Here is a 144179-nt window from a genome sequence, read left to right as displayed (position 1 = left end):
CTGGCTCCTGAGAAGACTGAGGGTCCTTGTAGCAGGCTCACTTTTTTTGGTATAGAAATCCACACTAAGGTTATGATGGCTTGTTTGCCGGCTGTAAAGGTGCAGGAAATCAATTCCTTTTTGTTGGAGGTTCTTGGCAAAGACAAAATTGAGCTCAAGCCGGTTCAGCGCTTATTGGGCTACCTAAACTTTGCTTGTTGGGTGGCCAGGGCAGGCAGGACTTTCTGCAGACGTTTAGGGATGGCAATGTTAGGAGCATACCTTCCCCACCACAGGATTAGAATTACTAAAGCCATCAGGGAAGATCTTTTCATTTGGCTAAAATGTTTGGAAGATTTTAATGGAGTCTCTCTCTTTTTTGTGGAGGACAATACCATTTGGCAGATCCAGCTCTTTTCAGATGCATCTGGGGCCCATGGTTTCTGTCTGTTCTGGGAGGGTCGCTGGTGTGCAGAGAGATAGCCTCCTCATTGGCTTCAGCAAGGTTGCAGTATTACCTTACTGGAATTATTCCCTCTTATTGTTGCTTTGCTAGTTAGGGGTAAGGAATTTCGGGATAGGTGTGTGCTTTTTCACGTCGATAATGTCTGTGGTAGATCTTATTAATTATCAAAAAGCAAAAGATCTACGGGTACTACGCCTTTTGCGTGTTTTCATGCTACAAAGCCTCAAATTGAATATTGTTTTCAGAGCAAGGCACATTCCGGGCATTAACAATTCTATAGCAGACGTGTTGTCTCACTTTAATAGGCAGAATTTCTGCAGTTTGGCGCCAGGGGTGGACAACTCCAAAACTCCGATTTCGCAGAACACCTGGGTGCTTGGGGACTGAGGATCATCGAAGTGGTGAAAAAAGCTATAGCTCCTGCCACCAGACGAAGTTATCAACAGGATTGGAGTGAATTTTTAAGTTGTGCAAAATCTCACAACTTTGATGGCAACTCAGATGGTAACAAAAGTTTCATTTTACAGTTTGTGTTGCACTTGATTAACAGGGGCTTGTCGCACACGACCATTTCTGGGAAATTGACTGGGATTTCCTTTTATGGACAATTATGGTGGCTTCCGGACTTTGTGGGGAATGTGTTGTTAAGACGTATGTTGAATGGTTTTAGTAGAGAACGCTCTTATTCTTTGCCATTACGTGAGCCAGTTACGTTTGCTCTTTTACAACAGTTGTTGTTACAACTACCAGTTTGCTGTTACGACTTTTGGGAGGTTTCAAGTTTTAGGCTTTGCATTATCTGGTTATTCTTTGGTGCTTTCAGGGTCTCCAAATTATTGGGATTGAGAGATCAGATGGGCATTCAGAGCAGTGAGGTTCAATTACATGGAGATAAATTGAGATTTGGTTGAAGAGGTCCAAAACTGATCAACTGGGCAAATGCACATGGGTCCAATTAAACAGCAGTGGCGTGCCGGACTGCTGCCCGTTGGGGGAGTGGGAGTCATTTGTAAATTTTGCTGATTTTCAGCCTGGGGTAATATTCTCTCGTTGGAATGGGACTAAGATCTCCAGTGCTCATTTATTGGCTGTTTTACGGAAAACTTTGGTTAAACTGGGAAAACACCCATTACTGTTTGGGACACATTCTTTGTATAGGGGTGGCAACAGAAGCGGCCAGGTTAAGTTGGGGTTGGGAGGACATCAAGAGGATTGGGAGGTGGAAATCTGCTTGTTGCACTCGCTATGTCAGGAAATAATAATAATTTTATTGCACTGTTGCTGTTGGCTAATTTAGCTTTTTCCGTCTAGGTTGCATAAAAGGTACATTGTCAACAAAAATGCGTACATGGATAGTAGGTCACTCCTTCATTAAATGGGCAGCTACCTTTGCAGAGCAGCAGATATACGGCAGAACACTTGGACTTCCTAGCAAAGGTCACAAAGTTTTCTGGAAAGGGAAAGATGGTATGAGGTGGGAGTGTTTGTTTCCCATGTTAACAGAGCTGTTGGCTGCAAGAGGATTTCCTGACATGTTAATCATCCATCTAGGTGTAAATGACTTGGTGCCCTTGTTGGGTTTATCCCTTATTAAGCGAATGAAGTTGGACTTGGCACCACTAAAGAACAATTGGGCGGGTACGTCTTGGTATGGACAGAATTTATTTACAGGCAACACTGGAGGAGGGCTCACAATCATGTTGCAATTGAAAGGGCTCCAGGAAGCTCAATCGGGCGATGAAAGTTTTTTGTCAGGCTATGTGTATTAAAGTTTTGTCCCACGATAATATCACAGGTACCGAAGATCATCTGTTTTGGGAGGATGGGGTCCATTTATCTCAGATGGGTCAAGCGTATTATCTATTGGAGATGAGAGATTTGTTGGCAAATTTTTGGAATGAAAACCTTTGGTGCATTAAAAGTGTATTATAATTTTCTGCTACAACAGACCTTGGGGGTGGGGCCAGGAAAACTCTTCGGTTTTCCTGGGTGGCGTCTTTTGGGGAGGTTTGGATAGTCTGGAGCGGGCTTATCGATCCCTCTGGGGTGGGGGAGAGGGGAGGAAAAGGTCAATAAAACAAAGGAGGGGGAAGGGAATGATGGGTTTGTACATTACATGGGGAGTGTATTTCTACAAGTCTTGTTTGAAATAGTTGGTTTTATTATGATAAAATGTTTTTGGGGGATTTTTAATGAAGCATTATGCAAATGGGGGTTCTTGATATGACAATGTTTGCTCTTAAGGAAAATATTCTGTTTGCCTGTCTTAATAAAGTGACCTTTTCTGCTAAGACAATAACTGAGTGGATTGTTGTTCTTGCGCAATGGGGACCCAGGGGAAACATGGCGCGAGATGGTGTCCCCCTGGGGTTTTTCGCGTGGTGGAACAATCCACACGGCGCGATTGGTGTAGGTAGGGTGAGGGGCGGGACGGGCAGGTAAGTATTAAATAGGCGGGGTTTTTGGCGGGAGGTTACTGTTGAGAGGAATTTAGCGGTGAGCTTTGTTGACCCACCCCATTTATATGTATGTATATTTTAAAAAAAAAGGTTTTATACGTCACATTAGGACAGGTATTAGTTTTTTCCCTTCTTTAAGTCGTTTTTTATTAGGCGTGTTTGGGGGGGATTTGGATAGTCTGGAGCGGGCTTATCCATTCCTCTGGGGTGGGGGAGGGGGAGGAAAAGGTCAATAAAACAAAGGAGGGGGAAGGAATGATGGGTTTGTACATTACATGGGGGGTGTATTTCTACAAGTCTTGTTTGAAATAGTTGGTTTTATTATGATAGAATGTTTTTGGGGGATTTTGAATGAAGCATAATGCAAATGGGGGTTCTTGATATGACAATGTTTGTCATTAAGGAAAATATTCTGTTTACCTGTCTTAATAAAGTGACCTTTTCTGCTAAGACAATAACGGCGAGTGGATTGTTGTTCTTGCGCGATACACCTCAGCCTGCCAACTCAGCTGTAGTCGACCCAACTGCTTTAACTTGAATCTAAACCTTCTCAAGAAGCAGTCTTCAGAACAGTAATATGTCACTTGGAATATGATAAGTGCAACATTCCACATGAATGCTTACAGTGACTTAAAATACAATATTCAGCATATTACACATCTTCCTCCTAATAACAAAACAAACACACACAAAAAACATGAAAGAGTAAGAATTAAACTTTGTTTTAATGCAGATTACACTTATAGCAACATATAGTCTTGTAAGTACTTCGGCTTGACATGCTGCCTCATGCTACTTGCCCTTCCATTATACTTTACAGATGTAGTTTTATCACTATCAGTCTCTTTGCAATAGTCAGAAATATCATGGGGGAGCTAAGCAACTCTATTTACATTCCATACTCTGTGATCTTCAGTTCTGACAGTATTTAAAAAAACTTTAATGACTCTCATAGGTAATTAGTACTTGGATCCTAGAGTGGTTGTTCCTTTACGAGGATTTTCTATTTTAACCAAGTCACCTACCCTAATGATTGTCCCTTTTACTGATTTCCTTACATCGAAATACGTTTTGTTTTCAGACTTTCTTTTGCATCTCCTTTTTAAATTTCTCCTGATCATTTTCAACGTGTTTCAACTCAGGTAATTTGTTCAGAATCCATGAGGGACTCAACATTGTATTAGGCTTCCTTTTGCGAAGCAGTTCAAAAGGAGTTCTGCCTGTCACAGAATGTGGAGAAAGTCTGTAAGCTTTAACCTTGTTCAAAACTTCAGTTTGCCAACATTTGTGGTATGACACTGTATGTTGAATGGTTTCCTTGAGTACCCTGTTGAACCTTTCAACAACACCATTCGTTTCAGGGTGATATAAGGCAGATTTTTTGTGCTTAATCCCTTTATCAGACAAGTACTTGTATATTTCCTTTGACGTGAATTGGACCCCATTATCTCACAACATGGTGTTAGGGAAACCTCTCTCAAAGATATCTTCAAGAAATTTTACAACATCTCTTGTCTCCACAGAGTTGGTAATTTTGACTTCTGGCCATCTAGAGTAGATATCAGTAAGAACTATGATGTATTTGTCTGTGCTGTTATGCTTGGTTGGACCTAGAATGTCTATATCAACTTCTTCCCAACCCAGTTTTGGAAGCTCTCTCAAGATCATGGGTTGAGCTCATGATTTGAGAATTTTGCCACATTTACTGCATTCAATACATTCTCTCACAGACCTTTCTATACGGATGTCCATCCCTGGCCACCAGTATGTTTGTCTTAATATTTCTTTGGTTTTAGAAATACCTGGATGGCTCTCATGGGCAAATTCGATCAATTGGTTTCTTAAGCTGGATGGAGGTATCAACCTGGTTCCTCTAAACAAGATGTCGTTGTGGCAAGATAATTCATCTTTTACTTGATAGAATCCAGATAAAGTATCATTTACTTTATCACATGTTTTCCAACTATTTTTGATACAATTCAAGACAGACTGTAGAGTTTCATCTTTTTACAATTCACTAATCCAAACATCTTCTTTTATTATGCTCTCCGTGACGTTGCAGATATCATATTCATCAAGTTCACTAAACAGTCCTCTAATATTTCATCCTCAGTGTTATCTTTTGAGATCAAACTGGAGCAACAGTCGGCTATATCGTTTTTAGCACCTGGGACATATTTTACATGAAAGTTGAATTCTTGAAGGGCAATAACCCACTTTCATATTCAAAAATTTCTATCAGTGGCTTATGACCTGTCATGATTGTAAAACTGTTTCCCATAAAAACCTGCGAAGTTTTCTCACAGCCCAGAATACTCCCAAAGCTTCTTTTTCAATAACAGAATAATTAGATTGTGCCCCACGTGAACATCTTGACAAAAATAAAATGGTTGCTTCCAATCCATCAAGTTCTTGCATCATAACTGCACCTAGACCTGTTGCACTTGCATCTGTCATGATGACTACATCTTGGTTGGGATCAAAGCTCTTTAAAGAAGAGGCTTTAGAAAGCCGTCTCTTAATCAGTTCAAACTCATCATCACATTGAGTATTCCACGTGAAACTAACACCTTTTTTTTTAATAAAAGCCGCATATTATGTGTTTTGCTCGCAAAGTTGGGAATGAACTTATTATAATACTCAGACATTCCTACAAATTTTACAACCTCATCTTTATTGTTGGAAATGGCCATGTTGATAGTATCCACTAGTTTTTTCTTTGGTTTTATGCCAGAGCCAGAAATGGTTTGACCTAGATAATCGATACTAGGCATACTGAATTTGCATTTCTTCACTTTGAGTGTTAAACCATTTTCTTTGATTTTATTTAATACAATTCTGACTCTATTATTGTGTTCTAGTTCAGTTCTTCCAAAAATGAGTATATCGTCTTGATAGATTTTTATCCCTTCACAATCTCTAAAGGCATGTTCCATCATCCTCTGAAAGACTGCTGCAGCTGATATTAGTCCAAAAGGCATCCTCAGGAATTTATAGGTGCCAAAGGGTATTATAAATGATGTGAGGTGCTGGGAGGTATCATGCAACTTTATTTGATGGTATGCTGAACCTAAGTCTATTGAAGAAAATAATTTAGCCCCTCCCAATAGTGATAACATTTCTGCAAGGGATAATGATCTACGACTACCACTTATTGAGTTCTCTTAAATCAATGCAGAGTCTGGACTCACCATTGGCTTTGAGAGCCATAGCAACAGGAGCTAACCACTCCGTGGCCTCCACTTCAGTAATGATACCATTCTTTAAAAGTTTGTCAAGTTCAACCTTCATTTTCTCTTTGACCTTAATGGGAACACTTCTAACTTTACCAACAATTGGTGTGGAATTTTCTTTCAATAGAATTTTATGGGAATAACCTTTCAAACAACCTAATTGTTCCTTAAATACCTCTGGGAATTCACTCTCGAATGAAGATACAGATGTTAGTAGTAATTTACTTTGTTCACCATCAAGAGTTGGAATATGACTCAATTGAGTACAGGTTGGTTCATTTTTAAGTTTTATGGATGGAGTTTCATTGGGATCAAGGATTACTCTGAGATCTTTCTGAAGAGCCCAGCTTACCAACGAATCATCCTCTTTCAGATACGTAAATCTTCCCTGTGGTTGAGTTGGATTTGAAAGAAATATTACCATTAAAGAATCCAGATAGTTTAATAGGTTGACCACCGTAACCTCTTGCTTTGATGTCTGGTTTACGTAAAACAACTTTGTTGAACAAGAACTCATGATAGACCATTTTTGGAATTAGTGTTACCTTAGCACCTGTGTCAAACAACATTTGCACTGGAACATTTTCAATTAAAACAACATCAAAAGGACCATCTTTTTTCCCATCACTAATTCTCATAATAATCTCTTCTACTTCACACTCATCATCAAAAGCGATTTCTTGAACTTTCTTTTTAAAGGTCCCAGTGCGACAACATTTAGAGATATGACCTCTTTTTCTGCACTTTGTACATGTGGCTCTCCAACCAATGCAATCTTTAAAAAATTTGCTGTATGACCATACTCACCACATCTATAACAAGTACCTTGGAATTCTTTTTGAAGCAGATTCTTTTTTGGGCCAACGCGGACTGGATGTCTCAGTCCGCGTTGAAGCTCAACGGTGACAAGACTGAGCTGATGGTGCTGGGCAAGGCCTGTCCCTCTCTCATTACCAGTTGCTGGCCGCGGTCCCTGGGTGATCCACCATCCCCCAAGAAGGAAATCAAGAGCTTGGGGGTTTGGTTGGAGGAAGATCTATCCTTCAGGACCCATGCTAGGAAAACCGCGGGGGTATGCTTTGGCTTGCTGCGTTCTGCTCGCAAAGTGCTACCTCTGCTCCCTAACTCTTCCAGGAAGCTTTTGATTCGCGGCCTAATCTTGTCGCGGCTTGACTTCGGGAACGCACTATTTTTGGGCGCCCCAGAAGCAACTTTCAAAACCCTTCAGCAGGTGCAGAATGCAGCAGCGAGGGTGTTAATGGAAGTGCCACGTAGACAATCAGCTGCCCCCGCCCTGAAAGCGCTCCACTGGCTCCCTGTTAAGGAGCGGGTGAAATTCAAGGCGCTATGTACGGCCCATAAAATCTTGTACGGCAGGGGCCCTTCTATTCTGTCTTCTATGGCACGCCCCTACAAGTCCACACGCCCACTGCGCTCGGATCAAAGACATCTGATGCAGACTACAAGAGTAAAAAGAGCTCGCTCCGGGGGCCGACGCTTCTCGGTGCAAGTAGCGTCACACTGGAATTCCTTGCCCCTTAAGATCCGCGCTGAGCCCAATATCCTGCACTTCAGGAAACTACTTAAAACACACTTATTCCCAGTGTAGGACTGAGTAAGAGCCTTTCGCGTCTGTGTTCACAGCGCCGGGATGCCCCTGGGTAACTGCGCGCGTTACAAATTTTATATAATAATAATAATAATAACTATTACTACTATTGTGTTTATCTTTATACTTACTAGTACCTTTTGTTTTGTTGTGAGTAATTAATCTCTCCTTTGTTCTGTTGGGAAGATAAAACATTACTATGCTTATTCCTAAACTTGCTTACAACATGAACATTGCTTTTTTTCTGTGTTTCCTCATCTTTCTTATTTAGTTCTTCTACACATGCTTTAGTGTGTTCACACGATTTAGCTATAGAAATTACCTCGGTAAGAGAAGGATTGTCTTTGGTCCAACATTGTTCCTTTACTTTGTCTAAAGAACAACCTAACATAAATTGATCCCTTAACCTATCTTCATAATTAGACCCAAAATTACAAGTAGAAGCTAGTTTTCTTAATTTAGTGATATATTCTTCTGCGCTCTCACCTGATCTTTGCATGCTCCTGCCAAAGGAATGTCTTTCTAAAACAGTTGAAACTTTGGGTAGAAAATGAAGATCTCGTTTTCTAAGACAAATCTCATAATCATTGTCAGCATCTTGAGGGGTTAAATTAGGAAGATGTTGAAATATTTCCTGTCGTTCTGAGCATAGACTATGCAAAAGAAGAGACCTTTTTCTTTCTGCACTGAGGGAGACACCACATACTCTTGAATAGTGTGAAAACACAATTTTTCATTTTTTCCACGGAATGGGTGGCCCTCCAGGAGTAGACAAGAAAAATGGAGGAGGAGGTACATTTTGCGTGTTTAAGATAAAAGTTTAGTACAGACTATATAAGAATACCTGCAATGAAAGAGTAAATATTAGATGAAATAGAGGAAAAAGAAAGAAAACAAAAAAAATAAATTACTAATATTTAAAGTGATGTGAGGATAGGCAAAGTATATAGTGAGCCTATCACTGATCAGAATAGAATATTTCCCACGACGTTGTGTCTATTGTTCATCAAAGTAGAAGTTGAGGTATTTTGTGAAGACTTCTTATTGGACTATTGTTGAAAGGAATGTTCTTTGGTGGTTTGTTTAAGAACAAAGGATAAATAAGAACAACTTTGAGAGTCACTTCCAGGAATCAAAAGAACTTTCCTCTGTAACAAAGAACAATGAACATTCTAAGTTTTTAATCATTCAAAAAGGGATTCAACAGGAAGTAAGGTTATCGCCCTAGCGTTTTTTTTTTTTACAGTGATGCCACCAGGAAGTAAGGTTAGCGCTGTAGCGTTTTTCACAGTGATGCCAACATGAAGTAAAGTTAGCGCTCTAGCATTTGATCCCTTCCTTTTTTTTTTTATTTATCTGGATGACGTATCTTGCAGAGAAGGCAGAACAGTCGCGCGTGTAGGAGTAGCGCGCACAGAACATTAGGTATGTTGAGCAACAACAATATTGAAAGGACGGTTGACTCAACATGTCGTTTCTAAGGCAAACCAAATTTTCGTTGACAGAGGCAGGCAAACACACCAGTTCTTTCTCCTACTCAGCGCGATTCGGGAAGAAAGATCGCCACCATAAACAATCAAATACAAGTCTCGTTTAAAAAAAATGCTGTGTTCACCATGTTCCGCATTAACAGCAATCTCGGGACACACCAACACAAATCCGTGGCAAACAGGGTAAACTTCTGTTCTTCCTGCGCTTTTCAATTTTTGGATAAATAAAAGAGGATAAGTGTGTACAGAATGCACCTAGCAGATGCGCGTTTAACAGACACACGGTGGTTCTCTCAATTTTAAAATGACGAGAACGTTGGGTCTGAAGAAAGTTGACTACTTCAAAGGCTCATGATAAAGTCAAATAAATGTAGGTTAATACGATACCAAATGTAGACAGTCCAGCAAAAGATTCAGATGAGAAGACAGTTATGTAATCTTCAAAATGAGCTGGAAACTTGAGAATATTCTCAAAACGGTGAGCTTTGAAAATTGCTGGTAGCGTTGAGGTTAGATCTATGGGTTCTTTTAACTCGTCGCCATTGTAAAGATCACGGTAATCCAATTGAGTATAAATCCAAAGAGCATTTATTTAAGTAGATCCTTTACACCTTAGCCTGCCAACTCAGCTGTAGTCCATGCAACTGCTTTAACTTGAATCTAAACATTCTCAAGAAGCAGTCTTCAGAACAGTAATATGTCACTTGGAATATGATAAGTGCAACATTCCACATAAATACTTACAGTGACTTAAATTAAAATATTCAGCGTATTACAATATTCCTAGTCATTTATGAAGTCAAGTCTTCATTTTATTACAGACACAGTGGCGCGTATTATGCTGTCTTAACTTGCTTTAAGTTTAATAGCAGCATTCAAGATGTGTATATGTTTAAACAACAAATCCCAAAAGGCTTAGGATCACGCTAGCCAAAGGGAACAAAACACATCATGAACATAACCACTAGTCATATATTGTCAGCACCTCTAATGTCCAACATGACTGGAAAGAGGCCTCTTTTCTTGTGCCAGAAGTTAGATGTACCAGAAATTAAAGGAAAAATAGAGAGAATAATGGAGAAGGCCATAGCAAAAGTAAACAGTTCTTGGGAAAAGTTCCTGAAATGAAAGGTTTGGGGAAGATCCAAGGGAACCGATAAACATCCATGTGGCAGTGTTGAAGAGGAAAGAACAGGAGAATGTCCAGTCTGAACCATGATGTCATTAAGAGGATGCAGGTGGTAAAGCAGGAGCCGTTGTCTGGGAAAGAAAGAAAACAAGGTTACCAGGTGTTGAGGTGGAATAATACTCTCCTCAGTGTCTTTAATAAAATTAAGACTTTCCTTCATAAATTACTAGGAAAATCTACATTTTATGTCAAGACTGGAGGCTCCTATCATGCTTGTTTAAAGCATGTTAACAACAACAGACGCTGCAGTCAGAACAGGTTTACAATAAAATGTTCTATATATTTTACCATTGGACTCGTCAGCAGATCTCAGAATGTCCTTTAATCTGGAACCTATCCAGAAAGCTTTAGAAGCCATGGCACCACGCGGGAAATGCACCCCAAAAACAGAAATATCAATGCCTGCCAAGGACATGACCATCTGACCCAACGAGCCAGGGTGGCGAATGAGACAGCATCGTGGGGCTTATGAAAGGAGATCAGAAGTGGGGACTGAGAGGAGGATTTGAGATCCAAAGTCCGTTCTTCATATACCTTGAGACATTGTCCGACACACAGTTTGCGTTGATTTGGGAAATAAGGATAAAATACTGAATTTAAATTAGTTTTTGTATGTTTATTGATTGTAAACATGACTCCCATGGGAGAGTACTGACAAGATGACACATCTAAAGTTTAACATCAGATAAACGTTTAATGAAAATTAAACACAATAACAGTCGCGGCCAGTGTGGCTCATGGGGGGGCAGGAGGTGCGGGGGGGCCGCGTGGAGTGCGGGGTAGCACAGGGTGGGGGCGCGAAGAGGGAGCGTTTAAATTAAAAAAAATTAAAAAGTACCTTTCTCGGGTCCCGCGTCTTCACTGCTCGGTCTGCTCCTACTTTCCTGCCACTGCAGGAACAGGAAGCAGGCAGCCTCCCTCCCCTCTCCAATGCCAATCACAATGCTGCAATGGCAGTGTTGTGATTGGTTGGGACGCCGACCACACAGGTGTCTATAAGAGGGCCATTTTCTCCATGTAGGCTGCATGCAGCCTACATGGAGAAAAGGGAGAGTGCGCATGACTAGTTTGGTCAGCCCCAAAGGGCCGACCAAGCAGTCAGGGCCCACAACAGCGGGCAAGCCACTCCTCCCCTGCCCTCAAGCAGAAACCCCTAACCAAACCCTTCTGCTTTCACATAGTGCGAGAAGCAGAAACATTAAATGTTTTTTATAATACCATTTTATGTTTTTGCTTCTCGCACTGCGAGAAATCAGTGGGTCGACGCACCTCCGCCCACATGGACGAGCCGCCTCTGCACAATAACATGGTTAGTTTAGCAGAAAGCATTTTCAAGGAAAGAGCATCATTAGCCTGCCATGAGAGAAACAGGTGCAAAACCGCATTGACATCCCACAATTTGTTATATTTGGGACAAGGAGGTTTTGAAAATGTTACTGCCTTTAAAAGTCGACAGAGGGGCAAATATTTTCCGACTGGTTTGCAATCAATGTAGGGATAATTCAAGGAAATTTCCAAACTGTACAGGTTTATAGTTCTGTACCTCCGCTGGCTTCAGTTGCCAAAAAATGAATGATATAGACTATATCGGTTGAAAAGGGATCAAGATGTTTTCCCAAACACCAGTGTTGGAAGGCGGACCCCGAGGAGTCGGCGAGACCACCAAGGGGGGCCCTCACACCGTATGAAGTAGCCGAGCGCTGCCGAGAAGTCTCCTGCGAGATCCTTCTCCTATCACGTACTAGCACAGTAACACCACCACACAGGACTCAAGGAGGTTGTCTCAAGACAAGCGATTCTTTATCAGCAATAAAAAGGTTTACGAGGTCAATATTTACACGAAGGGATCGAGGGATCCACCAAAAGTCCTAGTGTCTCTTTGGAAGGGTAGGGGTAGCGGGACAGTCCTTGGCAGGAGTGCGGTACGAGGGTACCTGGGGCCCAGTTCTTATCCTCAAGCTGGAGGACCTCCGGATCTCGGAGGGGTCGAGCCGCAACGGCGTCAGCAGGGCTCTGGAGGACAGTTCGTGGAGAGCCGCGATCCAATCAGCAGGGCTCTCAAGATGGTTTCTGCTCAGCTCGAGCCGCGACGTCGTCAGCAGGGCTCCGAGGGAGGTTTCAGCGAGGTTGGGCCGCGACAGCGTCAGCAGGGCTCCGATGTTCCAGGTGGCTTCAAAGTGTCCACAAGAAGGAGCCGCGACGCAGTCAGCAGGGCCCGTGATGGTTCCGACAAGAGTTCTTCTCCGTAGGGTCAGCCACGATTCAATCAGCAGGGCTCTCGACTCCGGGATACAACTGCCGATCTGTGGCGGGGTCGCCCCAGATATAGGTCTGGAGCCCTTTGATGGCCGGACCCAGGCGCCCGGTGGGGGCGGAGAGGCCGGGTGGAGGTGGCCAGACGCCCAGCAGGAGAGGCGCCAGGCCCAAGGGAGTTGCAGGGCGATCACACCTCGAGAGGGGAGGACAGTTGGGGGTCCCATCGATACTGTCCTCCGCCGGGGGCGATGAATGGTTCCTGCAGCACCCCCTGGCCAGTTCGTGGTGCCTCGATGTCGGGGCTTCGCTGGGGTCGAGGCCGGGTTGAGCGGGGTCGCGCTGGCTGGTGCACAGAGTCACGTGGGTGCCAACAAGATGGCGGAGCCACGAGGGGTATGCGACCTCGTGCCGCTCAGGAGGAAGGGCCTCGGTGCAGTTCAGAAGGGTGGCCCGTGAAGGCCGGGGCGGGGAACGGGCACAATCCACGGGGGTAAGGACCATGCCACGAGGCCGGGTCCAACAGGCGTCCCCCCCCCAGCCGAAGGCATGGAGAGTCACCCATCTCCTTGGGGATTCTCCTCGTCAAGGCGGAAGAAGCGGGACAGGCCGTCGGCGTTGGCGTGGTCATTGCCGGGCCGGTGTTCAACGTCAAAGTCCATCCCTTGTAGCGAGATGGACCACCGCAGCAGCTTGGGGTTCTCGCCCCGCATTTGCATTAACCACCGCAGGGGCCGGTGGTCGGTCTGGACCCGGAAGTGGGTACCGAAGAGGTAGGGCCGGAGTTTCTTAAGGGCCCACACCACAGCGAAGGCCTCGCGCTCGATGGTGCTCCATCGTTGCTCCCGGGGCAGTAGCCGTCGGCTGATGAAGGCCACTGGTCGGTCGAGCCCCTTTTCATCGGCCTGGGACAGGACGGCCCCGATCCCATACTCGGAGGCGTCCGTCTGCACCACGAACTCCCTATTGTAGTCAGGGGCCTGTAGCACCGGGGCAGTACACATTGCGGTCTTTAGGGTGTTGAAGGCTGCTTGGCAGCGGGGTGTCCAGTGCACCTTCTTGGGCTGCTTTTTGGACGTTAGCTCTGTGAGGGGGCCAACAATGCTCCCATAATCCCGGATAAACCGCCGGTAGTATCCGGTGAGACCCAGGAAGGCCCGGACAGCGGTCTGGGTAGTGGGGGGTTCCCAGGCCTGGATGGCATCTATTTTCGGTTGGAGAGGGGCCACTTGCCCGCTCCCCACTTGATGGCCCAGGTAGGTCACGGATCCGTGGCCGATCTGGCATTTGCTGGCCTTGATTGTGAGCCCGGCCCGCTGGAAGGCGGCCAGGACGGCTTTAATGTGAAGGAGGTGCTCTGCCCAGTGGTTGCTGTACACGGCAATGTCATCTAGGTAGGCCGCGCTGAAGGCCTCAAGCCCGGCCAAAACCTTGTTCACCAGTCTTTGAAAAGTGGCCGGGGCGTTCTTCATTCCGAAGGGCATCACCCGAAAGTGGTAATGCCCATCCGGGGTCGAAAAGGCGGATCTTTCTTGGGTGCCGGGGGTGAGCTGGATCTGCCAGTACCCGGAGGTGAGGTCCAGCGTGCTCAAGTAGCGAGCGGCCCCTAAGCGGTCAATGAGTTCGTCGGCCCGGGGTATAGGGTGGGCGTCCGTCTTGGTCACTGCATTCAGGGCTCGGTAGTCCACGCAGAATCGCAACTCCGGGGGGTGGCCGGGAGCTGCGGCCTTTGGCACCAGGACGACAGGACTGGCCCACGGGCTGTCGGAGGGTTCGATGACCCCCAGGGCCAGCATCTTCGTTACTTCGGCCTGGATGCATGCCCGCACTCGGTCGGGTACCCGGTAGGCTCTGTGTCGCACGGGGGGGGTCTCCCCGGTGTCGACGTCGTGGACGCACCAGTGGGTCACCCCCGGGGTGAGGGAGAAGAGGGCTGCGTAGTTCTGCAGCAGTTGCTGGCAGTCGTTGCGCTGTTCCGGAGTCAGGGAAGAGGCGAGTTGGACACCCTCGATTGTTCCATCATGGACGTTGGACTGCAAGAGGTCGGGCAGGGGCTCGGAGTCGTCCTCGCCCCCCTCGTCGGTTGCCAGTAGCAGGCTCAGTTCGGTCCGGGCAAAGTGGGGTTTTAGCCTGTTAGCATGTAGGACCCGGAGGGGGTTCCGGGGGGACTCCAGGTCGACCAGGTAGGTGACGGGACTTTTCTTCTCCACTACCTTGAAGGGCCCAGTCCACTTGTCCTGGAGGGCGCCGGGTTCAACCGGGGCCATGACCCATACCTTCTGACCTGGCTCGAATTCTATGGTGGAGGAGTTCCGATCGTACCACCGCTTCATGTCCTCCTGGCTGGCCTCGAGGTTGGCTTCGGCCAGGGCTCGGAACTTGCGGGTCTGGTTTCGGAGGGTCAGGAGGTATCGGTAGACGTCAGGAGGGGTGCCTTGGGGCTTCGTCTCCCAGCTCTCTTTGACCAGGCTGAGCGGTCTGCGGACCGGGTGTCCGTACAATAGTTCAAACGGGCTGAACCCCAGGGACTTCTGCGGGACCTCCCGATAGGCAAACAGGAGGCACGGCAGCAGGACATCCCATCTCCGCCTGAGGGGCTCTTCTAGGCCCTGGATCATTCCCTTTAATGTTCTGTTGAACCGCTCAACCAGTCCGTTCCCCTGAGGGTGATAGGGGGTCGTGAACTTGTATGTGACCCCGCACTGCTGCCACAGGGACCGCATGTATCTGGAAATAAAGTTCGTGCCTCTGTCGCTCACCACTTCGCGGGGAAATCCCACTCGGGAGAAGATCCCCATTAGGGCCCGGCCTACCACGGGGGCCGTTACAGTTCTTAGCGGGACCGCCTCCGGGTACCTGGTGGCGTGGTCCACGAGGACCAGGATGAAGCGGTGGCCCAGGGCGGTCTGGGGGTCCAGGGGCCCCACGATATCGATTCCGACCCGTTCGAACGGGGTGCTGACGGCTGGAAAGGGTTGGAGGGGGGCCTTGACCCGACCCCCCGTCTTCCCGCTGGCTTGGCAGGTCCGGCAGGACCGGCAGTGGTTGTCCACGTCCCTCCGCATCCGAGGCCAGTAGAAGTGGGTCACCAAACGGCTGTACGTTTTGTCTTGCCCCAAGTGTCCGGCGAGGGGCACATCATGTGCCAGGTTGAGCAGGAACTCCCGGAAGCGGAGGGGGACCACCAACACTCGGCTGGCCCCGAGTTCTGCCACTTTCTGCTCACTGTATAGCTGGCCCTCGGCCCAGTAGACCCAGTGGGTGCCGGTCTGGTCCCCGTTGGTTTGGGCGGACGCTTGTTGGCGGACCCCTTCGAGAGTGGGGCAGGACTGCTGCTCTTGTTGGAACTGCTCCCGGGTGGGGCCCCCTTCGTGTCGCCATTGTGTCAGCTCTGGTAGGGCGCACGGGGAAGCCATCTCTTCGGGGGAGGATTCACTAGGTCCAGGGTCGGTGTCCGCCTCCCCCTCGCTGCTGGCGGGAGGTGGTGCGAGCCCCTCGGGCTGGGCGGCCCCGGAGGCCGAGGATGAGCAGGGGGCCAGCTGTCGGGGCGGGGGCCCGCCGGCCCCGTTTCTTCGGTTCAGGGGGCAGACCGGATCGCTGGCATAGTGTCCGGTTTGTTGGCAGCCGTAGCACGTTACTGGTGGCCGTGGTCCGGATCTGACCGGGGGGCGCCCCCCTTCGGGCTAGGCTCGGGGAGAGTTGTTGCTGCTGTGGCCCTCGAGGGGGACTCCTGGGGGCCCCGGCGCGAGGGTCTCGGTTCCTGTTCGGCCCTCCCCCTCCACCGCGTTTCGGGGGGGTCCGGTGGGGTTCCTCTGGTACTCCCCCATTGAGTTCCGGGGGATCCGGGAGTTGACCCATCGATCGGCCTCGACGGCGAGTTTTCGCGGGTCGGTCATTTTGCTGTCGAGGAGGTGCTGTCTCAGTTCCACGAAGCAATTGTTGGAGAGATGTTCCCACACGATGAGGTCGACCAGCTGCCCGTAGTGGTTACTTTGCTACCTCTGATCCACCCTTCTAGGGCCCGACTGAAAAAGTCCACATATTCCACCCAGGTGGTGCCCGGGATTTTCTTGCAGTCTCTGAACCGCTGGCGGTACATTTCTGCGGTTAGCCCGTAGTGGGTGAGCAGAGCCTCCTTCATGTGATCGTAGGAGGTCATCACCTCCTCCGGTAGCTGGAGCAGTGTGTCTCGACCCTCACTCAGGAACCGCCCCCACAGGCCCGCGCCCCAGTCTTTTCGGGGCACCCGATGAGAGGTCATGGCCACCTCGTAGGCCTTGAACCATTGTTGGATGTCGTCATTCTTGTAGTACTCCTTGACGACCTCTTTCGGGATATGTACCTTGGTCTCGGCAGGCGGTAGACTGTCTCTAGTACTGGGGGCGTTGGTCCCTCCGTTCTTGGCCTTGATTTCGAGCTCCTTGAGACTGCGCTCTTGCTCAAGGGTCAGTTTCTTTTCCTCCAACTCCTGGTGTCGCCTCTTCTCCTCTATCTCCTCTTGAAGCCGTAGCTGTTCTAGGGCCAGTTTCTTTTCCGCCAGCTGGAGTTCGCCGTCCAGCCGCAGTCGTGCGAGCTCTAGCTCGTGGTTCCGGACCTTCTCCCGCTCTCGTATTTCTTCTTCGGAGAGGCCGGTTTCTAGGCTCTTTCTTCCTCCGGTTGCCGGAGTCCGTGCGGTTGATGAGGTCTCAGTCAGGGGTAAGGGACCTTCTTCCTGGGAGGGGCCTGCCCCGGCCTCCAGCCATGTCCTCAGAGCTTTCTGCATGTCCTCTTTGGTACTTAGGCCGGTGGTTGCAATGCCTTTGTCTTTGCAGAACTGTTTTAACTCTTTGTGCGTATATTCTTCCAGCCGTTCGGGCTGGAACTCCATCGTCGCGTTGTTTTCCTGGCTGCTCATGATTACTGTACGTTTGGATGGGTAGCTAGTGGGTACTGGCTGGTACGTACTGCGTTCGGCTCGGATCCCGTCGCTGGCCACCAAATGTTGGAAGGCGGACCCCGAGGAGTCGGCGAGACCACCAAGGGGGGCCCTCACACCGTATGAAGTAGCCGAGCGCTGCCGAGAAGTCTCCTGCGAGATCCTTCTCCTATCACGTACTAGCACAGTAACACCACCACACAGGACTCAAGGAGGTTGTCTCAAGACAAGCGATTCTTTATCAGCAATAAAAAGGTTTACGAGGTCAATATTTACACGAAGGGATCGAGGGATCCACCAAAAGTCTTAGTGTCTCTTTGGAAGGGTAGGGGTAGCGGGACAGTCCTTGGCAGGAGTGCGGTACGAGGGTACCTGGGGCCCAGTTCTTATCCTCAAGCTGGAGGACCTCCGGATCTCGGAGGGGTCGAGCCGCGACGGCGTCAGCAGGGCTCTGGAGGACAGTTCGTGGAGAGCCGCGATCCAATCAGCAGGGCTCTCAAGATGGTTTCTGCTCAGCTCGAGCCGCGACGTCGTCAGCAGGGCTCCGAGGGAGGTTTCAGCGAGGTTGGGCCGCGACAGCGTCAGCAGGGCTCCGATGTTCCAGGTGGCTTCAAAGTGTTCACAAGAAGGAGCCGCGACGCAGTCAGCAGGGCCCGTGATGGTTCCGACAAGAGTTCTTCTCCGTAGGGTCAGCCGCGATTCAATCAGCAGGGCTCTCGACTCCGGGATACAACTGCCGATCTGTGGCGGGTTCGCCCCAGATATAGGTCTGGAGCCCTTTGATGTCCGGACCCAGGCGCCCGGTGGGGGCGGAGAGGCCGGGTGGAGGTGGCCAGACGCCCAGCAGGAGAGGCGCCAGGCTCAAGGGAGTTGCAGGGCGATCACACCTCGAGAGGGGAGGACAGTTGGGGGTCCCATCGATACTGTCCTCCGCTGGGGGCGATGAATGGTTCCTGCGGCACCCCCTGGCCAGTTCGTGGTGCCTCGATGTCGGGGCTTCGCTGGGGTCGAGGCCGGGTTGAGCGGGGTCGCGCTGGCTGGTGCACAGAGTCACGTGGGTGCCAACAAGATGGCGGAGCCACGAGGGGTATGCGACCTCGTGCCGCTCAGGAGGAAGGGCCTCGGTGCAGTTCAGAAGGGTGGCCCGTGAAGGCCGGGGCGGGGAACGGGCACAATCCACGGGGGTAAGGACCATGCCACGAGTCCGGGTCCAACAACCAGGTTGACCATATAGCCCATGCAGACTTGTAAGCCTTAAATGCTCCTGGAGCCCAGGCGCTGCTAATGAATTCTGAAGCCTGTGACGAAATAAAATGGCTGGCCCGCTATTCTCCTAGCAGAGAGAATGAGAGATTTGTCGAGAACCAAATTGTGAGGCTGGCCGAGAGGATCCTGAAGAAGATCGGGGAAGGATGGGAAGAGGACTGGGAAGTCGATCCTGAGTTCCAGAAGGGGAGGAAACCACACTTGAGATTGTAAGACTGGGACTGCCAATACCAGAGAGGTTTGCTGGGATCTAACCTGTAACAACACCCTGTTTATCACAAGTAAAGGAGGAAAAGCGTAGTTGAGACACAGAGACCAGACCAGTAAGAATGTGTCTGTAACCTAAGCTAGGGGACCCGGAAGCCAGCTGAAGAACTGAGGTAGGTCAGTATTGAGGCAAGAAGTGAAAAGATCGATATGAAAAGGAACCAATTTTTCAGGAACAGAGTGGTAAACAGAAGGATGAAGCTTCCAATTGCTGAAGTCTCGGAGATTACAAGAGTTCCAATCTGTGATAGAATTGAGATTGCCTGGAAGATATTCTGCATGTTCAGAGATCTTGTTGAGAAGACAAAATTCCCAAAAACTTTTCGCTAGTTCTGCCAGAGGTTTGAATTTTCTACTACCCAAACGATTTATGTATTGGACCGTAGAGACATTGTCCATGCGAAGAAGAATGGTACATTGTATTACTTCTTTTGCAAAGCTTTGGATTGCAAAGGAGCCTGCAAGCATCTCTAAACAATTTATATGCAATTTGGACTCTTCGACCGACCATGTACATCCTGTCAGGATTGGACCACAACGGGTGCCTCATTCTGTCTGGCTTGCATCTAATTCTAACACAAAATCGGGGGCTGATGCAAAGATAGTTCGCTGTTCCAGGCGTTTAAATGGTCTATCCACCATTGAAGTTCTAAGTGGGCCGATAAAAACTAGATCGAAAAAGGACAGGCCGGAGGAGGAGCCAAGATGGCGACCGGGACGGCAGCGTAGATCCCCGGCTCCGTGAGCCTCCGCATCCCGCACGGATATCCTGCATGAGATCCTCATTCTGCGCTATGAGATCGTGTTTGTAAACGAAAGTGGCAACCGATCGTGTGACTCCGAGGTTTCTGGCGGCCGTACCGCCGGAGAAATCAGCGGTTGAACTTTGCGGCCCGTGCGGCCCCGGAGCCGGGACCTCGAGTGGACGCCTTGGCCGGGTGGCAGTTTAACAACAGCGGCCTGTGGTGACTGGGTGGAGTCGGTCCGCCGGAATGGTGCTGCCCTCGGCCTGCATTTTGCCATAGTCGCTCCCCCTGCTGAGCGTTGCGGACCGAGGACATGCCCGGGGGTGCAATTCTTGGATTCTGTGGTGTTTGCCCCTGCCTTTGACTGTGAGCTGCCCGGACGCCGTCCCTGGCTCGCCCTGATCCTTGCGGGCTGCTCCCGGCTTTTTGCGGGAGCTGGTCCGTGGCGGAGACGACTGTTGCCCGTGACCGCGCACCGGCTGAATTTGTGCCTGCCCCAGGATCCCTGTCTTCAGCGACGTGGACCTCGAGGCGCTTCTCCCGGGGTCCTGGCCCCAATACGAGTCGGGCCCTCCCAGCGGCCATTTTGTTGCTATGCAGCCTACCATCCTGTCCGCTGGGTCGCAGCAGGATTGGGGGTGTGTGACTTTTGGGAGTGTGGCGGAGCGATCGGAGAGAGCGGCGCTGGGGTACGGCGACCTCCTGGAGGCCCTTGGTGCCCTTCATTTCTCCTTGGCTCGTGGCGCCGGGGTCCTGGGGGGGAAGCTAGACAGTGTGGCATCAGCGTTGGGTCGGTGGCGGCATGCTGGTCCCCGGATACACAGTGGCTTCCCGCACTGCACGCAGGAGGAAGATGTTGCGGCCCCCCCTGCGATTAGTGCACAGCCGGACACTCCGGACAGTATGCTACCGTATGGTCGGCTAACTGTGGGCTTGATCTGTTCCGGAGGTATTGGACCTGAGTGGAAGATGGTGGCCTTGTCCCGTGCACGGTCTCCGGCGACCCAGGGACAATTCCAGCAACGTGTGTCTCCTTGGGCTGATTCGGCCTGTCTGGACCTTGTGTGCAGTGCAGATCCTGGGGCAGCACTGGAAAAGACGCCCCCCCCCGATGCGGTCTGTGCTGGTATTCAGAGACTTCCACCCCACCTGTGTGCGTCGCTTCCCGGTTGTTTTTGGACACTCCTGTACCTTGGAACATCGGACATGGTGCTGGGTCGAGGGGCGGGCATGGACAGAATCGCAAAGAGTGGTCAAGGCTGAGGCTGATCCTTCGGGGGTGGTCACCTAGTAGACGGGCGGACTCATGGTTGCGTGCTTTCCTGGTTATTCTCATAGTTGGTGCATAATGCTCCCCATTCCCCCCCCTTTTTTTGATATATCGACTTGGTGCTGCTTATTGTTTGCTGTGGGGAGACTTCACCGTGCGGGAGGGAGAAGCCGGGGGTATGTTTTGATGGCCCTCCTCCAGTTTATTATACTCTTTCTGCCCCCCCGTCTGGTGGGGTTCTTTCTTACTCCTTTTTCCCTGTTTCTTCTATATTTCGGGTCTAGTTCCAGGGCGACAGGCACACTGCTGGGGGGTGGGGCCATACTCATTCGCAGAGGTGCAGGGTGGGGGGTTGGGGGAGGGGACTCTTTAGTCTTTATCTCTTTTTCCATGGCCTCCTTCTTCTTCTCTGTTTCTTCTTGTTTTCCTTTTTCTGGGATCAGCGCGGTACACTTCCCTTATTGTGAATCGTTGCCTCTTCATGTGTGCCACAGTTTCCGGGGTGTTTGCTGGGCGTTAGGTACTGGGGTTTGCAAGCGCAACTGTTTTTGATATTCTTCCCCATCCGGGATTTCCCGTGCCTGCGCCATCGATTCAATATATTGCTGCTTATTGCTTACGTCTCTTATCCTTGCCCCTTATCGCTGTTGGGAACTTGTTTGGCACCTGATCCTACTGTTTTGATTTATTATAAAATGAAAAACCCTTTTTCTCCTGGTGTCCTACCTGCGCGGCTCATTGGCCGGACTATACTGGACTGCAGATTTTGCTCTCCGAGGTGCCGCCTGTGTTTACATTTGCTTTTATTGTTCTGATTGCTTAGCGGCCGGCCCCGGGGGGTTGTAGGCCCATACGTGTAAATGATTGAAACGTCAATAAAGGTTTTTCAAAAAAAAAAAAAAAAAAAAAAAAAGAAAAAGGACAGGCCTTTAGGGAGATGGTGATTTTTCAGGGGTTGAAGGGCACGGTAATGAAGAGGGCCAGGGAAAACTGCCTGGATGGAAGAGGATAGAAGGCCTACTATCCTTGCCAGATATCTGAGAGATATGTGGGAGCTGCGATGAATGGGAAGAGTCTCTGCTTTTATAGCTTTTACCTTTGCTTGAGGAAGATATAAAGTAGCGCTTGAGGAGTTTATCAGACAGCCTAGAAATTCTATTTGTGGAGTAGGAATGAGAATAGAGGTTTCTTTGTTCAGAAGAAAGCCCAGTTCTGAAAGAAGAAAACAGGTGATAGGAAGATGAAGGTGAAGGGACTGAACATTTTGACTCATGAGTAGAATGTTACCTAAATAAATTATTAATCTTATGCCTAAAGATCCGAGGTGAGCTACTATACTTTTCATTACCTTTGTAAAGCACCAAGGTGCTGAAGAAAGACCGAAGGGAAGAGATGAGAATTGTTAGGTTACAGTGGCGGCTGGTGACATTTGAGAGTGGTGAGTGTAAAGGTTGCGGCTGATTGCTCTGTGGCGAGCAGGCATAGCGCACGAGCCCTACTGTCATAAGAAGGGTTTGGGGAAATCTTTGAAAAAAGAACAGCCAATGGTGCACTTTTAAGCAAAAAGTGGCGGTTCGTTAATCTGAATATGAAAATATTAACACCTGGATAGGTGTTAATGAGAACCCTCAATAGCGTATTTTTTGAGTGGTATGGGCGGTTCTAGGCGGTTTATCTTGATTCTCCGCCTTATAAATACGCATCAGCATTATCATTGGGTCTCTTTTGTCATGCTGCCTCCACCTGGAGGGAACCACTGTTTCTTGGTAGTGATCAGTAATAATTGTGAAAAAAGTGATAATAGTGAGGTTAAAAATGTCGTACCCACACTACCTTGAAGAAATGACGATTTATTCTGGTGGGCGTGTGGGGAGACTATTTAAAAAAGAGAGGTGGTGCTGCAGGTTAGATTATGTAACCTAAGCACTGTGGGTGTCCATATCAAAAGGTCGACATGTTTCTGCCCAGTTTCCGCCTCAGTACAGACACGAAAGGCCTGAATGATAATATACCCTGGCTCAACTTCAAATAAGGCATGACACTTTTTGCTCATTGTTACATAGCACCTGACACGCTGAAAAGCACTATCCAGATCCTCCCAACAAGCTCCCAGTCCTGAACTATATACAAGCAACGACCCCTTTGATTTTCAAACGTTCTTTAACCACTTTAAAACACACCAGGTTAATACTAATTGTTCAGAGTGGCTATACGCCTATTTATAATTTTTAATAAAATCTCCCCCCCTTTTTTTCATGTAGAATACACAAGTCTTTTTTCAGTTTCTCTCCGTACACGGAGCTAAAAAACCGGCAACACACGGGTTCTCGTTCTCAACGAGCCCTGCCCGCCAGCGTCAGCACAAGTCGTGCATTGCCCGAAACTGAGGTACGGAAGACACATCCCGTCGGTGGTCAACAAAACCGCTTTGAAGCTCTACAAACTAACGGTATCTGTAATACCCTATCCCCCCACCTCCCTCCTACTCCCTCGTCCCTCTCCCCTCCCTGTCTTCCCCGTTTTTTACTCACACAGGCAAGATAGTGACGCTGCCACGGCAAAGCCGCAACTCGGAAGCGTCTCAAGGTAATCTGCCTCTATCTATCTAACGTTGGGGTCTGCTTGTATTGTGATTGTTCAAAATATACAGATAACGGAATGACAGTAACGATTGTCCTGTTTATTTGTCGAATCCACCGAGACTATCTCACAACCTTCACGATATATTGATATTCGTTCCCATTACTCGACAAACCAAGGGAAACATATCATAAAAACGTGATCGGCCAATCGTACCGCCCACAAAGATATATCTTTCCTTGGCTACTACGATCCCACAGTATATCGGAGATTTGCCATTATATAAGTTGCTTGACAGTATCAATAAGAATTGCCATTTTTTTGCTTGTCCCTCTTTTTAACTCACTTATTTATTTCTAGCCCACTGCAACCCCAAAATTGGTGGTTTCTCTTCATTGATTGTCTCTTAGTTTTCATCTTCATTTCTTCACAGGTAACAGTATTTTCGGAGACGTAGCTATCTATCACATTGTTTGAAGACAGCATTTTTTCAATTACTTGAACTGTACAACAACAGCTCACACTAATAGGTCCTGAAGAATGCCCCACGACCCCCTCCTGGGGCACTGACTGGGCAGAAACATGTCGACCTTTTGATATGGACACCCACAGTGCTTAGGTTACATAATCTAACCTGCAGCACCACCTCTCTTTTTTAAATAGTCTCCCCACACGCCCACCAGAATAAATCGTCATTTCTTCAAGGTAGTGTGGGTACGACATTTTTAACCTCACTATTATCACTTTTTTCACAATTATTACTGATCACTACCAATAAACAGTGGTTCCCTCCAGGTGGAGGCAGCATGACAAAAGAGACCCAATGATAATGCTGATGCGTATTTATAAGGCGGAGAATCAAGATAAACCGCCTAGAACCGCCCATACCACTCAAAAAATACGCTATTGAGGGTTCTCATTAACACCTATCCAGGTGTTAATATTTTCATATTCAGATTAACGAACCGCCACTTTTTGGTTACAAGTGATCCATTCCCCTTTGATTTACGACATATGCCTTGGAAGATGAATGGATGACTATCTCTTCTAACTCCCCCCTCTCCTGATTGGATAGCACTTTTAAGCAAGCAAGAAGGTTAATAAAGCAATTGTGGAAGTGTAGCTTTGACATCAATAAAGAGATATTTCATATGATAATAACGTAGCTAGCTGCTTATCAATATAACCACGGAACTTCATAACAGACTTCGAGATAACAATGCTGAGTACCTCAGCGATGTCTGTAAAAATGATTTTAGGTGAAAAAAGGTTCCTTTGGATTCGTTTTGGCAAATCAATGTTAGGTATTGTCAGAGGTGCTGAGTACTATTGGTCACTTCGATTTTTAAAAAAAAGCATTTTCAATGCAATAGGTCTCGCGTTATTAAAGTTTGAGCTGTTGGCATTGCTAATAATAATGCAACACCAATAGCAGCTCAAAGATTCAGGAATGTGAGACCTATTGCATTGCAATTGTTTTTTTTTTTTTATATAGCACGAACTGTTGCGTTGAGTACAGTGTAATTATGTGTTGTGTTATTATGTGGCACAGAGTGGTATTGTGTGGAGTGTATTTATCTTGCATTAAGTAGAGAGTAATTATGTGACGTGCAATTATGTAGTACTGAGTAGTATGTGGAGTGTATTTATGTTGTATTGAATACAGTGTAATTATGTGATGTTTAATCACACAACCACACCCAACCACACACACACAACCACAGACACAACCACAACAACACACACAACCCCACTCACACAACCACACACACAACCACACACACAGAACCACACACACAACCACAAACACAACACACACACACACACCCACAACCGCACACACAACCACAACCACACACAACCACAACCACAACCACACACATAACCACCACAACCACACACACAACCACACACACAACCACACATATAACCACAACCACACACTCAACCACACACACACTCAACCACACACACACACAACCACACACACAACCACACACACAACCACAAACACAACACACACACAACCACACACACACAACCACGCACACACAACCACACACACACCACACACACAACCGCACACAACCACAACCACACACCCAACCACACAACCACACACACACAACCACACACACACAACCACACACACAACCACACATATCACACACACACTCAACCACACAAACACACACAACCACACACACACAACCACACACCCACACACACACACAATCACACACAACCACACACACACACACAACCACACACACACAAACACAACACACACACAACCACACACAACCACCCAACCACACTCACACACAACCACACACAACCACACACACAACCACACACGCAACCACACACACAACCATACACACAACCACACACACACAGCCACCCACACAACCACCACGCACACACATATACAACCACACACAACCACACACACAACCACACACATCTCATTATCCATTCCTACCTTTTAGGAAGAAGATGTTGCACTCAAATTATGTACTTGACGATCGTTTAATTAATTCTCCCTTCCCTTATTTTATTCCCTTAAGATTAAATGTAAAGAAAATTGTTGTTTGTTCATTGTAAAGTGCATTAACCCCATTTCACAGGTAGAGTGACACTATATAAAATGTAAAATTAAAACAATTGCGCTGGCCGACTACTACTAGTTTTTGGCTCCCCAAACGCCAAAAGCAGCCTGGTCTTCATGTGATTTACACAAAGGTAATTCGGTACAGACTTCCTTGAACAGCCAAAGCCATAGGTTTTAGGTCAGCTCAACTTCAGAAGCGAGGAATCAACTTAGACTGATAGGTCACCTGCATAAATCACAAAGAGGATCAGTGCAATGACACAACCTCGACTCACTCCCCTGCTGCCTTCCTAGGCTTTTGACTATAGTGCCCGCTCAAGTATCTAGGCCAAAAAGATTCTCCTACAATGCACTGGGAATGCCAGTCAACCAAGAAGGCCTTGCCATCTTGGCCAATAAGCATCCTCTCTCTCCATCGTATGCTACATTGTCCAGTGATTCTATTCCCTGCCTAAAGCCTGTCTAGGCCGAAGGAAAGATGCCTAGGGTGTGAACCCATTCAAGGAGATGCTGGGTAAATCTCTCAGTAAAGATAGCAACTGAGCATGCGGGCTAGCATCACTGTTAATATATGGTTCTCATGTAAAAACACAAGGAATTGCTCTGGTCCTAAGAATTTAGGGGGAAACTATTTAACATCAAATAGTCAGCGTCGCTGCATCACTGAAGCCCTTGTGTGTCAGATTCTTTCAGATAACGGACAGCAAGAGAGAAAAGAAAATTTCACTAAAAAAGATTGGTGGGAAAGGGGTCTTAAATTTAAAGGACAGTGAGGCGATTCCAGACAGAGATCCTGCTGCACTTTCTGTGATAACTCTGAAACTGCGTCACACTTGGAAAAATCTCATTGATCCTTTAAGGGAAATAAAAGTCCCACATCTGAGAAAATCACAGCCTGTATATAAATGGAACAAAAACTAGAAGCATACCGATCTAAAGCATCCTGATCAACTATTAAGCAACAGAGTGAGAGCCTCCCGTGTTCTCAGGTTTCCATCTTGGGATCTACAAAAAATAGCGGGCCAAGAGCACCTTCAAAAGTTCTGGTGCACCTCAGTTTAGGTATTATAAACTCACCAACTACACATACTTCTATCTCCGTCTGTCTCTAAGAGGTGGTGGGGGACCCGACACTACATACTATGTGTACAAGAGGCGTCAAAGATCCCGATATTCGCAGCTAGTGACACTGAATTCACACCATTCAAGCACTCCAAAGCCCCCATCCTCATTTTCAAATGCGCTCGACACTCGCTTTGCTGTCCAGCAGATTCCATCCCGGTTCCTTGTTCACCAATTCTGATGCAACATCAACAAAACGTGTCCGGAAGTAGACCTTGCAGTTTCCAGGTCACGGACGGTATCCAAGCAACCATGGGACGCACATTAAAACAGAGTTAGGCTCGCTGCTTGTCAGTGCTCTGCTCTCGTGCCCACTGCTCCGAGAGCGGTACTATGGCAGTTTTCAGAACAGCTTCTCGTTGTGGATGCTCAGAAGAGCGAGTAGGCACTCTGCAATATAACGCTACGGCTGAAGACGGTACATGCCAATATTTTGTAAAAACGAAAACACATAAGCCGCGCGCAAGAAAATATAAGCGGCACTGAAGAGAACAAAAACACCCTCGTGAGTGGTGCGCGCGCGCGCCACTGCGAGGCATATGTTTGCAATTATCGCGCCCGCGTCTGGGCACGATAATTGAAAACATATGGGCTTTGGTGCGCGTAACAGACACCAATAGGCCGTGAGTGGAGCAATGTGCCCGCCTTTGGCCTATTGCGTGCTCTGTTGAAACAAAACTCGAACTCAAAGCCCAATTACAGACCCCAAAACAGAAAACAAACGCACGAGCGTGTGCGATTCCAGGGTCCATTTCTGAACCCCAGACAAAAGGACTCTCGCCTGCGCGAGCACTGTTGCGCAGTGTAACGCAGGTCGCGAGACCTAAAAATGAGAGGATTTACTGATTTTTTAATGTGATCTATAGACCTCCATGCTTCACCCAGTACCTGCCCACCCACTGCCCTCTCCTGGAACTGTGCTCAGGGCAATTGGAATGCACAGAGTGTTAATATGCCTGCTGCAAAGAACGTGTACCGGGCAGAACACAAAACTGCATAGAATGTAGATAATTCAATGGGTCAGTTATTGCTTTTGTCAGAGAATTGCTTTTGTTACTTGCAGTTTAAAAGTTACATGCCTAACACAGCAGAGAGAGCTATTAACTGTCATCAAAGAGCTGCATAAAAACTGTAAGGTATAGGTTAGAGCGTTATGATTTTGCTCTTTAGTCATCATCCCAATGTTGCTAAAAAGGGTTCCTATGGGTAGAAATTCTTATTAGTCAAGTCAAAACACAACCACAGTGCTGTGTTTTAAATTATGAGTTTGTGCTGTTCCAGACCAAACAGCCACTTCGCATGCAATAAGCCACTGGCCAAGCCATAAAGGCTTGAATTTTACTGCCACAGAGCTAGCAAAAGCAAGCCTTGGAGACCACGTCTTGCATTGCATCACAGCCGAGCCGATTTTCCTTAGCACAACATGCATTTCACACACAGAAAGTGTCCAGGAACTCTCCACCTTACTCTAAGAAATGTCAATACAGCAGGAGCAGCCGAGCAAGGCCCGCATCTGTCTGCATCGCGCTTGCCGGAGGTACCCCACCGAGCCTGTGGTGCGTGCGTGTAACACCGCCTCTCTGCACAAACCCCGAGTGTTACATGCACACGGGCTGCTGTGCCGTGTAACACTGCCTATGCACATGCCCTGATGGTACCTGCCAAGCCTATTGTGTAACACCGGCTCTGCACAAGCCCTGAGCGTTACATGCACACTGGACAAAAGGTACAGAGTCTGCAGTGTAAGTGACACTGGTTCTGCAAAAACCTTTGCTCACCATTTGGTGTTACCCAGACTCTCCCTCCTGGGTCGGGAAAGGACTGCGACGGGAAACCCACACATGCTGCATGTGTAGGTGCCTGCATTTGAAGAGGCGGCACTGTTCTTACTGGCTCTTGCAACAGACTGAATACTTGCTAACACACCTCGATTCATATAAATCCACATTTGTTCGGTGGCTGGGTCGACGGAAATGGGTAAAGAGTAAATAGGACGTACTGGTTCCGAGGGAAGATGAAACGTGAAAGTAACCGTTTAAGCATGAAAATGGCGCGAGACTGTGGAATCTATCGATCAAACCGGGTCTCATAATGGAGGGCGTTAATCGTCTGACGCAGTAAGTGTCATTTGTTGGATGTTAACTCTGGGTAACATCTACCTCACATCGAAAATAGCGACAATGCGAAATTATCAATGCCTTTTGTATTCACAATAACATTATTTTTGCGCAAATAACAAAGGAGGCTTTTAAATTGTTAACAATTTACACCGAGATTGACGTTTAAATTAAAATGCAACCTCCTGTAAACTCTCTATGTGTAAGCGAGGAATGGTGATGCAAACATTTTTGTTTTTTATAACATTCTAGGGGTTTACTCAGAACATTACTGAAAATGTGTCTCAGTAACGTAATTTAGAGTGTTACTAAATAGTCCCAGCAGTGTCGGCCGGCATTACTGGGGGGTTGTTCAAGTAAAAATTTAAAAAACTGTACCTGTCCCGTACCGCCTCAGCTCCTGGCCACCCAGGTCCGCGTTTTCTTGCTGAATAGGAAGCAGCCACAGGCAGCCTCCCTCCCCTCCCCTCCCCTCCCCTCCCCACTTCTCCTCTTCCCTTAGCCAAACACAATGCTGCAATGGCAGCGTTGTCATTGGTGCGGACAGCGCCCAACCGGACGCCTGTAGGGAGGCCATTTTCTCTATGTAGGATGCAGCCTACATAGAGAAAAGGCAGAGTGAGCATGACTGGTTTGGTCGGGCCCAGAGGGTCGACCAAACAGTCAGGGCCCACAATATTGGGCTAGCCACACAGCCACGTCCTGCCCACCCGCCCGTCCCCAACCAGGCATACCCTTCTGCTTTCTGGCAGTGCAAGAAACAGAAACATAAAATGGTATTTAAAATACCATTTTTTGTTTCTGCTTTCTCGCACTGCCAGAAAGAAGTGGGGCAACACTCCTCCGCCCTAATGGAGGAGCTGCCCCTGCTAGGTTAGACCCTGCCATTGGAATTGTACGAATTTCCTGTGAGAAGGATGGTTAAGAATTGTAAGATAAGCATCCTGTAAGCCTAGACATACCATCCGGCCGTTTTGGCGTAGAGAGTCTTAGGTTGATCATTGGATGCAACTTTTTGTTTTTCTTTTGTACTAAAAATAGGGAACTGAGAAAACGCGTAGAGTCTGGCAGCGAAATTTCAATAGTTCATTTTTGTAACCGAGATTGGATCTCTTGAGAAAGGATACTTTGGAGGAAGAGAGAAAGCAGTTTAGAAAGGTGGCACGTAAAAATCTATAAGATAACCTTGAATGGTGTTTAAAACCCAGGGGTCTGCTGTTAAAGTTTACTATTTTGCAAAAAAGAACTGAAGACAGCCCCCCCACAGGAGGATGACCAACCTGAAAACTCACCTTGTGGACTGTTTCTGAAATTCTTTTGTCCATGACCTCGGACGCCTTTACCCCTTTGAAGGTAGAACTAGCTTGTAGTCCTGGTAGGAGTAGTTGTGTTGTAGGAGCCTCTGGATCCATGGTTGTGGTAGGAACGGCTGGTTAAGTGGCTCATGCCTCTACTGGAGAATACCTTTTTAGTGATTGTTGTGCCTTGTCAATGGAAGAAAACGTAGTGACATATCGGATGAGATCCATACTAATGGAACCTTCAATAGAAGACTATCAGCTTTAATGCCTGGATCAAGAGTAGCTAAATTAGCCAATTTGGGATCAAAATTAAGGAGGAGACCTTTCCTTCTTTCGTGAGTGATTGCCGAGTTTACATTTCCAAGTAAGCAGAAAGCTCTTTGAAGCCACATGGAGAGATCTGGATGACCAATATCTATATTTTCAAGTCGTGCAGCTTCTGCCAAGTTGAAGATGTGAGTCAAAGGATCCACAGTGTCCAGTAATTTATCCTGGCAGGTAGACCATGCCTTGTCAATCCCTTTGCGAGGGTCCTTTCCAAATTTAGAACAGATGTGAGGAGAGATGGATCAATGGACGGAATAGAGGTAATGTTGGAGGGAAGGGATGAGCAACGACATTCAGATTTTAATTTACTCCTAGTTTGTTTATCCAATGGGAGGCAAAGACGTGAAGAAATGTTGTCTCCCACATGGGCAGCAGGAAATCATTCCATTGAATTTGGATGACGAATTAAAGAAGGGTCAAACATAGGAGAACTCTCAACATCCAGAACAGTTTTGGATGCAAAAGAGTCTATTTTGAATGTGGGAGGAGAGGAAAAAGCATCGTCACCACCAGGGGTATCAGTAAAATCATCAATATCCCCCGTATCGTCATCAGTGTCCAAAATATTCGAAATAAAAAAACTTTGGGAAGCATTTTGTAAATGTTTTGTCTTGGACTTGCACTTTGTGTGTAATTTGGAATTCCCCTCCTTGGAAGGAGGTCTGGGAGGAATAGAGTCCTCTGTCTGGTGTGAGGGAACTTCACTGTTTGGTAATGCAACATTGTCATTAGAGGAAAAAATATGTTTTTGTTAGGTTGGTAAAGAAGAAAACAATTTACGTTTTCTGCTTTCCCCTGCAGAATGGGCCAATAAAGTTTTAGACATCATATTAATCATTGAATTCTCCATGTTCTTAGACATTTTATCTATGGAAGCCGCAATGGCTTGTTTCACTGAGGAATTAAAGTTATTCACATCATTCTTGAAAACTTCCCCATCATCATTATTGTCATAAGATAAAAGGGAGCTATCTATTTCCATGTTAGCCAAAGTTCAGAGCTCCAAAAAAACAGTAATTAAATGGTTAACCCCACAGAAAATAACACAGGGCGGGCACTGGCCAGAAGGCACACCCTACTGCCAGAGAAGGCAGAGTAATATTAGCCAGACACATTGACACTGAGAATGAATTTATACTCTTAGGAGACTTCAATGTACACAGCGATCTGAAGGAAAATGGAGATGCACAGTCCTTACTGACTGATCTTTCCTTGCTTGGACTAACCCTAATGAATACTGGTCCTACACACCTAGCAGGACATACTTTGGACCTTATTTTTACGAATAAATTTAACACCATGACACGCGTTCCTCCAACACAAGTAAACTGGACAGATCATTTTGTTTTGGAATTCCACACCTCCCATCCAGGTAAAGCCCCCCCTCAGGTGCAAGCCTTTCCTACCAGACGCAGGCAATGGCATAAGGTCACCCCTGAAGCGTTCCAGGAGCAATTTGTTGAACCTTTCATTAGCTCTTCAGAGGATGTTGATACGGTTTTAGCCAATTATAATCATGCAATTCTTAAAGCGGTCGAATGCATTGCCCCCATGAAAACGTTTAAACCACGCTTAGCTCGTAAACAGGAAGCATGGTTTCCGGAGCATTTAAAATCACTTAAACAATTGGCTAGAAAGCTAGAAAGGGTGTGGAGAATGACCCATGGTGAAACTGACAGGAACCATTACCGGGCAGCTCTCACCACTTACCATAAAGAAATTCGATGCGCCCGAAAAACACATATAGAGTCTCTTCTCTCTGCCGCAGGAAATACCCCCAGGATTCTTTACCAAACCCTCCAGTCGTTTGTGAAACCAGCTGCTTGCGAAACTCCTGAACTAGCGTCACAACAATTATGCAACGAAGTTGCTCAGTTTTTCACTAACAAGATAAATAGGATACATGATGACATCACTAGAATCAATTTATCCACTACAGGAGATACACCCTTATTCCTGGAAGAAGGAAAAGAACCAGGATCGATGACCTTGGACACCTTTCCCCCCATCTCCCTGGTAGAGATTGAATGCTACCTAGGCCAGATTAAGAGCGGTAGTCCCTCAGACATCATCCCAGCCAGAATCGTACCGGTAGTAGGAAAGACTCTTAGCCCACAGATTCAATGTCTTGTGAATCTCCCACTGATGGAGGGTCAAGTTCCTGGGGAATGGAAGAAAGCATTAGTGAGGCCCATCAGGAAAAACCCTTCCACTCCCTGGACTGATATGTCTAACCTTAGGCCTATTTCTCTACTTCCTTTTTTGGGGAAACTTATAGAGAAACATGTTAATAAACATGTATCAAACTATATTGAACAGACTGGTAGGCTAGATTGTTCTCAGTTTGGTTTTAGACCAAAACACAGCACCGAATCTGCCCTGCTATCGGTGACTGATGACCTTCACATGTACCAAGACAGAGGGTACTCTGTTATCCTGGTACTATTAGATCTGTCGGCAGCATTCGACACGATATCCCATAAAATCTTAATCGAACGCTTGACCATGATCGGCATTGAGAGCACAGCATTAGCCTGGTTAAAGAGCTTTATATCTAACCGTACCCAAGCTGTCAGCATGGGCTCATTTCGGTCGATTGAGACTAACATCACGAAGGGGGTGCCACAGGGCTCTTGTTTGAGCCCGACTCTTTTTAACATCTATGTGGCACCCCTGGCCAGAATTCTGAGAGAGTTTTGGTTCATCCCCGTCTCCTACGCGGATGATACCCAGCTCTTATTTCCTTTCAAAAGTCTCACCGACGAAGTGAGGACGGCCTTTTCCGAAGGCATGAAAGCTGTGGCAAAGTGGATGACATCGAACTATCTCCAATGTAATGTAAGTAAGACCGAAGTCGTGCTTTTCGGGGAGGCAAGAGCTTTGTGGACGCCGGACTGGTGGCCATGCGAGCTTGGCCAAGTGCCAGAACCTAAACAGGTTGTAAAAAACCTAGGGGTATGCCTCGATCGAGAGCTCTCTTTTAAACAACATGGTAACTGGGTGGTTGGCCAATGTTTCCATGTTATTGGACTCTTACGAAAAGTTTTTCCAATATTACCGGACTCCACCAGAAAAACTCTGGTACAGGCACTAGTATTGAGTCGCCTGGATTATTGCAATGGACTCCTGTTGTCAGCCCATGAGGGTGTCCTAGCAAAACTCCAGGTGATACAAAATACTGCAGCGAGGCTAGTGTTGAATGCCCCTCCAAGAACGCCATCGAAACCCCTCCTGGATAAATTACATTGGCTCTCAGTCCGTAAGAGGATCAATTTTAAGACTTGCTGCCTGATCCACAAGAGCCTACATGGATGTGGGCCCTCCTATTGGAAGGATAAATTTATCCCATATAATCCCACACGATCTCTCAGGTCAAGCAGCCAACTTTTATTGAGAGTACCAACCACAAAGAAGGCCAGACAAGGTGGCAAAGCTTTGTCGGTTGTCGGACCAATCTCTTGGAATAAACTTCCTCTCGAGCTTAGGCAATGTCCAGAACATCTTAATTTTAGAAAAAAACTTAAAACATTTTTATTTTAGATTTAATTCATGTACCCTATGTCCATACTTAACTGAACTATAAGCTAAACTGCTGCTTCTGGTCTCCTTCTTTCTCTCTCTCTCTTCGCTTTCTGTGCGCAGAGATACTCTGTATAAAGTCGATTCTAGCGCGTTACAAACTATAAATAATAATAAATAATAATAATAATAGGCTGCGCCCCCACAGACGCTCTGTGAGAAAGAGGCAGGAAAAGAAGTACGAGCAGCAGTCCAACTGAAGGGACGCATCTGGAGAGTACCGCTTGACAGGACAACAGAAGCGTGAGCGGTGAGCTGAAAACGCTTAATAAAATGCCATTGCGAAGGTGGAGAGAAATGTTGCAGCGTGCACGTTGAGGCACAGTTAGAGCAGTGCGAGCATGCGGGCCTGAGGGATGAGATATACAGAAAAACGGTAATAATATGAAACAAGCACCACAATAATTGCAACCCATGTTAAAATAAATCACAAATGTTTAAAGTGTATTTATCTTGACTGCGAGCAGCAAGAAAAGAGGGCTCTTTGCACTCAAGTTGGACATTATTTGTGCTGATGATATATGATTGGTGGTTATGTTCATGAGGTGTTTTGCTCCCATTGGCTAGCGTGTTGCTAAGCCTCTTGGAATTTGTAGTTTTTATATATATCGTGAATGCTGCTATTAAACTTAAAGCAAGTTAAGACTGCATAATAGGAGCCACCGATCTTGACATAAAATTCACTTAACTTTATTGTTATGCGCTCTGACACCTCTGAGTAAAGTATGTTCTATATAAAAACGCAAAAATATATATGGTGTTTGCACGCGCTTTGTCACAGGAGTCCTCCTAGAGCCAGCAGCGGCTAGGTTTGGCTTGGCTGCCTGTTCCATTTGCAGCTTTGTTTAAAGTTTACCCTTGTGATCAACAACGCTTTCAGTCTCCAGTTCCAGTTGGTTTCTTTCCTGGCAGACGTAATGCAAACTGGACCATCAAGTCAATGTTCTTAAATATAATATTGTGATTTTGGAAATGGATGAAAATTTCCAACCAACATCCTCTGCACTCTTCTCTTGATCATTCTATTCAGCCAGTCTATCTGCTGTGTATTGACAGTATAGACAGTTGGTTGTGCAAAATCCAGAACCAGATTTCAGCAACAGTGTTTTGAAAAACATGACAACTGTTATTGGGGGATTTGCTTGGGACAAAAAATTAGGAACGTAGGGCTGGGAACAGTTTTAGCACCCTGTCAACTGCAGGAAGTAGGGAAAGCCAGCATGTGTTACTAGTATTTAGGAGTCGGTGATAATCTAGATCAAAAAACTCACAAAATTCTTTCAGTTGTTCAGGGCGAACAGTGTAGATGTGAAAATATTTGTACAATTTTAACACAAAAGATTCTATGTCCATAGGCAGCTCATCAGCAGTGGTTTGCACTGCATTATAGATAGGGCTCCCGGTTTCATGGTATTTATTTTTTGTAACATTTCAGTCTGCATTTATCCAAATTTATTTTTTGGCCATCTTATTGGTATTTATCCATATTTATTTTGCGTATATATGGAGCCGTAAAGAGGTATAATTCCAAATTAATTTAACTGATAAACATGCATTCATACATTGCTGCCTGTCGCATTTTAGCACTTTAAGCAGCCAAATATAGCAAAACAGGTAAATATCAGTATTATAATACAAATATATGTTAACATACAACTGCACTTAGGGAAATTTCAACCTGTGTTTAACTTCCCATGCTGTCTGTCTGCCCAGCTGGTGTCCTGGAGTATTTTTCCACTTTTAGAAATAAATACAGACAGAAAAGACATTGTTCTCTGTCTGTATTTATCTGTAAAAATCAGTAAAAACAGAAAACTGGAAGACCTAATTATAGACAATGTTTGTTGCACACCCTATTCCAATTACTTTATTACTTGGAATAGATCCCTTAAGCTTGTAGAACACATTGTTCTTTCCTGCTCTAACCTTTCCCCCAAAGTTTGTGTTAGTATTATCTGCATAAAACCCTTCTACGTTTTCAAGCAGATTACACTTCTCAAGGGCTCGGTACAGTTGTTCAAACAGTATTGCAGATGTTTCACCAGGAACAGAGGTAAACACTAAAAGTATCACTTTAACATCCTCAAAGTATTTGTTATTCAAGTCAAAATGTAGGTCACTCATTGCAAAAGGAATCAGTATTCCGTAAGCAAGGCTTCTGTCTTGGTGCAAGCACAGCAAAACTTTTCATTATACAGTTTTCGAATCAATGCTTATGTACAGTCCATTGACAGAAAACTGTGGTTACGCTTAGCAAGATAATGTGCTAATGTACTTTCAGCAGCAGCCCTACTGAGTTCATCATATCCAGGGGCTGCCTTCCCCAAAAAGTGGTAATGTTCCTATTGCAGCTTGAATTCGCCTCACAATTTGTGTTTTTTGTCTGTGTGTGCTCCTTTATATCAGACTTTCCGTCATGGTCAATGGAGAATGTAGATTTGCAGATCTTGCAGAACACGTTGGCATCACTGTTCCCGATCTTGCTCAAAAATGGAAAGACCTTTGCATCTCCTCACTGCCAAAAGCTTTTGCTTAGGCATCCCTCTGGAAGGTAGCTGGCTATCCTTTCTATTCTTGAATTTGGAGAAAGAACAAGTCATGTAACTATGACGCATACTGATTAAAAGATGTATCCATTTTTCATGTAAAGAAATGTAAGTTACGCACACTAGCAGCAGAATTGTACATTACTACTTGAGTGTACAGCAGCACTACAAAAACATCATGGCTACCCAAAGCTCCCATTAATTTATAAAACAAAACGCATTCTTCTTTTTAAAATATCCGTAATGAAGCTCCAGGGACCCTATGCCTATGCCTTTGCCTGAGTCTAATGATCAACCCAACCCTGATCCGCCTGGGCCGACCCCTCCAACCCCTCCAACCCCTTCAACTCCTCCAACATTAGAAGCTGTCTTTCAAGCTATCTCACTACATCGGGAGGAGACACGCCAAGACGGGCGCAAGGCTCAGGTCGCCATGCATAAGATGCATGGGGTTGTACGAAAACTAACCAAGACATGCAGTGCCTTTGGGGAGCGGTTGACTGACCTTGAGTCAAGGGTCGTTTCCACAGAAGCTGACCTGGCTTCGAATCAAAACTTAGTTGACTCTCACAAGGCACAGCTGATGGACGTCAAGTGGAAGCTGGAGGAGTTTGAGAACCGCCAGCGGAGGAATAATCTTCGGGTCCTGGGGGTTCCGGAAGGGGCAGAGGGGACAGATACTCGATCATATATGGTAGACCTGTACCCCCGTGCCATCCTGGTGTATTTTGGAAACTTTCTGCTACGCCAAGCTGTTTACGAGAAAGCACGGCCTGAAGCTAAAAGATCTAGGCACGAGATCTCTTATTTTGTCCGCCCGAACTTCTGCCACTCCACCGTCGAAAGACAGTGGAGGCTGCGTCAGCTTATCAAGCCTTTTCAAGACAAAAAACTGAACTCAAGATGGGGAAGATAACTATATGCTCGTGGAACGTAGCTGGTTTAGGCTTAGATATGCAGAACTCATGCAGCTAAACTCCGCGGATGTAGTTTGTCTACAGGAGACACACATTCCTTGGGGAAAAAGACAACTACTGAGGGTTGCAGGGTACAATATTTTGACTTGCACAACATATACTTCTAATATCCGTGGGGTGGCCATTTTGGCCAAAGCTTCTGTAGGTTTAGCTAAGCGAAAGGCAGCGGATGCCTGGGAAGATGGGTCATAGTCGAACTTGCAATAGGAGTCACACTATGTTCGGTCTACGGATCGAATCAGGATGACCCTCAGATATTCGAAGTCTTAGAAACAGAACTGGCTACGTGGCCAAACCCCTTAATTTTTGTGGTGATCTAAATATCTCGCTAGAAGTAGGAAATGAGAATCAGAGACAAAGGGGCTACTCTGTGGGTAAACCTAAAGTATATAGGGCTCTAAATTCCCTCAAGAATAGTCACGGTTTGGTTGATATTTGGAACCTTAAAAATTCGACTAACCCAGGCTATACATATTTCTCCTGCCCTCATAAAAAGTTTGTCAGAATTGACTATTTCTACGGCACAAGGGATCTATTAGAACGAGCTGGAATTAGGAAACTACCCAAAATAATCTTGGATCATAACCCTTTGATCCTAGAAATTGATATACCCAGTTTTAGGAGACTACGAAGTAAGGGGACGTTCAACAGGAAATTATTAGTTAACAATGAATATATCGAATTTATTAAAAACTGGGCACAGGAATATTTTGATATTAACCATTACAGTGCCAGCAGGGGGGTGGTCTGGGATTCTTTTAAGGCTAGCCTCAGAGGGGAAACTATAAGCTTTGTTGCCAGGACTAAGAAGCAGAGAGAGACCAGGAATCAACAACTATCACAGGAGCTACCTAAGGCTGAAGAAGAGAATGTCACAACTATAACACAGGGACAGGTGGGAGGCCAAATTCAACATCGGATAATTGCCCTAAAAACAGAACTAAACAGTTGGATGACGCAGAGATCTGCAGAGGCATATCAATCCCATAGAACAGTATCTATGAAAATGGGGAGCAAGTAGGCAAAAGGCTGGCTCTTTATACTAGGCAAAGGATATCCCTTAACGTAATATCTGCCCTACAAATAGATGGACAAGCGCATACTGATCCTGAAGAGATAGTCAAAGGGTTTCAACATTATTACCAAAACTTATATCAGGATGACATCAATAAAGATCGACTATAAGTTGCCCAGAGCCTAGCGGGTTTATTCGATGATATCGAATTTAAAGGGGGCCTGGAAAGGGTATCAAGCGACGAGTTAGAAGAAGAAATTACTTTGAAAGAAGTTCATTTAGCACTGTCAGAAATGGCACCTGGGAAGGCCGCAGGCCCTGATAAAATACCGCTTGAAGTTTACAAGATTTTAGGCACTGTTATAACACCCTTTCTGCTGGACCTATTTAAGGGAGTGCAGTATAATTGAACCCCCCATGAGTCTTGGAAAGAGACAGATATTGTAATATTCCCCAAAAATGGCAAGCTGGTAGAGAATCCATCTTCATACCGGCCGATCTCACTGATCAACTCAGATAGTAAACTATATTCTAAACTACTAGCTACTCGGCTGGGAAGGGTCATAGAACGTCCTCTGGTCAGCCCTAGGCAGCATGGTTTCATTCCGGGCAAAGGAACAACTGATCATACCCGTAGGGTTATCTCTTTATTTGACACTATAAATGAGACAGGCGGCCGGATGTCTATGATCCTTCTCGATGCCGAGAAGGCTTTTGATAGAGTGTCTTGGGAATTTTTATGGGGGATATTAGAGCTTAATGGCTTTGGGCCGCAATTCATTAAAGCTAGTAAGGCAATATATTCTCAACCACGGGCAAGATTGCAACTCATGGGGAAGGAATCCAACAAAATGAATATATCAAGAGGGACCAGGCAAGGATGCCCCTGCGATTTTATTCGCTCTCTATATTAATCCGTTAGTGGTCAAACTGCTATTGAATCAGAATATTAAGCCAATTAGCACGGGCGACTATGAGACTAAAGTCCTGGCTTATGCCGATGATGTTGCAGTTTTAACTCCGAACCCAGCTGAGGCAATTATTGAAATAAATAAAATTGCTATGGGCTTCTTTCTGGATATGCGCTGAATAAAGGGAAAACTATTATATTGTGCACAGATAATATAGATTTTACCGATACAAGGAAAGCAGATACAGCGGTTTATCTTCTAAGGTCGATGAAATTGTTAAATGTAACTTTGAGCCTATCATTAAAACTATAGGGAACGATCTAAGAAGGATTAACGGGCTGCATCTATCTATCATAGGGAAGGGACATTTTTTTTAAATTACCATGCTACCAAACATTCTTTACTTGTTCCGTGCAATACCGCTGGCCGTGGAAGATAAGACACTGAGGGCGTTGGTGTCAATTTTTTCCAGCTTTATGTGGCAATATGGGAAGGTAAGAAGAGCAATGAAATGTCTTGCTTTACCACAAGATAGGGGTGGCTTTGCAATCCCTAATATCACCCTTTATTACTGGGCGGCCCTTCTCCAACAAATGGCCTCCCTGTTTGTCTTGGATAACAATATGGGCATAGACCAAGGCCAAAGAATACCCACTATTTATGAACTGTCCTTAGGAAAGGCAGCTATTATAAAAAGGTATGGTTCAAAGTGATTTATAGCGCATGGAAGGTCGGAAAACAGGTCTCCAAACTTATGGCTGTCCCAAAAGTGACTAGATATACTCCCTTTTGGCGCTCATCGCTGTTTCCACCCCAGATCAATGATGTCATAGGGAAGAAATGGGAAAGGTATGGGGTGGGAACAATAGCGGATTTCTGTGGGGGAGAGCAAGATTTTCAATTTTCCAGGCTGCAGCGGGTTTTTAGTATACCGGATAATCAATATTTTAAATTTGTACAGATAAGGAGCATCCTCTCCGTTTTTAACCCTAAGATTAAGCTTGATAAAATACCGATTGTAGATACTATATCCTCTGGTCTAGTAGAATCAAGAATATTTATACCCTGCTTCTTGATAAGATCCCAGATGACCTGGAAAAAACTGAGACATACTGGGCAAGAAACCTGGGGAATGCCGATGTGGATATCTATTTGAGCCTCTCTCTAACGGCCAAAATACTTCTATCTTCGAATCTCAAAGCCCAATTGTATAAAACTATTTTTAACCTTTATTTTACACCAGCAAAATTACATCTATGGGGCAAGAGAATAGATGATAAGTGTCCCAGATGTGAGCTCGGCCCTGCCACTCTGATTCATATGTTGTATGATTGTCATAAACTAGATCTGTTAAAAACAGGGCTACAAAGGTACTGGGAGGAAGTATTTGGCCGAAGATTAGAACTGTCCCCAACCCTGCTGATCCTTGGATACGATAGCACCTTAGGCCTCAGTGCTGAAAAGGAATATAGTCTGTTCCTGGGGTCAGCAGTATATAGGATCTTGCTGGCAGCAAGATGGAAAGATACTGAACCACCAACATTTCATATGTGGTTAGCCAGGCTCCTGGGAATCTACAATCAAGAGAGGGCTATCTACGCCTGTAGGGGCAGGCAGGCTAGAATCCGGGGGAGGAAAGTCTGGGCATATGTGGCCGACTGGAGTAGAGATGCAAGGATGGTTTAGAATCAAGTTAATCATGACGGTATATAGTGATAACAAGGGTAGGATGTAATGAATAGTTTGACTTTTTCTTTCTTCAATTGTCTAATGAATTGCATGGGTCTTATTCGCTCTCTTTAGTATGTATTAACTGCTGTTACTTTTGTATGATCACACTACCGTACTGTACTTACGAATAGCTATTTCAATGATAATAACTGAAGTTTAATATATTTGTATTTTCTGGAAATGTTAATAAAAATAAAAAAAATAAAAAAATGAAGCTCCAGGGACCAAATAGTGCCCATGAGTTCAAAACATTTCAGAAGGGAGCACTAATAAGCATTGGGAAAAAATACTTGCAGCAATGTCTTTAACTTTGAGGATAGAAATCAGATGGAAAATGTCTTAGACTTCATTTTTACCATTCTACCAGTTGTGTGTTCATCCTTGCAAATTGGAGATTCTATTATCAAATACCACAGTGCAGTAAAGTGTTGCCAACTTAGGAGCTCAATATATGATTTGAATAAACATTTTGGAATGTTACTATTGTTAAATGTGTTAATTAGTTGCAGTATTGGCGATTAATTTAATAGTTTAAGGAGAAGCAGTCTCATCAGACAATTGAATTCCACCCAATATACTGCTGTTACAAGACAAAAATATGAGATCCAAGCTGTGGGAAGCAGGCTCTTTATATGATATTTCAAAATGAGATATGTCACATAAGGAGTCCATGGGTTCCCTTAGGAGTGGGCAGGGGGCTTGCTATGGCAATCCCAAGGAGCTCTTCTAAGGAGTAGTATGGTTGAGCGATTTTAGGATTATTACAGAGGAGTGCAAGACATCTGAAAATACACACACTGGTCAATAAATGAGACACACGACTAACGGAGGAGATTCACACCAATTGATAAAATTAGCAAGTATCTTTATATATGTTTAGGTATCGACACTTAGTGCAAGGGGAATTCAGGTACAGTACAGTGACTTACGGGACCAATCTCAAGGAGTTAAGGTGAGTGGTGGGCAAGATCAGAGGGAGCAATTTTTAGAAGCTGCAATGTTATCCCATGGGAGGAAAAGTCAATGGGGAATTCCGGTACAGTACAGTGACTCACGGGACCAATCTTCAGGAGTTAAGGGGAGTGGTGGGCAAGGTCCAAGGCAACAGCAGCAGAACACTACCAGCAGCACTACGGCAGCTGGATGCAGAGGTGCCAAACAGCATCAGGTACCCAATGTTACCCTATAGGGATCGGTCTTCGTGTAAAGAGGGTGCGGGTTCGGACTGGGAGCCAGTCAGGCTGAACCAACAGGGAGGCTGAGGCCTGAAGATGCTTGGGGACATAGGGACACCTTTGGTTCTCTTCTCCACGACTAAGGGGTGACAAGTACAGGGCTGTCCTTAGTGGTCTGTTTTTTCTTACAGGGACCACGATGACAGTTGGCCCACCTCAACTCGGGCTTGGAGCAACAGGTGCAGTGGTGTCTTTAGGTGGCAGGTTTCTGCTGTCACTAAGTCCTCACAGGCATCTGGTTGCCAGCAGGGTGCAGGGAAGCAGCTACACTACTTCTCAGGAGGTCTTGGCTCCTGGGTAAGGTGTTGGCTGGTCTCCCTGGCTTTAGGGACTTCGCAGCTGCAGGAAAAGTCGAATTTTGGCACCACTGTCCAAGTCAGCAGGCAGGCTGGCAGGGTTGGGGCCAGGTCAGTTGCTGGGTCTTCAGTTCTTGCAGGATGTGACTTTTCTAGTCCTTCTTTGTCTTTCAGGTCAGCAGGATCTGTTCCTCTGGTGCCAAGGGCTCCTCTAAATACTGAATTTAGAGGCATTAGGGGAGCTTAGGGTGGTAGCTAATGGGCTACTGACCATTGGGGTCACTATGCCCTCTGTCTGGCCACTTCCTGTGGAAAGTGGGCATAATCCTGTCCCAGAGTTCCTAAGTGTTCCATCAGAAAGATTGTCACTTCTGAAAAGTTGTGTCCACCTCAGTTTAGGACAAATAGGTTCAGCTTCCTCTCCTGTGAGGGGAGCCAGATCTGCATTTCAACTAAGGCAGCTCTTTGAAGCTTGCCGGCCTAGGAAGGCGAATCAGCAGGTTATCCTGTGGGAGGGAGTGTGACAACCTCTTCCCGCACAGGCTTTTGTTCTGGGTCTCCTTAGAGCAGAAGGTACTCACCCTAGGAGGTCAGAACCGTGTCTCAGTGGCAGGCTGGCAGAAACCTGTCAGCAAGCACACCAGAGGCTGTTAGGTTCTGCCCTCTGCGTGCAGGTATTGGTAAATCCAACACTGGAATCAGTGTGGGTTTATCAATATGAGATGTTGGATACCAAACATCCCTATCTTCAGTGAAGCCATCATATAGCTGGGAAACTCATTTTCACCAGTGCCCAGCACGTTTTAAAATGGTTTCATTATTATTATTACTTGTACTGGCGGTGATAGAACTATCCAGCACAGGGGCATAACTGCTCATACAGGTATGCCCTCTCATGTAATATTCAGCACCCTGCCTTACAGATGTTAGGCCTGCTGTAGGGGTAACTTACAAATGTGACATGCTGCGGTAGGGTACATGGACATGCAGTCTTGCATGTGCTTGGTGAGGGTTCCCTTAGGGTGGCACAAGTTGTGCTGCAGGCCTTAGGGACTCTTTACTAGGAACTTACAGAGGGTGCTTTAGGTCTTGTCAATTAGGTGAAACACATGTACAGTTTTGGGAAAGAGCTCTGGCACGGGCAACCTAGTTAGCAGGAACCCAGTGCACTTCCAGTCAAAATCACATTGTTTACCAGACTAAAAGTGGGGGTGACCATGTCAAAAAGGGGTACTTTCCTACATAACCCCTCCCCCAAACGAAAGAGAATTAAACTAACCTTTCCCAAGAGAATCTAAGTAAAGGTAGAAGAACCAGGAAAGGCCGTCTTCATTGGCATGGTCAGTCCCAGGTCTGTGTTCCACTGTAAAGTCCAACCTTGTAGAGATATGGACCAACTCAACAGTTTGGGGTTTTCACCTTTCCTTTGCTTTAGCCAGTTTGAACAAGAAAGTGAGATCCAAACAAGTATGGCCTCAGCTTATTCAAGGACCACACCACAGCAAAGGCTTCCCTCTCAATGGCAGTCCAACGCTGCTCTCTAGGGAGTAACCTCCAGGTAATGAAGCAACAGAGTGGTCATCATCATTGGTTTGGGATAGGACCATTCCTATCCCATATCCAGAAGCATCTGTCTGCACTATGAACTGCTTTGTATAATCTGGATCTTTCAGGATCCATGCCAAGCACATTGCTTTTTTTAGAGTGTCAAAAGCCTTTTGACAGCTCACTGTCCAGTTCACCTTCTTTAGCATCTTGTTGGAGGTCAGTTCAGTGAGGCGAGTCACAATGGACCCATATCACCTCACAAACCTCCTGTAGTACCCGGTCAAGCAAAGAAATGCCCTGACTTGAGTCTGGGTGGTTGGAGCTACCCAGTCCATGATTGTCTTGATTGGGGTTGTAAGGGTTGCACTTGGCTTCCACCTATAAGGTGCCCCAAGCATACATCTAAGCCCTGCTCTATCTGGAATGTGCTTGCCTTGATAGTGAGGCCTGCACTTCTCAGAGCCTCAAGGTGCCAAGGTGGATCAGGTGATCCTGCCAGGTGGAACCAGAACTGTAGACAGCAATATCATCAAATTAAGCTGCACTAAACGATTCCACCACAGCAAAGACTTTATTGAGGTGGCAGGGGCATTATTCAGTATAAAGGGCATAACAGTGAACTGCTAATGCCCATATGGGGTCCAGAATGCTGATTTTTCTTGTGCTCCAGGGGTCAGACCAATCTGCCAGTACCCTTATGTCAAATCAAAAGTACTGAGATATTTGACTGCCTATCAATTAATTTGTCAGCCCTATGAATTGGGTGTACATCAGTCTTGCTTACTGCATTGAAGCCCCTATAGTCCACACAAAACCTCAGCTTCTTTTTACCACCCTGGGTGTGAGATTTGGAGACTAAGACAACAGGGCTGGCTCAGGGGCTCTCAGATGGTTCAATGATACACAATTCTAGTGTCTTGCTTACTTCAGCTTTGATGCTCTCTTTGACATGATCAACTGCCTGTAGATTTTATTTTTGACAGGTAGGCTGTTCCCAGTGTCTGACCATGGGCCAAGGAGAAGAGCTCAGCATACTGTTGCAGACTTGCCTGCAGTCAGCCTTCTGTTGGGCAGAGAGGGTGTCTAAAAAAACAACTCCTTCCACTGACCCATTTTAAGGGCTGTTAGAGAGGAGGTCAGCGAGAGGTTCCCTCTCTTCCTCCTGATCATCATCTGTGACCATCAGCATGGTCATCTCAACCCTTACATGATAGGGTTCAGGCAGATTACATAAATGTAAATGTTAATTTGATACTTGTATAGCGCACTACTCACCCGCAAGGGTCTCAAGGCGCTTGTACGAATACCGCTGTGGAACTCATCCTGGCTTTCCCTGTGAGGCGTCCACTCCTGGGCACCCCCAAGGTGGAGGCCAGGCATCCTTAGCGTTGTGGGGGCCGTTGTGGAGATTAAGCAAGCTATTGCCCAGAGTTGCAGAGTGGGACTCCATGATTGGAATAGGCACCGAGGCGAGAATTATCAGGTCCGTGGAATTTTTGAGCCCAAGACCCGCCGAGGCGGGAAATTGAACCCTGGTCCCGGGCTAGACCTCTGCATCAGGGTCTGCCGCTCTAATCATTGAGCCACATGGATCCCCTTTTGGGATTTCTGTAACTGCCAAGGTCCACCAAATAGGTGACCTCTCCTTTTCTTTCTAGGATAGGGTAGGCCTGTAGGAAGCTGGCTCTGTATATACTATAACAAAGTGAGGTATAGTGTACACAGAGTCCAGTGGAACCCCAAAGGTAGGCAGAGGTAAAATTAGATAGAACCTTCCTCTCTATTTGTGGTAGTGTGGTCAAGCAGTAAGGCAGTATCAGAGGACAGTGTTAAGCATTTTTTGTACACACTCGGTCAGCAAATGAATTCACACACTCAAAGACTGAACTTCAGACCAATTGTTTTTGTATGAAAATATTCTTTTAGTTATTTTATTTCTGGAACCAAGCATGCCTGGCACAGGTAAGCAGTAAATACTTTACAGTAGTAAATGCTGATTGTAAAACAGTTCAGTTGCAATGGTAAATGTACTATGGTTTGACTTACAGGATTGTTTCAGAGAAATGCAATCACTTGTAAATACAGTACATAGACTTGAATGGGATTTTTAGTAAAATAACAGGTAAGTTACTTTTGGATTACTTTTCTCACTCAGTGCTGTATGTTAAATCGTACAATTTTAAATACTTTTTCCACACTTCAGGAAAAAGTGTCAATGGTATCCTATGGAGGAAAATATGGTTATTAGTTTTTAGGTAAGTAATCGGTCTTTCGAGTTGAGGTTCTGGGGTTAGACTCAGGGGTCCCCCAGGGTCTGTGGTGCACTCCTGTTACACCCTCAGCGGCACTCGGGCGGCCGTGTGCAGAGTGTTGAGGCCCAATGTTATCCAACGGGGAAAGGAGGCCTCCGGTTGGTGGCTGCTGGCAAGCAGGCCACTGGGTTGTGGGAGCAAAGCTCCTGGACTTTAGCTCAGGGCAAATGGGGAAATAAATTAGCACCTAGGGTGCACCCTCAGCAGCACTAAGGTGGCCAGGTACAGGGTGCTGTTTCGAGGTCGGATGCCCTGTTGTTTCCAAAAGAATTGCAGGCAGGGAGACAAAGTACTTCTGGGTGCGACCACCACTTCGAGAGGTAAGTTGGGAAGTTAGGGGTTGGTTAGGCACCGTCGGTTTGGGCATTCAAGGCCGTGGGGCGTCAGGTGCAGGGGTGCCTTTTGGGGACGAATTTTCTTACCAGTTACGGGTCGCGGTTAGGGGGCCCTTCTGGATTTAGGCTGCAGGTGTTGGCTGGAGGATTGAGGTAGGTCAGGGGTCGCCGGATCTCGGTTCAGGATCGCCGGGGTGACGTCCTCGTGGTGTTTGCCCACTCGAGCTCGGACCGTGGACGGCGGGTGCAGAGTGGGGCAGATTCGTGGTCTCCTGCTGCTGCCAGAGGTTACAGTTGAACAAATCCGGTGTTCACGGGAGAAGCCGTCTTTGGAAGTGAAGGCAGGCAGGTCCTCCGTGGTTTTTGAGGTTGCTGGCTGCAGGACACACAAGTATTTTGCAGGTTCGAGGGAGTGACAGGGCGGTAGGGCTTTGGCCAAGTTAGTGGGCGTCTTCCTCTTGTTAGCTGCTGCACGGCTGTTTGGTCCTTCTTCTTCTTTTCTTCTTATTTCCTGTCTGGATCTGAGGAAGCATGGTTCAGGGGTACCCCTAAATACTAGATTTAGGGGCGTTACAGGTAGGTAAAAGGCAGGGACCAATGGGTCCCTTCCCTGTGGTGGGTACACCCCCTATTATGCCATCCTCCAATGGGAGGGGGCATGTGCCTGTCCCTGGTTGGCTGAGTCCCCCCCATCTTCAAGATGGCGTGGACTGAGAGTTGTGCTTCACCTCGCCCCCACCTGAGGAGTGGAGTTGGCAGAGGTGGGCACACCTCACTACCTCACTTTTTTTTCCTGCCGGTTCTCCCGCCCAAAGTGGCAGTCAGTTGCTGAAAGCAGCAATTGGCCTGGGGAAGCTAACAAAGGCGGCAAGTCTTTGAAGCTTCCCCTTCGTGAACCCTGCCCATCCTGGGGGAGGAGGCTTGGCACCTCGTCCCAAGATGTGCATTGTTTCAGGCCCCAGAGAACAGCAGGCTCTCGACCCAGGGGTCCAGAAACATGTCTGGTGGTGGCAGCTGAAAGCAGCCACTCAGACTGGACACTAGTGGTGGGTTAGTTTTCAGGGGGCATCTCTAAGATGCCCTCTGTGTGCATTTTTCATTAAATCCCACACTGACATCAGTGTGGGTTTTAATGTGCTGAGAGTAAAAGTGAATCAGTAGTCTAGCAAAAAGTGTGGGGGGGGGGGGTTACTGCAACAGAAACCCACTTTCCTACAAGGCCCCAGTCCATTTGTCTGGGGGGAGGGCCCGAGGAGCCACAGGTTCCAAAACCCACACCTTCTGCCTTGGTTGGAACTTTGCAGTGCAACCTTTTGGCCATTCCAGAGATTCTGGAGCTGTTTATTGGTCTTAAGGTTTTTGGATGCTTTTTCCATGTACTCAGCCATCCTGGACCGAAGGGCAAGCATATAATCCACAATATCCTGTTTGGGTATTCTGGGATGTCTCTCAAAGCCTTCTTTTACTAGACCCAATGGTCCCCTGACAGGATGACCAAACAGAAGTTCAAAAAAGGAAACCCCTACTCCCTTCTGGGGCACTTCACTGTAGACAAAAAGCAGGTATGGCAGTAAGACATCCCATCTCCTTCCGAGTTTTTCAGGGAGTCCACCAATCAACTTTGATGGTCAAGTTGAATTTCTCAACAAGACCATTTGTTTGTGGGTGATATGGGGTAGTGAGATTATAGTTCACTCCACATTCTGCCCACATGTGTTTTAGGTAGCCTAACATAAAGTTTGTACCTCATGTCTGGTAACATCTTCTATGCAAAAACCCACTCTGGTAAAGATACCAATGAGGGCCCTAGCTATTGCAGTAGCACTGGTCGTTCTTAAGGGGATTGCTTCAGGGTACCTGGTAGTATGATCCACTAAAACCAGTAAGAATCTATCTGTTCCCTTATGCAGTGTGAGGGTCAAGGGGACAGACACCTGTCAATCCCTTCCCTTTCTAGGAGAACCCCAACCACTGGGAGTAGAATTAATGGGGCCTTTGGGTGGCCACCTGTCTTGCCACTCACTTGATGGGTGGCACAGGAGCTACAAAACTCCTTCACCTTCTGGGACATACCTGGCCAGTAGAAGTGGGTGACTAACCTACTCCAAGTTTTGGCCTGGCAAAGATAGCCAGCCAGGGGGTTGTCATGAGCCAATGTGAGGAGAAACTCTCTATACTGCTGAGGCAATACCACTCGACTAGTAGCAGCAGGTTTGGGGTCTCTGGCCTCAGTGTAAAGTTCCTCCTCCCAACAAGGTCTGGAAGAGCCATTGACATCTCCCTTTTCCTGATCAGCAGCTTGCTGTCAAGCTTTCAAGAGTAGGACAGGTAATCTGTCCCTGGCACAGATCTTCTCTAGAGGCCCCCCAGGCTCAAGAGCTCTGCAGTGTAAGGCCAAGATCCCAGGGCTCAGTTCCTTCTGGGGCTGCAGATCTTCCTGAGGAGAGGGGACCTGAGCTTGTGTCTGGTCAGAAGCTGGTTTCCCAGTCTTCTTGCCTTCCCTCTTGGAAGGTTGTGCCATTATTCCAGGCTCCAACTCTTTATTTTGCTCTTGTTTATACATACACCCTTTCAGGTATACCCGGCATAGCTGCATGGGTCTTACTTTCGACCTCATCCCATGCTGCGGACTCCAGATCATTGTCTAGAAGACCTTCTACACAGGATTAGCAGAGGGAACCACTACCATTCTTTGGCCAGTAACCCCTCCTTATTATAAGGACACCACTGCCATGGGATGTACCTAAGCCTGATTATCAGTACTAAGGACTGTGAATGTCTCACCAGTGAGGTATTGCCCTGGTGATACCAGGTTTTCAGTCACCATTGTGATACTTGCACCAGTATCCCTCAGTACTACAATGTTCACCCCATTAATATGTGGCTGTTGTCTGTATTATTCCATGTTAATGGGACAGACAGCCAGGGCAGCTACATCAGACACTAGAGTTGCCCCATGGAGCTCTCTGACACAGTCAGGGTTCACCTGGGATCCTATCTGGAGACTTACCAATGCATTAACTGCTGCTGTACTAGAGGCACTATGTTTGGTGGGACAGCTAGGTTCTCCAGTTAGGTGCCCATTGGTCTTGTAATCAAAGCACCAAACCTTTTTGGGATCCCTGGTACCCACCCTTAAACTGGGTATTGTTTCAGGCTCTACCCTCTTGAACAGGTTTTTGGGGGGTCTTTATAAGACTCTTTTGGTTTTGTCTTTTGCTTAATCACCACCTTTCCCTGAGGAAGGCTTAGCACCCCCTTTCTTTTGGTCACCCCCTTCAGTGATAGCTTTATTCACCCCTGTTTTGACCCAGTGGTCTGCCTTCTTGCCCATCGCTTGAGGAGAAAGTGGACCTAGATCTATCAGGTACTGATGTAACTTCTCAGAACACATTTACTTAACAGATGCTCTTTCATAATTAAATTATAAAGCCCATCGTAATCATGCACATTGCTAACTTCCAACCAACCAAATTTTGTCTCCGCTGAAAAATCTACAAAATATACCCAGCTCTGGGTTTTCTGAGTCTCCCCAAACCTGATCCTGTATTCCTCAGTGGTGAGACCAAAGCTCTCAACCAGGGTGTCCTTCATGAGGTCATAGCTCTCAGCATCCCCCTAATTTAGTGTCAGGAGCCTATCCCACATTTTCCTGCGAACAGCTTCCATAGAAGAGAGCTCCACTACTTCTTGTTGAGCTGCCTTACTTTACGAGCCCCCTCAAAGGATGTTAACCATATGGTAAGATCATCACCCTCCAAGTATTTTGGGACAATCCGTTTGCAGATTTTAGGGTTGAAAGCGTCATCCCTATTTATGATTTTGCTACCACTCAGCTCTTTCCTTTTGTATAGCCATGAGTTCAGACTCTAATGATATCCTTTAGGCTTCTGAAAGGCTGCGTTTAGCCCGATTTCCATTTTAAATTTGTATTCTTTTCGTTGTCTGTTTTATTGAGGAAATTGTGGGGGGTGTATTTTAACTGTGTGAATTTGGCCCTCTGACTATCTCTGTGTGAGATTTGAATTTCGTCACCCAGCAGTTTACGGCCACTCACCGGGGTTCTTGTTACTAGGGCGCAGCACGAGCCTTGTGTCACGGGCTGCTCCTCTGGGGGATTATTAGTACCACAGCGGCCATCTTGAAGGCGACACACGTTTTTCGCGGTCAGCGCTCTAGATGTTGCACGCTGAATTCCGGACCCAGCCACGCCCTTTAAGTAGTGGGCCTGACAGGAAGCACAGCGGACGAGCGCAGCGGGCGCACCGAAGGCGCGCCTAAGGCAAGCCCGTCTGCGCCCGTCAGCGCGCAGTCAGGGCCCAGGGCACGTCACTCTGTCCCACTTGTCTTAGAGTCCTTTTCCCCCATTACCTTCTCGGCAGAGCGGCTGAAATCCCTGCAACCCCCTCTGTGTCCAACTCATAAAGTCTGTCCCAATGTTCCCTCCAGAGACTTCTCCTGGGGTGATTGTGCGTTTCACTTCACGCCTGAGCTTAGACCGATTGGTTTGGCTGACGGCTCTTCAAGTTCTGGAACCATTAGCGCCTGCCTTATTAATGTAAGATCTGTGAAGAAGCACTGCGTTGATGTGCTCGATCTGGTTACGGACAATAAACTGGACATCTTGTTCGTGACAGAGACCTGGCTAGATGACTTCTCTAATCCTATAGTGGCCATGGCTACACCCGCGGGATTCAAAGTTCACCGGGTTGATCGTTGTTCTGGCAGAGGTGGAGGCCTGGCCATCTGGTATAGGGACAACTGGACCTTTAGGAGCAAAATCTCTACTCTTTGGGGCGAATGTGAAGCCTTGAATTTTAGTCTCCAACTATCGGCCCAATTCACTCTGGGTGGCTCTCTGATCTATCGGCCCCCTGGTTCAGCTGGGAATTTCTTAGCGTCCTGTTGTGAGGCCTTAGCAGAGCGGGCCCTGAGGTTCTCGAAGTTTGTACTCCTTGGGGATGTTAATATCCACCTTGATTGTAGCGAGGAGGCGGACTCCGTGGCATTTTTAGACTCCCTTCATCTTGTGAATCTCTCCCAAAGGGTCATGTTCCCAACTCATCAGGGTGGCCACACTCTGGACATAATTTGAACTAATTTCCCCACATTAGTTATGAAGCCGGGTCCAGTGGCGTGGTCAGATCACTTTCCCATCTTTTTCTCTTGGGCTTTGCAAAAATCATTGAGGCAGTCCAACTGCAAACGCCCGCCCATCTCCAGGAAGGTAGATCTTATTCAGCTCAGCCTTGCGCTTGATGCCTCACGGCCTACTTTCGGGACAGGCTTGGAGGAGAATGTCACCCAATTTGCTGATTGGATTGCAGGTTCAGTTGCTTCGGTGTCGGCAGCAGGTCTGCCTAGGCTGAGAAGAGATGCCCCTTCTAAGCCATGGTTCACTCCCACGCTGCGGAATCTGAAGCACGTCTGCAAAGTTGCGGAGAGGACCTGGCGCTCCTGTGGATATCAGCACCGTGATAAAGAGATTCTTAGATCTAAACAAAAACTTTACTATGGAGCGATAGGGGAGGCCGAGGGTCTGTATTACGCAGCCCGTATTGAACGCGCTAATAACAACTCTAAAGAGATCTTTGCCATAGTGCAGAGTTTCCTAGCCCCTATCGCCCAGGTGGCGGTAGCCCCTGCCTCGGAAGCCTGGTGTAATACCTTGGAATCTTTTTTTAGGGATAAAATAATCAGCATCCAGGAGACATTTCGGTCCTCGGTGAGGTCTGGTAGCCCTGAGCAGGCGCCTCTTCTGCCTAGGGCACCTCCGATCTCCAGCCTCTCTGATTTTAGTCCCATTGATCTGACAGGTTCTCTTAGAATTCTTAAAGCCCTCAAGTCTGGCTCGCCTAACGACCCGTGCGTGGCTAGACTACTCTCCGATGTGGCTGACACCACCAACTTAGAGGTGAATCTCCTCGTTAACCAATCATTACGGGAAGCGTATGTGCCTATGGCATGGAAACACGCTTTTATTCTGCCGCTACTTAAAAAGCCATCCCTTGATCCTTTGCTCCCAGAAAACTATCGTCCCATCTCGCTTTTGCCTAGTTTGGCCAAAGTATGTGAGAAGGCGGACACGTTCCAACTGACTAACTTCGTGGAGGGAGCAGGTGTGCTTCACCCGGCGCAATCTGGATTCCGTGCCTCTTACAGTACCGAATCCGCACTGTTAGAGGTTTCGGAGTCGATCCGGGAGTGCCTGGATGCCGGCGGGAGAGCAGCATTGATATTGCTAGATCTCTCGGCGGCGTTCGACACGGTGCCATGCTCCTTGTCCGCCTCCTGGATATTGGAGTATCTGGGAGGGCGCTGCTTTGGATCAGCTCCTTTTTGGAGGGAAGGATGCAGCAGGTCTGGCTCCCTCCGTGTAACTCGGTCCCCTTGAGGGTTACCACGGGGGTACCACAGGGGTTGTCACTTAGCCCTCTGCTATTTAACATCTATGTGACTCCGCTGATTTTTCTGGCGGAGTCACTGGGGGCTAAAGTGATGGCCTATGCTGATGACACCCAGCTGCTGTTCACTTGGAGTAAGCAAGACGACTCGGTGGCTAGACCTCATCAGTGTCTGTCCTCGGTCTTTCAGTGGTTGGCTAATGCACAGCTGAAATGTAACGAGGCAAAATCGGAGGTCCTGCTGTTTGGCTCATTTTCTCCTGAGTTCAGAGCAAGACTCTGGCCCTCGGGCTTTCCATGTCCCCCCCAGATTAATGGGGCCGTAAAAAATCTCGGCGTCTGGTTTGACGAGAACTTGAACTTTGCATCGCATGTAAAAAAAATGGCCGGCACATGCTTTGGGCTGATGAAGAGTTTGAAGAAGTTTCTCCCCTTGCTGCCATATAAGGCCAGAGAGACGGTGGTGCGCGCACTGGTTCTCTCCCGCCTGGATTACGCGAATGCCCTCCTGCCGGCAAGCCCGGGCTACCTTGTAAAGAAATTGCAAGTGGTCCAAAATTTGGCCGCCAGACTTCTAGGGGGGCTGTCCTCCAGGCATAGTGTACGGGCGCAGCTTCGGTCACTTCATTGGCTTCCCGTTGAAACACGACTGAAATTTAAAATGCTGTCAATTGTGCAACAGGCCCTCTATGGATTAGGCCCCTCTTATTTGCAGGACAGATTCACCTACTACATTCCTAGGAGACAGCTGAGGTCGTCCTCACTGCTGCTGATGCAGGTGCCCAAATTTAAGCGTCAACGGTTGGGGGGCAACTCCTTTGCCCGTAGAGCCTGCCTTGCCTGGAATTCGCTTCCCCTGACTTTGAGGGCCATCTCTGATCCTCTTTTGTTCAGGAAGTCTTTGAAGACTCTGCTGTTTTAATGGACATCTGTGTTTTTGGGCCGCCTTTCTGTTGCTAGCGCCGGGACACTTCCGAGTAGCTGTGCGCTGAATAAATTAAAATAACATAACATAACATAACATAGGCTTGTTTCTGAAGATCAGCATCTTCAGTGTCTCTCTCTTCTGGGACACTACTAGGAGTGCTTCCAGTGGAGTTGCTTTCTGAAGAGGAAATGGTGGAGTCAGTGTCAACATCAACTACTTTTAGGTTCTCATCTTGCCCAATGTGGGATCCTTTACTTACCGGAGGCCTGTCATTTTCTGCCCACAACTGCTGCAAATGGGCTTTTGTCTAGGACCCATGGCGAGTTTCCATAATTTGCAGAGCTTCTTAAGTTGGGGCAACCTAAGGTGCTGATAGGGTACCAGGTTGAGCTCCAGGGAATGACCTGCCTCAGACACAGTTTTAAAGTATCTGGGATCTTTTGAAGGACTTACAAAAACTGCTAAGTATTTTCTAAAGGCCTAACTGACCTTATGCATTTTAAATTCTAAACAGTTTTACTGTGGAACTTAACACAAAGCCCTAACAGCTAATTGAAAACTATTTAGAAAAAAATCAAAATTGATAAAAAAGTAATTTTAGCTGATGACAATTTTGGATTCCTTTGTGGAATCACCAAGTGGTACAGCAGATGTCAAGTTTGTATCCCACCACTGCACCACCAATGAAAGAAACTGGTTCTTTATATGACATATTAAAATGAGATAAATTGTGAAAATACTTCAGGGATTCCCATATGAGTAGACAGGTGGCTTTTCCAAGGGGCTGTTTTAAGGGGTACTGTGGTCGAGCATCCTCAGGCTTATCACAGAGAAGTGCAAGACATCTAAAAATACACACACTGGTCAATAAATGAGACACAACTCAAGAAGGAGATTCACACCAATTTATAAAAATAGCAGGCATCTTTATATATGTTTAGGCATCAAAGCAAATTGCTATGGTAAGTAAGTTTTTAAATAGGAATTATTTTCAGTTCAAAAAGTCTAAGTGCAAATTGTAAGAAGCTGCAATGTTATCCTATGGGAGGAAAAGTCAAAGCAGCATTCAGGTACAGTACAATGACTTACGGGACCAATCTCCAGGAGTTAAGGTGAGTGGTGGGAGAGGTCAGAGGCAGCACCAGCAGAACACCACCAGTGACACTACGGCTGCAGGCTCAGGCTGGGAGGCCAGTCAGGCTGAACCAACAGAAGGTTTTAGGCCTCTCAATGCTAGGGGACATAGGGACACCTTTAGGCCTCTTCTCCAGGGCCCAGGGGCGACAGATGCAGAGGTGTCCTTAGGTGTTGGGTTTTTCTTACTGGGAGCAGTCACAGTAGAAGAGGCCCGTGTTTAGAGGCTGCAGACGTCGTTGGAGTTCATTGGGGGCGAAATCACAGTGGACTTGGTCCCTGAGTGACCACTATGACACCAGTGGCCCACTTCAACTTGGGATTGGAGGGACAGGTGCAGTAGTGTCTTCAGTTGTCGGGTTTCTGCGGACATGAAGTCCTCACAGGAGTCTTTGGTTGCCTGCAGGGATGCAGGTCCGCTACTTTTCTGGAGGTCTTGGTTCCTGAGTAAAGTGCTGGCAGGTCTCCCGGGATTTTGGGGACTCAGCAGCTGCAGGACATGTCGACTTTTGGTGCAATTGTTGAAGTCAGCAGGCAGGTCGGCAGGGTGGGCACCAGTTCAGTTGCTGGGTCTTCAGTTCTGGCAGGATGCAACTCTTCACATCCTTCTTAAATTTCAGGTCAGCAGTATCTGTTCTTCTGGTGCCAGGCGCTCCCCTAAATACTGAATTTGGGGGTGTTAAGGGAATATAGGGTAGTAACCAATGAGGTCACTTCCCCCCCTGTATGACCACTTCTTGTGGGAAGTGCGCATAACCCTGTCCCAGAGTTCCTAAGTGTGCCAACACAAAGATGTCCACTTCTGAAAAGTTGTGTCCACCTCAGTTTAGGCCATCTTAGAGGTGTAATAGCCTGGGGGTGGCACGCCTAACTGACTAGTTAATTTTCACATCTGTCCAGGTGCCAAAGGGGCTATGGACAAATGGGGGTCGGCTTTCTTTCCTGGGAGGGGAGCCAAGGCAGCAGAGCTTTGAAGCTTGCCTGCCTAGGAAGGCTAATCAGCAGGTCATCCTGTGGGAGGGGGTGCAACCCCCTCTTACCAGACAGGCTTTTGTTCTGGCTCTCCTGAGAGCAGAAGACTATCATACCAGAGTTTGGTAGGTTTTCAGGAAGCACCTAAAAAGTGCCCTCTGGGTGCAGGTATTTGTAGATCCAAAACTGGAATCAGTTTGGATTTATCAATATGAGATGATATCAAACATCCACATCTTCAGTGAAGCCGTCATGTAGTGGGGGAAATTCGTTTTCACAAGTGTCCACCACATGTTTTAAAATGGCTTCCCTGGTCAAGTGTACTGGCAGTAATATGACTGTCCAGCACAGGGGCAAATCTGCTCATGCAGGTATGCCCTTGCATGAAATATTCAGCACCTTGCCTTAGGGCTGTTAGGTCTGCTGTAGAGGTGACTCACAAATATTACCTGCAGTGGTAGGGGACATGACACATAGGGATGTGTGACATGTCATGTTTTTTGTCTTCACAAAGACACACAGCCAGCAATGGCAGTCTTGAATGTCCTTGGTGAGGGTTCCCCTAGGCTGGCACAAGTTGTGCTGCAGCCCTAGGGACCATCTTTAGTACCTCAGGCCCTAGGTACCAGGGGTACCATTTACTACGAACTTACAGAGGTGCTAAAGGTCTTGTCAGTTGGGGGAAACAATTTTAAAGTTTTGAAAGAGAGATCTAGCACTGGGGATCTGGGCTCTCTGTGTCACTGGAATCAAACTATCCTGGCTGAAGAGGAATGAAACCCTGAAACTGGTACTAGGATGCTTGTTTCCGGTCCAGGGAGGACCTGGGTTGGCAGTTCAGGCTGGACTGTTCCCATGAGGCACAGGGTCAAGACTGATTTGCATATGGCCAGGTCTAAACTGGGGTGGCATGGTGAGCAAAAGAATGATGGATTTAACCCAGATCTCTTGACTGGGGGTGAATCTTTTGATTTGTTCTGCATTCCGTCCATCAATTGTTTGTCTTTTACTTTCTCGCCCTAAGTGCGCCAGGTATGCCCAGACGTGGGTCCTGGGCTCACTGTGCCAGTGGAATCAAGCTATCCTGGCGGAAGAGGGGTGAAACCCCGAAACCGGTTCTAGGATGCTTGTTTCCGGTCCAGGGAGGACCTGGCTTGGCAGTCCGGGCTGGACTGTTCCCATGAGGCACAGGGTCAAGACTGATTTGCATATGGCCAGGTCTTAACTGGGGTGGCACGGTGAGCAAACGAATGATGGATTTAACCCAGATCTTGACTGGGGGTTAATGTTTTGATTTGTTCTGCATTCCGCCCATCATTTGTGTCTCTTTTACTGGGGACCAGGTTAGCAGGAACCCAGTGCATTTCCAGTCGAAATCATATCATTTACTAGGCAAAAAGTGGGGGTGACCATGTCAAAAAGGGGTACTTTCCTGCACACGCACAAAAGGAAAGGGCATGTTGAAGCTTTCTTTTATTCATTTTAGGCTGAGGAACGCCATGCTGCTCGAGCTTTAGGTTGTTTAGAGTAACCAAATTAATTCAGTATTGTTTGGCATCATGAAGGCTTGAAATAGCTGAGCTTAGGTGTAAGGTTTTCTTGAACAGGAGGTCCCAAAATATATCTTTCCCAGTGCTTCAAAAATGTATAAGATGACAAAGGGACATGTAACCAGACACACCACACAATGGCACTCAGAACACATCGGCATGTATAGTTTTGTAACTGCGTTTGCATAGTGCTTCATACACCGATGTAAGAAGTTGAAGATGGTACACAAATTGGACCAACAATATGGGCATGGCACACAAATTTGACTTCTAAAAACATGGTCATGTCACACTTAAAGCCCTCTGAGAACATGGTCATGGCACATTATAGCATAATGATTTTTACTGGTGCTGTGAAGGCTCATCCTAAAGTAGCAATGAGGAGTAAAGTTTCTGCTGCTTAGCTCAATGTTCACATATTTGTATTTTATGTAGATAGCTTAGTGGGAAAATTTTATAGTTTGTCATTCAAAAGTTACAATCCTAATGTATCTTATTGAACTATGAATGAGCATCAAAGAGCTGCATGCAAACTGCAAGGCACAGGTTTAGAACCTTATTGTGTTTGTCTCTCAACCTTTCCTTATGCTGAGGTTGCCAATAAGAGCTCATTGGGGTAATGGTAAAATCTTATTAGTATAGACAACCCCAAAAACACTGTGTTATGTTTTAAGCTGTTGTCTTAGTGTTAGACCTGGTACCATTGGCGTGAGTCTCCCTTCCATTTTTCACTGATTGCCTCCTCCGTTTTTGATATGTTTTACTGGTTTAGATGCTTTGGGCACTGTGCCACTGCTATTAAGTGCCACAGTGCAAGTGTTCTCTATTGTAAATTAATGTATTTATTAGTGACTCCATGATTGGACTATTTGATTTACTTGTCAGACCATAGTATAGTGCACCATGTGTGCCCAGGGCCTGTAAATGAAATGCTGCTGGTGGGCTTGCAGCACTGATTGTGCCACCCACAAACACAGCTTGTAAAGTGTGTCTCTGGCCTGCCATTGCATGTCGACTTGGTTAGTGCACCCACTTGCCAGTCCCTAAACCTTCCCTTTTCTACATATCAGACACCCCTAAGGTAGGCCCTAGGGCAGGGTGCATTGTATGTAAAAGGTAGGTCATGCCCTGATGTGTGTGGCATGACCCGATAGTGAATTACATCCTATTTTGTTTTTCACTATTGCAAGGCTACCTGTCCCCATAGGCCAGAATGGGCAGTTTGATTATAACATCTTACAATCCTAACTGACCCAGGGAACATGGTAGAAATTTAAGTTTAGCATGCCTGAACTCAGAATGATAAAATAAATCTTTTAGTACAGTTGGTTTTAACATTCTGTGTTTGAAAATACCACTTTTAGAAAGTAGGTATTTTCTTGCCTAACCATCCAGCCTGCCTCTGCTAGCTTGTGTATTGCATGTCTGGTTTTGTGAGTGACAGGGGCTGGGGGGCTCCAGGAGACAGGGTGAGTCAGCAGTAGGCTGAATAGGCCCATCTGTATGAGGAGTGGTGAGAGGAGTAGCACCTGGGCCTGAATAGGGCTGTGCCTGCCTTCCACAATGCTGGCTCCACCTCCTGTGGTGCGTCTGATGACCCTAGCCCACACTGACAAAGGAAGAAGGTGTGCACTGGCAGAATGCACCCAAAACACTGGTTTGGACTAGGAACAGGACCCTCTGCCTTCAGAGAACAAAGAGAATAGTAGTATACATATGGATGCCCAGACCCCAAGACTTTAGATCACTTCTGGGAAAACAAGACCAACCTTTGCCAAGGAGGAGAACCAAGGAAGCTGAAGGAGTTTGGACTGCCCCTCTGCCAGTGTGCTGTTTTGCTGGGTTGGCCTGCAGTGGTTTCTTTATTGCCAAAGAAAGGAGAAGGAACTTTTAAGGAACTTCCATCATCTTGCAGAATATTTCTCCAAGGGCTTGAACTTGTGCTTGCCTCCTGCTGAAGTCTCAGGGCTTCAAGACTTCACCACCAGCTCCCCTCTGAATTTCCTTGCTGGGAATTCTGTCTGCAGAAGCCTGCGTGTCGCTGGGAGCTGGAAGCGCGACTCAACGAGAAGAAGCGTATCGCAGTCGCAGCTGTGCCGTCGCATTGCCGGAGAAGCCTGTCACCGCCACAGAGGCCGCCGCCGCATCACCAGAGAAGCGTGTCTTCGCCGCAGTTGCTTGTCGTCGCATCACCGGAGAAGCGTGTCGCCACGGCAAGGGTCACCGTTGCATCACCGGAGAAGCATGTCGCAGGGCCTGTCATGGCTCAGATGTTGTCGAGTCGCAGTCGGGCGTGCACTCATCATCTTCACGTCGTCGCATCAAGGGCGCCATCTTATCGCATCCCACCGGATTGTCGCATCGCATTGAGGTGCCATCTTGCCGCATCGTACTCGGAACGAAGTACGAGAATCAACGCATCACCTCCTCTCCGGTAAGGAACAAGATGCATCCCCTACTTTGCACAAGCATTGAGGAGCGACGCATCACCTCCACCGAAGCAAGGGGGAGAATCACCCTCCCTGGGAACCTTTTGTTTTTTTTGCGTTACGCATCCAGGTACTTTTGTGAGAAACGTGTCGCATTTATCATCAACTTGACTAAGTTACTTCTACCATCTTTAAGTCTATTTTGAGTACAGTATTGTGGATGTTTGGCGATTGTGGTCTTGTGTTAACTCTGTATAAAGAATACTTATTTTTATACAACCTGTGTGGTGTCCATTTGTAGTGTTTTCACTTTGTTACTGTATGTGTTCACAAATGCTTTACACACTGCCTCTGAGATAAGCCTGTCTGCTCGTGCCAAGCTACCAAGGGGGTGAGAAGGTGTTATCCAGGAGTGTAATCCCCTTTCCCTGACTAGAAGCAAGGGTCGCTATTTGGTCAAAGGTACCTACCTCTGTCAACTAGAGACCCCCAGTTCTAACATTGGTGGTCAGCAGTGTTGATTCTGGACTTGCATTTGTGACTCATCTACAGTAATTCGTGTACACTATTAGTGAGTGCAGACCAAATGCAACCACATACTTTTTGGGTAGAATTTCTTTCCTTGGACTGTTATTTTCTCTGAGAACTGCCAATTCTTACTGCCATGAGCAGACCAGCATCTGTTGCATCTATAGATCTAGATTTTGAGGAAGAGAGGTTGGAAACCTACACTGTGAAACAGCTGACGCACTTCTGCAAAAAATTTAAAGTTGCTGCCTGTAACAAGGGGAAGCAGACTGAGGGTAATCCCGGCATGACCCCAGAAGTGACCGACACCCTCTCCCCTCTTCTTTTTCACCAGCAAGCGGAGTGGACCCAATCGTGATTACAGTTCCCCTTCACGGGTGAGGAAAAAGGGCCCCGTTGCTTTAAATGGGAAGGACTGTCACTAAGCCACGCCCCTAGCGATGACGACGAGGAGGTTTGGCCAGAAAAACCCGGAAGAACGCTACCGCAGGTATGTGTGGACACCGGAGGAGGAGAACGAGACGACGAAGCAGAGACAGGCGGGGAAGAGGAGAGAAACGAGGAAGCAGTGAAAGCCGGAGGAGCGAAGGAGGAAGGGAAGCAGACGAAGTCACGAGGAGGAGCAGACTACGAACAACGAGAGCCAGGAGGCCACCGATACCGTGAGCCGCCCAGCCACGTTCCCGGAAGAGCGTGGCTCTCGCAGGTACGCGAACGTTTTACGGACTGGGTGCGAAAGAAAGGGAGGTCGTCTATAGACACTTAGTGGATCCTCTTACTACTTGTGTGCTTTTTGGTATCCCGGTAATCCCCCCCCCCCCCCCCCCCCCCCGAGCACCAGCTCTCACTATATTGCTGTGCTGTGCACCGATTGGTCCCTCACTTCCTTCCCTCACGATATCAGTCTGAAAACAGAACACTCATACGTGCAATCCTTTTTTTTTGTGTTTCCTTGTCACCCTGCACTACCCCGCCTCCCGTGGACCGATTCACCCCGAACTGGACCGAACATGGGGCAGAAGGAGAGCGACAGGAAAGAGGGGCTCTCAAGAGACTGCTACAGAGACACCGTTACCTTATTACAGAGCAACCCCCACCCGCAAACGTGTACATAGACCAATAAAATCAGTGGTTACTCCACTTCGTTCTCCAGTGTTCCCTTCAAGCCCACACTACCCAAGGCATTGCTGTGAGAAAGTGGCTGTGTATATACTGTTCCCAAATATGTACAGGGTGTACAGAGTCCACAGTCCCCAGAGGCTTGGCAGAGGCTAAAGTTAGATATAACCTTACTCTCTAAAGTGGTAGCTTGGTCGAGCAGTAAGGCAGTATCAGAGGACAGTGTAAAGCATTTGTTGTACACACTCAGTCAGCAAATGGTCTCACACACTCAATAACTGAACTCTAGGCCAATGGTTTATATATAAAAAAAATATATGCTTGTTTTATTTTAGGACCAACAATAGGTATTAAAATATACTTTCTAAGAATGAAAGGCTTTATATAAATACTTTTGCAATATGCAGTTGACTTTTGTAAACAGTTACAAGTGGTTGCAATAGGCAACAATTTTAAACGCAATAATGCATTGAGCTCAATGGAAGTTTCAAGTTATTTGCAACAGATTACTTTTAGATTACTTTTGGAATTCCTGGAATGGATCCTAGATTCAGTCCTGGGTCAGTACTTAGAATCAAGTGATAAAAGTCGACTTAATTACTGTGATGATTTTAAACAATATTTAGCTATTTTAAAAGTTGACACTTAGAAAATATTTCGTAGAAAACAGTCAATGATTCCCTATGGAAGAAAATTCAAGTTACAGGTATAGTACGTTCTTGTTAGCCTTTTGGTATTCATCCTTTTTGGCAATTTTGAGAAAGTGCCATCTTTCTTGCATGGTATGCCCCCACTTTTTGCTGAATTGCTGAATGTACTTTGACTGAGTGTACCCTGGACTCCTGCCAATCAGGTACCCAGGGCCTATGTTCCTTCCCTAAAAACCCAAAACCCAAATTGGCAAACCCTGGCCACATGTCAGCCCCTGGTAAATGGTACCTTAGGTACCCAGGGCCTTGTGAGCAGGGAAGGCCTCTAAGGACTGCAGCACTCATTGTGCCACCCTTAGAGGCCCTGTACCCTTACACACACACACACACACTGCCCTTGCTGGCTGAGTGTCTAGGTGCAAGACAAAACAAAGAGTCGACATGGCACACATCCCTGCGTGCCATGCCCACCACCTACACTGCCCTGGCATGCATCAGCCACCCCTCTAGCTGGGTGCCCTATGCCAGTGGTGTGGGCACAGGAGCATGAGCCCTGTGCCCCTACAGTACCCAGGTCAATTCCTGGGCACTGTAAGTGCAGTGCTGCCATTTAAGAGTACATGGTGCTGGGAGCTTGTCAAACACAAGCTCCACAGCACCATAATGGCAACACTGAAGACTGAGAAGTTTGGTATCAAACTTCTCAGTACATTAAACCCACACGGATGCCAGTGTGAGATTTAATGTACCAAGCACCCCAGAGGGCATCTTAGAGATGCCCCCTGAAACCTAACCTACAATCCACGTCTGTTCTGGGAGGCTGCCTAGGCTGCCACACAGCAGACATGTTGCTGGACCCCTGGGTAGGAGAGCCCCTGCTCTCCTGGGCCTGAAACAATGCACATCCTGGGCGAGGTGCTAGATCTTCTCCCCCAGGATGGGCAGGGGGAAGCATCAAAGGCATGCCGCCTCTGTGTGCTTCCCCAGGCCACTGGCAGTCCCCGCTCTGGCGGGAAGCCTGGCCGGAAACCCCAAATAAGGACAGGGGATGTTCCAGCCTGCCAACCCCACCCCTCAGATGGGGTAGGTGAGGTGAAGCACATCTCCGGGCGCTCGCCATCTTGAAGATGGGAGGCCCTACCCAATCAGGACTAGGCTACTGCCCCCCTCCCACAGGAGAGAGGCAGGATAGGGGGTGTACCCACCCCAGGACAGGGACCCATTGGTCCCTGCCCTTCACCTACCTGTAACGCCCCTGAATCTAGTATTTAGGGGCACCCTGAACCTTCCTTCGCCAGATTCCGAAATACAAAGAAGAGCAAGAAGAAAGAAGACCTGCCCTGCAGCTGCTAAGAAGAGGAAGACACCAACTGCTTTGGCCCCAGCCCTACTGGCCTGTCGACCCTCAAACCTGCTCGTGCTACAACCCGGCACCTCTTGTGGCCAGCAACCTCACAAACCCCGGAGGACCTGGCTACCTTTTGGCTCTAAGCATCTGGGACTCCCATGAGCAGAGGCTCTGCTCAAACTCCGCATCTACTCCCTGGCATCAGCCCAGAACAGCGACCCTGCACACTCTGCACCCGTCAAGCCTGGCCTGTGCCGGAGTGAACAAAGACCACGAGGACGACCCCCCGGCGACTGTGACCCCGAGTCCGGCATCCAAGGACTTCCCTTGACGCTCCGGACGATGCCTGCAGCCTCAGAACCAGGTACCCCCCAACCGTGATCAACAGAGGGTAAAATTTCCCGACACCAAAAGGCCACCCGGCCCCCTGTGCCCAACTCCTGGGTACCTACCTATCCTCCAACTGACCTCTCGAAGTGGTGGTGGCACCTGAAGAATCTTCGTCCCCGAGCTTGCAGTCTTTTTCTAAACCGGAGCTTTCCCATTGAAATCAATTGAGCGCCCGAAGGCTCAAAAGCACCCTGCACCCAGCCGCCCGAGTGGGTCTGGCAGTGTAACCTTTGCACCTATCTACTTCCCATTTGCCCTGAGCAAGTGACCAGGAGCCCAGCTCCCACAGCCGCGTGGCCTGCTAGTCAGCAGCCACCAACCAAGGCCCCCCTGACTTCCATAGGATAACATTGGGCCTAACTCTCTCTGCACCCGGCTGCCCCTGTGACGCTGAGGGTGTAACAACTGTACCTACCTGACCCTGGGAGACCCCTGAGTCTGTGCTCAGAACCTTAACTCTGCCAGTCAAGTACTTACCTGAAAGACGATAACTCAATTTTCTCCATAGGGTACTGGTTTTTCCGGAGTTTTCAAAACTTAAAATATTCACCAAAAATCAGCCGAGTAACGAAAACGAAAATACTCACCTGCTATTAGGTGAGCTCCCAGTGCTGGATCTTGAAGCCTAGCACTGACCCTGAAAAATATTCACAACCGTACTTACCAGTAACCCAATTTTCTTCTATAGGAAATCATTGTTTTTCTGTGAAATTTCTTCCAAGGGTCGATTTTTGCAAACTTCAAATATTCTTTAAAAATCGTACAAACTGTGAAAACGTAATTACTTACCTGTTTTAGATAGAGTCTAGGTACCCAGTACTGGATTACAAAAGTAACGAGAACATACTAAACCTGCAACTTGAATTTTCTTCCATAGGGAATCAGTGACTTCTATGAAATATTTTCTAAGTTTCAACTTTTAAAATAGCAAAATATTGTCTAAAGACCATAACAGTAACTAAGTCGACTTTTAATACTTGTTCCTAAGAACTGACCCAGGACTGAATCTAGGATGCAGTCCGGGAATTACAAAAGTAATCCTGAAAGTAATCTATTACAAATACCTTGAAACTTCCATTGAACTCAATGCATTATTGTGTTTAAAATTGTGTTGCCTATTGCAACAACCTGTAACTTTCTACAAAAGCCAATTGCATATTGCACAAGTATTTATCTAAAGCATCTCTGTAGTATCCTGTGGTAGTATTCTGTGTTAGTTCTGCTTTAAGGAATTTCCATTGCTGCTTAGCTACATGAGAATGTTCATGTGTCACTCTTGTTTTGGAGGCAGTTGAAGCTGTACATGTTTTCCTACTATGTAACCAACAATAAATCAACTCAAGACAACGGAAGATTCCTGGCGTCTTACTACATTTTAATTGGCGACGATTTTGGTTACATTTGAGCTCAGCGTGCAAACACAGATGAAGATTACTGTCTACCAAGAAAGCATCGAGTGATGACACAATTCTGCCTCCAGTGTACCATGATTTTCAAGTCTGCTGTTCAACTCAAACGGTAGGGTGTGTTCCTGCTCCTGTTCACCCTACCCCAATTCTGAGTCTGTCTGCCTTAAAGAGAGAGAAGGGGGAAAACGTGTCGGACTTCGCTCGTTTCAGTTACGTGTCAGATTTCACTCGTTTCGTGTTATTCTGGTCAACTTCCTACGTAAAGACTGTGCATCCCACAGTGCTTACTGCTTACATTCTCCGGGTGCTGTTCGATTCACGCAAGTGCCATACAAAACTTACAGCGTATGCGAGGGCATTGTTTTAAATAATTATTTGCGACACCGTATATAAAGATTAACTTTGGGGACTGCTGTGCGTACTGTTTACATTTTCCGTGTACTGTTTTCATCGATTCACGCAAGGGGGACTTAAAATTTTCAGCGTATGTTTCCTCATCCCGAGCGCATTGTTCAAAAATAATTACCTGTACCTTGCTTGGAGCGTGCCTCAGCGCGAGCGATACTCGGCTTTCCTTCGAATGCTCACGGCAGTGTCAGAGCGTCAGTGTACGAGGCTACGTCTACGTCCTCAGTGAGGTCAGACAAACGTGTCTCCTAGCAACGTCTTCACACGGAAGTCCACAGCCATCCGACGTTTGTGTACTCTGGCAATAAGCCATATTCAAATCAATACTCAAGGGTAGCATTGAATGGAAAGGTACTCAACAAGATAACGAAGTAGCGCTGATGCGCACAACCCATCGGAAATTGTTTTCTTTAACCTCAAAAGACATCACGGAGTAGCGCTGATGCGCACAGCTCGTCAAAGATCGTCTTGAAATTCGAAGTCATCACGGAGAAAGTTGTCTTTTTCCATTCAGCGCGACAAGGAAGTATTCACTGGTGCGCACAGTTAGAAAAACATTGAGCATTACTCATTTGTCCAAAATATTATAGTATACACAGTTTTGTCATTGTTACACAAAAATGCAATCTTATTAGAGCCCTTATGTAATTAATTCTGGTACAGTTTTCTGCCACAATTTTGGGTGTTACCAAATGTGTTAGTTATAGCTCAAAAAGTTGTAGTTGTTTTTAGGTTATCCATCCTTTTAGCATAGTACCTTATATGTGCCAGAGAGGAAGTTCTTCACAATAAGGATTGTCTGGGGTTCTGAGGCATTTTAACGTTTTTTTTTACATTTTAGCACTATATTTGTGTCATTATGTGCACTCTTCAATCAGTAAACCCTCCACCCGCTTTTCTAGATACGCCAGGGGAACCACCAATCAGATGGGAAGTCTGGTATGATGCGTTTGAAACATATTTAGGAGCCATTGGTGCAACCAGATTCGCCGCAGAAAGGAAGAAAAGTTTACTTTTACATTCTCTAGGTTTCGAAGGGAGGTCTATATTTAAACCCTTACCAGAGCTTCCAGTAGGGGATCCTGCACTTAATGACATGTACCAAGAAACACTTGAAAAACTTAAATTAAGGTTTGACAAGCAACCTAGCCTCATGGTTCTTCGACACAAGTTTTTAAGAGAAAACAAAGCGACAGCGAAGACGTAGACTCTTATATTTCGGTCTTACGCAGATTGGCAGCTGAATGCAGATTTGAGAATTTTACTGATCAACACATCAGAGATCAGTTTGTCTGTCACTGCAAAGACAAGAATATAAGACAAAAGTTACTCACTATGGGGGATCCTTCTTTAGACGAGACAATAAAACTAGCTAAAAGTATTGAAATTTCTATGGGTTCACTAAATGAATTAGAGGGAAAGGTGGTGGAATCTGTTAATTCTATTAACCTTAATTCTTCTTCCTTAAAAAAAAACAAGAAACCTGCAAAACATGTGGGGAACAAAAATGAAAAGGGAAGTACATTTTCTATACCTAACAAATTCGATCCTTCTGTCTGTATGAGATGTGGGAACCCACCTCATTCTAAGGGATCGAGATGCCCTGCTTCTAACGTCACTTGTAATTATTGCAAAAGGGTTGGACACTTTGCCAAAGTGTGTCTCAAGTTAAAAGGTCAAAAGAATTTCAAAAAACCCACTGTATGTATGGTTGATTTGGATTCCTCCTCAGAATCTGAAGTTGTTTCTGTTGTGACAGATACTTTGATTTCTGAAATTAGTGAAGGTGATCCCAAAAATTGTGTAGATCCCATAATAGATTTGGAGATCGGCAGCAAACGCATTAAGCTCCTTGTCGATTCTGGCGCAAAGATAACCATCACCCAACAGTTATTTGATGATGTTTGGGAAGGTACTCAACCCCTCCTTCCTCCTGACCGCACGCCAGTATCCTATGAAGGTCGGAAGATTGATCTTCTGGGTTACTTTGAAGATGAAATGTGCTTCAAAGGGAGAAGAATTAGGGGGAAGGTTTACGTTGCTGTCAAAGGCCTTCATATTTTAGGATGGTTCCATCAAGGTCTCTTTAAGATGATTTTAAGACCTGGAACCAAAGAACAAGTTCTGGTGGTTGATTGTCCTAACAACGTACAAGTTCTCGAAGACAAATTTCCATCTGTTTTCAGTACCCAACTTGGAAAAATCAAAGGATTCAAACATAGAATGGTTGTTAAGGAAGGATGTTTGCCGGTGAAACATAAACTTAGGAGTGTTCCTTATAGTGTCAGAGAAGATTTAGATAAGGAACTCAAACTGTTGTGTGAGAAAGGAATCAGAGCCAACAGAATCTTCACTATGGCTTTCGCCTTTGGTCGTCGCTAGGAAGAGGTGCGGTCAGCTTAGGGTATGTGTGGACTTGAGATCTCTTAATAAAGAAATTTGGGTAGACTCACATCCCCTTCCTAAGATTAATGATTTGTTTGCATCAACTAAAGGTGCCAAATTTTTCACTAAGTTAGATCTTGCCAGTGCCTATCACCAGGTTGAGTTACATCCGGAGTCACGTCATCTTACGGCTTTTGTTTCTCCTCTGGGGACGTTTCAATATCGACGGATGCCTTTTGGCCTCGCTTCGGCGGCGTCGGTATTCCAAAGGGTAACGACGAACATCCTCAGAGGAGTTGACGGAGTGCTGATTTTTCAGGATGACGTACTCATTTTTGGTAAAGATGTTTCTACACATGACTACAACTTAAACAATGTTTTAGGCCTTTTCCAAGAACATGGTGTTGTTCTTAAAGTGGAGAAATGCAAGTTTTTTTGTACCGAGGTGGTATATCTTGGTCACATTATCACTCAATATGGTATCAAGCCCAGAACTGGTCTTCTTGAAGCAATCTCAAATTCCGCTACTCCCACAGACAAGACTGGAGTCAAATCTCTACTGGGGTTATGTGAATACTACTCAAGGTTTATTCCCCACTTTGCAACCATTGTGCGTCCCATCAGCAACCTACTAAAAAAGAGGGCTAAGTTTGTGTGGAATAATGAGTGCGTGTTGGCTTTTCAAGAGGTGAAGAACCTTCTATGTGAGAGCTCTGTTCTTAAGCCATTTGACCCCAGCATTCAGTGTTGTTTGACAGTTGATGCGAGCCAAGTAGGTTTGGGAGCAACCTTAACGCAAATAGAGGACGGTGTTGAAAGGACAATAGGGTTTGCCTCAAGAGTGCTAAGATCGCCTGAAATACAATATTCAGTTATTGAGAAGGAGTTATTGGCTTGTGCATGGGCTATAGAAAAACTTTGTTCATATGTGTGGGGTAAACGGTTCCTACTCTTAACAGATCATAAACCGTTGGTCAATATACTAGGAGGATCTGTCACAAAGTGTTCTACACCTAGAATTATGCGGATGGTCTCTAAATTACTTCAATATCACTTTGATGTGAAACATATATCCGGAGGAAAGAATGGTAGGGCAGATTTTCTTTCTCGTTTTCCCTCAGGTGATACTCATGATGATGATGTGTTGTTTTCTGACCTCATTAATGAGGATTGTGAAGATTGTTTTGTGGCAGGTGTAGACATTCCGGAATTGAAGTTTTGTTCTGAAGACGAATGGAGGGTGGCCTTTACTAATGATTCTATTCTTCAAGAGGTTTGTAAATTTGTTAGTTGTGGGTGGCCCAGGGAAAAGGTTCTTTCAGCTCCCCTCCAGCCCTTTTCTAAGATTGAAGAGGAGTTATCAGTGGAGGATGACATTCTTCTTCGCAATGACAAACTTATCCCTCCACATACGTTCAGGAGGGGTAATATTGTTAGAGCTCATGAAGGACATTTGGGATCTTCGTTTACGAAGCGTCGCAATCGCGACACATTTTGGTGGCCAGGGATGGATTCTGAGGTTGATGAGTTTGTTATGGATTGTTGTATATGCAAGTCATCTGATAAATCTCTAAAGACTTCAGTTCCTCCGCTCATACCTGTTGAGTGTCCTGATCTTCCTTGGGAAAAGGTTGGTATAGACATAATAGGACCATATGTATCTCTTGTTGGTAGTTACAGGTTTATTTTGGTTTTGATTGATTACGCATCTAAGTGGCCTGAATATAAATTGGTTAAGGAAGCGGATAGCAAGAACATTATTGATTTTTTGAGAGAGGTCTGGTCCAGAGAAGGTTTGCCTGCTACTCTTGTTTCTGACAATGGGAAACAATTTGTTTGCAATGAATTTGAGGTGTTTTTGTCTTCATCTGGTGTAAAACACATAAAGAGCTCTCTTTATCATCCTCAAGGAAATGGACTAGTTGAGAGAATGAATCGAGTATTTGGGGACTGCATAAAGTGGGCTAAAGCTGGAAATCACGATGTTGCAAAATCACTCAGTAGCATGATATGGTTTTATAGGACCACCCCACATTCTTCGACAAGGGTTTCAATTGATGAGGGGTAGGAAACCCAATACCTCTTTCCGCCCTGGGTGGATGTCGAAATGGCTTAATACTGAATCAAATGTACAGAAATTGATGTGTGTGGTTAAAGGTAATGTTTCTGCAACTCAAGCTAAACAAAAAACTAATTGCGATTCTAAAAACGGATCAAAGATGGTTACCTTGAAGGTTGGAGATCAGGTTAGAATAACAAAGTCCGTTCATGTCAAAAAGGGTGAAAGTAAATTTGGTCCTCTAGTTAAAGTGGTTAAGATTTTTGGTAATGCTGTACAAGTGGAGGGTGGTTGTTGGTGGAACATGAGAAAGGTGGCTAAAGTTCGTGGTCCTAATCAACAAAAATCTTCAAATGTAGAGAATAGTTCTGTTTTAAGTGAGAGTAAAACTATCAATCCTGTCAGGAGAAGTGTGCGCAAAATTATAAAGCCTGAACGTTTTAGAGTTTGAAATTGTTTGCATTTTTTTTTTTTTTGTTACAAGAAGGAGAGGTAATGTAGTATCCTGTGGTAGTATTCTGTGTTAGTTCTGCTTTAAGGAATTTCCATTGCTGCTTAGCTACATGAGAATGTTCATGTGTCACTCTTGATTTGGAGGCAGTTGAAGCTGTACATGTTTTCCTACTATGTAACCAACAATAAATCAACTCAAGACAACGGAAGATTCCTGGCGTCTTACTACAATCTCATTCTGAGAAAGTATATTTTGATACCTATTGTTAGTTCTAAAATAAAACAAGCATATATTTTTTATATATAAACCATTGGCCTACAGTTCAGTTATTGAGTGTGTGAGACCATTTGCTGACTGAGTGTGTGCAACAAATGCTTTACACTGTCCTCGGATACTTCCTTACTGCTCGACCAAGCTACCACTTTAGAGAGTAAGGTTATATCTAACTTTAGCCTCTGCCAAACCTCTGGGGACTGTGGACTCTGCACACACTGTACCTATTTGGGAACAGTATATACAGAGCCACTTTCTCACAAAGCCAAGGACGGCTTGAGCATGGTTCCAGTCATATGTCACCACTGACTCTGCCTGAGCTCTCCTTAGTGCCTCGAGCCTAAAGAGAGTAGAGTCCAGAAGCTGTGGATTCTACCTCCTGTATCCATACTCCCACAGGCCCATCATTCTCCAGGCCCCTCTGGGTGCTCCGGTTTAGAGGCTGTGCAGTGTCTGCTTGTACTTCCACAATTAAGATGCAAAAAGCCTGTGTGACACGGGCTAGAATACCCCCAGGGGACTTAGAGAATGGTGTGATAGGCAGAAAGAACTAGTTGCAAGAGGGCTGACAACCGGATCTATATGAGTAAGAAAGACGGGAGGAGAAGCAGAGAAGCGGGTGGTAGAGGGGCATATGGAGCGAAAGCAAGGGAAAGCAAGAGATGATTGAAGATAAAAGCAAAGGGGCGGGCAAAATTATAGCCAATAAGAAACGGTTTTGAGCACATTATGTCTCTCATAAATGTGTTATTTTATTTAATAAAATACAAGAGGTACTTTCTTATGTGTGCAGAACATCCATTATCCTCCTGCTATCAGATCTACCAATTCCTGCAAGTCCTGCTATAGTCAGGGCCACAGGAATTATGCGATTTTGAATCTGCTGTGTTTTCCTTATAGTTGGGAATTTACTGCATTTGCCTCAGTCTATAATCTACTGTATAATCTTCATCTTTGATAAAATGACAAAATAGCAAGTGTATACTGTCACGATATGCTGCAGCAGTTTGCTAATTGAGTTTGCAATAAGGCTTATTTTGGTCCTTTTTTGCCACATAATTCCAGAGGCCCCTTGTGACAGATCGTACATGCAGCACTTGACTGTCAAAAAGAGCTGGCGGTCAAATCGGATAGGGAGTATATTATACTGGAAGGACCAGTTTAGTCGGAGTGGGAATTCCCCAGTTCCTGAGAAAATTAATCGGCCGACAGCCTCTGCATTTAACACTTTATAAATGAAACACTGCAGAAATAAACCAGCATCTGAATACATTGCTACAGCGCCTACATATAAAACGCCTCCAGGCACTGAAGTCTGACACGTGATTGTGAAAGACACCGGCTTTCAGTCAATTTCTACGCGAAAAATCCTCTAACACAGGACAGACCTGATCACTTCTGTGCACAAGGAAATTACACGAGGTTGTAGGAGTTTGCAAGGCAAGAGTTGGGTAGAAGGGTGCAGGGAAGGAGAAAAGAATGAAACAAGAGTGGACAGAAGAAGTACTGCAAGATGTAAAGGAGAGAAGACAGGATAACGCCTACAGGAAAGAAAGGAGATTGGGAGTTAGGTTAAAGAAAGTGCGGAGTTAGGTTAAGGAAAGTGCGGATGGGACGAAGAGAAAAATTTGAAAGGAAATGATGCGAAATGAGGGGCGACTAGAGAAAAAGTAATGGAATTAAAACAGAGGCAAGGGGAGAGAAAAGAGAAGAGGGAATACAATGGAAAGGGGGATACAGGAAAGATAAAGGAATTTAAAAGAAGAGGTAATACATGAAAGAAACTAAGAAAAACAAGCATTGGCATAGCCAATAGGTCTCGCCTTTAGGACCTTTTAAGTGTTTAGCCATGCAACAGTTGATGTTGTTGCCCCAAGGATATTGTGCTGCATAACTAAATACTTATAAGGTTCCAAAAGCGAGACCTATTGGCTATGCCAATGCTTGTTTTTTCTTGCAGCCTTTTTGTTATTTTGAAGCTTCTGCACGAGTACAGTTTTGCTTTCCTTACTATTTTTTCTGGAAGCAGGGTTTTGATTTGCTTACCAGGCCATTGTCCTGCAGCACTCTTGTCTATGCTGTGCACATGACGTTCTGTGGTGGATGTAGGGAGGATAAGTTCACATGCGGGAGGCATTCAGCACCTGACCTAGAGCCTAGGATTCCTTAAGCAGTGTTGCTATGTTTTAATATTTATGCGGAATAGGCTTGGGTGTAGATTACATACATGTCAGACTCTTTGTCTGAACCATTCCCTCCTCCAGGTATGTTTGAAGATCCTGTAAGGGTGTGGTCTATCATTACCATGCAGAGATAGTTGAAGTATACATCACTTTATAACATTAGTGGTTCTGTCCCCATTTCCCGCCTTTAGTAACATTATATTTACTTCTGGGAGCACGAGTAAAAAAGTGTTTTTACACTTTATGGAGCATTCGAAAAATTACCGCTCTTGGCTTTTATCTGGGCTAATCCATCTTATGTCTTTTTAGATTTTATTTATCATCATGTAGCGCTGCCGTGGCCATCACAGGGGTGCTGCAGTATTTTGGAGGTTGGAAAACATAGTTTAACATTTAAAAGGAAGCCACAGTCAAGGAAACACAGGACATTGTGGGTACAAGCAGATATTGAGTGAAATACATAATGCATAGCAAAAGGCGTTCTACAGTTTCAAATATACTTATCCTATCGTCTCCCTGTGAGAGTGGGCTTTAAAGGTGCTGAGCTAGTAGGTGTTCAGTAAATGGTTATTTAGACCAGCAGCTTTTAAACCTTTGGTTGATTTGGACCCCCACTGAATACCTAGCACCATGCCTAAGCAATTTACACAATGCAAACCTCACAAAAGCAGAAAACAAAAATACAGAAACAAGTATGCATCAGACAAATATACAAATTATGAAATACAGCCTTTGATTCACAAACAAAAATCTAAATTTTATTGGTAGGTTGGAGATTTTCAGAATTAGTTTACTTCTCAAAGACAAACCAATATGCTAGACTCCAATATATCACTTTGTCTTGCTCCTAATGCATCCTCTTTCTGCCAGAGGAAGCTAGTATTTCAATTGAGGCCACTAATTGTCCATACTTTTGTTTGCTGTATTTGTGCTGCTACCACAAATCAAGTCAAAGCTACCAATGTTTAGCCTCCAGTTTCAACTCTTCACATTTACAGAGCATTTTCCATTTTCCAATGTTGCTTTGTTAAGTGTATGTACTTTATTAGTGTACTGATATGATCTACATATATTTCTAGACAGTAGTGGACAACAGGTTTAGAATCAGTTATTTAGACCAGCAGACGTCTTAGTTCGCCGTGGCTTAAAACTGCTAGAGGGAGAGAGTATTCGGGCTGCACCAGGGCATCTCTAGCTGTATATTCTCTTTATGCCTCTGCCGCCTGGCCGTGGAACGTAAGGAATATGCTACTTACCAGTATGCATCTGTTCTTGGCATGTAGAGCTGCAAAACCGCACACTTAGGATAGTAGATCGCCATCTGGTGTTGGGCTCGGATACTTGCAGGTTGTTGTTGTCTTCGGAAGAAGTCTTTGGTCACGAGATCGGTGACTCCTCCCTTGGACTACAGTGCGCATGGGCATCCACTCCATCCTCAGATTGTTTTTCGCCATGTATGGGAAATGATGGAGTTTGTAAAAAGAGAGAGAGATGTCCATGTGTAATGTCCAAGTAAGACAATGCTGGAACAGATACAGGTCCCGGGGAGGTGGGTGGGCGTGTGTGGCTCTACATGCCAAGAACAGATGCATACTGGTAAGTAGCATATTCCGTTCGAGGCCTATGAGCTGCAGATCACACACTTAGGATAGACTATATAGCAGTGTCTCCCCTAGCGGTGGTCATCTGTATCAGTTGCAGCAGTTTGAAATAAAGTTTTAAGGACAGCCTGACCTACAGAAGCTTGTTGCTTTGCTTGCACGTCAACACAGTAGTGTTTAGTGAAGGTGTGTGTTGTAGACCATGTGGCTGCCTTACAAATATCTTCTAAGGGAATGTTTACTAAGAATGCCATGGAAGCCCCTATTTTGCGTGTGGAATGCGGTCTAGGGGGAACGGTCAGTGTGCGTTTAGCCTTGTGGTAGCATATTTGGATACATTTCACTATCCACCTGGCAATCCCGGATTTGGAAATGGGGTTGCCTTTATGTGGTGGAGAGAAAGCAACTAACAATTGTTTGGTTTTGCGGAATGATTCGGTTCTGTCAAATGTAGTAAAGCAGGGCTCTTTTAACGTCTAAGGTATGAAGAGCTCTTTCAGCTACCGAGTCCGGATTTGGGAAGAACACTGGTAGCTCGACTGATTGGTTAAGATGGAACGGATATATGACCTTTGGCAGGAATTTTGGATTTGTTCTACGAACCACTTTGTTGCGGTGTAATTGTAGAAATGGTTCTTGTATGGTTAAAGCCTGGATCTCACTTACCCTTCTAAGGGATGTGATAGCAATAAGGAAAGCCACTTTCCATGTGAGGAATTGTAGTTCGCATTTATGCAGAGGTTCAAATGGGGGTCCCACGAGTCTTGTAAGAACAATGTTTAGATTCAACACTGGAGAGGGTGGTAATCTGGGAGGAATAATCCTCTTAAGGCCTTCCATGAAGGCTTTGATCGCAGGTAATCTAAATAGTGACAAGTGTTGTCGATTTTGTAAGTAGGCTACTAATGCTGCTAGGTGGAGACGTATGGATGAGTATGCTAAATTACATCTTCGCAAGTGTAGTAAGTAGCAAATGATGTTCTGGATGGATGCATCCAGTGGGCGTATATCATTGTTAGTGCAGTAAATGGCAAATCTTTTCCATTTTGCAGCGTAACAGGCTCTAGTGGTAGGTCGTCTTGCCTCTTTTATAATATTCATGCAGTCTGGTGGTAGGTTGAGGTAACCGAACTCTAGGACTTCAGGAGCCAGATCGCTAGATTCAGTTGACCTGGATCGGGATGTCTTATTTCTCCATGGTTCTGCGTCAGTAAGGACGGGGAGAGATGCAGTTTTTGGTGTGGAACTAGAGAGTTCCAGCAGTGTTGTGAACCAGGGCTGGCGTGCCCATGTGGGAGCTACTAGGATCAGTTTGAGAGACTGTTGCCTGAGCTTGCGTACCACGAATGGAATGAGTGGGAGAGGCAGAAAAGCGTACGCAAATCTGCCTGACCAGTTCATCCATATCGCATTGCCCTTCGACTGTGGGTGGGGAAACCTGGCAGCGAAGGTTGGGCATTTTTCGTTTTCGTGTGTGGCGAACAGATCTATGTCTGGTTGGCCTCATTGTTGGAAAAAGGGGAGTAGGACTTGTGGATGTAATTCCCATTCGTGTATCTGTTGAGTCTGTCGACTTAACAGGTCGGCAATCTGATTGTGAACCCCTGGAAGGTGTTCTGCAAGCAGGTATATGTTCTGGGGAATGGCCCATCTCCAAATGTTCTGTGCGAGCTGGAGAGAATGTGTGCCTCCTTGTTTTTGTATATAATACATGGCTGTCATGTTGTCCGTCCGGATAAGGACAGTTTTGTTTTGGAGATGTATTTGGAATGATTTTAGTGCTAGGAATACTGCCAGTAATTCCAGGTAATTAATATGGAGCACTTTCTGTTGAGTGGTCCTAGCCCTGAGTGGTGTGTCCTAGGAGATGGGCTCCCCATCCCGTGAGTGATGCGTCCGTTGTTAACACTATTTGTGGAAGAGGCTCGAGGAACGGCCGCCTTTTGGACAGGTTTATTGTGTTCCACCATTTTAGAGAGCGATGTGAGCGGCTGTCCACCAACACCGGATCTGTTAGTTGTCTGTGACCCTGATTCCACTGACGTGCTAGACACTCTTGCAAGGGACGCATTTGAAGTCTTGCATAAGGCACAATGAAGATGCATGACGCCATCATGCCTATGAGTTGCATGAACACTCTTGCTGGAAGAGAGTGTTGGGTTTGAAATTTTGCGATCAGAGCTTGTATATTGGCAATCCTGGCTGGGCTGGGATATGCTAGGGCTTTGGAGGTATTTATGGTGGCTCCCAGATACTGATGTATGTGGGAGGGTTGGAGATGAGATTTGGGATAGTTTATTGTGAATTCCAAGTTGTGTAAGATTTTAATAGTTTGGTGAGTGTGTAGAACGCATTTGTTGAATGAGTTGGCTTTTATTAGCCAATCGTCTAGATACGGGAAGACATGAATTTGTTGTCTTCTGAGATGCGCTGCTACTACTGCTAGACATTTGGTGAATACTCTGGGCGCAGTTGTTACCCCGAATGGAAGGACTGTAAACTGGTAGTGTTGTCCGTCCACCACAAATCTTAGGTACTTCCTGTGAGCAGGATGTATGGGAATGTGTAAATAAGCGTCCTTGAGATCTAGTGTGGCAAGGAAATCCCCTTGTTGTAGTAGTGGGAGCACTTGTTGAAGAGTGATCATATGGAAATGATCTGAGTTTATGTACTGATTTAGGAGTCTGAGGTCGAGTATTGGTCTTAGAGTCTTGTCCTTTGTGGGATTAGGAAGTACAGTGAGTATACCCCTGTACACTGATGTTGTAAGGGAACTGGTTCTATTGCGTGTTTTTGAAGCAATGAGAGAACTTCTTGTTTGAGGAGTGTAAGATGGTCTGGTGACATGGAACGCTGCTTTGGTGGTATGTGTGGGGGGGTAGTGGTGAGTTCCAGGCAGTAACCATACTGGATAATTTGTCTTACCCACTTGTCTGTTGTGATGGAGTTCCAGACAGGTAGGAACTGTTTGAGTCTACTCACGACTCGAGTGGAATGGTCTGGGGGGAGTGGAGGAAAGTCACTGTTTTGTGGCGGGGGAGGTACGAGTGTTGGTATTGCCTCGACCTCGTCCCTTGTTGTTGTTTCCTCTAATATCCTCCTCTAAAATATCCTCTACTGGGTGATGTTTGTGCAGAGGTTTTGAACGTAGAGGAGCTGTCCTTTGATGTAACAAGGATCTTCTGGGGCAGGTCTATATTTTTTCTCAATTCTTGGATTAAGCACCCTGGCACAGACGGGGGTCTTTAAATACTTCTGTGGCGTGTTTTATGACCCCTTTAATCATGGGTAAAATTTGTACCGACTTTTGAGACTGTCCAAAAGTGTCTAAGAGGAATTCTTCCTCGGGTGCATCAGAGTGCATGGTGACGCCATGGTAAAGTGCTGCTCTGTTTACTAGTTGTCCAAACCCCAGGTGGTCATCTGGCGGTGACGGTTTGGAGGGATATGGTGTAGGGTCAGTCATATCTGGTAGAGGGTATGCCCAGTCATCCAATGGTGTGGTATCTGGATCCGTGAGCGGATCATTAGGATCACAAGGATCACCCCCTCCCCCTAGGTAATCATCATCATCCTGTGGAGGTGGTGTATGTGATGGAGATGGTAGAGATAAAGGTGGTGTTGGCAGAGCGGGTGGGGTAGAAGGTCGTACGGGAGAGGAAGGAGGAATAGGTGATGTTGCCGAGTCCTTCTTTTTTATAGGAACTGGGGCAGGTGTTGTGTTTCCTACATGGCACTGCAGCGACATGCCCAGTTTTTGGATTAATATAGATTCTTTTTTGTGTTGGATCTGGATGGAAAAGTTCTTGTTCTTCAGGAACAGACTTTGGCGCCGATTTTTTTCGGTTCCGATCGAGGTTTTGGTTGATCGGTGGAGTCTTTGTCTTTAGGAGGTGTATTATAGTCCTTAGCTAGTGGTTTCGGTGCCGATGAAGGTTTCGGTGCCGAAGTTGAGTCTTTGAGCTTGGGAACTTTAGGTACCGGTTTGTCTATGGGCCTCGATGTTTTCGGTGTCGAAGGCGCCAGAGCCGGTTTCGGTGCCGAGAGGTCTTGTGTCTTCGGTGCCGATGTTGCCGGTGGAACAATGACATGTGGCTTGCTCGGGCCCAAGCCACCGGAAGGCTTGTGTTTCTTCAGAGCCGAGCCCGGAGGCGGGGCTTCTGAAGTATGTTTTCGGTCTCGACTGAGGCCAGCTGGCGAAGTCTTGACCAATGCCCTTGGTTTTGGAGGGGTTGGGGCAGGGGCAGTGGTACTCACGCGTTGCCCCGGAGTAATGGGGTCGTCTGCTTCTGAGATGATTTGAAGTTCCTCAGAATCTTCTTCCGGGACATCGGGACCCTCACCAAAGATGTTTTCTGGTTCCGGGGCTGGTCTGTGTGCCATGATATGGCGTCGAGCTCTTCGATCCCGAATGGTCTTTTTGGATCGAAATGCTGCGCAGGCTGGACAGCTGGCTTCGCCGTGTTCCGGTGATAGGCACAGGTTGCAGACTTTGTGATGGTCACTGTGCGGACATTTTGCTCCACACTGGGGGCATTTTTTAAACTGCGTCCTTTCCATGAGCCATAGGCCTCACGGCGTGGATAGGCCCAAGCGCCCGCGTCGACGTCCAGAATCGATCCGATGAATTCGATGTAGAGTGAAGGTGCCTCGATGTAGTTTGTAGAAGTTTTTTCGCTTCGAAAAGCTTGTATTTGAGATTTTCTACCAGAGTGGAAAAGTTACATCCGAACCCAATGGCGGAAAAAAACAATCTGAGAATGGAGTAGAAGCCCATGCGCACTGTAGTCCAAGGGAGGAGTCACCTATCTCGTGACCAAAGACTTCTTCCGAAAACAACAACAACCTGCAAGCATCCGAGCCCAACACCAGATGGCGATCTACTATCCTAAGTGTGTGATCTGCAGCTCATATGCCTCGAACAGAATGTTTTCTTGTCTACTGATAATGTTCTCTGCTCCCAGGGTACTCTGCCCTCTAGCCTGGCTCCAACCAGATGCATAACTGCCTGCCGGGAAGGGAGGGCGAGTTCAAATCACAGGCTCCGGGCTCAGCCTCGTGCACCTGCAGTCTGCACGAGCTTCATTCATAGCTCTCAAGAGACCCTCTATTAAGGGGCAGTCATTTTACCCACACTTCTATGTTTCACCTATTGGTGTAAACAACACGTGCTATTACGCGATCGAATGATACTCCAGTACTTGGCCTCGGAAGGATAAGTCGGCCCTCTGTGATTTACACCTGCCATTGCAGGTGGCGTGCAGATTGGCAGAACATGGTTAAGTTCCCCCACACCAACGGCCTAGTTTAACTCATGGGACAGAAGTGCGAATGCACTGCCACCGCACAAACGATTACATTGTAACAGTGATGTAACAGCCAGGACACATTACTGGATGGGGAAGCGGTGAGGGGTCACTGGCGCGGTGTTTGACGTCACACAGTGCTATGAAGAGTTATAGAGTTTCTGTCAAATCCTTACGATAGCAAAAATACGCTCAACTGTTCTTTTCTCACTACTACACAACTTTGTAGCAGAAAATAGAAAATAAGGTGTTGGCTGCAACTGTATTAAAGGTGAACGCTCGAAAAATTCCCACCGCAAGAATATGTGGCCATCGCAGAGAAAGAAGGGGTCTACACAACAGGATAGGGGTTCCCTGGGACAACAATGCTAGTGTCTTAATATGTTCCTACTACTGCTTTGCCTCTGGTGCTATGAACTGGACACCCATTTCAAAACAAAAGACGCAGGTTTAGCTGCTGTGATGAAACATGGCGCGCACTGTGGGTGAGGGGTTGACGCCGATTTACGTTAACGAGTCATAAAGTGGTCACTGTGTGCCAATGAAAGGGGCACCAACTTTGGCTTCATGTAGGTTACAACCATGTTGGGCCCAAATAATGCATGAAGATTTGCTTTAAACACAACTATATGTGTAAAATAGGGTAATTAAAGTGAAGTTGCACTAAACAAAAAAAAAAAAAACACAGGTTGGGGGTTCCGAAAGTTCGCAAAAACGTCAAACAGGCAGCTCAGTTTAAAAAAAAAGCCAAAGTGGGGCTTCAGTCCCAATATATGGAGAATGGTGGACTGAAATACTCCATTCCGATTTCTGTTATCCCGTCCATCTGAGCTAACGTGGTCCTGGAATGCAAGGTTTTGGATGCAGGCCGTTTTACGTGCAAGGTCGGCACTCCCTTGGGGTTCTGGTACTGGGTGAGGTTAGTGTACAGGAGCCCACGCCAAATAACTGAACAGATGTTCTGTTTAGAGACAGGTAATGGCAAACAACTCTAAACATGTTAACAAGAGTATTCTGCTCATGTGAGTCGTTCCCTGCATTTTAACCCACACTTGACTTTCTCAAGCTGTGAGGGTAGTAGTAAACACGTTGGATAAACAATGTGAAACTAAGTAGCATGCGGCCTTCCCAGAAGCTGCACATATGTGCATCTCTCCTCAGGGTTTCCCTTCTGAAGCCTCATCTAAGAGCTTTAGGTGTGCCTGTAATGAAATACCAACTCAGGGTATGGTTGTTTTGATGCTAAATACAGCTGTGAGATGCTTCCATGCACACACTTCAGGTGGCGGGTGAAGACCAGGTGGACGTTATGGTTGAACAACGTTCTTCGATGGTAGTGCCACCTTCCTCCACAGAACAGGAGGTTGGGGTCAGCTAGATGGTGAAGGCGAGGCCCAATTCCTCAGTCTGCACCAGATGGGAGAGCTTAAGTTGTCCCAGATTTCCATGCCGAGAAGGCTTAGCCTGTCACAGGAAGGGCTACAAGTGGGAAGAGTGTCTGTGATGAGACGGAGCCATGTGGCTGCCCAGGCTTAGATGCATGCGGGAGTACACGTCAGAAAAACCTCCTCTTGGTGTCTGGTTGTGTGAGTCTCTCTTACAATTTCCAATGAGTTTTGCTGTTGTCCCACCAAACTATGTTCAGAGACATGGATGAATCTGAAGTCGTGAACGGTGTGTGTGACGTGCGGTGAAGTGTTTGTGTGTGTTAAAAAGAGCTGTTCACAGGATCTGGGGGGTGCATTACAGACCAGGCAGCGTAACATCACGGTTCCATTAAGTCTTGCTGCAGCAGTGACCCCAGTTTACCTATGACCTTTGACCCACACTACTTCTGACCATTGTTTCCTCGTGAGCCGGACTCAGCGCAGTTACGTTTTGGTTCGTATTCTCCAAGCCACACACACCCTCCAGCTCTGACAGTCCATACCACCTCTCAAGTGATCTACCCGCATCACGCACATGTGGTCCATGCCACTGTTGTCACTCAGGGACACACTCACAAACCACACTTACCCTAGGAGAGCCCAGAAGCCGGTAAGCAGGCTGTGCACGAAGGAGGTCCAGATATTTCTCCATTTCCACGGGTTTCGCCGCGCGGACAGAGGGGTAGGAAAGAACCGATCCACACTCCGGTTGAGAAGATGGAAAGATACAAACGACTCAGCGACCAGCAGCACACCGGAATCCATGGAAGAGTGCGGAAACAAAGAATCCGAAATGGAAGGACAGATAGGGTGACAATTATGAGAAAACAAACTGGAAGGATACAATGAAAAGGGAAAGAAACAAAAACAATGGGATGGGCTGCAAGGTAAGATAAACAAGCCGCAGGTTTACAAAGTGGGAGGGTTGAGGGGAGTGCAACAGAGAATCAACAAAGCGTTTCCCTTGCGGGAGCGAGCCAGGGTCACCATGTGTTTGCAAGTTAATTACAAACATATGGTGTCAAAGCTCGCCCCCGCAAGGGAATCGCTAACTGTGCACGCGTTGCCATTGAAAGCAATGAAACTCGTGCACGTTTTCAGGGCGAAAAGTAAATAGATTCCAAAAGGTATTTTTCCTATGCAGCGCATGCGCGCTGCGTAGGCGAGACCTAAAAAGCCCGCGAGTGGTGCGCGCGCGTGCACTGCAAACAATTTAAGGAATTCAGCAGGCACAGTGTGGGGGCGCTGCTCGCTCCCGAGCTCCCTAGGCCAGGGGAGAGAGAAGGCGGGACATGCACCCACCTTTGGCCAATTGCGTGCTGTCTTTCTTAGAAAGACGCACGCAAAGGCCAATAGCGTGCGAGCAAAAAAAAAAAAAAAGCACACACACGAGCGCGTGGTCTGAGTTGGAAGTCCTTACCAGAAGCATCGCAGAGCAGCGCATGCGCCCTAGCTCAGGCGAGACCTAAAAAAAAAAAAATCTAAAAATAAAAGACGACATAACAGCAAGGCGATTTTTAAATAATAGGTCCCACCACATCACTAGTTCTAGACTTTATGGTTTTGGTATTTCATTTCTTTATTAAAAACTGTGTATATCAAAAGAAATCGGACCACTGAATCAAATTCACCATACAGAATTTGGGGCTTCTTAATGCTGCATAGATTAAATTCACAATAGATACCTGTAATCAAAGACGTCTCCTGTGCAGGACTTGTGAAAAGTTTGCCTGCTATTGACAACTGCTGACTAATAGGGTTACTGAATGATAGCTTCTGAGCACGGCAATCACTGCATTGCTTTTAGTAATGCCTAAATGCTAGGTTACTAACCTACAGTTTCTGGATCAACACCGCTGCTTAAGATGAAATAGCTTGACAGCTGACATTAGAAATACTCATGTAACAATAAAAAAAAAAAAATAGCACCTACATATTTTCGGCAAGAGCCTTTGTCGGATTTGACACACATTATAGGAAGCAAAAAGACTAACATCAACAAAGATATTAAATTATATCAAAATCTAACTTCTAAAAGACCCCTGCAGATCTGCATGCTTTAAGAAACAAAAACAAAAACCCAGCTCCATCAACATTGGACAGTCGGTTGCATTTAGGACATGGCATCAGAGATATTTTACAAGCTCTAAATTAAGTAACAATTTCTTGTGAGGACAGCTGAATTACCTGTTGCTATATAAATTGAGAAACAGCGGCGAAAAAATACTTTAGTGTTGTGTGTTTGGGGGAAATAGCCACTGACATTTTATACAGTGCTGTGCTAAAACAACAGTCAAAAACGATTGCATTGAGGAGGTAAACTCTTCCAAGTTGCAGATCTCTCCAAAAATACGGAAGAAAGTCCGAAAGTTGCCTGGGCAAGCTCACGCACCGATGAATTCCCAACCAAATAGTTGCCCAAGTGGACATCCTATGCAGACTGGATGAAAACGCGCTGAAGAATGCTATGTAAACCTATATGCAAACTTGTGTTTCATGGAGTAACAATTCGCTCTCATAACTTAAATGACATATCAGGGCCGTTCTGAGGACAGATACCGAAAAACATACTACAGTAAAATATAACTAAAAGTTAACCCTTTGATATCTGCTGTGACCCACCAGCTACAATTCTTCCCTGACATTTCTCACATGGCCATGTAGAGAGTAATAGGGCAATGGTCACTTCCCGTAACTTTGGAACGTATTTTACTGTCACACAGTTTGTCCTGAAGCACCTTGGACAGGACAAAGTAATCAAGTCGCCAGCCAACATTTTTCCCTCGGGCATTCATCATGTAAGTCCAGAAAGTGTAGGCATAAGGAACATCAGGGTAGATGTGGCGGAAGCTATCTATATAGCCATCAGCCAGCAGGGTGCTGAAGCCTTCCCGTTCCTGAGGAGTAAAGCCAGCAGTCTTCTTGTTGCCTTTCGGATTCTTCAAGTCGATCTCCTGGTGAGCCACATTGAGGTCACCACACAGAATCAAAGGTTTCTTTTCATCTAGAGCCTTCAGGTAGTCGCGCAAGTCCACGTCCCATTTCTGGCGGTAATCCAAGCGAACCAAACCACGACCTGAATTGGGCACATAAGCTGCCACTAAGTAGTACATGTCGAACTCAGCAGTGATTATTCGGCCTTCCTTGTCATGTTCCTCAATTCCTGAAAAAGCATCAAAGAGGTCATTTATCAACAATACATGTGGCTACAAAGAAAAGAGAAGGTGATTCTCTCATACATGTAGTAATCCAGTTTGGAGTCTCATTAATATATTAAACCACATTGCGTTTCTCTGCAAAAGCTGATCTGAAATTTTAGCAAGTTACATGACCTCCATCTTGTTCACAGTCTCAAATAAAAATTCTATGACCGCTACTGTGTAATTGTCCACAGGAGTCGCAGTCGAATATGAAATACTTCCTAGTAACTTCAATTCTTGCACGCCTTTTTTATGCATTTCCTAGTTTGCAAGAGGCTGGTTCTCATCAGGTTACATCAAACACTGCTTTATCCATTAACCCACCTGCACCCATAGGTCAGACACAATAAACTTCCTTACCACATCAGCGCTACATAATTGGAATGGTAGTTGGGTTGCAAGGTAATTTACAGAACAGATAAAAACTACTATTACGGTAAACAACAAGTTTCTTACTCTTTTAACAAACTTTCTGCATAATCAAATTTTTAAAAATATATTATATACACAGAGGGGTTTTGAGTCAGCCCTCTTCATCCATTCGTCTGTTCAAGTGTCATTCACATTTGCTTCTACCGACCACAGCATACAGCAATGGGTCAGACCCACTTCAGCAATAGTCTATTTTGCATTGTGCGTGACAGCCCTTTCCTGCATTGCTTAGTAAGTACCGCACTTCAGTGCCAGGATTGGTGGCCATTACTATACTTTTTAAACTCACGTTTAAGTATTTGTTATGCTTTTGCCAAGGTTTATCCTTTGCTTTCACTCTCTTTTTTGAATTCCCCTTTTAACCACCACATCACCTTTCCAAAGCCAGTCCCACTGACTTCAGCAAGGGTGGCGTTTTTCATTAGGTACTTGAACTGATTCAAGTACAGAAATGAATGGCAAAACATTTATTTCTGACAGATGGTTAACAAAAGGAATTTCATAATCATGATGAGCACTACCATTAATCAGATTTTGAATCAAACCTTCCAATTTCGATGAGAGGGCTCCAAGTGGCATGTAATGTATGGGTTCTATTGTTTCTTAAACCGATTGTTCTGACAAATAGCAAAGCATAAGATCTTGGTACCTTCTATTTACAGCGGTGGCCAGAAAAGGAGCATTAGTAGGAAGGTAACTAGGAAGGTGAATAATGTCGTAACTTAAGTTCTAAAACAGTAAAGCTGTCGATAGTTAAACCAAGCAATACAAAGTTAGTGCATTGAACACCCAGTAAAAACGCACAGCTTAGTAACATTGTAAGATTAATGTATCTTAACACCAGAGCACCCGCTAAATAGGACCATTCGGAAACGTTAAAGTTTCGATCACGTGGCTTGAATATGAAGATGGTTCTCGGGTTTATCCGTTTTTCACCATTTTTCAGGTTTGGAATATCAAAGAAAAAGTGTAATAATGTTCCCTGGACAGATGAGCTCGTATGAACATTCAAAACCATATGGATAAGAGACAAAAAACAATATAATATATAACAACTAAACCCAGATCTTGTTCCCATCTACGTCAATAGGTTTGCAGCATTAAATATTCTTAGATCTTAATTTGTTTGAAGTCTAGGAACATTTTAATCTCTTCTTAAAATCAGACATTAAACAAGAACGTGATTGTAAGTGTCCGAAAAATTCCCTTTTATTAATCCTAAATATGGAATATACCTAATCAAAGCTTACAAAACCTAGAGGCTCAAGCAGGTCGTCCACAGGCTTAATGCCTGCACGGTGGGTTTGGACATCAGATTTTTAATTTGGATACATGTTATTACATAAAATTGTTGTACATTTGGTTTTAATTTATATTTAAATTCTTGGCAGATTTTAATCCAAGCATGTAGCATGGCAGAACTAGTCTTTAGTTTCATATACAGCACCTTGTATTATGGAATTTAAAGACCATGCTCATGCTAATATAGTCTGTAAAAAACTCAGCTGCAAAAACGGAGATAATATATTAATTTTTGTTTCTAGAAGCATCAGGGTCCCTAATCTTATCCCCAACACAGTCCAATGGTAGAATTTAAAATCCAGTAGTCTCGGTCCACCCTTTAAATAACCAATAGTCTCTGTCCAGATGTACCTGTTGTATCATAAAGCCACTTAATAGAACTATCACTTTAAGAAGTCTAATATGAGTGGTTTAATTTTTAAAGGACCAGCTGAAATAGGGATTAATACTCACTGAGTTCATCATAGGGTTACTTTTCCTATAGGGGCTGTAGCTCAACAATTATTAGTCACACTCCAATTTTTCCAGGGGCACACAAAGGACTGGAGGAAAACACAAGGGTCACTGGTCCAAACAGGACTAACCAGTACATGGTCTTTCAGGGTGACTTCATGACCACAACTGTAAAATTGTGATTCTTTCCTGAAATCACAAAAAGCAATGGCTCTGAAATTAGGGCAATTTGCTTCGGCAGAGCTGTCCCACGTCATGAGAGTTAAGAAAGACTGACTCCTTGCTCTTCTGGACTCAATGGGAAATAAGGAATACAGGTATACAACAGATGTGGTAAGTAGGAAGGCTGGAAGGGGGCTAACCGCCCTCTGTGCTGTCTCGTAAGAAGGCAGATACATGACCAAGATTATGTTTTTTTCTTGTCTTTTGGTTACTCATGAGGAGTGGAGCTTAGACGACCTTTTGGTTGCTGTGAAACATCAACCCTTTAGTTCTTACTGACACCGGTCTTCCTGTGGATCCTGCTAGAAACAATCCAGCTCTTCCTGCCGGGATATAAACTTTCTTCTCAGCAGGTCACAGCAGCAAGGCCACTCCTTAGCCTTCCCAGTTGGTCACTTGATTTTGTTCACTTCTAAATTTCGAATCCTTGGTCAGAGTAGCGATGGGTTGTCGTAGGAGTTTTCGGGGACAGGAAAGGGAATGTAGCCAATAAACACACAACATTTAGAATATGGCTACGAAACCACACCCACATTAGATACTATTCTCTTGCAAGTATTGCAGACCTTCTGCTTACCTATGCCAAAGGTGACCTTAACTGGTTTGTTCTTGCACAGCATGGCTACCCCACTGTAGCCTTCCTTCTCGTCAGAACATGCCCAGTACTTGTGGGGATACTCTGGCATGTCCTTGATGTCAGCTGGCAAGACCTTCTCAGCACACTTGGTCTCCTGGAGGCAAAGGATGTCAGGATCCTCCTGCCGCACCCACTGATGGAACAAAAAGGGAGAGTACAATGTTACGGTGATTTCATAGATGGCCATGAAATGCAAGTGCCTGGATATTTCAGTTAACGAGGGGACGAGGATGGGGGTGGCAAAGAGGATAATGAGGTAGAGCAGGATATTGATTTGACGAGACCACACCACTTGTTCACCTGCTGCAGTGCATTACCAATGGAGGTACAGTGGAAAACCAGAATTGATTACTTACATGGTCATAACCTCGTATGATAACAAACAGCTATTTACTTACTTGAACAAATTCATGCCATGGCTTCACATCACGCATATATGGCCTACACATTAGAAACTGAAGACGCATTGATCAATGTGTAGTTGTGGTTAGCCCCCGTGTTTATATCCCTTACCTCAACAACCCACAAGTCTATAATAACCAGAACTAACAACAAATCAGACCTAGGCATTTCACAAAATATGCACCTAAGAGTTTGATGCAATCTACACCTCAACTAAGAATACCTCTCTAAATGTTTCAGAAACGTAAGTCTTGATACAACAGTTCCAGCACCTCATCTTATCCACCTTTCACACGTTAGCTCCCCACTAATCCCAAAGGCCAATGGCTGGCATTCAATTCACAAACAAATGGTGTAAAGGGGAACCTATGTGTACCTAAATGCATCAGCTGTAACCTTGAATACCAAACACGGAAATCAAATGCAGGGAAGGTTAAAATCCTTTAGCAAGATACACACGACAAACCACTACAAAGACATCAAGAGAACCAAAAAGTTCAACCTTTTCAAACGTAGAAGACAAAAATAATCAAACATGGGGAATCTTTAAAATGTACTGGAGATGACATAACCAGTAGCCTTGAAAAATCCCTTCTGGTAGACATTAACCATGAAGACCTCCTGCTGTAATTTTCCAAATATCACAAACAATTGGGACTCCATCTCGATCACTCCAAGCTTCTCTGAACCTGCCTCCAATTCAATTCTCCTTTCACTCAACGCACAGAGAAGTAGCAAGAATGACACCCCTCTGCTCAATATCTCATACACCCACTCTAATGTCCTAGCCAACAAGCCACCAATCTCCTGGCCTTCCCCAACAAGATCATGAAAAGTAAGTTACCAAATTGCTCCAAGAATGCATCAAATCCTTAGATCAGGCATTCGACAAACAAAAGGGCACCAGAACAGTCTTGGCACAGAAGAGCGGCTTTTGTTCTTTGCCAAAAAATATGAGTGGGGTGGCATCACTGGCTCAGCTTTGGAAGGATTTGGCCCTTCCTCCTGCAAAATCAAACTTCTTATTAATAGGGACAATGAACAGTCTTTTAGGAAAGTGTCTGTTACCTCAAGCATAATCTGTCACATCTACCTCAAGCATAATCTGTCACATCTACTCTTCAGCAACAACATGGACTGGTCAACCCAGCTCTTAGAATCCACTTTCAGCAGACCCCCGCCCAGCACTCTCACACACTGTTTTCGCAAATAACATATTTCCAGTGAAATTGGTAGAATACTGTAGTGTCCACAATATTACACAAACCTGCCAAAAAAAAAAAAAAAAAAAAAAAAAAAAAAAAAAGCACTGTATACACCGTGGTTTCTGTTACTTGCATCCTCGTTTCAGGAAAACGTGGATTGGCCATACAGGACAAAAAGTGAATATAGCAAACACCATGGGGATACTGTTTATATTATTTGCATCAGTAAGCTTCCTGCTGTGCATCGTCCCATTTAACTATTTGGCTGCCTAAGAAGTCCCAAAATAGTCGCAGATTAGCACAGCAGGTACTACCAATGTGCTGCAGGAGAGACATGGCCAGGCGACCCCGCAGCTGCACCTCCCATTTGGATGAAGTATTTTCCACTGGTCCATAGCAGCCAAGGTTTCAGATTGCTTATGTGTAACATTTTTAAAAATACGGTGTAATTATCAGTGACATTTAACGACTATGAGTGACACTTTCTCGCAAATAGTATAATGTTACCCACAATTAGTAGCAGCATGGCCTAGGTCGGGCACCTGTTGGCGGGCGGCAGAGAAACAATATATTAAACAGAGATTCCCTGCCTTAGCCAGGCTGTGCCAACCCAGCCCAGATCTCCTGTCTCCTCCCTGGCTGGCAATCAATAAAATTATTGGCATGATCAGATCATGACCAATTGACAAGAGTCGGTGCAGGCTCTCTGCCACGTGGGACCCTTGGCCGACTACAGGATGCAAGAGGGGACCCAGCCGGGATCTTCGCTCTGTACAGTTCCCCAATCAGGCCCCTTTTTTACTGCAGTTTAGACTGTCCCAGTTTTTGGCATGGATTTAGAAGCTTCGTTTTGCGACTAGACATCCACATCTGTTTGATATTATGGTTTGAGTAGATGCTGCTTTTCTACAATAATTACGCGTATGTGTGGTTTTGTGTTTCAGTCTTCAAATCTCTGAAGTTTGTTTGGCTTTCTGTGATAGGAGGATATTTCTACGTCATAATGTTGTACACTGGCACCATCTTGTAGCCTTTGAAAAACAGTACTTGGAGGTCAGCTTTCATACATCCACCCCAGCAAAGTGAGAAACTGGAACTACAACGTTTTATCACACTTCAGGGCACTGTTCTTTTGCGTGACAATCTCAGGCATTGCGGTAGTGCAGAAAAATTAACAGAAACACGTTATTCAGTGCGAGAAGCCAAAACATAAAATGGTAATAACTTTGGTTATTACCATTTTAGGTTTGCTTTGCGGGCTGGTGGACGGGGCTACTCTGCTCTCGGGAGCAGGAGCGGAGTGGTTTGCCCACTACTGAGTGCGCAAAGACTGTTTGGTCGGCCCTATTGAGCCACCAAAACCAACCATGCACACCTTGTCCTTCTCCATGCAGGCTGCATTGCAGCCTGCATGGAGAACATGCACACCCATCTAGCCCCTGGCTGAGCGTCGTGTCACGGCGCTCCAGACCAATCACAATGCTGCATGCAGTGTTGTGATGGGCTTAGGGGAGGGGGCCTGTCTGCTTGCTTCCTGTTCCTGTCTGAGGCAGGAGCAGTGAAGACGCGGGACCCGGCGGCAAGGTAGGTTTTTAATATTTGTATTTTTTATGATGACCCCCCTCCCTTGGCAAGGCTGTTGGCCCAAGCAGAGTGCTTGCCATATGTGACCAAAGCATAAGTAATCTGCCTGAGCTCTGATCAGATCAGATTAATGCAAACTCTGCTCACAGATCACATCATCACATGCTACTTGTGCGCCCTCGGTTGTGGTGTGGCTTGATTACCATAACTTTGTCAGTTCAATCCAGCTCGGTTATCTGCTTCACAGCAAGCCTGCAGCACATTACACTTGTAATGAGAGATTGGGCCTCTGAGGTCCTGTGAACTATATAGAATGCAGGTCCGCAATTAGAATTATCAGTATGATTGAGAAATGGTTTTAATTATGTTTTCAACTGAAACTTTACTCTACAGGTTAGTGATTTTTCTGGACGCTGCATGACCCCTGAAACGCTACGCTGGTTACTGTGATGTGTACTCATATTGACTCAATCACTGTTGATGTAGGTCTGCCATGGGAGGAAATTCAGTAAGGTCCTGAATGGACAAGAGAGATGGGGCAACTTTTTATGCCCGTTTGATTGGACTCACAGAAGCTTTTAGGAAGAACAAATGCCAATGAATCACAGAGGGCAAATGTACATCCTGCAAAATGTATTCCTTCTTGGAGCGGATGTACGGCTGGAGACGCAGTACTCACATCTAGGCCATTCTTCTTCACCCAGGCCCGCAGCCCATCGACATTCCAGGAGCAGATTTTCAGGTTGGACTTTCCCCCACTGGCAGAAGTCAACTTTTCAGGAGGGTCTTCATAGACGGCTGGTGCTTCTGGTTCCTTCTCCTTTCCTTTTCCACCTCCTTTCTTGCCCTTCTTACCCGCTGGTTCTGCTAAAAACAAAGAAACCATGGAAGCAAATGATTTGGTTAAAACAAGACTGAACCGGTCAAGGGTCCTTGTACACCTTAAGATAAATACAATCAGGAAAGGAGCACGTCTTGACTACGCAGATTCAAGAGTAACACAATAAGAAACTTGTGGTTTAAATCGGGATGTGTTAAATGCCGGTCCGGAGGCAGAAGTCTTGCAGTATTAAATCCAGAACCACCAATTGTGGTATAACAGGAAGAGCTGCAGCTGCTGTCCTGCCTCTCACCTTAATATCACTGCTCAAACAGCAAAGCCAGTGCTTCATGTTAAAGTAAATTAGCACAGTGGTGAGACAATAGATAAAGGTTGTGTTAAAGTGGGAAATGCTCTTATGGCATGCTTTGGTTATTGCATCAGCTGTACATCCGCCCCCAAATATATCTTTTTAATGCTCCGTTAGCTGGATCAAACTGGTCAACAGTATAAAACGCTGCAAGGACAGCCCATGGCCAGTCCCATAACAATGTGGTCTGTACCTTATTTTCTGCCGTTAGAGGAGGCTCGTTTAGATTGGTCTGTCCTTTTTGCTACGAGAACCGCAAGCCAGGTCCTACAGCCTATATATACCCATACAGGTAATGAATCTGTAGTACGAATGAAGGCAGGAAATTACCCATCTGTTAAAAATCACATGAAATTGTCCCCGCTGAATGTGTTCAATTTGCTGATTTCATAGACAATGCTGATATATGGGATAAAGTATCCTCAGCTGTACATTACAAGGATATTGTAAGTCACCAAGGAGCTCCAGGACCAAATAGATGATCAAGGCCAAAGACACAGCTCATTGATAAGGTAATAGAACACTGGTTCAATTGCAATATCCTGTTAACGTCTAGCTGAGGGTATTTTATTCCTCATAATGCATGGCCACACCATCACTCTTACCTCAAAATGCTTAAATCCCTAGTCACTTGCTCCTCCATATAAATGATTGTGGTTTCAAACAAGTTGAATAAAGGTATACGCAAATGTTACGCAGCTAACGATTTGTTAAACAAGCATTTACAATGCAATGGTCTCGGCATTGTTAAAGTTAGAGCTATTGGTATTGCTCCTGACCTTGTTTTTGTTTTTAAAACATTTAAAGAAACTGCATTGTTATGTACAATGTCAATAGCTTCATCACTCTTAAATGCGAGACATATTGCATTTGCACCCACACACAGAGCCACACACACAAAGCTACACACACAGAGCCACTCACATAGCCACCTACACACACAGTTACCCACACACAGACAAAGCCACAACGCATAGAGCCACCTACAAATAAAGCCACCCACACAGAGCCACCCACACAAGAGCCTCCCACACGCACACAGAGCCACCCACACACACACACAGAGCCACACACACAGCCATCTGCGCTCCCTCAGCCGGCTTGTGAGTATAACGTCCCATGTGCTTGTGCTGGCGTCACTATTGTTTGGTTTGCTGCGCGCGTTAATGACAGCTTTGCGGTAATTGTTCATTGTATGTAAGACATCAGGCCAATCTGAGCTGTTAGCCGAGACCTAAAAAACAGCTTAACGTAATAGATCAACTGTGCTTTGTTTACAGCGCGTCTGTTGCAGGTAAAGAAATTGGATTTATATGTAATCAGCGCAATCAGGAAACTCTGTGTGCTAATTGCCAACAGATCAGCAATTATAGCGTATTTACGTCATGCCTTCAAAATATCACGGCACGCTTAAAAATCAAAGCAGAACCCATGTGCAGGCCATTACATTACTCCTGCGCTAGAATGAACAAGTCCTAAACTCCTTTAGCTGCACAGACATCTTGGCAGCGCTCCAATTTTTTTTTTTTTAATTGTATAAAATACAAATATGTAAAACCCTGCATGATGCACGCGAACTTGAACTATCTTCCAAGTCCTCAATGATGCATAGTGCTTGTTGACACAAAATGTGTATACTTTTTTTATTTACATCCCTGCAACGTCACCCTGGGTCTGACCCATCCTTCCCATGCGGTTTGTGGAGGTGGAGGAAGAGGGGGCAGCTCACAGCTGTCCCAGATTCCTAGGCTACTATCAGGGTGGGTTTTGCTGAATCAGCACAGAGCCCAGCACGTTTTATGCGCCTACAGGGTGTTAAGGGATTCATCGCACCAAATTTCTCTCTCAGTCAGTGCTTTATTTTCAGACAGTTCAACTCGGAAAGCAGTGAACAATAATTGCCTCTTCCTGAGATGTGCTGTCTGAAAATAAAGTACTAACTCTGAGAGTGGGTTGAATTCACCTTACATCCTGCAGACGCATAAAACAGGCGCTCGGCTCTGAGGTGCCCCAGAAAACTCCAGTAAGGGCCCCTGGTGTCATTCAAAAGCTGGAAATCTCTCGATCAAATCAGAAATATAACACCCGAGCATAGCTGGCAAGGTTTCAGATTGCTATGTGTGACGCTTTCATAATTTCAGTCCAATTATGAGTGACATTTCAATGTCCAGGAGTGACACTTTGTCGTGAGCAAAATCACACATTAAAGACGAAGGAAACATATAAATACCAGAAAATACACCCATTTGATTATGGGGAAACTCTAAGAAGAAGATCTTGAAACAGGTGCAAAGCAATCGATTTTTGCAGCATGCATGCTAACCCTGTGTGCTATTTTATGGAGGCGCAAAACTGCTACTGGACAAGTATCCAACGAGCAGGGGCTTTTACACCCATGTTAAAGTCCATCATCCCATCTCCCAAGTCAGGCGCAAAGTTTGCTCGTTATCACTGCTTGCTCCCCACAACTCTCCAGAAACTATCGCGTCGGACAGAGGCCCACGGATGCCAAGTGGTAGGATCTGGGGACTAACAACAATCCGTACCTGGCAGTTTCCCCGCCAAGTGCTTGCCGCGCCCCGGCCCCGGAGCAGCTGCAGCAGGAGGCGGGTGCTGAGGATCCTGCAGCTGCCGGACATGCTCAGGAGCAGGGGACTACCGAGGAGCCTACTCCTTCTGCGTCTGCAGGAAGTGGTGGGAAGGGAGCTCAGGCGATTCCGCCTCCTCTCGCCGCCCACTGTAAGCCGAGGGACTCGCACAGCAGCACCCGTCGGGAGTCAGGACAAGGCTTGTTTCTCTCGAGGTTGCTGCTTTCCCCACACGAAGGGCAGCGGAGGAAAGGCGGTGCCAGGCTCTGCATTCGTCGAGGGGGGCTGAGGGCCGGGATACGGCCTCTCCCAGCGTGGCCATCTTGGGCTGGGACGCTCGTCGTTTCTCCTAGCGAGACCTGTCAGTTGACGGAGAATGTTTCCAAACAAGAGTACATGTCTCTGACAAGTTTCTTACCAAGAATATCATCATGGGAGTGAAGGAGATATGGCTGTTTATCCTTTACAAATAAGTTGGTTAGGTGGTCATTTTTAAATTAAGGAAAATGGAAACAAATATAACGGTTTAAACAAAAATACAGTAACACATTTAGCGAGACGCATGTAAATGATCATTTTCAAATTACTGCGGTGCATATTGAGGACGAATGTTCTGAATTGATGAGTTGGCGGCTCTGTTGCCTTACCTGGCGAGAGCCATGAACACCACCGCCTTTCTCCGAGGCGAAGCAGAACTGCCTCGGAGAAAGGCAGCGGCGTTTCCGGATTCGGGGGCGTGTTTTTCTTTTCTCTCCTCTTGCCATTGGCTGGAGGAGATAATGAGAAAAGTAGCAAAAAACACGCCCCCGAATCCGAAAAGGACGGGGCCTGTTCGGAGAGACAAACCTCTTCTCCAATGGCTGGCCAGCATTCAAGAGGCCAGCCAATGGAGAAGAGGGGAGGGTTCAAGCCCCTCTTCTCCAAGTCATTAAATCTCGTGAGCGAGACTGCGCAAGCGCAGCCTTCGCTAGCCGAGACCTAAAAACAGTGCAGTTTAAATTACTTAACAGGCATAAATCATATGGCGAGGTGATATTTAGAGAGATTCTTGGTTTTGTGCAAAAATAGACATGTCGCTATAAAGGTCTCTTATCTGCTATAGAATGTTTATTTCAGGAAAGTAGATCAGAAGATATGAAAAGCTAATTCTAGTTTTCATTGTTTAACCTAGACGAGCTCCGCCTTTGATGCGGTCTGCTGGATCTGGCAGCAGACATTGCGATGTCACAACTCAGTTGTTATAAGTTAACAAATGTGAGCGCAATTTCATCACTTTACAGGTGATGTCACAACTAGACCGTAATAAGAAAATTAACGACAGCTTGTGATACAGAGATTGCAGATATTGTGTATTAAATGGTAAAATCCATCAGCATCCTGGGTAGCACTGAGACCACAAGTCCCATACACGTGGCACCAGTTGTAAAATACCTTTCAGGGTTGATTTGGCTGCTGCAGGAATGTGTTGCAGGTCCAATTATGGCCAGACATTTAGGGCAAGGAGGCCATGCCATTTCCCCCATTGACCCACAATTTGCATCTTACATGATTTTTTTTTAAATCTCAGTATAATTACAGTCAGATTACCAGGATAAGGTAGTCACAGGCACCAAGGCAGTTTCGGGTAACTGTGCAAATATGATAGCTGGGAACAACAGGAGGGCTTACATTATAAAAACCCTTCAGTGTGCTAGAAGATGCTTATGTAAGCAGGTGCACGAAAAGAATGTAGCCAGAGGCGCTTTGCAACACTGCCCGCGACCCACCCTTTACCACCCGTCACGTGATGGGATTTGTGGAGGACTAGACGAGGCAATAAAAATGAGACCTTGCTGCAGCAGCAGGCACAGCCAGCTCAAGCAAGGGTTTAGATTACCTGCCAATCTAAAGTCGTCACACTTTGTCAACATTACCAAAACTTGTTTTCAGCTCTCAAACTGGTAGTTAGCACTGGGGAGCCACAAGTCTTGGGCTGCTTGCTTCAACTTGGGACCCAACACATTCATTAAAGCAGTAATTTTCAAGATAATGTGACCATATTGTCTAATAGTTTATACCGTTATAATGACAACGCAACTATAAAAAGTCAAAACGGGTGCAGTCTGGAATACACACTGAATAGGGAAGCAACAATGATGGGAGTCTTCGAGGATTCCCATGTGTAACATGTCAAATGACGAAGAGCAAGAGGTGTACAGAAGAATATCTGGAGACCTTGTGAGAGGAAAAAAGAGGTCCAGTCAAAAACCATAAGTTTAACACCAGCTCATGGGGGCATATGAGGAGAAAGGTGGAGTGATGAGCTGTGGCTGTATGACAGTGTCCATTATCCCCAGTACTTGCAACTCACTTTGGTGGTTAGAAGGAAGCCATACCAAAAACAAACTCAACGAGAGGGGCTCTGCCTGCCTATGTACCTCGAGAAAAACCGAAGGTTGTCAGGTAACAAATGCATCGAATGGCAGTAAGAATGCCTCAAAGTAACATTCAATTGGCTAAAACAAATACTGGGGGCTATGGGATGGATATACGATGGCCAAGACAACCAAATCAAAGAGTTCATTGATGAATGAAAAAGGAGGAGAATGTCAGGGAGAGTAAAAAGGCAGATGCCTTGCTGTGGTTTCATTGTGAAGCCAGAAGGATCAGAAAAAGACGTTCTACAAAATGGAACTGGTATGAAGTGGTATGGATGGGGCATGCTCAGGATAAACTAGTATATGAGTAACTTAAGGATATTAAAACAACCATTTGCAATGCAATGGGTCTCACATGTACGCGAGTTTAAGCTATTGGCATTGTAAATGACAATGCCTTTTCTTTATGTTTTAAAAACCAAAACAGAAATAAAAGACATTGTCATTTGCAATGCCAATAGCTCAAACTCGCGTAAAACCGAGACCTATTGCAGTGCAAATGCTTGTTTTACCTAGCCATGTTGCAGGGTGCAGTACCATATGTGGCCAAAAGAGGTCCGATGGGAGCTCTTTGGCCACATATGGTACTGCACCCTGCAGAAGATATGGTAAATCCACCCTACCCATAATGCATTGCATGCAAGACAGTACCACGAGTTCAAATAGCTATGTCCATATATAAAATTAGTTTCTTTGAAATGTGACAAAAGAATGATTACATTAATTCGGGATTAGGTTGTACTCTGTGCGGAGCTGATGAAGGGAAATTTATAGACGGTCTTGTATAAATGTGAGATGTTCTTGTGAGTGAAATAAGCACTGCCAGCCTAGCTTAGGACCAAGTGTGTGTCCTGCCGGAAGCCTTTTAAGAAAATAGTGCCCTGAGGCTGTAATTAGGACCTAGGGAGTAATAACACATGTAACAGGGGGTGTCCTTGTGGGAGGTTACAAAAAGAGACAAGGCGATACTAAGGAGGGACTACTAAGCCTATTGACCAATGAAATGCCACATTTACAAAGGACAGGAGCCAAAAAAAATTTGCAGAAAGTGGGTGGAGCTTTATGCACATATCCTGAATACAGCATGTTTCGAAGAGACAGTGCAAGCGCTGCCTAGGAGAGACCTAAAAAACGAAAATGAAAGACGCAAGTGACGTGACCCTGGAGGGGAAAGGGGGTTGGGGTAAGGACAAGTGGGGGTCGGGGGTACAATGAAGAAGGTGCTGAATAGAGCTTTCTTCCTTGTGCAGTAACCTGGATCAGAGGTAATCATGAATGGGAATATATTATCTCACTATATGTTGACCTACCTATATATTTGACTGTCCCTATCCCTTCATATCAAAGACTCCTTAAAGTTACAGAAAGTTATGGTAGGTATACAGCACTGAAACTCGCCACTCGCAGACATCACCAGCTCATCCGCACCACCAAGAAGAAATCTCTGCGGGAACGACTGGACAAGAACGCCCACGACAGCAAGGAGCTCTTCAACATCGTCAAGGAGTTCTCCAACCCCAGCACCGGCAACAACGACATCACTCCCTCACAGGACCTCTGCGACTCCCTCGCCTCGTACTTCCACCGCAAGATCGCCAACATCCACAACAGCTTCGACATTTCACCCCCGCACCCATCGGCCGTACCTTCGCACCCCGCCGCCACCCTCCAGACATGGACCGAGGTGACCCCCGAAGACACGTCACGCATGATGAACACCATCCACTCCGGATCTCCGACCGACCCGTGCCCCCATCATGTTTTCAACAAGGCAGCCTCTACCATCGCACCCCACCTCCGAGACATCATCAACACCTCCTTCAACACAGCAACTTTCCCGGAGAGCTGGAAGCACGCCGAACTCAGCGCTCTGCTGAAGAAACCAACAGCGGACCCGACCGACCTCAAGAACTTCCGCCCCATCTCGCTCCTTCCTTTCCCCGCCAAAGTCATCGAGAAGGTCGTCAACAAGCAACTGGCCGCCTTCCTCGAGACGAACGGATCCCTCGACCCATCACAGTCCGGATTCAGAGCCAACCACAGCACCGAGACCGCCCTCATCGCAGCCACCGACGACATCCGAGCCCTGCTCGACAACGGCGAAACAGCGGCACTCATCCTCCTAGACCTCTCCGCAGCATTTGACACTGTCTGCCACCGCACACTAGTCCAACGCCTCAACGACACCGGCATCCAAGGGAAGGCTCTGGAATGGATCATCTCATACCTCTCAGGCAGAACACAGAGAGTACGCCTCCCTCCGTTCCGCTCCGAGGCCACCGAAGTCATCTGCGGCGTCCCGCAAGGATCGTCGCTCAGCCCCACTCTCTTCAACATCTACATGAAACCCCTCGCTGCCATCGCACGCAAACACAACCTCAACATCATTTCCTACGCCGATGACACCCAGCTAATTCTCTCCCTCACCAGAGACCCCGACACCGCCAAAGCCAGCCTGCACGAAGGGATGACAGACGTCGCTGAATGGATGAACATCAGCCGCCTGAAACTGAACACGGACAAGACAGAAGTCCTCATCCTGGGACCATCACCCTCCGCATGGGACGACTCCTGGTGGCCCCCGGCACTAGGCACCGCACCTGAACCGACGGACCACGCACGCAACTTGGGCGTCATACTGGACTCCTCCCTATCGATGACCAGACAAGTCAACGCCGTCTCCTCAGCCTGCTTCCACAACCTCCGCATGCTCCGAAAGATCTTCCGATGGATCCCAACCGAGACCAGGAAGACGGTCACCCACGCTCTCGTCACCAGCAGACTAGACTACGGAAACACCCTCTACGCCGGTACTACGGCCAAGCTTCAGAAAAGACTTCAGCGAATTCAGAACGCCTCCGCCCGACTCATCCTGGACGTCCCCCGACGCAGCCACATCTCGTGCCACCTGAGAGACCTGCACTGGCTCCCGGTCAACAAGAGGATCACGTTCAGACTCCTCACCCACGCACACAAGTCCCTCCACGACCTAGGCCCAGGGTACCTCAACAGCCGCCTCACCTTCTACACGCCCACCCGCCGGCTACGTTCCGCTAACCTCGCCCTCGCCGTCGTCCCTCGCATCCAGAGAGCCACCGCTGGAGGAAGGTCATTCTCCTACCTGGCAGCTAAGACTTGGAACTCCCTACCCGTCCACCTGCGGATGACCCAGGACCACCTGGCCTTCAGGAAACAGCTCAAGACCTGGCTGTTCGAGCAGTAGCAGACCCCCTTCCCCAAGCGCCTTGAGACCCTTACGGGTGAGTAGTGCGCGATATAAGTTCCATGATTGATTGATTGATTGATTGAGTGTTGTGCATCAACTGAACAAAATCAATGTAATTCCCACTTGTAGATTTATCTTCTCATGGAATGCAGTGCCCTTTTCAAACAGTTAAAGAGGGATTCCAGTATCTGGGTTTTTTCTACTAAAAACTGTGAGATGTAGATGAACAACAGCTTTGTGACAATTCTACCAATATATAAAACAGACTGTGAGACTATGGAGGGCGCGCCAGCTCTCTCCGCTGGGAAGGCCTGCTATCTACAAGGTAATTAGCTCGGTGTAGGTTTGTATGTGTGATGAAAAACACCCCACTTTGGATTCCAGATATCCATTTCACTAAAATAAAGAAGCGGTCCACACACCTATATGATATTGGAGCACACCGGGGATTGATCTCTCCACTCAATGTGCAGAAGCGTATGACTGAGGGATAGCATTGCCCGATTTGCATAGCTATTATTGGGCTTCCCATCTGCTGATAATTAATAACTGGGCATTCTTATCTCAGCCAAAACTCTCTAGTGGCAGGTATGCCCCAAGAGTTAGGGGTAACGCAAGAGCCACCTATGGGTAACTCCTGGACGCTACTAGTTCAGATTTACTGGCATGCTAAACAGCTACTCATAAAACAGATGGGCAAGGCTACTGAGACACCACTCTGGGACGCGACTCACCATTTGTGGGCCTTGCTTGGATTACGCAAATGGGACGTCACTGGGATAGGATATCGAAACAAGGATACAAGGTATACAAAATTATTTAACCCTCTGCGAGGAATTCTCCGCAATTCCCCAATCATTAAATACTAGCAAGTTAAAAAGCCCCCACTGAAGGCCTCAACACTTCTAGCTGAAGTAAAGAATGTATCACGGTTAGAATTCACAGTTGCTTCACTGTCATTGCTGAGATGTGCAATATCCTCGCCATACAGTCTCCTGACGACCAAGCCATGGGTCTGTTGTTTACTCCCAATGTGGGAAACAGATAATTGACTGCTTCACAATGGAGACTGGGACACAGCGCACATGCATCCTTGGGCGGAGACCATTGCGTCCGATACTATCAGATTCAACTCGTACAAGAGGCAGCAGCAGTTAAAGTAGTGGTGAATACTAGTGATTTTATGCACTGTAGGTGTGGATCAAGTGGATCACTTCTTCATACAGCATGGCACTGTCCAAAGATGAAGTCTTTCTGGTGAATGTTAACAATCTGAGAATGCGGGGAGCACAGAGCAGTTTCATGAATGCAATTATTTTGAACTGAGGGGATATGATATACCTCCTGCTAGATGCAATATTTCTAGATGTGATATTTGTGAATCATGCAATGAAAGCATAATCATTTCCAGACTTATTATATACGTATGTATTATGTTACAGTTGTAAAAGTTGAGGAGATGCGAGTCAGGCAAGTTGGTTAATTCCATAACGTCATACCCGATAATGATTTGTTTTGATACAGCAAAGTAATGTTTTAAACAAAAAAACGTTTTTGGAGATAATGTTGCAATAATGTGAAATATGATGTTTGCTGGTATGTAACTTTGAAAACCAGTACAAAAAAAAGTTTCTTTTAAGCATCCTTGTTGTTTGGTATTGTGTGCGAAATTAAAACTCTACTCATGGGAGCACTGGTTTTAATGCTGAGACCTACTTACCAACATCATCCTCCACCAGGCTGTCTTTGACACCAACTTCTGCTTCCTTTTCACGTTTGGGCATTTTCAGCACAGACCGTAAGGCAGAATCCAACAGGAAGCAACGACGAAGCACAGCAAGTCGCAGAATATTGGCAGTGTTTTCCTTCTGAGGGTAGAGACAAGCAATTAACAATACATGCAAGGCTTCGCTTACAGCTTTTTCTGGTTACTAATGTTTCACTAGTACCAAATAGTAAAATGCCAAAATATGTACCCAAAGCAGCTTCTATTTATTTTGTTTATTTAGCAGCAGCTCTAGCATTTATAACAGAATGACAACAACTGTACACAGGGCCAAAGACCGATTTGATGGTTAATAACATAGTATACATGAGAATGATGTGTAGGCTGAGAACTCTAAACAGGCAAGACACACATGTTGTGCACATTCAGACTTCTATCCTTACGGGCTGAGCATGAGCGGAAGTCAGGCACACTTGGGGTGTCCCATGAGTACGCTGGTGCAGTACTTACTACAGCATGTCTGCGACACAAGTATTCGAGAGGCATTTGTCTGTGTGGTACCATGAGGAGACGCTGGGGAAGAGATGAAGGTGTCTAGGATCCATCGGATAACAAAAAGCACTCCTAGGTTGTCAGTACAGGAGGAAGTGGGGTATTCTCTAGGAAAACCACAAGGGGGGCATTGGTGGAGGATTTCAGTTTTCATAGAGAACAAGCACATGGCCAGACCGATAGCACAGATAATTAAACATTTGTTACCGGAACGAGGATTGACAGGAAGGATGGGGGAAAAAAAAGATTGGAGTGTCATACTTGTATAGACAATACGACAGGCCTAAGTAGATCCCAATGAGGAGATCCAGATCGATACTTGTACTGGGCCAAGCGATGAGCCTGGGAGGAATCCAGGATAGAAAGGGGTGGATGCGAATTGGCCAGACAGCCAGGAGACCTAGAAAGAACTGTTGGGAGTGGAGGTGGTGTACCGCTGAAGAGCAACCTCTGCAATGTCGTGGGAGGTTAGTGTTGTGACGATCGACTCCTGGTTTGTAATACATTCCCATTTACCCTTTTCGGGCTATATACACCTCTTCAAACATGGTCCTCTCGTCTGTAATGTTCCCCTTAATTAAGTGGTTTCTCTAGCGGTTTTCATTTTCTTTAAGTGGTCATCTACACTGATCCCGAAAAACGTTTTCCCATTAAAAATAATGTTATACATATGTTGGAACGGACCTCTGGTTTGAAACCCGCAACACGTAACCATGCCTCTCTGTGTATTCTTATTCCAACACAAAACTGCCTAATGAGAGCTTCTGCAGTAAAAAGAGGATTTGTGGTCTATGTTATTCTCCGTCTAACACTAGACTCTTTGCTCTTTTTAGATTCCTCTGGAAGGCATTGGGTTATTTCCCCGGTCTCCTCCCGCTGCAGAGAGATGATGAAATTGGCCATTCTCTCAATTGCTTTCCCGTTGTGTTCCTTTTCCTGGCTATGGTTACCATTTTTTTTTGTAAATTTGTTTATTCCAATTTTTTGTGGCATGAATACTAGGCCTGGGCGGCAAATTCCGTTCCGCTCGCGGAATTTGCGGAATTTCGGTAATTTCGCGTTCCGCGGAGAACGCGAAATTGCCCAAAATTCTGCTTTCCGCGACTTCGCAAATTTTTTTCTTGTTCGCGTTCTCAAAATGCGTGTTCGCGAGATATTTCTCCCCGAGCACACAAACAGCAACTGTGAACAGGAAAAAAGTATCGCGAACAAGCAATTCCGCGTGTTCGCGGAATTTCTGCATGTGCGCGGAGATTTTTTACCGTTTCGCGGAGATTTGCGTAACACGATTACGCAAATTCCGCCCACCCCTAATGAATACAAATAACATTGAGCTGTTTTTACCATTAGTGAGTCAGGATCTGTAGGTGTCCTAATATAGGTGGGATTTTAGTTGAAGTTGTCTAAAGTTTTTCTCCACACCTGGGATTACTGTCGTACAAGAAGCTGGTTTCTTACACACCGCCATGTCCTGTTATTAAACAATTGGCAGCATTGTGAGTTTTTCCTTTACAACATATAATGAGTCTCTACAAGAAAGCATGATTTCGCTCCCACTTCCTCCATTTGCACCACATAGGTATCTGCAGCTCTTGGTTACAGCATTACATCATGAAAGATCATTCAATGGCGGTGGACTGGAAGGGCATGTTTCAATATCAGTCTCAATATTTTCTCCTAAATCATTTCCCAAATAGGATTTCTACCATGCATCTTCCTCCTCTCTCTCTCCACTGGAACATCTAGATCTTTCAAAATACTAGCAAAAACAAAGTCACAATGGTGCTGAATTGCCTTCAAATAGCGACCCAGTACACATAACAACGTATTTTACTTCTTCCAAGGGCCACAGGAGAAAAAAAAACATCTGAAGACTGAGGCGACGCACAGATACATTGTGTGTTTACAGATCATTTCATAAGCTCAGCCTTTCGTTGACCAACAACAGAAAACAAGCATTGGCATAGCCAATAGGTCTCTCCTTTGTTACTTTAGAAGTGTTTAGCCAGAGCTATTGGCTTTGCCAATGTCTCTAAGCAATGGTGTAGAACACTGTGGCTGCTGTGCAGCATGTTGAAAAGTTATAATAAAAAAGTGTTGTAAGCATTTTTGTCACTTTATATATAACCAAGAAGGCAATATGTACAGTTGAACTGCCCTATTAAACATAGAATCAACTCCAAAACTGTGTTCTGTTTTTTTTGTTCTTGCAATGCTGGGAACTTTTCCCAGCCTGTTCTAATGCTCGTTATACTTTGTGTGTGTTTGTTGTGGGGGTAGGACAAACAACGGAAGGGTGGATATTGAGAAACAGCACCTGAATTACAACATGAGCAACGGAGGGGCACTAGGGAAGAATCAAAAGATGCCAGATTCCTAGGGCAGATTGAGGTGGTGCTGAGTGATGCTCAGGTGATTCTTAATGATACTTAGATGGTAGTGAGTGATGCAGAGCTGGTGCTGAGGTGGTAGTGTGGTGATGTTGAGTGATGCTGAGGTGGTGGTGCTGTACTGGCGCTCAGGTGGTACTGACTGATGCTCGGTTGGTTCTGGCTGAGGTGACGCCGCACTGAGGTGGTGTTGCACTGATGCTGAAGTGGTGCTACGTTGGTGCTGAACTGCTGCTGAGGTGATGCTGCACTGGTGTTGCTCAAAAGGTTAAGTGGTGCTGAGTTGTTGCTGAAGTGGTGCTGCACTGGTGCTGAACTGTTGATGAAGCAGTGATGTGGAGGTGGTGCTGTGCCGATGCTGAGGTGGTGATGCGGAGCTGGTGCTCAGGTAGGGCTGAGTGATGCAGAGTTGGTGCTGGCTGAGGTGATGCTCAGGTGGTGTTGGACTAATGATTAAGTGGTGCTGCGTGGGTTTAAGCTACTGGTATTGTAAATGACAATGCCTTATTTAGGTTTTAAAAACCAAAACCTAAATAAAAGGCATTGTCATTTAAAACGCCAACAGCACGCGTAAATGCGAGAGCTATTGCATTGCAGATGCTTATTTCATCCTACTTAAAGCCCTGCTGCCCATCTGTTAGTTTGCGGCAGACACCAGGTGTAGTTAATTTGCCGGGGCGTGGTCAGGTACTGCGTTCTTCTGTCATCATTCTTCGTAAGTGTGTTATGCAAGTATATTATGTAATGTAGGAGTTATGTCAAGAACAGATTGCAGTTACTCCTCCCTCATTGTTACATTGTGTTCTCGATCACACGCATGCAATTAAAAGATTGACACTCTACAGTCTTACTGGTTACAGATCATAAGCACTGCGAAGCCGCAGCGCCGCTGCCCATTCAATGTGTCACAAAAACACATCAACACGGGGCAGCCTCTCTCACTTCCCTTCGGCATAGGAACCACATGCAGACAATGGCGAAAGGAGCACGTCATGGACGTCTCCTGCGCCACGCATGCTAAGCAATCTGCGATTACTGGTTAAGCACTGTTTATTCAAATGTACCCTAACTGGAGCAAACAGCATTGGCCATCTTCTCTGACACGCGCTTTTCAACATTAATGGCACCCCTGGTCTCACTTGCTCATCAGAGACACGGCCTCAAACTATTCGAGTTGATGAGAATTTAAAACAAGTTATCTGGTTCCAGCTGCGCGTGACCGTGCTGTGTTTAATGATCCACGACGAGGAATGCAGCTGGGGCCGCTGCGCGCTCCAGACAGCTGGAGGCCGTGGGAGTTAACATTTACAGAAAAGGTGGGACATCCACCCGCCTTTGGCCAATTGCGTGCTTTCATGTTTGGAAGCCACACGCAAAGGCCAATAGAATGTGTGGAAGTTGAAAAACCACACGGACAAGTTTTGAGAAAGTCTGGAGGGATTCGAAGAGGCCTCCCTAGAGAGCAGCGCATGCGCGCTGCGCTAGGCTCGACCTAAAAAGAATGTAGGCAGAATAATTCCAGACTCGACCGCTAGATGGTGTAATAATGCACATCTAGTAAGTCTACAATAGGTTTGCTCTACAATACTGATGTTTCAAATCCACAATTAAACCTAGAATTGTCAAATTACCTGTCAATAACCAAAGGCAAAAGATAAAGCTTTGCACTTCATAGAAACTCTCAAAGTCTTGCGAACAGTAAACGAGTGGTATGCTTATCTAAACTTAACACGTTTTCATATTGCTTCCTGAACACACCAGTCCACCACTAGCATCTAAACTAAGCGTAAAACAGCAGCCATGCTGATAAAACAAAATACACAGAACTATTCTCCACAGAGTGGAAATTTCCTGCTGAAAGAATCTAGGAATGTTGGAAGCGCCACCATTACTAGGTGATTGGCGTTTGTGTGTGTGAGACTCAGACATCCAAGTGAATCATCTCGTACTGGTAAAGGATCAGCATCCCAGAGGAAGTTCATGTACCATACAAGACCCAACCCTTAGAGGTCACCATTGAAAATCTACAAAGGACACTACAGAAGTCATACACAATGTGTTGGAATTCAAGAAATCTCATGGGGGAACAGAAAACTGGGCCTAAACAGTATGGCCTCTCAAAGATCTGTATGAGCAAACAGAGGACGAGATGGAAGACAAAAAAAAATGATGCAAACACCAAACGCAGATGAGAGCAAACAAAATCAATTGCCTAATGAACGCAAACCCATCTCTTTACCACCACTTGCAGATTATGGATTTGAGACAGTGGAGTAAACCATGAAGCAAAACCAAATGGTCATGAATCTCTGTATCATTTATGGCCAGCCCACTAATCATTCCCCAAGTGAAATGTTATTATATCCAGGTCAATTCAGATCCCTTTCCACTACGCTTGCAGGTCAAATCATATTTAACGTCTCCCACAGACCAAATATTTTGTGATGTTCCGTGTTTTGTTCTGGTCCTTTGAGGCATGGGGCAGACCGCCACTGAATCAACCCACACACAAGTGCCAATACATCTTGGAAATTCCCATGACTTTCCATCTCCTCACTTCGAAATTCCTTTTTCTTCTGCCTATCCTACCATTTCAGCACCATCACTGTAGCCAGCCCCTTCACTAATCTACTTGTTCATTAAGTCATCATCAGTACGTTCCCCAACCAATCCTCTCCCCTCCCGCAGAAAATAGCAATTAACCTTCTTGTCTGGCCGTCACCCTTTCCATAAAAGTGCCTATCATCTGTCCATGCATGTGCCTATCATCTGTCCTTTCATAGGTCTGTCCTGCTAAACATCATTTAGATCAGTGGTATACTGCAAGCAAGCTTGGTACTGAATAATCTGGACACAGTGAACAGTCTTTGTGTGAAAAGGAGCTTTGCATAAAATCTACAGCAGGTACTCATTATAACAAAGTACATGATGCCAACGTGTAAATGGTACTCTGGCAGTTGAAGTATTTCACCTCAGCTGAAAAGCGCAAATATGTGTTCCCTTTCCAATATGAGAAATGTAGGTACTTTAAGTCTGTAAGTGCATGCCCAGGTAAAGCAGGGGATGGCAGAACATGAAGCTTGGTATGCCCTTTTGGTCAGTCTACCTGTGTATACAAGCACACATTAATTGAGTAGTTAAAATACTGGGGGCATGATTCACAAAGGTAACTTGTACTTTTTAGTAAATCAGACCTCAAAAAATCATAATTTTTTTTATCAGACCTGCAGCTCTAGTGACTTAAATAGTCTACTCAACCCAATTATAATGCTCTTGATCCATAAACTGGTTTCAAATTATGTGATCCTGGGCAAATACTTTCATTCACTGAGCAGCCATTTACTTCTTTATCACATATGAGAGCACCTTCAAATATGTATGTTCAGCATGTCTGCTGTTCACAACACTTTTTTTGTTTGATTTAATAGACTAACGTTTGCTCCATATGTAATACAAATATAGCCACATACAAGATACACATGACCACCGACTTGCCTTTTAGTTCATTAACAGCATTGTCATCAGGGTGGGGGCAGGAATGTTTCTCAAATCATGTTTAAAAATTATCACTTTTAATAAATACATACCTAAAGCATAAAGTGGCAGCACACTCATTTACAATCAGCATGTTTTCCATTGAAATGGCCACAAAATTTCCTACTGACATGCTACCTACTGATAAAACTGTATAGTGTGCAAAATTTAGAATTCGAGTTTATGCAAATGTTTGTCATTTGCACATCACCAAGTAAAGTGCTCTAGTTTTTTGCTTCTATTTGAATCTTTATTTGTTTCACACTTCTGAATTATAAAAAAACGTGCTTTCGTCATTCCTGATGTATTTTGAAATATTCGTACTATTCATTTACAAGTTGTTTAAATGTTGTGGGTTAGAAAGAAAAAAAAAACTCATCTTCCAGCCTTTTGTTTAAAAATGATTGTCAGATAGATCACTTGACCAAAACCTCTAACTGTAATAAAAGAAAGAAACGCAAACACAATTTTCCAGGCTAAGAGGAGCATCGATTAGTGAAAAGATAAACTGACATTTGACCTAGGTCCTGGAACAGACAGAAAATGTGTCAAGATCAAAGCAGGATTTAAAGGCGTCTTTATTGCTCATTTATTTTCTCAATTAACAGAACACTTGTACCTTTCCAGTTTATAAATAGCTTGGCCCGATATAATCTGACTCACCATAGCGAGTGGACTCTGATGGCGTCTGCAAGAGTGAGTCCCTGATGATCACAAGGTGCCTCCCAAGGTCCTGTGCCCCTGTTTGGTATCAAGTGTTACAGCAAACAAATGATGGACAGAAGGCTGACAATGCAAACATGCTCCCCCAGTCAAAACATCTGGGTTAAATCCATTGTTCTTTTGCTCACTACGCCACCCCAGTTTGGACCCAGGCATATGCAAATCAGTCTTGATCCTGTGCCCCATGGGAACAGTCCAGACCGAACTGCCAGGCCAGGTCCTCTCTGGACCGGAAACAAGCATCCTGGAACCGGTTTCAGGGTATGCCACCCTTATTCAGCCAGGCTAGCTTGAATCCAGTGGCACAGTGAGCAAGGGACCCACGTCTGGGCATACCCATCCCACTTCGGCCAAAAAGTGTTACAGCAAACAAATGACGGATGGAATGCTGACAATGCAGACATTCTCCCCCAGTCAAAGGATCTGGGTTAAATTCATCCTATGCAGACATTCTCCCCCAGTGAAAGGATCTGGGTTAAATCCATTGTTCCTTTGCTCACTATGCCTCCCCAGTTTAGTATCAAAACACACTGCTCTCAAAGCACAGGAGAAATCCTGAACTTGTGGGCTCTTCACACTGAGATCTTGCCGTCTGAGAATACCACCACCGAGAAGCTCCAGTGGACCCAACTTTTCACACTACAGCAACAACCAGCAATGCGAGATCTGCTCTTCCCCCTACAACGACAGCCGGGGTGACCGACAAAGTGAAGCTCCAGCAACTACTGTCCCCAACACCAGACAGGATATTCACGATATAGTGGCAACTGTCCACTACGCCACTCCTGCTCTTCATGCTACAGCAGTGATACTCAAAGTACTGCCCGGGTGCCGCTTGCGGCCCTCTTCACCTTTACATGCAGCCCCCCTGGTGAACAGCAGCACGAGCTGCTGTTTTGTTGCTGAGCACTAATGTTCTGATTTTTTTTTTTTTTAAATAAACGAGCAAGCATTTATCAACCCGCTCTTCTCGTGGCCTCCTCCATCGTAAACTGGACTCTGTGTCGGACTTTGAAAAGGTAATCTGTTCAGCAGGACTAACCTGGTCCCTGTACCCGGCCCATGCTCTATCGCAGTCAGCTTAAACTTGTGGCTTTCCCCCGATACATCACAGCCAGTTAACCATGAGCGGCGCTTTGCAGTAACCATACTTCCTTACATCTTTGAAACTGCATCTCTCCGGTTCCACTAATTGAATTATAAATCTTTGTGCCTCCCTCGCAAGCAGATTCACCAGATACCTTGAAGACAAAAGTCCATGTATTACAAGCAACAGAGACCTCTGTTGTGTTTGCTTTACTTTAAGTATTAGTCATGGGTCAGCTCTAGAACACATTTAAAAGTACTTTCTATTCAAGTTTGTTCTTTGAAGTATGTATAGATAATGGAAATAAATATTTACCAGCTTTAGGTGATTTTGCTTATTTTTGTACCCACTGGAAAAATATCGGCCTTTTGATCTCTGTAGCATGTGCTTACCTGTGTTGGGGGGCAAAAAAGTGCAATGGCATGTGGGGGTGAGACGTTTTATGAAGATTTACTTTTATATCTTTTGGGCACAAAATAGTTTATCATGCTGGGATGCGTGCTCCAAAGAAAGACCGGGAAACATCAAGTAAGGCACCAAAGTTTACTCGTAGCACAACCTGGCATCCGACTACCTCCACGATGCGAATACATTGTGCTTTGCATGCGTGGGTTCGTATCCCATCCTAGCTGCGTCCACTTCAGCTTCAGAAGGACCACGACTCACCACCACCCGTAACTGGTCCCCCGCAGAAGCTGGAACAAGATCACTGCCGACCAGCTCACCACATCCCTGAGCCAGAACCCCCCCACCAGATCAGCGAACCCCAACCAAGCCGCCAACAACCTCACGAAATGGATCAGCAACTGCGCAGACGACCTCGCTCCACTGAAGACCCCCCCCCCGCCAGACCCGGCACCAAGAAAGCATCTTGGTTTACCGACGAACTCAAGAGCTCCAAGAAGAACTGTCGGGCCCTCGAGAAAGCCTGGCGCAGAGACCCAACTACAGACAACATGACCACCCTCAAGCTCGCCACTCGAAGACATCACCAGCTGATCCACGCCACCAAGAAATCCGCATTCAAGGAACGACTGGACAACAACGCCCGCAACAGCCAGGAACTCTTCAACATCGTCAAAGAGCTCTCGAACCCCAGCGCCGGAAACAACGACATCACGCCCTCGCAAGACCTCTGCAACTCGCTCGCCTCGTTCTTCCACAGCAAGATCGCAGACATACAAAACAGTTTCAGCACACAGCCAACGCACCCTACGACCGGAACGCCCCCCACCACCACCCTCCGCGCCTGGACCCCAGTCAACACCGAAGACACCATCCGCACGATGAACTCCATCCACTCAGGATCTCCAACCGACCCCTGCCCTCACCACATCTTCAACAAAGCCGACTCCGTCATCGCACCCCACCTGCGGGACATCATCAACGCCTCCTTCGACACCGCCACCTTCCCAGAGAGCTGGAAGCACGCCAAACTCAGCGCCCTACTGAAGAAACCATCAGCGGACCCCACCGACCTCAAAAACTACCGCCCCATCTCGCTCCTTCCTTTTCCGGCCAAAGTCATCGAGAAAACCGCCAACAGACAACTGGCCGCCTTCCTCGAGACGAACGGATCCCTCGACCACTCACAGTCCGGCTTCCGGGCCAACCACAACACCGAGACCGCCCTCATCGCAGCCACCGACGACATCCGAGCTTTGCTCGACAACGGGGAAACAACGGCCCTCATCCTCCTGGACCTCTCCGCAGCGTTCGACGCGGTCTGCCACCGCACCCTAGTGCAGCGCCTCAACAACATCGGTATCCAGGAGAAGGCACTGGAATGGATCATCTCCTTCCTCGCCGGAAGAACACAGAGAGTCCGCCTACCCCCATTCAGATCCGAGGCCACCGAAGTCATCTGCGGCGTACCACAAGGATCATCACTCAGCCCCACCCTCTTCAAAGTCTACATGAGCCCCCTCGCAGCCATCGCACGACAACACAACCTCAACATCATCTCCTACGCCGACGACACCCAGCTGATCCTCTCCCTCACCAACGACCCCGCCACCGCCAGAACCAACCTACACGAAGGGATGAAAGATGTAGCCGAGTGGATGACGAACAGCCGCCTGAAACTGAACTCAGATAAGACGGAAGTCCTCATCCTGGGATCATCACCCTCCGCCTGGGACGACTCCTGGTGGCCCCCTGCCCTTGGCAGCGCACCCAAACCAACAGATCACGCACGCAACCTGGGCTTCGTCCTGGACTCCTCCCTCTCCATGACCAGACAAGTCAACGCCGTCTCCGCATCATGCTTCAACATCCTACGCATGCTACGTAAGATCTTCCGGTGGATCCCCACCGAAACCAGGAAGACGGTCACCCAGGCCCTCGTCACCAGCCGACTGGACTACGGCAACTCCCTCTACGCCGGAACCACAGCCAAACTCCAGAAACGACTCCAGCGCATCCAGAACGCCTCAGCACGCCTCATCCTGGACATTCCCCGACACAGCCACATCTCCGTACACCTGAGAAACCTGCACTGGCTCCCCGTCAGCAAGAGAATCACGTTCCGACTCCTCACCTACGCACACAAAGCTCTCCACAACCAAGGCCCAAGATACCTCAACGACCGCGTGACCTACTACACGTCCACCCGCCACCTCCGATCAACCAGCCACGCCCTCGCCACCGTCCCCCGCATCCGAAGAGCCACAACAGGAGGAAGATCCTTCTCCTACCTGGCTGCCAAGACGTGGAACTCCCTCCCCATCCACCTCCACCTGACCCAAGACCACCTCTCCTTCAGGAAGCAACTCAAGACCTGGCTGTTCGAGCAGTAGCGGACCCCCCCTCCCCCAAGCGCCTTGAGACCCTCCGGGTGAGTAGCGCGCTATACAAATGCTTGATTGATTGATTGTCGCCAAAATTGTTGTGATGCGTGCTCCAAAGAAAGACCAGGAAACATCAAGTAAGGCACCGAAGTTTACTCGTAGCACAACCTGGCATCCGACTACCTCCACGACCCAGCTGCAACCGTCAGCCGTGGAGTGCCGTCAGCCTTACATTCTAGGCACGAGCAGAGAGAACACAAAGAGCATGAACGCTTCAAACAAGGTAAGAGTATCCAAAGAGCTCCATCAAAGGTAAGTATACCAAACTACATAAGTATACATCACAACATATCACCATCGTAAGACTCACTCAGTCGTTTAATGTCACTCGTTAAGTACATTGAAATTATGAAAATGTCTCACATATGCAATCTGAAATTTAGGAGGCTAGAGGTATACTGGCGCTCAGGTGTATTGGGAGGAGAAAAAATCCACCCTGCAACTGTTATAGTGAGCATAATATACCCCTTTCGTGGTTGGACTGCAAAGGGGAAAGGTAACTCGTGACTCCCCTCTCAAACTGTACTCCAGAACAAAATGGGTCGAACCGAGTTGCACCCAACACCTTGTAAGTTAAAGGGAAACTTTTGGCAAATATTAAATTGTTAAGAGGTCTTCTGTTAAGATGTCAGCTCTTTGTTGATAAGGAATTGGGAATAAGGCTTGCGCGGTGGGTTGGTTTCGCGGTGCGATTCGGTTTAATAAGAGTGCCCTTCATAATAATAATAATGCAGTTTACAGTGGCAGACGGCCATCTTTCCACCAAACATGGCCACCTCCTTTCAAGCGAGAGCGCTGTAAAACTAAACAGCATGTTGGCGGTCTAGTTACCTAGGAGCGCATCAAAAAGACAAACATGGCTGCTTCCAGGGTACCCATGTGGCTAAAAGGTGCCGATTAAGCTACTGGAGTCGACTCCGGCACACATTGTTCCGAATCTACCCAAACCTGCAGCGTGGTATGTGGGCGTCTTCCAGGGGCATATGCACTGTTCCGTCCATCCCTATGTTAACGCGCCGCAACACCACTGAGACCCCGGGTCGCTCTACTGCACAAACCCTCGAGAGACCATGGCAGCCAAACATCCCGAGCAGATGACAAAGGAACGTGCCACGGCGGCGAGCATCGAGCGCCCACCACACTTTAGTCTGATTAGCATGGCGAAGCTCTCGGATGAATCACCGGAGTCTTTCCAGCAATTCCACCTGGGTGGCGTGTGCGGGATATTCCTCGCGTCAACCTGGACGTCGGAGTTCAACGGGGCGCCTCTCACCACCGCCATCTTGCTAGCTGCGCATTATATTGCAAAACGTGAATCAGCACTAGCGGCAGTTACATGTAGACTTCTCTCCAGGACAGAACTCCTGTACCCCAAGCCTTCTCCCCCACCTTTCTACCACAAACGACCGTCTTTCTTACCTGACCTCGCCAGGTCCTCACTGCTCCAGTCGAAGAAAAGGAGACGCGATCACAGCGAAATCCTCCGGGGAGAAGGGGCGTGGCCGTTCACCTAAACAAAGAACACTAAGACGGATCTAGAGAGCGCAGGGCGGACTTTTTTTTTAAAATTTTTTTTTTATTTCTTTCTTTATTTAATTGCAGTTTTATATAGCGCGAACTTTACCCAAAGGTGTCAGAGCGCTTTACAAAACAACCAGGTAAATTACATAAGGTACACAAGAAGGACTGAGCACGCTAACAAGTTACATATATGCAGTTCCAACTCTATTTGCATTTTTATATTGTAAACAATAAAAGGTGTCAGTGTTAGGTTAAAAGCAGGAGTTATGTCTGTTAATTTATGTATGCGTTTTTTTTTAATATAGAGATGACATTAACCAAATTCAAATTCAAAAGCTTTATTTCGACAGTTTGTCATAAAAGCATACAAATACAACACATATCACACAACTTAATTAATAAATAACACATAAGGAATTGCAATTACAGAATAAAAGATAATTAAATTCCATATACTGTCATATATCTAAAAATCTTAAGAACAGTTAAAAGAGAAAAGACAGCAGGAGGAGACAGATCATGTTTACAAAGTTCGTCTTAGGATAAAATTGCAGCAATATTTTTATTTAAAGTGCGAGTGCGTATTATCCAGGACCAGCCCAGGAATTTAGCAACTGCTATAGCTATACTAGGACTACAGTCAGACCCTAAAATTCTCAACGCAACAGCACATCTCCGGACACCCAGTAGATTACAGATCGGCCTCAGCCATCTCCGCCGTGGGGCCGCGTATAGTGGACAAACAAAAAAAACATGGGGAATGGTCTCAGCCATTGTCGTACAGTGGTGACATTTATCATCAGTTCTGGAGGCCCATTTGCAGGTAAAGGACTTGGTGGGTAAACTACCTATCCTGAACTGAAGATAGAGTTTTCGATCAAAGGGCCTCTCAATCAAATCCCAATAGGCCTCACACACCGGCCAAGATTTAAGATCCAGAAAGCGACCTGTTAGGCTGGTTGGAATGCTGGAGTGAACCACAGATGCATAAACCATTTCCCAGTATTTCTGTTTCAATTGTTCCTTTGATGGAAAAACTGCAGTCTCGGGATTAACCCAAAGTGACTCTAGATTCAGTTTAGTGAGTAGGGACCTGATCTCTTTTAGCCAACCTACTCTATGGAAGCAATCCCGTAGGATCACATCCTTAAACCCCAGAGCATATTGCGCAAGTTCTGGAGTGACCCAGAGACGCCTCCAATAGAGGAGTGGCCGTAGCTTTGCTAGGTCCGCTATATTTTTCCTCCCTAGATCTAGATGAAGCGGGATCGTAGGAGTACTTTGTGGGACACTAGCAAGGTTGCGTAGGAATTTATTTTCTAGACTTGTTAGCTGTTTTATATCGTTAAATCCCCAGAGCTCAGCTCCATAGAGAGCCGAGCTCACCGCTTTAGCGTTATAAATTTCTAGAGCCGGGGTGACTGGTTTTGTAAAGGAAGATTTATATTTTTTGGTCAAACACCCAATATGCTGATGTAGTTTTAGAGCTGTAAGATCCAAATGGTGGTTCCAGCCCAGATCTTTCTGGAAGGAAATACCAAGATACGTAAACGCACTCACCTGTTCTAGGGGTACATTATTTAATAAAATATTGCCTCTAAAGGATTTATGCTGATTAAAAGTCATAAACTTGGTTTTAGAGGTGTTTATCTCAAGCCCTCTTAAAGAACAGAATTCTCCAAATGCATTAATGGCCTTCTGGAGACCACTCGGTGTCCTGGAGATGAGCAAGGTGTCGTCCGCAAACATGAGGACAGGAACATGATTGCCAGCCAGATGGGGAGCGTCAGTAGGGGTCGCCAGAAGGTGCTCAACTACCCCATTGATGTACAAAGAAAATAGGGTAGGAGCCAACACACACCCCTGTCGGACACCCCGCCCAACAGGGAAGGAGTTGGTAACCTCTCCCTGGGCCCCCCATCTAACTTTTGCAAAATTGCCCTCATGTAGGCGAGCGAGTAAAGTTATCAGTTCTGGAGCCATCCCCAGGTCACCGAGCACACTCCACAATTTACTCCGAGGGACCAGATCAAACGCTGATTTAAGATCAACGAAGACAGCATAGAGTGACCCCTCGTTCAAGACCACGTTCCTCCAGTAGATAGTTAGGAACCGAAAAATTTGATCTATAGTGCTGGTACAGGAACGAAATCCCGCTTGAAATGGGGACAGAATGTTGGCATCCTCAACCCAAGTCTGTACTTTTCCTAACACTAAACGACCCACAACCTTTTGTATTGAATCAATAAGGCTAATGGGCCTGTAGTTGCTGGGGAGGGATTTGTCTCCTTTCTTATAAACAGGAATAATCTCAGCGCCTTTCCAGGATGGGGGGACTGGGGCTCCGGTAGCCACTGCATTAGCAAGAAAGGCTATACACTGGCACCAGGTGGGCTTATCACTTAAAAATATGTCGGCCGGAATTCCATCCATACCTGGAGCTCTTCCCTTTGCTACACAATCAAGTGCTGTCTCAACATCCTTGCTAAAAAACACTATGTCGGAATACATTTTTTTAGAATGTAATGGTAGAACCTCCTCACTAGTTGTTCTACTAGCGTACTGGGGGCTAAAAAATTCAACCCATCGTGCCTGGGGAACATTATTCTGTGGGAGCTCCGGTAGCCCACCCCTATCCCAGTTAACAATGCTCCAAAAAGTTCTCGAGTCCTTAGCTGCACAGGCACTTCTTAGGTCCTGCCACCATGATTGATCCCAGTCTTTTTTTGCTTTTTTTTGCACCTCCCTATAGTGATCTCTTGCACCCCTGACCCCCGAGCGGTCTCTTGATCTTAAAGCTTCGCTCAGCTTCTGGCGAGCCACTCTACAAGTAGTATTGAACCAACTGGCTTCGTTGGTTTTCGCAACCTGTCTCCCTGGCTTCACATCCTTTAAAAAATAGGTTTTTAGTTTATCAAATAGACTAGAATGGGCTTCAATCACAATTCGTGGGAAATCCTCGCTAGAGACTCTTGACATAAGGTAGTTGGTGCTCTTGACTACTTCGGCTTTTAGGGCTTCCATCTTTTCGGGATGTTCGACTATCTTATTCCATTTTACATGGCGTTTGTCATTTGTGATCACTAAATCCGAGGAAACAGTTGTTACGAATACAGGGCTCCTCAGGATCCGGGCGACGCAACAGGGTTCCACCTCCCGATATCCCCGGACTCCAACCGATAGGTTACAGAGCCCAGAGGCGATCAGGTGAGGGACAAAAGGAAGGGGGGAAAGGAACAGCAGGGAATCGAACCTGAAAGACAAAACAAGACAATATTCATATGAGCACAACACTTATCTCTACTCTCATTACGGTCTCACTAGCGCCAGTATTTACCAGGTGTATGGGAGTCCTTCCCCGTGACCCCTGAGATGCCTCTCTCAGGACCACTAAATCTTGTCTCTCAGCCCACAGACCAGTCCTGTGGCTTTCTTAGTTCAAAACAACACACCTGCCAGGCAACGCTCTGGCCTATCCTCAGTCTTGCCTCAGACTGAGGGATCCTAGTTCCCCGCTATACTAACGGAGTTCAAGTACTTCCAAGAGGCTTCCACGGTGTACAACCGCCGCCGGCGTTCGTATGTAGAAGCGCTCCTTCACAACGTGAGGATCAACACGCCCATGGATTTGACACAGTAAGTTTAGAGGACTCTCCCTGGTTAACGTCACCCGGGGAACTTCCCAATGGGATTTACGCCGCTTGCGCACTCCCCGGAGCCTTCAGTCTGGTGTCAAGACACCCGAAGTTTTCGCCGTCTTGCCGCGCTAGAATCCTTGCCTCTGATAAGCCCCCATCCATAAATGCCAGCCGGCAATGTCTCCCTGTCCAGGGTGGGTGATGCGGGGGTTAGAAAGGATTTGGACACTGTGAGAAGTTGGCCTGGTATATGCTGTTCACTAGTTCTAGTGACCACCTTGTACCATGCCAAGCAACCCTTATGGTGTGGTTGTAAGTCAACCTTTTTGGACTAGCTGCCCTAGTGGTAGCGTAGGCTAAGCAGTCTTTGAGGCTAAACTCGTGAAGCGTGTTAAGCAAGCTGTTTTACCAATAGTAACCCCCTTTTATACCAATGAAAGGACACCACACAGATATATATTCAAAATATATATGTATTTATTTCTCAAAGTAACCCCTAGTCTCTTTATGAGCACAGGAGCACAAATCGTCAAACAAGATTATCACAGAATACACAGAAGTTGCACTTTATATGGATAGGCCCTGGTGGCCACTCGAACCATATACTAAAATAGTGGTATAAGTACCACGAACAGAAAAGGGAAAAGGCCTAGGGCCTCTAGAATCGCTGGGCCTACAAGGAGCTAACGTCAGTTAGTGACCAGGAGGTCCACGGGTGGCGTGTGCAGAGCAAATAGTCACACGCGTGCTCCCATAGGTTTCAATGGGTGCGTAAAAAGTACAAAGTTACTGCAAAAGGAATCTTCCGGATGACCTAGGAACTTAAGATTTGGAACACAGGCACTAGAGATGTAATACTACACTTGGGCACAGGAGTGCCAGCTTTACCTCACCCACAGGAAGCGGGTGCATAGGCCTCGAAGTGCGTCGGGTTTCTTCTATCGGTTCCGTGGGGCCTGTAGACAAAAGTGCTGCAGGCGGTCGGTCGGGAAGAGATGCAGTGGATCCAAGAGTGGATCGGAGATGTGGAAGACCTGTAAGCAGAGGGGACAGTGTTCACAGTCACTAGCCAGTGACCAGCGTGGCACCAGGTGGGTACCAGGCGATGTCGGGTGCAAACAGGAAGGAAGGTGTAGCTTGACTCTGCAGCCACGTGGTCCCTGAAGGTCGACGACGTCCAGGAGTCGAGTCACGAGCTGTCCCACGCAGGCTCTCGCTGTCGGCGGTGTCGGCGACTGGATCGAAGCAAACAAGCCTTGGCAAAAGCAATTGTTGTAGGCAAGGAGTTTAAGCTGATGGTTCTGACCAGCAAGGTCAGAGGAACTGCTCCTTTGGAGGGGAGCAAGGGCCAGTCTGGAGCAACCAGACCAGCGGTGTTTGTCGTAGATTTCGTCGCCAAGATGGCCACTAGCCAGCGGGCCAGCAACCGGTTAGGCGCGTCGAGTGGCAAAATGCAGAAGGGCCCCACGCAGATCGTGGAGATGCTGGAGGGCTCACCTTTGGTGCAGATGCTGCTCGAGGGTTGGGCTTCTCAGGACCCAAAGCACAACTTGGAGGGAGCCTCGGTTGTTGCACTGGTCAGCTTGTCGTAGTCGTTTCAAGATGGCTGGCTCCACGTGTCTCGGTGCCTCCACGGGTCTCCTCTTTGCAGGGACTGTGGATCGGGCGGTGAGAGGTCTGGAGGTCCAGGTCTTGTCAGTCTCTGGGCTCGGGCTCCGGCGGGAGGCGGCGGCAAAGCAGACGTTGATTCGCTGGATGGTGCTTGCGTTAGCAAGGTGGTCACTCCCTGACCACAGGGGAGATTGGCTTCAGTCCTCTGTGCAGCAGAGCGTCGAAGTTCCCGTCTTCTTCTTAGTTTTAAGTTGATTCCAGGATGTCTGAAGTCTTAGGACACAGCTCCTACCTTTAAGCGGATTCTAGGGGCCGGACTACCTGCTAGGTCCCTCCCTATGGGTGGGACCAGGAAGGGGGGTGGTTACACCCCCAATCCTTTGTCCAGCTCGCCCCAGGCCCGGGACTGGTGTGCCCCAGGACCGGTTTGAACTGGCATATGCACCGAGGCTCCTTGTGAGCCACAGGCATGTCTGGTTTCTTTCAAGCCCTACCTGACCAATACACAAAATCCTGTCTGGGGTGGTGCACGCACCTCCCCTGGCAGGAAACCCTTTGTCCACACCTCCCAAGCTGGGAGGACTCCCAGCAGCAGGAGGGCAGACTTGTGTCTGTGGTGGCAGCATCCATTTTGTGGAGCTGAGGCTATGTCTGATTTTACCCGGGTTTCAGGTACTGTACATGTCGTGTCCCTCTAGGAGGGTGGAATGCTAACCCCGTCGCCAGAATTGGCGAGGGGTTAGTATTCCAATTCGTATGACACCTTACTCGACATGTTTTGATAAAGCCAAACCAAAGATAGCATTTAACCGCGAGGTTCATAATGCACTTAAGAGTATATGGTATGACGATATCTGGAAACAGTAGAAGGAAGCTGTTCCGACCACTGCAGACAGGCTCAGCTCATGCCAGAGCACCATCTCACATGGAACCAAGCACTCTGCCTTCAGGATTGTTAAGGCCTGCCATAGGAGTGACTTATAGGTTACCAGGTGTCCCATTTAAGGTTAGGTATAGGTATACTACACCTAAGTAAGAGGTGATTACACCAACTTACCCCAGCTGAGTGATCAGCCAGTTGTGTCAAATTGTTAGGCCAAGCCTGGGGTGGCATAATACATGCTGCAGCCCTTGGCAGGCCTTGGGTACACCAATGCCCTGGGGACCTAGTGTACACTGGTACAGGGGCTGACAGGGTGATCCACTTCCAATTGGTTATGCACCTAGGGTGCATAGTTTTAATTTAGTAGAGAGAACAGCAGGCTGGGGGTCTGATTGGCAGGCCCACAGCCTCAATATGTCCAAAACCAGTGAAGCAAAAAGCAAAAATTTGGGGTGACCATAGGATAGCAGACCCTACTCTCCTACACAACCCCCCCCCCAAACGCTGGGACATTAAACTAGCCTTGACCAGTCTCGTCTTCATGTCCTAAGTGGAAGTACCTGGAGAGACCATCTGCATTCCCATGGTCAGTACCTGGCCGGTGCTCCACTGTAAAGTCCATCCCCTGTAGGGAAATGGACCACCTAAGCAGTTTGGGGTTTTCACCCTTCATCTGATTTAGCCACAAGAGGGGCTTATGGTCGGTCTGAATCTTGAAGTGAGTGCCAAACAAGTATGGCCTCAGCTTCTTCAGGGCCCACACCACAGCAAAGGCCTCCCTCTCAATAGCTGACCAATTCTTCTCTCTGGGGGTCAACCTTCTGCTAATAAAAGCAATGGGTTGGTCTTGACCATCTACATTAAGTTGTGACAGCACAGCTCCCACACCCAACTCAGAAGCATCTGTTTGGACAATAAACTCTTTGGAGTAGTCAGGACTTTTCAGGATAGGTGCAGAGCACATGGCCTCCTTCAGGTCATCAAATGCCTTTTGACAGCTTACTGTCCACTGAACCTTTTTGGGCATCTTCTTGGATGTCAGATCATTAAGAGGAGTCACAATGGACCCATAGTTCTTAACAAACTTCCTGTAGTACCCAGTCAAGCCCAAGAAAGCTCGAACTTGAGTCTGGGTGGTTGGAGGGGACCAGTCCTTGATGGATTGTATCTTACTCTCCAGTGGTTGAACTTGGCCTCCACCTACAAGGTGGCCCAAATACACAACCTTACTCTGCCCTATCTGGCACTTAGTAGCCTTGATAGTGAGGCCTGCCCTCTGCAGAGCCTCAAGAGCCTTCTTCAGGTGGATCAGGTGATCCTCCCAGGTGGAGCTAAAGACAGCAATGTCATCAAGATATGCTGCGCAAAAGTCATCCAACCCAGTAAGGACTTGGTTCACCAGCCTTTGGAAGGTGGCAGGTGCATTCTTCAGACCAAAGGGCATCACCACAAACTGGTAGTGCCCACCTGGGGTTGAGAATGCTGTTTTGGCCTTAGACTCCTCAGCTAATCTGATTTGCCAATAGCCAGCTGTTAAGTCAAATGTGCTCAAAAACTTTGCAGAAGCTAGTTTGTCTATGAGCTCATCTGCCCTTGGAATAGGGTGTGCATCTGTCCTGGTGACAGCATTGAGTCCTCTGTAATCCACACAGAACCTCATCTCTCTCTTGCCATCTTTGGTGTGAGGTTTGGGGACCAGAACCACTGGGCTAGCCCAGGGGCTCTCTGAGGGTTCAATGACACCTAATTCCAGCATTTTATGTACCTCAGCCTTTATACAGTCCCTGACGTGGTCAGGTTGTCTGTAAAGTTTGTTCTTTACAGGCAGACTGTCACCAGTGTCCACCACATGGGTACACCAGTCAGTTTGACTAGGTATCAAGGAAAACATATGTGAAAATGATTGTAGAACCTGTCTACATTCAGTCTGCTGATGGGCAGTGAGGTTGCCTCCAAGGGTCACTCCTTCAACTGAGCCATCTTCAGGGTTCTGAGACAACAGGTCTGGGAGAGGGTCACTCTCTTCCTCCTGTCCCTCATCTGTAGCCATGAGCAAGCCCATGTCTGCCCTGTCAACATATGCTTTAAGCCTGTTAACATGGAGTACCCTGTGGGGACTCCGGGGAGTTCCTAGGTCGACCAAGTAGGTGACCTCTCCCTTCTTTTCCAGGATTGTATGGGGTCCAGACCATTTGTCTTGGAGTGCTGCTGGGGCCACTGGCTCCAACACCCATACCTTCTGTCCTGGCTGAAACTCAACCAAGACAGCCTTTTGGTCATGCCAAGCTTTCTGTAAGGCCTGGCTTGCCTCAAGGTTTTTGGATGCCTTCTCCATATACTCAGCCATCCTGGAGCGGAGACCAAGTACATAGTCCACTATGTCTAGCTTAGGCTTTTTGAGAGGTAACTCCCAGCCTTCCTTCACCAAACACAGTGGGCCTCTCACAGGGTGCCTAAACAACAATTCAAAGGGGCTGTAGCCAACTCCTTTTTGTGGGACCTCTCTGTAAGCAAACAGAAGGCAGGGTAGAAGGATGTCCCATCTTCGCCTGAGCTTTTCAGGTAATCCTTTGATCATACCCTTTAGGGTCTTGTTGAATCTCTCAACAAGCCCATTGCATTGTGGGTGATAAGGGGTGGTGAACTTGTAGTTGACACCACATTCCTTCCACATAGCTGTTAAGTATCCTGACATAAAGTTGGTACCTCTGTCAGATACTACCTCCTTAGGAAACCCCACTCTGGAGAATACTCCCAGCAGGGCCCTGGCCACAACAGGTGCTGTAGTGGTCCTAAGGGGAATTGCCTCTGGATACCTGGTGGCATGATCCACTACCACCAGTATAAATCTGTGCCCAGATGCAGTGGGAGGATCCATGGGACCCACTATGTCTATTCCCACTCTTTCAAAGGGAACCCCCACCACAGGTAGTGGTATCAGGGGGGCCTTTGTTGTGCCACCTGATTTGCCACTGGCTTGGCAGGTAACACAGGAGCGACAAAACTCCTTTGTATCTTCATTCATATGAGGCCAGTGAAAGTGAGGGACAAGTCTGTCCCAGGTCTTGTTCTGGCCTAGGTGTCCTGCTAAAGGAATATCATGGGCCAAGGTAAGAAGGAAGCCCCTAAATTGCAGAGGTATAACCAACCTCCTGGTTGCACCAGGCTTGGGGTCTCTAGCCTCTGAATAAAGGAGTCCTTCATCCCAATACACTTTATGGGTACCTTGAGCATTCCCAGCAGCCTCAGCAGCAGCCAGCTGTCTGAGGGGTTCAAGAGAGGGACAGGATAACTGAGCCTGCCTCAAGTCAGCCCTTGAAGGTCCCCCTGTCCCCAGAAACTCAACCTGGTCAGGTTCAAGCTCTTCAGGGACAGTTCCTTCAGGGTCCTCTAGATCAGCTTCCTGGGAAGGCTGATCATCACTCTGAGGCAGGGGGGAAGGCACAGCCTTGACCCTCCTGTTCTTCTTCTTGGTAGGTGCTTGGTCCATTGTTCCAGGATCCAAGACCTGTGGTTCAGTGAGGCACTTTTTGGCCTGTGACCTGGTCACAGCAAGGACATGTGATGATATACCTAACATCTCTGCATGAGTCCTGTACTCCACTTCTGACCATAGAGAACTCTCTAGGTCATTGCCCAACAAACATTCTACTGGGAGGTCTGCACTAACCACAACCCTTTTGAGGCCAGTTACCCCTCCCCATGAGAAATTAACAACTGCCACACTATGTGAAGTAGTGGCATTGCTGGCATTGGTCACCAGGTAGTTCTCACCTGGTATGTACTGTCCAGGGTCCACAAAGCCTGGTGTCACCATAGTGACACTGGCACATGTGTCCCTGTAGGCTTGAGCCACTTTGTCATTAATTAAAGGAGTCTGTCTGTACTTGCCCAGGTTACTGGGGCTCACAGTCAGGGACAAATCAATGTCCCCATCACAGATCAAGACTGCCTGTGTCAGGGTTCTGTCTAAGTCAGAATCTCCTTCAGTTCCCATAGTGATTCCCACTACACCCTTTGTCTGGGGACCAACACTGCTAACAGTAGTACTGGGAGCAGGTGCCTTAGGGGCAACAGTGTTGGGGGCTCCACCCTTTTTGCAATCACTAGTCCAGTGAGTTGTATTTTTGCAATGATTGCACCAGGGTTTCTTTTGACCTTCTTTCTTCTTTTTGGACTGTTGTTGGGACCCACCCTCCTTAGCAGTAGTTTGGGGCCCTGTTGAAGACTTCTGGTCTTTAGATTTCTGATCTCCACCCTTTTGGTCTATTTTCTTCTGATCACCCCCTTGGCCCTGGTTCTGGTTCTTTTGCTTAACCCTGGTTCTGACCCATTTGTCTGCCTTCTTTCCCAATTCTTGGGGAGAGGTCAGATCAGAGTCAACCAAGTGTTGATGCAGTTGCTGGTTTTGACAGTTATTTAAAATCTGTTCTCTCATCATCAAATTATACAATCCCGTAAAATCAGATACCTTACTTCCCAGCAACCAACCCTCCAAAGCCTTAGTGGCACATTCAATGTATTCAGACCAGTCCTGAGTCTGTGTCTTTTGGGTGTCTCTGAACATTAACCTGTACTGCTCAGTGGTTAAGCCTAACCCATCAACTAGAACACTCTTCAGGACTCTGTAGTTTCTGACATCCTCTTCTCTAACAGTGAGGAGTCTGTCTCTGCCTCTTCCCTCAAAGGAGAGCCAGAGGATTGCTGCCCACTGGTCTTCAGGAACCTGCTGTACTTTGCAGGCTCTCTCAAGAGCAGTTATCCACTTGTGGATGTCATCCCCACTTTTGTAGGGGGGCACAACCTTAGACAGGTTTCTATTATCGAAAACCCTATCTTTGTCCTTAGGGACAATGCTGCCACCAGTGGGTATAGACCCACTCTCTTTATGCTGTCTAGCCTTGCTAAGTTTCTCTTCCATCAGGGCTACTTCTAGCTCCTGCTTCCTGATCCTCAGCTGAGCTTCTTGCATCTTGGCCTCATGTTCCCTCCTCTGAGGGGTGGTCATCCTTCTCCTGGAGTGACCTTGAGAGCCTCTAGAGCCATGGGAAGCATTGGAGTCACCTGAGCGATTCCTTTGCCTTCCAAGCCCTGTGTTAAGTCCACTGGGGAGATCCAGTGGGGTGAACCCACTGTCAGTCCCCAATAGCCTTAGTTTAGCTGGGCCAAGTATAACACTTGGCACTGGGCTAGTTCTCCCTTCATCCTCACTACTGTCAGTATCCTTCTCACTCTCATCCTCTGTGGTAGGCATCCCATCTAAGGGGTGACTATTGGGAAGGGGTACCTCAGTGGCATCTTCAGAAGGGGGGCCTCCTGTTCCTGTCCCTAAGGGGGCTAACTGGGAAGCTTTCCTGAGCTCTTTTTGATTTTCATCTTCTTGCAAGAGCTCTCTGAGCAAAGCAGAGGTAGGGTTCTTGGGCTGTTTAAGGCCTCTAAGAGTTGCCAGCTGCCTGAGCTCATTTTGATTAAGGGTAGCATAGATGGATGGTGCCCTCGGGGGGTCACTCTCAACAGAGATGGGTACAGTGGACCCCTCTGCCCCAGCCATTGCTCTTAAGTGTGGGTGGATGTGTTGCAATCTACCTACACTTGGGTTTACCTACTAAACCTATCTAGTAGTTGTAGTCAGGGTGTGCTACTCCCTTTGCTCTACAACAACTAAGTTCAGTAGAACTTAAGTATATCTAATCTTGTTTTATATGTACCTACAGGTACCTATGTGATCTTTCAATTGGTAACCAAGAGATTACAATGGTAAAACACAGCAAGCTCAAATCCAACCGCTGCTCACCAATGTGAGAAGTTGGCCTGGTATATGCTGTTCACTAGTTCTAGTGACCACCTTGTACCATGCCAAGCAACCCTTATGGTGTGGTTGTAAGTCAACCTTTTTGGACTAGCTGCCCTAGTGGTAGCGTAGGCTAAGCAGTCTTTGAGGCTAAACTCGTGAAGCGTGTTAAGCAAGCTGTTTTACCAATAGTAACCCCCTTTTATACCAATGAAAGGACACCACACAGATATATATTCAAAATATATATGTATTTATTTCTCAAAGTAACCCCTAGTCTCTTTATGAGCACAGGAGCACAAATCGTCAAACAAGATTATCACAGAATACACAGAAGTTGCACTTTATATGGATAGGCCCTGGTGGCCACTCGAACCATATACTAAAATAGTGGTATAAGTACCACGAACAGAAAAGGGAAAAGGCCTAGGGCCTCTAGAATCGCTGGGCCTACAAGGAGCTAACGTCAGTTAGTGACCAGGAGGTCCACGGGTGGCGTGTGCAGAGCAAATAGTCACACGCGTGCTCCCATAGGTTTCAATGGGTGCGTAAAAAGTACAAAGTTACTGCAAAAGGAATCTTCCGGATGACCTAGGAACTTAAGATTTGGAACACAGGCACTAGAGATGTAATACTACACTTGGGCACAGGAGTGCCAGCTTTACCTCACCCACAGGAAGCGGGTGCATAGGCCTCGAAGTGCGTCGGGTTTCTTCTATCGGTTCCGTGGGGCCTGTAGACAAAAGTGCTGCAGGCGGTCGGTCGGGAAGAGATGCAGTGGATCCAAGAGTGGATCGGAGATGTGGAAGACCTGTAAGCAGAGGGGACAGTGTTCACAGTCACTAGCCAGTGACCAGCGTGGCACCAGGTGGGTACCAGGCGATGTCGGGTGCAAACAGGAAGGAAGGTGTAGCTTGACTCTGCAGCCACGTGGTCCCTGAAGGTCGACGACGTCCAGGAGTCGAGTCACGAGCTGTCCCACGCAGGCTCTCGCTGTCGGCGGTGTCGGCGACTGGATCGAAGCAAACAAGCCTTGGCAAAAGCAATTGTTGTAGGCAAGGAGTTTAAGCTGATGGTTCTGACCAGCAAGGTCAGAGGAACTGCTCCTTTGGAGGGGAGCAAGGGCCAGTCTGGAGCAACCAGACCAGCGGTGTTTGTCGTAGATTTCGTCGCCAAGATGGCCACTAGCCAGCGGGCCAGCAACCGGTTAGGCGCGTCGAGTGGCAAAATGCAGAAGGGCCCCACGCAGATCGTGGAGATGCTGGAGGGCTCACCTTTGGTGCAGATGCTGCTCGAGGGTTGGGCTTCTCAGGACCCAAAGCACAACTTGGAGGGAGCCTCGGTTGTTGCACTGGTCAGCTTGTCGTAGTCGTTTCAAGATGGCTGGCTCCACGTGTCTCGGTGCCTCCACGGGTCTCCTCTTTGCAGGGACTGTGGATCGGGCGGTGAGAGGTCTGGAGGTCCAGGTCTTGTCAGTCTCTGGGCTCGGGCTCCGGCGGGAGGCGGCGGCAAAGCAGACGTTGATTCGCTGGATGGTGCTTGCGTTAGCAAGGTGGTCACTCCCTGACCACAGGGGAGATTGGCTTCAGTCCTCTGTGCAGCAGAGCGTCGAAGTTCCCGTCTTCTTCTTAGTTTTAAGTTGATTCCAGGATGTCTGAAGTCTTAGGACACAGCTCCTACCTTTAAGCGGATTCTAGGGGCCGGACTACCTGCTAGGTCCCTCCCTATGGGTGGGACCAGGAAGGGGGGTGGTTACACCCCCAATCCTTTGTCCAGCTCGCCCCAGGCCCGGGACTGGTGTGCCCCAGGACCGGTTTGAACTGGCATATGCACCGAGGCTCCTTGTGAGCCACAGGCATGTCTGGTTTCTTTCAAGCCCTACCTGACCAATACACAAAATCCTGTCTGGGGTGGTGCACGCACCTCCCCTGGCAGGAAACCCTTTGTCCACACCTCCCAAGCTGGGAGGACTCCCAGCAGCAGGAGGGCAGACTTGTGTCTGTGGTGGCAGCATCCATTTTGTGGAGCTGAGGCTATGTCTGATTTTACCCGGGTTTCAGGTACTGTACATGTCGTGTCCCTCTAGGAGGGTGGAATGCTAACCCCGTCGCCAGAATTGGCGAGGGGTTAGTATTCCAATTCGTATGACACCTTACTCGACATGTTTTGATAAAGCCAAACCAAAGATAGCATTTAACCGCGAGGTTCATAATGCACTTAAGAGTATATGGTATGACGATATCTGGAAACAGTAGAAGGAAGCTGTTCCGACCACTGCAGACAGGCTCAGCTCATGCCAGAGCACCATCTCACATGGAACCAAGCACTCTGCCTTCAGGATTGTTAAGGCCTGCCATAGGAGTGACTTATAGGTTACCAGGTGTCCCATTTAAGGTTAGGTATAGGTATACTACACCTAAGTAAGAGGTGATTACACCAACTTACCCCAGCTGAGTGATCAGCCAGTTGTGTCAAATTGTTAGGCCAAGCCTGGGGTGGCATAATACATGCTGCAGCCCTTGGCAGGCCTTGGGTACACCAATGCCCTGGGGACCTAGTGTACACTGGTACAGGGGCTGACAGGGTGATCCACTTCCAATTGGTTATGCACCTAGGGTGCATAGTTTTAATTTAGTAGAGAGAACAGCAGGCTGGGGGTCTGATTGGCAGGCCCACAGCCTCAATATGTCCAAAACCAGTGAAGCAAAAAGCAAAAATTTGGGGTGACCATAGGATAGCAGACCCTACTCTCCTACAGACACCCTCAGCCTTAATTGAGCAAGTGCACCTCCTATGGTGCGTGTAACACGAATACCGCTCCTCAGCGGTTGGGACAGGTCGCCTTGCAACCCTCAGGGTTTAACAGTCAGGGAGCCAGGGACATTTCCTACCTGCTCCGTAATCTTCGGGGAAGCCGCAGGCCGCGATGAACACTCCCTCGGTTGTGACCGCTCGACGGAAGTCGGGGCTCTGAGCTCCGTCGTCCGGGATTGCCTCGCTCCACAACTCCTTCCTCCGAACCTCATCCAAGTAAACGAATAACGCACACCTCCGGCCGGGTATGACGTCGTTATATGGGCTTCCTCTTCCGGGCCCCGGAGGCTGCTGGGATGTGTAGTCTATACTCTAGGTAGGCGCGTTTGTGTACTGCGCCTCCGATTCCTGACAGAAGGCCCCCCTCCCAAGCGCCTCCTAGCACCAGGTTTCCCGGGATGTCTGTCATAGAACCTCTTCACCGCATTCGGCGCATGTACCGCCACCGCCGGTTCCCATGAATCATCCTCCGCCGTGTACCCCTTCCAGGCAATCAAGAACCACAACTTGCCCCTGCGATACTTTGCGTCTAGGATGCTTCGGACCTCGTATTCCAAACCTTGTTCTCCGCAAATCGGCGGTGGCGCCCTCTTCCTGGCTGATAACGCCGGTTTCAACAGACCGCAATGAAAAACGGGGTGGATCCTGAGAGAGCCTGGCAACCGGAGGCGGTACGCCACCGGATTGACTTGTCGCACCACGGTATACGGACCTATGTAGCGTGGGTGGAAAATGCTGCGAAGCTTGAACCTGATGTTCTTGGTGGACAGCCAGACTCTGTCTCCCACAGCATACTGAGGCCCATCGATCCGGTTCTTGTCCTCCCACCTCTTGTAGGACTGTTTGGCAGCCTGCAGTGCCTGTTGCGTCTTCCTATGCAGATTCTTTAGAGCGCGGACATGTTCTTGCACCGACGGTTGATTATTTACCTCGGTTGGTATCTCTACTGGAAGTGTCTTGGCGTGGTACCCAAAGTTTGCCATAAACGGGGACACTCCGGTGGAGCTGTGCCGGGCGTTGTTGTAAGACAGCTCTGCCAACCACAGCCAGGATACCCAGGAGCCTTGTGCCTCTGTCACATAACACCGCAAGAACTGTTTTAAAGTCTGATTTAGGCGCTCTGTCTGACCGTCGGTCTGCGGATGGAAGCTGGTCGAGGTGGCGGACTCCATGTGCAGCGCCTTGCACCATGTTTTCCAAAAACTGGCTATAAATTGCGGGCCTCGATCTGAAACGATCACCCCCGGCAGGCCGTGGAACCTCACCACATGGGTCAACAGCAGCTGTGCGGTCTGTCCTGCAGTAGGGAGGTTCTTACATGGGATGAAGTGACCCATCTTGGTCAAACTATCCACCACTACCAGGATCGCCGAGCACCCCTGATCCATGGGGAGCCCAGTTACAAAGTCCAGACTGATGTTTCTCCAGGGTTGTTGAGGCGTAGGTAGAGGGAGCAGTTTCCCCTTCTTGCGGCATCTTTCTCCCTTGTTTCTGGCACATACTTCGCACTGCGTTACCAACCGATGTATATCCTGGGACATGGTTTCCCACCAAAAATGTCTTGTCATGGCTTCCAAGGTTCTCCGGATCCCCGGATGACCGGCCACGGGCGCGGCGTGACACCATTGAAACGCCTGTCGCTGCAATGCTCTTGTCGGTAGAAACAGCCGATTTAGATAAAAAGGGAGTCCCCTCTTTAGCCCTCTCACTGCCTTCTCCTGAGCCCACTTCTTCCATTCCTCCACGGAACGGCTGATCCGCACTTCTTCCAGGAACCGGTCTGCCCTTAGCACACAGATTACCTTGGACGGGTTAATGATAGCCACCGGCGCTGGGGATGGTCGGTCTTCTTCCATGGACTGACGGGACAGTGCATCGGCCTTCCGGTTTTCTGAGCCAGGCCTGAAGGTGATTATAAAGTCATATTCCTCAAAAAAGAGAGTCCATCGCATTTGCCTTGGAGTCAAATGTCTCGCCGTCTTCATGAATTGAAGATTTCGGTGATCCGAATATACCGTCACCGTATGTTGCGCCCCCCACAAGTATTGACGCCATTCTTGAAAGGCCTTTTTGATCGAAAGTAGTTCTTTCTCGGCGACTGTATAGTTGAGTTCTGCCTTATCCAGCTTTTTTGAGAGAAAGGCGATCGGGTGCAGCCTTCCTGTGCTCTGGTCTCGTTGGGACAGAACGGCCCCGACGGCCTCCTCCGATGCATCGGCTTCCACGATGAATGGAACATCCATCCGCGGATGCCGGAGTATGGGAGCCGAGGTGAACGCTGTCTTAAGGTGCTCAAAAGCTAGGGTGGCTTCCTCAGTCCACACAAACGGCACTCCTTTCCGTAGCAGACGAGTCATCGGCACTGCAATCTGGGAGAACTCCTGTATGAAACGGCGATAATAGTTCGCGAATCCCAGAAAGCTCTGAACGTCCCGCACATTTCCTGGAAGGGGCCATTCGCGAATGGTCTTCACTTTCCTTTCTGACATGTTCAACCCAGTGGGACTCAAGATCACTCCCAGGAACTCCACCGTGTTCACCCCAAACTCGCACTTGCTGAGCTTACAATACAGTTTATTGGCTCTTAGTTTCTCAGGAATTAACCCTACGTGTCTAGTGTGTTCATCCACGGTGTTTGAATAGATTAAAATGTCGTCAATGTAGACGACTACAAAGATATCCATGTACTCCCTCATGACTTCGTTCAAGAAAAACTGGAATGCCGCTGGGGCATTGCAGAGCCCGAACGGCATTACCAGGTATTCATAGAGCCCAAAACGGGTCTTGAACGCAGTCTTCCACTCGTCCCCCTGTCTGACCCTTCCCAAGTGATAGGCCCCTCGTAGATCTAACCTAGTGTATATCACTGCCTCCCGCACCTGATCCAACAGGACGCTAATGAGTGGCAACGGATACCTATTCCTGATAGTGTTCTTATTGAGACTCCGGTAGTCGCAACACGCCCTCAACTCTCCGTTGGCCTTGGCTATGAAAAATAACGGGGATGCAGCCGGGGATCGGGATGGTCGGATGAACCCCAGAGTCAGGTAGTGATCTAAATACTCTCTCAAATGGTGTGTTTCCGGCTCTGACAAAGCATACACCCTACATGTGGGGATGACTGCTCCCTCCACCAGGTCAATCCGACAGTCATACGGTCTATGTGGGGGTAGACGTTCCGCCTGCGTTTTATTAAAAACGTCAGCATACTTAGAATACTCGGCCGGTAGTTCCACTTCTTTTTCGGCGGCTGTAGCTACATAAAAGGGACACGCCAATGCTAAGGCTATCGCTTGATGTTCCCTCAGACAATGCTCTGCACACCCGGGTGACAGAAACCGGACCGTCCGTTCCTTCCAGTCCACCGTCGGATTGTGGCTACAAAACCACGGCATCCCTAGAATGACCTCGTATTGAGGGGCCTCTATAATGTTCAGTTCTATTTCTTCCGTATGTTGGTTGGCCCCGTCCTTAAGGGACATCTTAAGGCTTTCTGTGTGGAGGGTAATGCGGCCAGACTTCAAAGGTTTCCCATCTACCGCCAGTACTTCCTCTGGCGACCCCCGTGGTACGACCCCTATGGCTAAGGTTCTGACTAACCTCTGGTCTATGAAGTTGCCCGTGGCCCCAGAGTCCAGCATCACTAGGACCTGATGTACTTGTTGACCTACCTCTAGTCTTGCCTGCAAAACGATATGTGCTTCGGTGTCAGTGGAACGGGTCGTGGTCAACGACGGTATTCTCCATTCCGTGTCCCCCACCGTTCCCACCTGGCCTCTCTCCTGGCTGCTTGTGTCTTTCCCCAATGCCGACACCGCCGCCTTTTTTCCCCTATAGGGAATAGCGGTGGCCTTGGGCTTTGCCGGACAGTCGCGCACAAAATGCCCGCGTTTCCCACAATACATGCAAAGGCCCAACGTGCGGCGACTTTCCCTTTCAATTTTGGACAAGGGGGCCCTCACTGCCCCAACCTCCATAGGTTCGTGGTCTGTGGCCAAAGGAGCCTGTTCCCTCCGGGTGTATCTGTTTGCGGAGCCTCCTCCTCGATATCTATCACCACCTCTCTCGGCCAGGCGCCCGTCTAGGCGCAAGACCAGGTTCATCATGGCGGCGCAGGTGGTAGGCTGGGGGTCTATCTGCGCCACTATGTCTTTGAGATCATCGCTCAAACCCTGATAAAACAGGGACATCCTCTTCTCTTCGGGCCATGCCGTCTCCGCCACCAATCTGTTAAAGGAGGTGAGGTAGGTCACCAGATCGCTCTTTCCCTGTCTCAAGGATAACAACTCTTTGTCAGTGCTAAACGTGGTGGTTCGTCTATCGAACACGGCTTCGAACGCTGTCCTGAACGCATCCCAATCGGACAGAACAGGATCATTATTTCTGACCAACGGAACCGCCCAAGACGCCGCGTCCCCCACTAAATAAGAAATGGCAAAAGCTACCCTCGAGTGATTGGTGGGAAAGGACGATGGCTTACACGAGAAATGCATCATGACCTGCGTCAGGAAGATTTGTATTTTCTGGGGATCTCCTGCGTATCTTTCAGGGCTGGCTAAGGGAATGGGGGGTGGCACCGTCACCTGAATCTGTGGGCCGCCCGCTGCGGACGCATCAAAGGGGTTACGTGTTAGCCTATCTACCCTGTCCCGCAAGGCGGCGGTTTCTGTACGCGATGCCACTAGTTCCTGTTGGACTAAGGCTAAAGCCTGTACTACTTCATCCAAGGTAGCCATGTTGCCCACCCCGGACCGGGAGGAGCGCGTATCGTGGGTGCGTTATTCTGTTACGAATACAGGGCTCCTCAGGATCCGGGCGACGCAACAGGGTTCCACCTCCCGATATCCCCGGACTCCAACCGATAGGTTACAGAGCCCAGAGGCGATCAGGTGAGGGACAAAAGGAAGGGGGGAAAGGAACAGCAGGGAATCGAACCTGAAAGACAAAACAAGACAATATTCATATGAGCACAACACTTATCTCTACTCTCATTACGGTCTCACTAGCGCCAGTATTTACCAGGTGTATGGGAGTCCTTCCCCGTGACCCCTGAGATGCCTCTCTCAGGACCACTAAATCTTGTCTCTCAGCCCACAGACCAGTCCTGTGGCTTTCTTAGTTCAAAACAACACACCTGCCAGGCAACGCTCTGGCCTATCCTCAGTCTTGCCTCAGACTGAGGGATCCTAGTTCCCCGCTATACTAACGGAGTTCAAGTACTTCCAAGAGGCTTCCACGGTGTACAACCGCCGCCGGCGTTCGTATGTAGAAGCGCTCCTTCACAACGTGAGGATCAACACGCCCATGGATTTGACACAGTAAGTTTAGAGGACTCTCCCTGGTTAACGTCACCCGGGGAACTTCCCAATGGGATTTACGCCGCTTGCGCACTCCCCGGAGCCTTCAGTCTGGTGTCAAGACACCCGAAGTTTTCGCCGTCTTGCCGCGCTAGAATCCTTGCCTCTGATAAGCCCCCATCCATAAATGCCAGCCGGCAATGTCTCCCTGTCCAGGGTGGGTGATGCGGGGGTTAGAAAGGATTTGGACACCCTCGGCCTTAATTGAGCAAGTGCACCTCCTATGGTGCGTGTAACACGAATACCGCTCCTCAGCGGTTGGGACAGGTCGCCTTGCAACCCTCAGGGTTTAACAGTCAGGGAGCCAGGGACATTTCCTACCTGCTCCGTAATCTTCGGGGAAGCCGCAGGCCGCGATGAACACTCCCTCGGTTGTGACCGCTCGACGGAAGTCGGGGCTCTGAGCTCCGTCGTCCGGGATTGCCTCGCTCCACAACTCCTTCCTCCGAACCTCATCCAAGTAAACGAATAACGCACACCTCCGGCCGGGTATGACGTCGTTATATGGGCTTCCTCTTCCGGGCCCCGGAGGCTGCTGGGATGTGTAGTCTATACTCTAGGTAGGCGCGTTTGTGTACTGCGCCTCCGATTCCTGACAACAGTTCCCTCCGCTTGGGTCACCTCACCCTCCCTGATCGTGGCCCAAAGATCGATACATAGGGGATTGTGATCGCTTTCGAGCCGCCATGTTACCTTCATGTCATCAAGTCTGTGCCATATCCTAAGATCAATCAATATATAATCGATACGGCTAGTAAAGCGCCCATTATCAAAAGTGATTTCTCCTTTCAAGTCTGACCTAGTACGCCCATTTGCAGCCCTGAGGCCTCTTTCAAGGCACAACGCCTTAAGCTGGATTGCAGCATTTGACCATCTTTTGACAGGGGGTAGATCAAGCCTTGGAATTCCCCATCTAAGGTCCTGATCAATTGATAACTCCTGTACCTCGGTACCCAATGGCTCAAAAGTAGTATTAAAATCCCCTGCTACAATAGGAATAATGTGAACGGGAAGATTTTCTAGTTGTAGGTCCAGAGATGTTATAGTCTCTGAGCTTTGTCCTCCCCTCTGCCCCCTAGCATACACATTAAAAATAGCAAGGGTACTCTCATTAGCCATGCTGAGTTTCAACACTAGAATATCTTTATCAGAGGATTTTAACAATACTGTGCTCCAGCCCAAGTTTTGCCGGACCCAGGTCACAAGGCCACCTACAGGATGCCCTTTAGGGTTTTTTTTTGCAGGAGTGTAGAAATTAAGATATCCAGCCCGAAAAACAGGATCAACAGCCCAAGACTCCTGAAATAGGCAAATGTCATATTTGTCAATAAAAGTGCCCCAGTCAGGAGACAACATTTTCTGGGCAATACCTGCAATATTCCATGATATCAGGGATATTTTGCTACCATTTATGGGCGTATTTTGTATAGACCTTCTGTTATTTATTATGTTGCCAGAAGAGATCCCTTGATCAGATGGGCCATTACAGGCAAATGCTACTAATTGATGGTTACTCGTGGAGGTGTGCATAAAAGCTCGAGTACTAGTACAAGCAATAGTTCCATCTAGAATTTTATCACCAACCTGCTTGTTTTCTTGGGGAAGAGTTCGAACAGGGTAGTTAACACTCACCCTATGTCAGTCGCATTCGTCCAGGTCGGTCAAGGCGTTAAATCTATTTTCTAGCCTAAAATCACTAGAGAAACTTAAAAGTGCCCTCCTACCGGTAGCTATATTTGAGCCATTAGATGATGTTTGCATCACATTTTGTCTTAGGGATTTGGAATTACCACAAAAAAATTCCAATGTGAGTGGGATTATACCAGAATCCCTGTTCTGAGGAGGCAATAGATTGGCAAGAACATTGGGTAATACATATATATTGGCAAAATTAATAGCAACACAATCTCCCCCAAATTTTTTCTCATTGTTTCCCAGCCATGGAACGCGTCTGGCCATTATAATTTCTCTTGCCAGTTGTTGTTGGCCCCCCACACCTCCGAAGTTCATATTCCTACTAAGCCAATGTAGTGCTTTATCCTTCAATGCAGTTGTTGACTCTACTTGACCTGGTCTTAGATGGGGGACATTGGCAAGAACGAGAACCAAAGGAATGGCCTCTCTGACAAACGGCAGCCCTTTCCCTGGATAGGTTTTTTTTTACATTCGTAGTAGGAATAGGCTTGATATGGGGATAATCATTATTGTGGACATTAACAGTTTGAGAAATTTGGGTAGGCATGGTTGACGTTAGAGTCTCAGTCTGGGTGGAAGAGCCTGCCACCGCTGGAAGGGGCAGATAATCAACAGTCAAAGGAGCTTCCTTCGTTGGCACAGGCACACAGCACTGGCGTTGATCGTGAATAATTGTTTCCGACGACACCTGGACGGGGGGTTGCACAATTGGCATGGCACTAAGTTTCGCTTCCAATGAAGAGAGACTATCTTCAATAGATGTCAGTCTGACAGTAATGGGGGCCAATATAACATCCAGTTTTTTCTTAATTGCTGCCCAGAGTTTGTTAGTTAAGACCTCCCCCTGGGGCAGGGGGCCCGGGCCTGTTTGTCGTCCCAAAGTCTGTTTCTTAGAGCCCCCCCCTCTTGTACGTCTTGTTTGAATTGAGGCCGAGGGTGAGACCTCTACAACCGGGGGTTCTTGAATGAGAATTGGGGTAGTGGATGCGCAAAGCTCAATAGTGATTGGAGGGGACATCAAGGATTCTAGCGGGTCTATTAGATCCCTGGGAATGCCTGGTGATTGTCGCAGTGTACATAAGATTGGGGTGTCGGGAGTCTCATGGATAGGGGCTGATGCCTTATTCCCTACCCCCATCGACAACCGCCTTTCCGTTCTTTCAATTTCTTCAGTCAGTACACTAGCGGCTCTAACTAAATAAGAGTCCAGGGTAGCCCCCACCACCCCATTAGGTTTAGCTCCTGTGGTCTTCTTTTTCACCATGATAATATCTGTCGCACAACACCAGACACAATACCTTTTCTAGACGTGGATCGCAGTGAGCGGGCCCAGCCCGGCGCCGCCCGCGCGCGTCCGTGAGGCGGAGGGAGCTGCCTCCTTTTGAACGCCTCCAGGCGCGGGAACCAGGCAGTCGGCGGTGGCGCTGGGCAGGCTGGGAAGTGTGGTCCGCCCCACTCCGCGGCCGCGCGATGTCAGCAGCGCGGCGGCGGGGGCGACCACAACTACGGGGCTCCTGGGCTGCACCAAATCGGACTTATCAGGATGACAGGTGGGTGATGGCAGCGTGGCCTCCTCCTATGTTTTCTCCGGCTAGGAAAATGCTCCCCGCTCCCCAGTGGGAGCTGCCTCCTTTTGAACGCCTCCAGGCGCGGGAACCAGGCAGTGGGCGGTGTCGCTGGGCAGGCTGGGAAGTGTGGTCCGCCCCGCCCCACTCCGCGGCCGCGCGATGTCATTAACCACTTGACTGGTAGACCTTCCTATAATTTGTTTTGCAGTTTTACATAGCGCTAACTCGATCTGAAGATATTAGAGGGGTTTACAGGAGCACTGGTTACATTACACAAGGACATGTTCATTTTTAGGTCGAAGCCTAAGCTAATGACATCTTGAGGCCATTCAAAAACCTTCCCTAAAAAAAGCATTGGCATAGCCAATAGGTCCCGCATTTGGGACCTTATAAGTTTTTAGCTATGCAATAGTTGATGTTATTGCACCAAGGATATTGTGCTGCATAACTAAATACTTATAAGGTCCCAAAAGCGAGACCTATTGCCTAGTGGCCGCACGGCTCACTGAGAACATCAAAGCGGCCGCGAAATGATCACGCAGGCTGCCAAATGGTGCGCGCGCCCGGCGCACATGCACTGTATTTGGAGGCCTGAAAGCACTAGTTTCCAAATCCCCCGTTTACAAAAGCTCTCGCAAGAGCAGCGCTAAAGCGCTGCCTCAGGCGAGACCTAAACATGCATTCTGCCCGTTACTTCTTTGAGGTGTGTAACACAACCTTTACTAGGTCTCGCCTAGGCAGTGCATGTGCAGTCTCTCTCTCTCGACTGCTGTATGAGCTACAGGCACCCCTCGCTTGTCAGTAGTTTCTTTCTGCGTCTTTCTAAATTTTGGTTCTTTCATACATGCCAACATTTTTTAAGAGAAAAGTTGGAGATTTAAAAAAAAAGAATCGTTAGAATATATATCTCCCATTGACTTTTACTTGCAAGTGTGCTGCTATAGTATCGGATATCAGAAAGCATGTATGCGTTTTTTTCCCTTAACTGTTAGGAGCGTTCAGAAAGACCTTTGGTAAGCATTGACTTCGTGGCAAAAATGTTGTGCATTGGCCGGTTACTGGCAGTGCATACTCTGAGTCACACAAGGAATTGGGTTTTTGCATGCTGGATTCGGGAGGCTGGAGAATAGCCTTGAAATCAGTAGTCTCCCGACTGAATTGGGAGGGTTGGCATGCATGTTTTTGTGTGGTGAATTTGTCACATTTGTCCCTCCTTTTATGGTTTGGTTGACGCCTATGGCGACTATCCCTGTTACATGTGTTATTTCTCTTCTGGTCACTTAGGCTACTTTCGCAGAACTGTTTTCTTAGTTTGCCTTGCCTCGGGACTTTAGAGTATTGCGTTTTAGGGGTTGGCGCATGGTTAAGCAAACACGCTTCTTCTTGTGAATATAAAGGTGGCATTACTGAAACTTGTTTATTCTATTTCTCTGTGTCCCAAAGCCCACAGCTTCCCTTCCTCCGTCAACAGATTTGAAGGAATACAGTAATGCAGGGATTTCATCTTGTCCTTCTCCTCGTAACTCAATAGGTTAGGGATAGGGTACATTACTGTAATTTAGTTAAAATTTCCTTCATCAACCTTCTGCTCACAGGCATTTCCCATTTTAAAATAAATTGCGCTTTATAGCTCGAATTATCAGAGAAGTACTCACAGCCTTCTTTTTAATTTCTTTTTTTTTAATGTCCTCATATCACCAGTGTTGCAAAGCTGTGCCAATAGATGTGACCTTTACCGCCCTCAGGCCACTTGCAATTAACAACTAGCCCTGCCGTACCAGTCCTACCAGTTCCCTGGCTGCTGGATTCATGCAGGGGTAATCATTGGACATCAGCTTAGGCAGTTGTTGTACTTTTGCCAGTTTAGATAGTCTTCCCAGATCACACCACGAGAGCCCCCTTTAAGTTCTGTATCCATTCTATATATCGTACTGAGTACCTGAAGCCAATTGCATCCCTGGGGTGGAAGGGGTACTAACCATCTATTACAGATCTCTCTCCTAGCTAAAAGGATCATATAAAAGAGGAGATCTCTCCTATTTGCCAAGAGAAGCTGACTAGAATCTTCATCGAGTCCCATCAGTACCAATGTTGGATTCATTGTTATGTTGGTCTGAAACATATCATTAACAGCGTTCACAACAGCATTCCAGTAGACCTGTAGTTTAGGACACTCATAGAACATATGGTCATCGTCAGCACTTAACAGACCCCATCTTGGGGTAGGTGCTGTTACAAACTTGGCAAGTTTCTTTGGGGTCCAATACAGCCTATTTATTAAATAGAAATGGTTCCTTTTCAAATTTGCGGGTTTAACCACCTTATAAAGCTTCTTTAAGGACCGTTGCCAGACTGATTGCAGCTCCATCATCTGGATATCTTCTGCCCAGATCTCGTAAAGGCGCTCCTAATTTCTTATCATCAGTTTCCAGCAGAGTCCAATACCAGTCAGCTACTTCCTTTTTTCTGGGAGCCTCGTCCTGTATTTTAAATTCGAACTCCCCCTAATTCTTTCCCGTTAGTCGCCACCCAGGACGAGAGCTGGAGATACTTAAATCTCGAGAGGGAATCCCCAGTTTTCGCCACCAACACTTCCCAGGGCACCAAACCCTGCATCGTCAGAAGATCCCCCCGCACATCAATTCCGCCCTCCTCAGTAGAAGACTTAACCAGCCCTGAAGACACTCAGGCGTACCTGATGACTCCCAGATCGGTGAAAAGTCTGAGAAATAACCCATCTCAAGTGTCTTCCTTACCTTCAGCCAGAGGGTAAGTGCTGCCTTTGAAATCTTTAGCCTTACCTTTTAAAAAAACGTCCTTGCCCCAAATTTGTAAAGGAAGCCTTTAGTGTCCCATTCCCTCACCATTTCTTCCAACTGTCCACCCCATGCCAAGGATACTGGTTTACCTAAAAGGATTCTACAGTTCTTAAACTGAAATACCATACAATAAATCCTCTGGTCTGGAAAAGCCAGTCCGCCCATTGCAAGCTTGCGCTGCAGTTTCTTCCTGGCAAGCCTCACTCTCTTAGATGCCCAAACAAAACTCACTAATTTCCCCTGTATTTAATCAATCATTAATTTGGGAAACTCAAGAGGGATGCAATTAAAACGATATGTCAGTTTCAGGAGAACGATCATTTTAATTGGATTCACTCTCCCGTATAAAGTCAAGGGTACATTCCTCCACCTACCCAATATTGTATCCACCTCCTTTGCTGTCTTCTCCAAATTAAGCTGGGGGATATTCACCAATGGTTTAGTTGTACTGATGAACAGGTATCTAAGCTCAGTTTGTGCGCTTCCCTTCCAATCTGATATATTCCAGCACATTATATCGGTTTTTGCATTATTGACAAGGTACCCAGATAGTGCCCCGAAATCTCTCGCCAATGTTTCTACCTAGGATATGGTTCGGACAGGATCCGCAGTAAAAAATTACCAGGTCTTCCGTGTACAGAGCTACTCTATTTTTATATGCACCTGCAGCCGCCTTCATATAAATGATATGAGCAGATGGGATTTTTAAAACGGTCAAATATTAAATAATACACCTCACTGGAAATTGTTATGTATGAAGGCAGGATAAATAAAGGCTAGTAAGACGTTAGAAGTGCTTTCTGCCAATCTGACATGTACACTTGCATTTTCAAACTGAGGAAACGTATTTAAAGGGGGTTGGCAGAGAAAAATCGTCAGTGTTTCCGAAGCCCATTGTATTGTGAATGCAGCACAGTTTATGTCATGCACATCTTTTTTTAAATTAAACCAAGGATTGGTTTTGAGAGAATAGCCCGTATTCTTAAAGTCGCCAGGCATGGGTGCTTCTAAGCTGCTTAGTATATTGATGGCGTTTCTTGCTCTGCAGAAAATAAAACAAGCATTGAAAATGCAATAGGTCTGGGCCTTTGATTAAGTTAAAGCCATTTGCTTTGCTAATGGTATTGTATAGCAAAGCAAATGGCTTTAACTTAATGAAAGGCGAGACTTATCGCATTTGTAATCCATTTTTCTTTTTGCGAGTTGTTCCAACTGCATGCTGGTACCTGCCAAACCCAGCTGTATTCCTCAACGCTTGAAGCCAGCTAGCGTGGACGCTGGGCAATATTTACCTTGCACCTGGGGAGTTTGCGAGCGGCTTCTGCTCTGTGTGGATGCCGTGTGGACGCTTGGTTCCCCTGCCGCCTCGCGCCACCTGAGGCTGCAGCAGGGTGGAACCACAAGACCCAGCATCCCCCTTTGCCCCGCCCACTTCCGCCGGACTACGCGCTCGGAGGCGCTACTAATTCAGAAGCTCCCTCGGTGGAGCGGGGGGTCAACGCTTGAAGCCAGCTAGCGTGGACGCTGGGCAATATTTACCTTGCACCTGGGGAGTTTGCGAGCGGCTTCTGCTCCGTGTGGACGCCATGTGGACGCTTGGTTCCCCTGCCGCCTCGCGCCACCTGAGGCTGCAGCAGGGTGGAACCACAAGACCCAGCATCCCCCTTTGCCCCGCCCACTTCCGCCGGACTACGCGCCCGGAGGCGCTACTAATTCAGAAGCTCCCTCGGTGGAGCGGGGGGTCAACGCTTGAAGCCAGCTAGCGTGGACGCTGGGCAATATTTACCTTGCACCTGGGGAGTTTGCGAGCGGCTTCTGCTCCGTGTGGACGCCGTGTGGACGCTTGGTTCCCCTGCCGCCTCGCGCCACCTGAGGCTGCAGCAGGGTGGAACCACAAGACCCAGCATCCCTCTTTGCCCCGCCCACTTCCGCCGGACTACGCGCCCGGAGGCGCTACTAATTCAGAAGCTCCCTCGGTGGAGCGGGGGGTCAACGCTTGAAGCCAGCTAGCGTGGACGCTGGGCAATATTTACCTTGCACCTGGGGAGTTTGCGAGCGGCTTCTGCTCCGTGTGGACGCCGTGTGGACGCTTGGTTCCCCTGCCGCCTCGCGCCACCT

The 144179-nt window shown here is 46.9% G+C and overlaps 1 protein-coding gene across 2 annotated transcripts; it reads right to left on the bottom strand.

Moving 5' to 3' along the window:
- Nucleotides 1–84206: 84206 nt before the first annotated feature.
- On the bottom strand, nt 84207–115920 carry LOC146801865 (DNA repair nuclease APEX1-like). 2 transcript variants are annotated; one of them, XM_085621390.1, is made up of 5 exons: nt 115784–115920; nt 103224–103371; nt 92762–92949; nt 88832–89024; nt 84207–85808 (listed from the first exon to the last, which is right to left on the bottom strand). In XM_085621390.1, the coding sequence occupies exons 2-5, from the start codon at nt 103285–103287 to the stop codon at nt 85294–85296; spliced, it is 960 nt and encodes a 319-aa protein (XP_085477516.1). In that variant the 5' UTR covers nt 103288–103371; nt 115784–115920; the 3' UTR covers nt 84207–85293. The 2 variants fall into 2 exon arrangements, with proteins under 2 accessions (XP_085477516.1, XP_085477517.1); XM_085621391.1 differs by having other exon boundaries at nt 92762–92946.
- Nucleotides 115921–144179: the final 28259 nt, after the last annotated feature.

Source organism: Triturus cristatus, chromosome 8 (assembly GCF_964204655.1).
Source record: "Triturus cristatus chromosome 8, aTriCri1.1, whole genome shotgun sequence".
NCBI classification, from domain to species: Eukaryota; Metazoa; Chordata; class Amphibia; order Caudata; family Salamandridae; genus Triturus; species Triturus cristatus.
Note: the sequence above shows the minus strand (reverse complement) of the source record. Positions and strands in the feature narration are given on the sequence as shown.

What these genes read in the sequence shown, in the direction of transcription:
- LOC146801865 (XM_085621390.1), bottom strand. Translation starts at nt 103,287, where the DNA reads ATGCCCAAACGTGAAAAGGAAGCAGAAGTTGGTGTCAAAGACAGCCTG. An exon ending in TGAAGAAGAATGGCCTAGAT is followed by an intron (nt 89,025 to 92,761) that starts GTGAGTACTGCG and finishes TTGTTCCATCAG; the next exon opens with TGGGTGCGGCAGGAGGATCC. An exon ending in TAAGGTCACCTTTGGCATAG is followed by an intron (nt 85,809 to 88,831) that starts GTAAGCAGAAGG and finishes ATGCTTTTTCAG; the next exon opens with GAATTGAGGAACATGACAAG.